Source organism: Thamnophis sirtalis, unplaced genomic scaffold, assembly GCF_051295495.1.
Source record: "Thamnophis sirtalis isolate CommonGarterSnake01/CBP01778 unplaced genomic scaffold, rThaSir2_p1.2 scaffold_5, whole genome shotgun sequence".
NCBI lineage: Eukaryota > Metazoa > Chordata > Lepidosauria > Squamata > Natricidae > Thamnophis > Thamnophis sirtalis.
Window position 1 is genome coordinate 120,700,824 of NW_028261385.1, and position 122,777 is coordinate 120,823,600.

The 122,777-nt window shown below is 38.7% G+C and overlaps 1 protein-coding gene across 1 annotated transcript; it reads left to right on the plus strand.

The window, feature by feature from the left end:
* Window positions 1-1,942: 1,942 nt before the first annotated feature.
* Window positions 1,943-100,794, plus strand: COMMD1 (copper metabolism domain containing 1). Its single transcript, XM_014056292.2, has 3 exons — window positions 1,943-2,181; window positions 40,237-40,518; window positions 100,304-100,794. The coding sequence occupies exons 1-3, from the start codon at window positions 1,990-1,992 to the stop codon at window positions 100,409-100,411; spliced, it is 582 nt and encodes a 193-aa protein (XP_013911767.1). The 5' UTR covers window positions 1,943-1,989; the 3' UTR covers window positions 100,412-100,794.
* The last annotated feature ends 21,983 nt before the right edge of the window (window positions 100,795-122,777 follow it).

The following is a 122,777-nucleotide window of genomic DNA, read 5'->3' on the forward strand; positions in this document are numbered from 1 at the left end:
ATGTTCCATAACTTCAGCAAGCAAATCATTAATTTTGGGAGATTTCTGTATGCCACAAATTCTTAATTGTAAAACATTTGTTTTACTTATCAAATGTATATTTTATTTTATCATGGGCTGAAATAATTGTTTCAGAATCTTTGCAACTTAATGTACCAATTCATTTTAATATCACAAAATTATAATACTAGAAGTATATAGATTCTTTTGACCATTCTTTTCATCCCAGCTTCATATGCCAGATGAGATTTTTTTTTAAAAAAGAGATTATTTTATCTCCAAGAGTAAAGAGAGAGAATTCTGTTCAGGAACATTTTCGAACAATTATAAACTGATGAATGAGGGATTGAAAGTAAATTGCTTTTCACAAAAAACCTCCACGATTTTATGTTAGTAGATATTCTACTGGAGAATACTATACTATACTATACTATACTATACTATACTATACTATACTATACTATACTATACTATACTATACTATACTATACTATACTATACTATACTATACTATGCTCAGGGGGGTTCCTGCCAGTTCTAAATCTATCATGCTGTTTAGAACCGGTTCCAGCTCACTCACCCTGTCTGTCTGCACCATGCTTGCCCCGCCCACCACTCACTGATTGGCTGGCTCACCAATCGCCCTGCCTGCCTCTAAGAGTCCTATCTAAACCTTAAAGTCTTAAAGCTATCAAGTTTGAACATCCCTGGGTTTTTTTTTCTAAAGAGTTAGGGATGCAAGGGTCTTGTAACTTGACAGCTTTAAGACTTGCGTGCTTCAAATGCCAGTTTCTGAGCCAACATTTTGGTTACTAAGCAACAGCATTGTTAAGTGAGTTTCACCACATTTTACAAGTTGGCCATGCCCACCCAGTCACATGACTACCAAGCCACTCCCACCCAGTCACATGGCCAGCAAGCCACACCCACAAAGCAGGCCACACCCACAGAAGAGGTTCAAAAAAATTTGAAACCCACCACTGACTAGACTACACTACACTACACTACACTATTATTTGGCAAAGTGTGATTAGAGACATAAGGAAATAGACTGGACTGGACTAGAATAGAAAATCGAAAAGAATAGAATAGAATACAATAGAACTGAAAAGGACCTTGGAAGTCTTCTAGTCCAGCCCCCTGCTCAAGCAGGAGAAACTACAATCTCAAACAAGTGAGACTGTCCAGTCTCTTCTTAAAAACCTCCAGTGATGGAGCTCCCACAATTTCTGGAGGCAAGCTGTTCCACTGGTTAAATTGTCCTCACTGTCAGGAAGTTTCTCTTCAATTCCAGGTTGCTTTTCTCTTTGATTAGTTTCCAACCATTATTTCTTGTCCTGCCCTCTGGTACTTTGGAGAATAATTTGATCCCCTCTTGTTTGTAGTAGCCCCTCAAATACTGGAATATTATCATTTCAACCCCTAATTCTTTTCTTTAGACTAGCCAGACCCAAAACCTGCAGCCCTTCTTTGTATGATTTAGTCTCCAGACCTTTGATCATCTTAGTTGCTCTTCTCTGAACATTTTTTCCAAAGAATTTGTCTCTGATGCAGAATCGCTGTGTCCATGCAAAGCAACAGAGTAATAATAATAATACCAATAAAAGGGGTGTGGTAAAGAAGGTAAGGATAATAGTTATACAACATATCCCTATGTTCTCATCAGAAAAATGCTAGACAAACTGGACTGTACAATGTACCTGCAAGACATAATAAGTCCCTCTAGGAGATAAGCGCATGCATAAATTTGATTAATAAGTGACGTCACGCAAGCAGCCGTGCAAAAAAAAATCACCTCGCAGTCAGAAAAACATATGCCATACAATTGGTATGCCATACATACAAGGAACTCGGCTTTCTATTCCCTTCACCCAAAGGGGGCGCAACTATCCCCAGGAAAGAGCGGTCGCCTTCCAAGGAAGAGTTTTTGTCCCCGCCCGGCTCCCATCCTCTAGTCTTTTCAGGTCCAGTTGAGCCCCTTCAAACAAGATGGCGGCTTCCGCGGAGCATCCTTTGCCTGAGCCTGCCAAGCCCTTACTCGGGCTCCTAAATGGTATCGCTCAGGCCACCTTTTACGGCAACACGGAGATCACGGAGGAGTTGCTGCGGGAGCAGCTTTACCCGGAAACGGCGTCGCAGGAATTTGGAGTCCTGCTAGCTAAAATGAAAGGAATCGTCAAGGTAACGGAGGCGGGACTGGCAGGTGACCGGAGTGGAGCAGAGCGGTGCAAACGGGGGGGGGGGGGGAGGCGCAGCGAGGCTGGTCTTGTAGCTAGGCACGAAATCGCTGAATAACGTCTTTCCCAAGCCCGCCCTTTTCAAAAGCACGCGAATTTAAGCACCCTTTCCCTGCATTTCAGAGTGGCGGGGGGGGAGAGAGATCGGACCAGTCAGCAATCCGATGCTCACAGCAACTCGGATGCGGGTGAGAGGCAGGATCGGGATAGATTTCTCTTCCCAAATCCAGCACCAGTTAGGCCACTGCTATAAAGCGGTTCTGGTTAGGAATGCTGATAGCTGTAGCAACGCTTCTAGAGAGCTCAAGCTTAGGGGTGCCCACCTTGAAGAAAAGAATGCCTTCTCGGGCTTTATTTCTCTTCTGGAAAGGAGGAAATTTATTTATTCATTTTTATTTTTTTATGTATTTGTCGAGTATGTATAAGATAACAGATATAAGTATAAACATGAAATGGATACAAATAAATGGGAACATTAGAACAGGGACTGTAGGCTCGCTGGTGCACTTATGCACTCCCCTTATAGATCCTCTTAGGCAGTGTTCCTCAACCTTGGTGACTTTAAGTCCTGTGGACTTCAACTCCCAGAATCCCCCAGCCAGCTATCCTGGCTGGGGGATTCTGGGAGTTGAAGTCCACAGGACTTCAAGTCGCCAAGGTTGAGAAACACTGCTCTTAGGAATGGGGTGAGTTCAAATCCCTGGAGGATCCCTGTTATCCTCCAAATGCAGCCAGAGGAGTAAAAGTAGCTTTTCCTGCTCAGAGCAACTGCCTCCTCTTCTTCTCACTTATTTGCACTTCTATCTACAGCTTGCTCACTTGTCAAGGCCAGGCCTCCTCCTGCCATGCTCAAAAAGCTCCTGCAGGGTTTTCCTTACTGGGGCTGGTTCAGATCTGACCAGGACTCTCTAACACTCTTGCTCAAGGCGTGACCTGACCAGAGGAAATGCCATTTACATCATTTCACTCTCTTCTCCCCAAGGGCTCTGTGTGTTGGAGTCATTTCTCCCTGCCACATTGTTCTTAGAAAGAGGGAGAAGTGGCAGTTGCTTCCATGCATTGATCTCCCATGTTGGCACTGACTGATCTCAATTGTCAAGAATTTCCTATGTTTGTTCCTTGGTCGGTGCAATCTTGGATTTTAAAGCTTGTAACATCTTTTTCTAACTCAAAGCTAGAGTTTGAAATGCATGCAGTTTTTCTTGGAATTTGAAATATCTAAGTCAAGTTTCAACATTTTTTGCTTTAAGAATGTGCAGTGATACTTTGAAAATGCACAAAAGGGATTTCTGCCAGGAACGCAGTTTTGAAAGAAGGTTCTTTTAGCCCCGAATAAAATATTTTTCCAATTTTAGTGAGCTGTTTTCAGGTGTTTAAAATAGTCTTGAGAAAACTCTCAAAAAAATTAAAATACACATTTGGAGAGAATTATAGAGGTTTTCCCAAGCATATTGTATGTAAAAAGTCTGTATCTTTTTTCCGCCATCAATAGAAGAACTGCTATAAAAGCACTGGTAGTCCTACACTTACAACCACAATTGAGATTACAACCACAATTGAGAATGGAACTTCTTTCTAAATGGTGTGGTTGTTAAATGAGCCTTAACATGATTTTATTACTTTTTTGCTGCGGTCGTTAAATGAATCTGGTTTCCCCCTCCAATGACTTTGCTTGTTGGAAGCCCCCTGGGAAGGTTTACAAAAGGCAATTATGCTATAAATGTTGTTGATATTTATGATATGACATGATAGTTTAATGTATAAATATTATTTGGTCATTTTGGTTAAACATTGTTGAAGCCCAACAAGCATAACGTTTAAACTAAGACATAGTGTTGAATACATAGTGTGAATTGAGGCCAACTTTTGTAAGAAACCATGAATCTAACCAGTATGTATCTCTAAGCTTGATTTGAAACGAAACACCTTCAAGGGATTTTATTACCCTTTGCATAATTGCAAAGAAAGCATAGATAATTTTACAGAATTATTTTGATATGTTATAGGAAATAACAACAGAAATTCAAATAAAGAACTACCTTTAATGTAGTTATGTTTTTCATTTTTTAATTGCTTTTAATTTAATTTTAATTTTATTTATATGTAATTAGATAGCATGTGCGTGTGTGTATGTGTGTATGAGTGTGTGCAATGTATTTCAGACCATTTCTGTCTGAAGTTTATATACCATAAAACCCTACATACATTTTTTAAAAGGTTTTTATTAGATAAACATTAAAAATGTTGGACATAGTGCGACATTTCTGGCATAGTCATTTCCAAAAAAAACCTCTGCATACATTTTGTCCTGGTTTTATTCTTAGACATATGTCATTTAGTTATAACTTGCAGTACAAATTAACAATAATACAATCCATACAAAACTAAGAAAAAAGTAACAATTTTAGTGAAAGGGATCACAATTTGAGGTAATAAAATGTTTTGATTCATTTTTGTTTAAAGATTTCATGCGAGAACCTTCATTCAGATCTTTTTGCTTGAATAAAAGGAACATGAGAATTAAAAGCAAACTATAATAATTTGCAAGACTTAAATACTTAATTTCTGAATGTTGCAGTTCTTATGTAAATAGAAATATAGATCAGTTTCTAACTATTGTGGTGCCAAAATGATTAAATATACATTGTAATGTCATAATATAAGCTCCACTGTTTCATGTTTGTATTGTAATGTTGTAACATAAATACCATCTATATATACCATATTTGCATGCAAACTGGTTGCCTCTATGCAAATAATAGATAATGCCTGTCACCTTGAATATGGAGCAAACCAGCTGATGGTATTTGTGCCTTCCCATAGTGGGTTAGGCTGTGCCTCTGAACATCGAATTGCCCTTTATTCTCCTTTGGGTAAAGAGAAATAAGGTTATCCATGGAAATAATAATTTTCCTTTTCTACTTGATTGCTGGCTGTTTCATTGAATAAGGCAGTTTATTGAAAAAATCATATTTAGGTAATGAGGACCTTGTTCAAATTTCAGACCAATATTTCATAAATAAAATAACAAATTTATACTGAGTTTGAACACTTGCATGGTGTGATTCAGTTTAAGTACTGTAGATCAGGGCTATGCAACTCACTGCCCACAGGCCAGAATCATCACACGCTTGGTACACCCACGCCTGGTTTAGCAAAGGGAGAGAAGTCCTGATACGTCACTTAACGATGCTGTGATGATGCGAATTTGACACCCCTGCTGTAGATTTTTTTTAAAAACTTAAATAATTAGTATTTGGGATTGTTTCACTTTCATCCTCTAGATGGCAATGTAATATACAATATCAGCTTTGGTGCATGTTTAATGTTGTCTTTCCAGTTCTCTTTTTCAAAACTGGTATTTGAAATTGACTGACACTGCTGGTACAGTGTGATTTAGCATATGACCTCTCCACTAATAGCTGTGACACATTAAATAATAAAACAACCTTCTTTAAAATGCAAGACATATACTGTACAAGGTGTATTACCAGTTTTTTTATCTTCCAGTTTGATCTTTTCAATCACAAGACTGGTTTCAACAAATGAAACACAGTTGTTAAAGGCTTGGTATTTGCACAATACCAAAAGCTTGGGGTTAAGAAAGGTCTTTGTTTCTGCAGCATATCCAAATATAATTAATGAAAGCCAAATAATTGCAGTTAAGCAGTGTTTGTGAAGCAAATAGAGTGTAAAATAAATAATCTATTATGTGGGCAAGACTGAAAATATGAAGTTAGACAATTTTGTAGATATATTTTATGTTGTATATAATGAAAATTTTCTGAAAATGTTTTAAGATGGATCATACAGTACAATATTATGTTTGCAGATAATAGGCAATAATAGTGGCAATTATTATTCCTACGCATTTTCCCCACATCCCTACTATAAATAAAAACCTACTATGAGGATCTTATAAGAAGCAGTCATATGATAGTAGTAGAAAGAAGTCTGTATAAATATCTTTAAGTTTAACAATACACACACACACACACACACACACACACATATATACAGGAAATAAGGCATGACTCAAAAGAATGCATACATCTGTCTGCATGTGCTTTTTAAGGGAGAAGTTTATTTTTAAAAGTTTGGTAAGGTAATAGTTACAGCTGGTTGTACATTGCAATTCACAATATAGACCCGAATTACTTCTCACAATAGTAGAATTACAGTATCTTATTCCTGTGGAAAATATGGTATATGTATGCATGAACTTTCTTAGCAAGTTGAATTACAGTACCACCTAATTCTACAGTTTGTTAGGATATTGTGTAATATTTGCTCATTCTTGATGTTCTCTTCTTTGACCTTTCTTTTTAAGGTGATTTTTCTGCAGAGCCAGTCCCTAAGGCAATTAATTATTCATCTACTATAAGCTTTCTACTATTGTATAAAATTATACTCAATGGATAACCAAATAAATCAATGAAGGTGAAAGAAAAAATTCCAAATAGCATATGGGAGAGAAAATGAAATAGAATAGTCAGAAATTAAGAGAAACATAAAAGCAAGAAAGAAGTCTACTCAGACTGTACCCAAATACATCATTTCCTGATTTAATTTGGAACTTTGTTTTAAAATATCCAAAACTATAAATATTAAGGAGAATCTGCGAAATTACAAATGCTAAACAAAAGCATTTTACCCACCATAATCCTACAGATCTCTCAATTTGAGAACTTTCTTCTCTGCATTAGTTTTTTTTCCTAAATAAACAAACAAATAAAACAAACCCTTTGTGGTTTTCAGCCTTTGATCATTTCTGCAATTCATTTGGCATTTTCTAGTACTTTGGTCGTTGGTCAACTTGTGCTTCTAAACTGTAATATTTGCAATAGAAGTAAAACATGTGACTGCATCCTGAAAGAATAAGTTCTGATTTCTTTCTTTTTCTCATTTTTACTTTGTTCCTTTCCTAATTCACTTATATATATTTGTCTTTTACAGACATCTTTGCAACAGTGCACATATATTAATTTCATCAATATTGCACATAGATTTTGTTCAGACAATTAAAAAAATACAACAATATTAAAATCTATAAAGAGGCTTCTTGCACATTATTCCACCAGTTTATAATTGCAATAGCAATGTCTAATTCTTTCCCCAAAAGTGCATAGTTCATGGATTGTGGAACCTAGCCTTCAAGTCATGCAGTAACGCGACATAACCAAAAGAAATGAAACTGATTTTGGAGAAGTCTTTGGAGAGGACTTTATAAATGGGTCTTACAGAAACAGTCTGTTCCCTGTCCTAGCCATTACATCATCTTAGATTTCGCAACAAAAGCTAAAATTGTGCCACTAAATTTGATGATTTGGGCATTGCAGGCTTAGGATACTGTGGCTTCAAGCATCTCTCTAGTTGTTAATTGAACTTGGAAAGGATTGTTTTCTCATAGATTACGTACAGGTGAAATATGGCCAAAGAGGTATTGCTGCACCTGGTCTCACAGTTAAAGGAGCCCAAAGGAGCCTCTCCACTCTCCATTATTTGAGGTTCATATTGACTCCAAAGTGCAGGCACTCTCTGAGTTCCACCTTTTGTTGTTGGACAATATTCTTTATATATTCTATAGTCTCTTGATGCCGTCATTCTCTTACAAGGAATATCAATTTTTGATGGCATCTCTGAGTTCAAGCAACATATGGTCAAAATGAAAATTTAGAAATTATTTGAAAACAAAAGTGGTTTTGTTTACTAAGCAACATAACAACTGCTTTCACAGTTGCAAAACCAGTGGCATTCAAATGGAACAGATTAAGATTTTTACATCTCTAGAAATTAATTTTCAGTCTGTTCTTTTTTGGAAACAATAAGTGGGACTAACTACAGCTCCTGCTAAGCAGACTTTCAATTCTTAGATTTGCTAATTGTAACAGTAACTTTCCTTCTGCAGGAGGCAAATTATTTAGAGCTATGCTGCTGCGTCTCCTGCTGTATGTAGCACAACTTTACACTTACAGAGATAAAAGGACTTTTAGTAGCAACTCAATAAAAATGTATAAAAATAGTATGGCACAGTGCTTAGAATGCAGTACTGCAGGCTACTTCTGCTGATTGCTGGCTGCCAGCAGTTCGGCAGTTCGAGTCTCACTGGCTCAAGGTTGACTCAGCTTTCCATCCTTCTGAGGTAGGTAAAATGAGACCCCAGATTGTTGGGGAAAATATGCTGACTCTGTAAACCAGGGGTGGGTTTCTCGCCCCGTTCCAACCGGATCGGTTGGAACGAGGCCGGCGGCGTCCTCACGCACGCAGCGCGCGCGTGCACACATGCGGCGTCCTCACGCACGCAGCGTCCTCGCGCACGCATGCGGCGCACGTGTGCATGCATGCGGCGCGCGCATGCGTATTAGCGTCTGCGCGATGCTCCAGCTACTCCTGGAGGATCGTGCAGGCATTCTGCGCATGCGTGGAAAGCGCGAAATTCAAAAAAACCGGGTAAGGAGCGGGCGCGGGTGTGCGGGCGCGCGCGGGGGGGGGCTTCGCCGTTCCCGGAAGTTACTTACTTCCGGGTTCGGCGACCAACCGGATCGCAGGGACCGGTGCGAACCGGTTGAAACCCAGCCCTGCTGTAAACCACTTAAGAGTAAAGTACTGGGAAGCGGTATATAAGTCTAAGTGCTATTGCTATATTTGTATGCCTCAGTTTGTGCCAAACATACATGCTCAGTTGGAATTTGGCTGTATTGCTATGATGTTAACATGAGAATGTGTTCCTTAATATATTGCTTAAACCTAATTTTTTGGGGTGGATCCTTGATTTAGTCAAGGCATTTAGCTCCTAGGGAAAAATGTAGTCTAAAATTACTTACTGCAATCTTTCAATGTTGTCCTTGCTCATGCTTGTACCAGAATCAGCTATGGTAAAGGTCAAACACAGAGTCCTTGAATCAAAAATTCAAGTCATTATTACAAGGGCCTCTGTAGCAAATCTTTGGTGTATCTAATTTATCATTCACTTCTTCCCACACAAAAGGACATTTAATGTTTTGCCCTCATACATATTGGAGAGGAGGGTTAATAACATCCCCTATTCAGCCCCTCTTCCCATGCTAGCATAAAATCATCAAGGAAATTCCATTATTGTAATGTCTTGTATCTCATTCTTTAAATTAAGTGTTATCAGGCTTAAATGAAAACATATATGGAGCTCAATGGATTTTCTTTCCAATTTCAATCCTTTTCTCAGAAGGTACTCAAATATATAAATACAGCAGCTTATTCAGATTTCATTAAAATGTGCATTCTAATTCTCTTATTTGATAGTATACTGAATGAATAAAAGGACAGTGATGATTAAAAAGCAATACAGTGCTGCAGCAATTTAGTGAAGAGAAAAAGTATGAGTTTGAAGTTAAAATTTTGGGGAAAGTGTTACTTTCATAGTATTAGTGTTAAATATACCTTGACATTTTTAGACATGGCTCAGAAATTGATACTAAATTTTGAACATCAAGAACTCAATTAGAGTCACTTTGATTAAACTTGTTTTTCAATTTCCCTTATCTTAAAGATCATGCTTTAACCTCACTTCTCAGTCTAAAATTACTTCATATGTTCATATGAAGATAGCAAAGCAAGCAGAAAAGTTAACTAAATGTACGGACAACTCATTACTAAATTTTGCTTATTGGGGTATTTATGATATTTAATTCTGATTTTCTATTTTACAAAACACTTTACTATGGATCACAAGGATGGAAAGCTTGTGGAATACCAAATGATTGAGATATTACCAAGAATGAATATGTAGACTCCCATCTGATGTAAGTATTTAAATATGGGAGTTAGGAAGTTAAGACTGAGACAGGGTATGATATTGTAATAAATGATCTGACAATATTGCTACTGATCTAAAAATCAGCCATTGTTTGGACAGACAACCATAAAACTGTAAAAACTTGTTAAATTCCATGATGGAATATAAATTCAAAATGTTCACTAAAATGTAAAAAAATCTTGTAATAAAATATTATATTATATGGAATAAATAATTTGCAACTTTGCCAAATAGTCTTTAAAAAATCCAAAGCAAAGCAATAGCAAAAGCATTTATCTGATAACAAACAGCCGAGTACCGGAAACCGGAAGAGTAATTTCCTGACTGTGTTACTTAATTTAATTGAAACTGTTTTGTTTCTGCTGTTATCGTACCTCATTTAATTTGCGGTCTTTACAATACACCTTGTGCCAAAAAACTGTCTCAGTTTATTGATGTGGTCGACCAAAACACAAAATGTTCTTTGCTCTATCCTATCAAGGTAAGAAAGAGTACATAAAAAAGTAACACTTGTCTTGGTGAAACATTTTAATGTCCTGTTTTTGCTGAAATCTCACAACAAAGTACATTGCAGTCAAACATATAAAGCTGAAAGAGACAAATATGTGTAAAATCACATACAATGATGCATCATAACATATGCCTTCTCTCTATTTGTTTTATAATTCCAGAATCTAGATGCCCTTAAATAGAAATGTACTATAGTAGATAATAGCTATATGAGATTGTATTTATGGACACAGGATACATTTGTAGTTATATATTTAGAAGTACCATATCTGTCTCTTTCCTCAGTGGATGGTAATGCTTTACTGACCACCCTTGGGATCAGGAAGAAAGCAGCTCAGACCTAGTTAGAACATGGGTAGAACATCTCCAGGCAGCAGTCTAGGCAATAGGCTTGCTTGAGAGATTAAAAACAAAAAACCCTCAAGTAAGCACATTCTATATTGTTGCCAGGAGGATTATATAGATATGTCCATGATATCATCAACAGTTCAATAGTTCTTGAAATAATCTTTCTCCGGTGCACTGCTTGGAGTGTCCAAGCAAGGGTTAAATTCTATCCCACTGCCCAAGGACTGGATTGAAAATCTTTGGCCACACCCACTGGTTCCTTCCATTTTCAGTTTTTCAATTCAGTCCAAAGCCCATCGGACGTATTTAACAGCCTTAGCTGACAGAATTCGAATACTACTTTTCCTTAGCTTAGATCTTTATTGTTTTATCTTCTTTTTTCAGTTAGTTAGCATTCCTCACTTTAGCTGTATTGTTTGCCTTGCCCTGAGAAGCCGGATTCGCTCCTGATGGAGTGGCGCGCTTCTCAGCCTCCTGGGAGGCCTGTCACATCTGTGGTACCGCCGCCCAGCTGATCTTCACCAGCGGTACTGTCCGAAGCTTCGGTGGACTGTCCGGCATTCGGGAGGCACTTCCAGCAACTCCAGCGGCCGTGCGACGAGGGGATCGAACAGGAGCGGCCATTCATTTGCTGGAGCTGCGCCGCATGTTCTCACTGAGCATAGCCATCTTGGAAAATGGCAGCAGCCATTTTGGAGGTGGGTTTTTTCCCACCTCCAAAATGAATTGCCGCTCATTGCTGTCGGAGCTCCAGGACCCAGCGGATCCACTTCTCCCTGCAACAGTTTTGGGCAAGTGCTTGGGCGTTTGGAAGCCTTGGCAGCTGCCATCCTCCATGGCCCTTTTCCCCTGCCAGTAGCAAATTCTACCTGCAGCCCAACAGAGCCCTTCCCCTTCTCCTGACCACAGTGCCTCAGCCTGAGAGAGTGTGTGGGCAGAATTCACCATCTTCCTCCAGGCCCACAATTTCCTCAGACTCAGCTGTCAGTATCTCGGGCAGCATGGACACAGATTCCATTACTGAAGCTCCTGAACAAGGGTCCTCCATCAGGGTAGATAGGCCCTATAGCAGGAGGGCAGGCAGGGTGGCCAGGGAACCTATAATGGGGATTGGCAGGCGTCCTTACTCCAGGAAGGCATCTGCCGGACAGGATAAGATGGATGCCAGGCACCAAAAGACTCTTCCCAACCGCTCAGCCCTCACCCCATCGTACGGGCCTTCCTTAAGGGCGGATCAAACCTGCAGCCGCAGGTGGTCCATCGATACCCGTCCTGGGACCTCACTGTTGTTCTCAGGGCTCTATCAAAACCACCCTTTGAACCTCTCCGCTCTTCTTCCCTCAAACACCTTTCCTTCAAGACGGCCTTCCTCATCGCCATTACTTCAGCGGGAAGGGTGTCTGAACTGGCAGCCCTGTCAGTCAGGGAGGATTTGTGTCTCATCCATAGGGACAGGGACATTCTCCAGCTGGACCCATCGTTTATCCCGAAGATCAATTCCTACTTTCACAGGGGCCAGGAGCTCGTTCTCCCAAACTTTTGCCCGAAGCTTTCACACCCTAGAGAATGTCATCAGCATACCCTCGACGTGCGGAGAGCATTGAAGCGGTACATCAAGCGTACATCCTCCTTCCAATGCTCAGAGACCTTATTTGTATTGTTTCAACTGGCAGCCATGGGCCAGAAGATTTCATCTTCCACCATCAGTTGTTGGCTCAAGGCTTGTATCTCCCTAGCTAACAAACACCAGGGTAGGTCTACACCTCCCAGACTGACAGCTCACTCAACCCAAAGCGCAGCAACTACCGCGACCTGGGCAACGCTATCCTTATTTGTTAGGCACTACGAGGTGGACATATATGCCTCTGTGGATGCTGCCTTCAGAAGACATGTCTTGCAGAGCGTGGTTTCTGCCGAATCTTGATGTGGATTGTGGACCTCATTGGAGGCACCCACCCTAATGACATTTTGCTTGGGCATGTCCCTTGCTTGGACACTCCAAGCAGTACACCGGAGAATGACCATTGGCTTACCTGAAGGGTCATTCCCGGTGCACTGCAGGAGTGTCCAACCCCACCCTGCTTTTCCGTGTGAGGATACTTTGCCAGTCGGACATCCGTCTCAGATGGACCATGCCTTCATTGAAAAACTGAGGATGGAAGGAGGCAAATGGCATGACCAAGATTTTCAATCCAGTCTTTGGGCAGTGAGACAGAATTTAACCCTTGCTTGGACATTCCTGCAGAGCACCAAGAATGACCCTTCAGGTACGCCAATGGTCATTCTAGAAGGTTTTCAGTGTACTTTCTAGATTTTTTCAGACGGCAGTTCCCAAAATTCTCTAGCGTACAGAGCTAGCAGAACCCTGGTTTAGGAATTACAACCTTGGTGTATGCAGAAGATCTCAGTTTGGAGAAGAATGTTGATAAATATAGATGATGTTATGTTTTCATTTACTAGGATTTATTAATTAGTAGAGTAAATAAAGCCATCACAAATAATTGCCATAGATTTTGATTCTTGAAGAATGCTGTAATACACAGCTTTCAGATTTCTTACCAAGATTTGCCTAAGTATGAATAATTTCCCCAGTTCCTGAAGAAGTGGAAGTTCATGATTGGGTTGTTTTGTTCTTTTTGCTTGTTTCAGTTTTTGCTTTTTGTTTCTTTCATGGAGATTTTGTCTTGATCCAATGACAGTTCAACAGAAGTAGAAGAAAGTTCATATACAACATATATGTTAATTGCTTGTTATAGGGTATTTACATGATACCACAATCAAGAAGCAACTGTTTAATCTCTTCATGCTACAGAGTATTTGAGTTTGGAGAATAAGTCTGAATAAGTGTACCTTTTAAAATATTTTTTATTCTCCCCCCACCCTTTTTTTTTACATAAAACTTAAGACAGCAAGTATCCCAATACTCCTTCTTCCTTCTCTTTTCCCACAACAACCTCAGCCCTGTGAGGTGAGTTGGGTTGAGAATTCTGGGAGTTGAAATCCACACATTTTAAAAGTTGCCAAAGTTGACAACTGGCTCTCAATAGTGCGTTTAGTACTATTCTATTTTTTAAAACAGAAATTAAGGATCAAACATTAATTGCAAGTATTGTATAATTTGGCATAAACTAAATAAATGCTAAACTATGTGCTTTAACAAAACTCTGGAACTGAAAGCAAAGAAAGCAGTGTGAAAGCAATTTGTAATATCTGTTGCCTAGTTATCTTTTTAAAAACACTGAACCAAGTTTATTAAAATACCAGTACCTATCTTCTCTTAAGATTTTACCTTTTTTCAAATTGATCAATCAAATGTTTGTTACAGTGCGACTGAGTGAAGTTGGAGTTCCTATCCACACTTTGGAAAAACAGCTGTAACCAAGCAGAAACACTTCCCCATCTGTCAGGTGCAAAAGAGCATGTCCTCATGTGAAAGTTCAATTTAACTGATTTATTGCTAAAAGCCTATTCACAGGAATCTTCCCAACTAATGTCAGTACTTGGTTAGAGTTAGATAAGGGTCAACAGCACTCAAAGAGGATTAGACTTAGTTCCCTTGTGGCTATGTAGGGATTCTAGACTAATCCCCCTTTTTACTGCGCCCCTAGGTTTTCTTATTCTTTCTGCTACACCATCCCCAGTTCCTTCCTCCGTTAATTCATACAGTAACTTATAACTTTACTAGCATCCAAATTGTCAGTGATAATTGAGCCACACTCTGGCATTTTCTAGGACATGGCAATGATGTCCAGAGGCAGCCTCATCCCATCTGGGCTGTTAGTTTACAAAAGCAATGCTAAGACAGAATGAAGAGGGATATAGATCAAAAAGTGTTAAGCAAACATACAGACAAGGAAGCAGAGGTGACATTTGGAGACTGTCCGCTATTACAAGTAGGCAAAAGGACTATCATTCAGCTGCCAGACCACAAGCTAAGCATTTATGATGGGAGTCCTGCTTTGAGCTTTGCTTGGAGCTTGGCAGCAATTACAAACACACAACTATGCCTTGGCAGTTTCTCATCTGAAGTAACGTGACAGCTTTTGAAAAAGGCAGATTGCCTTCTACTTTAACTAATTTTGAGACTTCTATTTGAACTGAATATTAAAGGACGGAAGATATATTTACATGGCAACAGTCGTTTGCAAATACTAAAAGGGTGGAGCAATAGTTTGTTGTTGGGGAAGATATTTGCTGCAATAAAGCTATGTTGTGGTATGTTCAGTCTTTGGAAAGCAACGAATTCTCACGTAGAATAATTTCTCAACATGAAACATATTTTAAGAATATTTATTTATAAAAATACTACATCTTGAAGGTTTTTAGCATTTTCTTTGAAATTATGTAATCGTTGCAGAGAAAATCATCCGATCAATAGATAATTGTTTCTTAGGCGTTATTAAAATTGATTTTAATTAAATCTTGTTTCCTTTACCTGCTTTTAGTATTATTTCTCTTTTAACCTCTATAGTACAAAGAAAAGTGTACATAAACTTACAACCACAATTGAGCCCAAACTTTCTGTTACTAAGTGAAATTGCCCCATTTCATGCCACAGTTGTTAAGTGAATCACTGCAGTTGTAATGTTAATAACCCAATTGTTAAGCGAATCCAGCTTCCTCATTGACTTTGATTGTCAGAAAGTTACAAAAGGTGATCACATTATCCCAGGATACTATAACTATAAATATGAACCAGTTGCCAATTGTCTGAATTTTGATCACATGGTCACGGGGATGCTGCAATGGTTGTAAGTGTGAAAAAGTCATGTAATCACTTTTTTCAGTGCCGTTGTAAATTCCAACAGTCACTAAATGAATGGTTGTAAGTCAAGGATTACCTCTAACTTTTTTTTAAGGCAAGTACTATTTATGTATTGAAAGGCAAGTAATTTTAAGGCAAGTACTATTTATGTATTGAAAGGTTCATTTGATTTTTTTTCTAATGTACTTTCATTTTAGAAAGTTTGTAGTTTATTTCTTTCAATCCCTTTAACCAATGAAAAGGCTATCCAAGTCTCATTAGTTTAAAAAGTCATAATCTTAAAATTATTTTAAGTAAATGTTGATATAATTCAAGCACGATAAAATATAGAGCCATTTCCCAAGTAAGAAGCTAAATGAGTAAAGTATTAACTTGCTATATATATGAAGCTTTCCCCCTAACAATCACTTGGATTATATGGGTTTTTTTTAGATGAAGTTGAATTATTTTGTATTTACATTGAATATTACCATCTATCTGATCTGGAAATTAGTTTCTTGAAGTTCTGTGGACAGGGCTTTAAACTTTGGTCATTGATTGATATTTTTATAAAACTTCTGTGATGTTTTATTTTATTTAGAAACCAAGGGAGGTCAAAAAGTATAGGTTTGGGGAAAGTAAAGAAAGAAGTAGAAAAAAAATATCATTGGCTTGTTTGTTTTAATCATAGGCATGTCAGTTTTGGAACCCTGACAAGGCACCCCGCATATATACCTGATAGTCAAACTCTGCAACAAATTGATAAAATGTGTAGTTCCCTTAATAGCTATTCCTGGAATTTTTCTTAGAAGATGATCCTTGTAATAGCAAATTGTGCAGATCTACTATATTACTCCAATTTCTATTCCAAAGGATTTGTTAATGCTTAGTATGTTTACTAATTTGGGTGTGCACCAATTACTACTCTGCTTTTCTTCGTAAGCAAGATGAAGAACGCATGGTATTATAAAATTAAAGGACAAATATTTCAAACTTTGTCTTAACAAAAGATTAGGGATACATATTTCCCGCATAGCTGTGAAACCTCTTATAGCTTACATGATTCAGTATCCTGTTGTCTGTATTTTCTGTAAAATGACCTCTGGAATGTATTACTTATCAATTAATAAGTAAAGTGAATTTCTGAATTTTTAATGACATAAGTGAAGAATTCTGAAACCAGATTGATACAGGCCTTGGTGTAGATTCAACAATGAAAACGCAGAACCATGACAATTCCTTGCAATCTAGGGACTAAGTATAATATGTTTTTCAAGATTAAAAAAAACTCTAGACAGCACTGCAAAAGAAGGCTGAGTGAGCCTTCTCCCATGGCATTGCTCCAAAGCTGCTGAAGGCTAACCACATTGTTTTGTCAAAGTAAATCATGTTGCCTTGCAAATCACTTGGTTGAAATAAATGGTACAAAAGCTTCACGGAGGATTAAGGGATATGTTCAGCACTTTGTATTCACTAGTAAAAGTAGAAAGGAAAAAATAGAGGTTAAAAATATTCCCTTTCTGCTTAACTTTAAAAAAAATGTTTTTAATGATTATAGGTTTTTTTAAAAAACCACACATGCAGAGAAGACAGCGGATGATCATTTTTTCAAGTATTTTGTAAACAAAGTTTGTAAAAACAAGCAGATGTCTAGTTAGATGCCAAAGATAAAAGGGTTGGCAGCCTGGAATTGAAAGCATAGCAAAACAGAAGATTTTAATAATTTGTAGAGGCTTCACTAGTGGAATGCTAAAAAAGAATATAATTTCTCCCAAGTAGGGAACACAGAAGAGCTTTTGTTTATTGTCAAGGGATAATAAGTGGAAATATGATAAACATGGAAGTTTCCTACAATGAATCATGTCCCTCACCATCACATCTTTTGTAATATCTTTTTAATATAGCCTGTATATAGCATGAAATTTCACCCTTTTGAGCATCTGGCTGATACAACAAAGTGTATTTCACTATTAATCTAAGAATCTCCACAATAAATTCTTCAAATTTTTCAGATGTATGAAAAGGGAAAGATGGAACATTATTAAGTCCTTAAATTATTTATCTGCTAATGTTCAAGTCAGTTTTCAGAACTTCACTAAAGAAAATTATGTGTACAACTGTGCCCTCTCAGTTACCAAAGAGAAAGTTCTTTGCTGAGCTTTTTAGAACATTGTCTAAGCAATGAGGCAGTGAAGACAGTCAACTAACTCCTAAGTAAGCCCTATGTAAAATATGGAATTAATTTAGCCTTCATCCCAGTTTAGAGATAAACCTATCCTCCTTGGGATTAATTAAACAATTCATTTTGTGAGTTGGAACAACATTGTACGTACAAGAAATCAAGAGCCCGGATAGAGTTCAAAAGTTTATTTCATTCTACCAATACACAAGAATCTGATATACTAATGATCAAAGCAAATTGGCTTTAAGGGTCAACAGACTTCAAGGGGGGCTGGATTTAAGTCTATAACATAGCAACTCCATACTGATGATGTTTTAACCCTGCCCTCAGGCTCAGCCTGGTCATCTCTTACATCCATACTCCCCCAAACCCATTTAATCATGTTATATGTACAAAACTCAATTCACAGCTGATCAATATTATTGCCATGTCCAGGTCTTGGTGACAGCAGCTTTGAAAAACATCTCTCTCTCTTGAATCTTACAATAGAACTACATAACCTGGCAAGTCCTGCAATCCTCTGATCCTATCTAATCTCCAGCCCCTTAGCATGTAGAATTGGTTGGCAAAAAAAGTTTCGTGTGGTTCCTGTGCCCTCCCAGCACTCCAGTATTGTATGATTTAAACTACAGCCAATTTTATAATGTGATTTCTTCATCTTTTCCCCCAAACACAACATTTGAAACCTATTTGAAACCTTACTTTTAACAGTTTTCTTGTGGGTGGGTATGTTTAATAGTGATAGGAGTCTAAAAGACAGGCCATTTCCTCCCTGCCTCATATCCCTTATAACCAAAGGCCCATATTTTCCAGAGTGAGTTTGCAGGATGGTCCAGAGATGGTATTATTACAGCCAATTGGCCTTGAGACTGGGTTGAAGCTGAAGCCACACCTCTGGGCTCCTCTCCTCTGACTCCAGTTTCAATCCAGTCTGGCAAAGAGAGGTTGTAAATTCTTGACTCCTGATCTGATTCAACTTTTCTGGACCATCCTCGACTCAGCTTGCTTCCTTCTCACAAGGAGACCCTTCCTTTCCCTCCTAGTAAGTCCCTGCCAATAGCTGTGGATTTTTCCAGCTACTCAAGGGTTAAATCTCAAGGCTTGGAGGCTCCGGTGGCTGGGTCGGTGTCCCAGTGGCCATTTTGGCCGGCAACCACGTGAAGTCTTGAGAGGGCAGATCTGTGCCGGTGGGGGCTAAGGGGCTCTGGTTTCCAGCCCATGGGCGCGACTACATGCCAGGACGCTCCAATGGAGGCTGCTGCCATATTAGAGGGCCAATTCCAGCAACTCGACGCTCAAGGTACCAGTGACGCCGCAGGTGCTAATGTCTCTCAAGTGGTGGATGTCCCCAGCTTTGCTCAAGGGCTGCGAATTCAGGGAACAAAAGTGCCTCATACTGACAACAGACGCCAGCCTGTTTGATTGGGGTGCGACCCCAGGCTTCCAGCTGGCACAGGGCCAGTAGTCAAAGAACGATCTTCAACACAATATAAATTGGCTGGAGCTTCGGGCAGTCCACCTTGCCCTACTACAGTTCTAAACCTCAGTAGAAGGTCATCATGCCCTCGTCTTAACAGACAATGTTGCAGCAAAGGCGCACATCACTCGACAGAAGGGGCACACGATCCAGAGCGTTGCACACCAAGGCAATGTTGCTGGGATACTGGGTGGAGAAACACCTGCGCTCCATCCGAGTGGAACACATCACTGTGTCAGCTTCTGCCTTGCTGTTGCTTCAGCTGTCATGAAACGGGGAGGGAGGGCTGGTATTTGGGAGGGGTTATTCGATGTGCTGGAGGAATGTTCTAGGATGTACCAGATGGTTGGATTGCGCATGTGTGAGTGCTTCCCGCCTGGACCAACAACCATCAGGCGGACTGGCTAAGCCAGGAGACGGTAGGCAACGGAGAGTGGACTCTGTCCAAGGAGCTCTTCCAGATGATCTGCCAGAGGTTCGGGAGTCCGGTGATGGACCTGTTCACCACTCCGTCCAACGCTCAGCTGCCGCGGTTCTTCTCTCGGTTCCCAGCTCGGGGAATGGAGGGGGTCAACGCCCTTTGGCCGGTCGGGCTGCTGTATGCTTCCCCCCACACCTCTCCTTCCTGGGGTCATCCAGAAGTAGTCAGAGAGCAGGCCGAAGTAATCCTACTGGCCCCCTACTAGCCCAGGAGGGCTTGGTTCACGGACCTGCTGAGCCTGCAGAGACCGTGGAGGATTCCCCGGGCGGAGGTGAGATTGCTACAGGGGAAGTTGGTCCATCCAGATCCACAGTGACTCCAACTGGCCATATGGCGATTGAGCGGGAGCACCTGAGAGGCACTCTCCTGTCCCAAAAGGTGATCAGAACCATCGAGGCCTCCCACAGAAAGTCAACCAACAGGATTTACGATTCCACTTGGGAGACGTTTGTCTCCTGGTGCCAGGCCGCCCACGTGACCCCCTCCAGGGCCACGGTCCCTCAAGTCCTAGATTTCCTCCAGGAGGGTCTGAACAAGGACCTGTCCCTAGCCATGCCTAGGAGACAGTTGGCGGCACTAGCCACGGTGCTACCTGGGGAGGGGCCCACTCCGCTACCTCGTTTGCACTTAGTTAAAAGGTTCCTCAAGGGGGTGGCCCACCTTCATCTACCACCAGTCCACAGGTTTCCTACATGGCACCTTCCCACAGTGCTACGGGCCCTTATGGTCAAGCTTTTGAACCACTCTGGATGGTGAGCGAGAAGCTATTCACTTGTAAGTTTGTGTTCCTGGTGGCTATCACCTCGGCTAGGAGAGTCTCAGAGCTGGGGGCTCTCTCTCCTCCAGGGAGGATCTATGCATGTTTCACAATAACAGGGTAGTGCTATGCCTGGACCCAGCTTTCCTGCCAAAGGTAAACATGGTCTTCCACTGGGCGCAGGAGGTGGTTCTTCCAGACTTCTGCCCAGACCTGACCAGGGAGCGGGAGCACAGTTGGCACCGTGTAGATGTAAGAAGGACCTTACAGATTTATCTAAGGTGGACGGCGGAGTTTCGTAGGTTTGAGGCTCTGTTTGTATCGTTCCAACTCTCGTCGCTAGGGAAGAGGATCTCCCCATCCACCATCAGCCGGTGGATTTGTCTGGCCATTGCCCTCGCCTACAAGGCGCAGAACTTGCCGGTTCCGGCCGGCATCATGGCCCACTGCACTAGGAATGTGGCCACTTCAGCAGCCTTGGCCTTCCAGGCCCCTGTAGAAGACATCTGCAGGGCAACAACGTGGGCATCCCCATCGCCCTTCATCCGGCACTATAGGCTGGATGCCTTAGCATCTTTCGACGCGGTGTTTGGCCGCAGGGTCCTGCAACAGGTCCTGTTGGATCAGTGAGGGCCCACCCTTGGGATGAAACTTGGGTATGTCCCATCTCTGGACCATCCTGCAAACTCACTCTGGAAAATGACAGTTGGTCTTACCCGAACTGTTATTTTAAGAGGTGTTTGCAGGATGGGCCAGTTCCCACCCTAGGTTAGATAGATAGTATTGGTGGGTGGAGGTGTCTCCTTTGTGACTTGTTTTCAGGGTCTCAGGAGTGCATACTGCATTGAAACTGGAGTCAGAGGAGAGGAGCCCAGAGGCGTGGCTTCAGCTTCAACCCAGTCTCGGGGCCAATTGGCTGTGATAATACCATCTCTGGCCCATCCTGCAAACACCTCTTAAAATAACAGTTCAGGTAAGACCAACTGTCATTTCCCACCCTGCTCAAAATAGCAATTTGTGGTAGGCGTTTAAATCTGGGGGATGGTAACAATTTGCCTCTCCATTACTTAATGCTTTCCTTCCCATCCTGAAAGAAATGCTAAAAACTAGGCCAGAAAAATTCAGTCTGGGACTGGGACATGGAAAGTTGAGGTGTAACTGAGATATTCTCCATCCTGATCTAAGAAGAATTCATATCACTGTAACTCAGTGCAGGCAAGTTTACAGTAGCTATAACACTTGAACAAGTGCCATAAAGTCCTGTTAGTGCTACAGTGCTGTTCTTAATCCTGAGCGCCTTGAGCGTGTCTCAAGCCTGTTAACTAATGTTTAACTCATTTTGTAGTCTTGATTGATCTGTGGAAAGGAGCAAGAAATAGAGTCCCAAGTAAATCAGGGCAATCACTTAGAGAAGTAGACAACAAATTGAGGATTTAAACCCAAAGTTTCCCTAATTCTTACATAATACATTACCTAGTAGGTAGTAACAATGATTATTTATGTTCCAGTATCTGTTCGGAGATACTTGCAGTTATAGAAACCAGCCCAGAGATGGACCAAGTTAGAATTTTCCACAAATGTGGCAGTTTTAAAGTTGTATGATGTTTGTTTTTTATGAGATAATCTACAAAATGGAAGAATTTAGAATACATAGCAGTTGCAATTAGTTATTTTACTGATTTTTGTCCAACATTATTTCCAATACTCCATTGTATTGGTAGCCCTTAGATTACAACCACTAGTTCAATGACTGTCAAAGTTATAATGGCGCCAAAAGAGGAGGACTTATTACCAGTTGGTGAAATTGGCTCCTGCAGTCACATGATTGTGATTCAGGCCCTTGGCAACTCCAGTTACAATGATTGCAGCATCCCATGGTCATTTGATCAATGTCTGCAATCTTCCTAGCCAGCTTCCTACGAGCAAAGTCAATGGGGAAAAATTCTGCATGCTATTCCCACTCCTGCCACTTTCTTTTTTTTCGGGAGAGAGCCCTGAGGAGGTATGGAAATCTTACACCCAGTAACAACCATCTGCCCACTCGCTTTAGTACCTACCCATAGCACCTGCCCACCTGAAGCACCAACCTGCTTGCCTGGGACATGATTTCAGTGCTTCTTTCTGCGATCACATGAGGTCCTCACTTAACTTGTGCTTTTCTCGCTTAACAACTGCAACATGGATGCCAGGATTGTTGTCACTAAGCAATGTAATCATGTGACATCATACTTTGGGACCACATTATTTAGCTGTGGAAATTCAATTACCTAAATTTTTCTTCACTTATTAAAATAACTAGATTTATTATTTCTCCTCAAACAGCCGATATTTAGTCAGGCTAAGTACTGCTGATGCTTGGGCAGACTATGGATACCGAGACAAATATGTGAATTAAAATCATTTCTATAGGGAAAAATGCAATTCAGAATATTCTAAAAAACATGTATCTCTAGAGACTAACTTGTTTAGATTGTTTCTGGAGATAAGGAGTCATTTACCTTTATTACTTTTACTTTTGTGTTATAAAACAGATACAGTAGTGCCACACCAACTGACTTGATTTGTTTGATTATCCATTTGTTTATTTCTTGCTTGTACATGGTATTGTCAAGAGTTTTCTCCAACACCAAAGTTATAAAACATCAATATTCTTGCTATCCTGCTTCTTCAGAGTCCAACTTTCGCTTCCATAGAACGTTACAAGGAATAGGATGGCTTGCATGATTCTTATCTTCATAGATATAGATGCTTCATGGCATTTGAGTATCTTTTTCAAGGCTTTCGTGGCTGCCTACCACATTCTAGTTTGTAATATATTTCTTGGCAGCTTGTTCCTTTACTGTTGATGGTTGATCCTAAAAAGCAGAAGCTATCAACCACTGCAATATCTTCACTGTCTGCTCTGTTCTAACTTGGGCTGTTGAACCTATTGTCTTTAAATAGCCCCATTTTTTTTTCACTGTGGTCTTTGACTTTTACTAGAGATTGCACCTCCTTAAAGAATAAAAATATGAGGTTTGTAATATATCCTGTTAGTCTTTATGTTTAGCTATGGTCTGAAAATAATAACAGATTTTTTTGCTCATTATGGTTCCTTTTTGTAAGTGCCAAATAGTATCTCTGAATTTATGTTATATAATGAAAGTTACCTTCTTTTTTTAACTCTTTTGAAAAAATATGATTTTCCCATTGTATTATGAAATAAAATGCATATATATTTGTCTGTTACTATCCAATAAAAAGTACTTTTAAAATATGCAGTAATTACATTTCAACCTCAAATGGCTATATACTAATTTTAGCCAAAACAAGCTGCACGTTTTGTCCCTTGTGTCTTGAAAACATGAGCTATCCTGTTTCTATTTTTAGCATTTTAAGTGAAACAAGACAAAAACATTAAGATACAGTGTCAAATTTTTCCCCCAAAAGCTTCTTCAAAGGCAATTGTTTTTTCAGCAAAAAGTTTTTTTTTATTTTGCTAATTTTTATTCTGATCAAATTTTCAAATTGCTATTTTCATTCAAGTTCAATTTTTAAAGCCTCATCTCCATGTGGTAATACCATTAATTATATATGCATTATATAAGAGTTTGACAAATTATGCAAAATGATATTTCACTTTCCTTGACTAAATTACTGCTGTAAAACAATAGTGTCTTAAATACATTGTAAACCATATAAATCAAAATTAACTTATGGTAATTGTTTTGTATAAAGCATCACAGTGGTGGTTAATGAAACCAGGACAAGACCATTAACCTGGGGAGCCATACAATAAAAAACATTAAAAGGGGACAACTTGATTTATTCCCACCATCCTCCTCTCTCTCTTCCACAGAAATGTATTAACATTGCTATACAGGTAGCACTTGCTTAACAACAGTTTGGATCTGAATCTTGGATGCTGAATGAAGTGGTCATTAAATAAGAAATCATGTGACTGCTTCACTCAACTGCTACAATTCCATCCGTTCTGGTTGTGGTCATTCAATGGTAAGAAGCCTAGAAAGCCTCTTGAGGGTGAGAGAGACCCTTAAAAGCCCCCCTAAAGAACTGAAAATCCTTTCTGCCAAAATCCAAACAGGATCCTCAGCCCTGGGTGGAGAGGAACGTGCGGCCTAATCTGGGCCTCTCAGGGCCTACCTACCTACCCTGTATTTCTTACTTTACCACACTGCCCTCCACTCAGGATCTCAAAATTCAGGATCTGAACTATGTTTCTTCCACCCTACTGAAGGAGACCAGATTCTCTCTATGTACTGAAGGGAATAATCAAGATTAAGCTCAGTTCTGCACCCCATGGGAGGATATTGGCTTTCTACATTTTTGGAAAGAAATGCCTTTGATGGTCTGGAGAAAGCTCAGATCCTGAAAATATGTGCTCCGTTTTTGCACTCTGTTGAAGAAGATCCACTTGGCAAGCAGCTGTTTCAGCCAGCCCTCAGAGATTAGAGAAAGTTCTCCTGGCAGGCAAGCAGCAACCTGCAATCTTCCCTGCCTTCTCCATTGATTTACCGAGGAATCTGCCAGAGGAGATTGCAGACAGCAATCACATGATTGTGAAGTGCTTGGCAATAGATCATAAGTGCAAACAGGTTGCCAAGCACCCAGACTGCAAACAGCTGACCAAGGGAGGAGGGTTGTTACAACAGTCAGAAATGTTTTACAGATCATAAACCATTCTTTCTGAGGGCATCGTATCTTCAAATGATCATTAAATAATTATTATAAATCTAGGACTACTTGAACTTCTATTTACCATATTTTTGGAGTGTAAGATGCACCGAAGTATAAGACACACCAAGGTTTTGAAGAGGCAAATTTTTTTAAAAAAAGTTTTTACACTCTGCAAATCTCTCAAAAATGGCCCGGGGTTTTTGGTGTTTTTTTTCGAAAATGGGCCTGGTCTTTTTTTTTTTTTTTTCAAAAAACGGGCATGGATAGTCTTTAGGAGGCTTATAGAGTGTTCCTGGGGCTGGGGGGGGGCAAAATTGAGCAAAAAATGGCCCTTTTTTCTCATTTCTGCCCTCCCCAGCCCCCAGGAGCTCTCTGAAAGCCTCCTAAAAGCTATGCACGGCGATTTTGGTGAAGGGGGTGGGGTTTTGGAGGCAAAAAATGCTGTATTCAGTGTATAAGACGCACCCAGATTTTCAGCCTCTTTTTTGAGAGAAAAAGGTGCATCTTATACTCTGAAAAATACAATAATTGGAGATCCAGTATCATACCTTAACTGACAAAGCCTCCACCATTCTTTACCCGCAACAAATTATTAATCAATGAGTATATTAAAGGTAAAGGTTTCCCTCACACATATGTGCTAGTTGTTCCCAACTCTAGGGAGCGGTACTCATCTCCAGGGTCATGTGGCTGGCATGACTAAACGCCGAAAACACACTGAATGCTGTTACCTTCCCACCAAAGATGGTCCCTATTTTTCTACTTGCATTTTTCGTGCTTTCGAACTGCTAGGTTGACAGACGTTGGGACAAGTAATGGGAGTTCACTCCATTATGTGGCATAGGGTTCTAACCGCCAAACTGGTGACATTTCTGATCTCAGCATCTTAGCCACAGAGCCACTGCATCCCTATAAATGAGTAAATTAAGATCCTGTATTTCAACAAGTATTTTCACCATGGAAGAGCAGGCTGTTTAACCCACCAGTTGACCCAAAAATCATGCTAAACTAGTGTCCAGTTTCTGAAGCAGACAACAAAACATTAAGGCATTCAGGTTATAGAAAAGAAATCTATTGAAAATATATAATTCTGTGTTGTGACTCAGCAGCAGTCTTCTGTGAGACTTTTCGGAATGCAAGTTTAATTATGCAGCTGGGGCTCGTTAGGGGCATATTCTGGGGATAAAAGGATGGATGGTGCCACGCCCTAGTTGCAGGAGTCAACGTTCCTTGGTTCGTTCAACATTGATTGATCATCAGTCATGGTTTATGTAAGATACACTTGGAGAAGTGCTTTGTTTCTGTAACCCTGATTCAAGGATATACTTGGAGAAGTGCATTGCATTGTAAGAGTTTTTGTTTGGTATTCTGTTATCTGGTCAGAGACTGTATTTATGTTATTTTTGGGCTCGCAGCCAGTTTGAGCCGAGAACTGATAAAGATTGATTTGATTTGATTTGATTTATTTGGCTTGTATGCCGCCCTATTCCCGGAAGACTCAGGGCGGCTAACAATAAAAAGGGGAGGGGGTACAAAAATAAAAATAGAAAACAGCAATTTAAAATTCAACAACAGTCGTAACCTTGAATGGGGCTGGATAATTCCACAGCCCCAGGCCTGCCGGAACAGCCAGGTCTTAGTTGCTTTGCGGAAGGCCGGAAGGGTAGTTAGGGTCCAGATCTCAACGGGGAGATCGTTCCATAGGGCCAGAGCAGCCACAGAGAAGGCACTCCCCCGGGGGGTCGCCAGCCAACATTGGCCGGCAGATGGAATTCGGAGGAGGCCTAGTCTGTGGGATCTAATAGGTCTTTGGGAGGTGACTGGCAGGAGGCGATCTCTCAAGTAACCAGGTCTGATACCATGTAGGGCTTTAAAAGTAACGACTAGCACCTTGAAGGGTGTCCGGAGACCAATGGGCAGTCAGTGCAGCTCGCGGAGGATAGGTGTAACGTGGGTGTACCGAGGTGCACCCACAATCGCTCGCGCGGCTGCGTTCTGGACAAGCTGAAGTCTTCGAACACTCTTCAAAGGCAGCCCCATGTAGAGCGCGTTACAGTAGTCCAGTCTTGAAGTGACGAGGACAAGGTAAAGAGAGTTCCTTTTAAGTTGTTTGCCTGTCGTCTGTTTAACAAGCGGAGAAGGGGGGACAGAACAATTCTGCTACATCAAAATGGTGCACATAGGACTGGTTATTTGAAAAAGTCCTCCATAATAAGACTAATATAGTGAGATTGATAGCGATAATACTACCAGTCAAGATGCAATAGCAGTATGCCACTTAAAATGAAATATTTCTGGAAACTTACAGGGCAGGCAGCTGACTTTTGCAATCAGACATTATTTTTGCAGCCTCATAGTTCAGGAAAGATAATAAAATGGAGGCGGGCCCAACTGTTTTCCCTTCAGTGGCTTTAACTGCATAACCAGATTTCTGTTTTGGGATGGCACTGTGGCATATAGCAATAGCAATAGCAGTAGACTTATATACCGCTTCATAGGGCTTTCAGCCCTCTCTAAGCGGTTTACAGAGAGTCAGCATATTGCCCCCAACAATCTGGGTCCTCATTTTACCCACCTCGGAAGGATGGAAGGCTGAGTCAACCCTGAGCCGGTGAGATTTGAACCGCTGAACTGCTGATCTAGCAGTAGCCTGCAGTGCTGCATTTAACCACTGCGCCATCTCGGCTCTTTCTCATGTCTCTCCTGATTAAAGTGTTTCCAAACTCCCATACTATCAGATTGTATGGATAAAGAGTTTGATCTGGGAAAATAAAACTTTTCATTTGTTTTCAGTGAGCTACTGGAATGGCAATTAAATCTAAATCTTCAACAGTTAGCTTAATTCCAACTGCTTCACCATCTGCCAAGCTAGGAAAGATGGCAGAGGAGGATTCTTCTACTAATTTATTAAAGGAGATCCTGGCTCAGATACAAGTTCTGAAGCTGATCCAGCCAGATCTGGCAGAGCTTAAATGTGATTTTAAAACAAGTGCCAGAAAAAAAATGGCTCCATAAAGATTGGTTGACTGCCCACTATTATGCAAGCCAGTCATAATATTTTGGATAAATGAATTACTTAAAAGTCACAATTGCACATTACGTGAGATTAGCACTGAAAACCTCCAAGTCAATCAAATATGGCTGAATTTATGAAGGATTTTTTAAAGAAAACTTATCCCTTTGGAAATGGATTTTCCATTCAAGACTGATCATGTGATTAAACTTCCTTTAATGAAAAGGAAGACTGGAACTAGTTCCAATATCATTATTGTACAATTTCTTCATGTTAATACAAGAGATGAGATGATACACATATTTCAGCAGGAATCAGTAGTAGTTGAGGGTGGGTTCCAGCCAAAGTAAGATACCAATTTATCTGATTTTACGAAAGAGCAAACCCTTTTACTAAAGATGAAGCTTTTCACAAAACAGAGAACTTTTGCCAGATCAATAATTCAGCATTTCCAACTTCCTTTTTTCTTTACTTGTCCAAATCAGATTCACAGTTTTGATAATTCTTCAAATGCACAGCATTATCTTACATTTGAAATCTGCAGAAGAACAAGCCCGATGGGAGAAGTTTAGGTTTGCCCTAAAACAGCCTTTTTTTTTTTTTTTTTTTAAACCTCTGAGAAATACTAGATAAAGTTCAACAACATTCAAGGGGAGCCAGACTTTGCTCTCTTGGGTCTATGTAATGGTTCCAGACTAATTGCCCACTTGACTCCTCATTTCCACTGCAACAGAGGGGGGAAGATGGTTGAGCCATGGAACACCCATATTAGAGTACCTAAAAGGCAGTGACATGCGGTGAGGTTATGGCTGGTGAGGCACTGATGTCATCACAATCTTTTTATTAAAATGCCTTTATAATACAGGGAGTTTTAATAAAAGGATCTGTGCCGAGCAAGGAGCCGAGGAGTTCCTTGTTGTGTTTTCCACAAGGGACGACAGGCCCTCCGAGGGGGGGAAAGAGAGTGGTGATGGTGATGCTGCTGCTGCTGCTGATGATGATGATGATGATGATGATGACGACAATTAAGTATCAAAAGCCTTTTGAGTTTGACAATATAATATGTTATCCAAAATTATAAATAATCTTATTTTCAGATGCATTTTTTGCCATCTCTGTTATTTTCTTTTTAAAAAATCAGACTTGCTTCCAATTTATGCCTTCTGGCAAACTACAGTTTTCTTGGCAAGAGACCTAGCTTACCATTGCTTTCGTCATAGGTCTGAGAAAGTTTCTTTCTTTCTTTCTTTCTTTCTTTCTTTCTTTCTTTCTTTCTTTCCCCCTGATTTGTTTCCCTCTCTTTTCTCTCTCTCTCTCATTCTCTCCCTTCAGCTCTCTTTCATTTCTCTCTCTCTCTTTCTCCCCTTTTCTTTTCATCTCTTCCTTGCGTGTGCAAGTAAAATACTTTTCTGGGTTGGGATCACGGCGGCGGGGACAGCGACTCCTTTCACTGCCGCCACTGAGAAGTGAATACCTGGCTTCACTGCAGAGAAGAGCCACGCTGTGCAGGAGACTCCTTAGCGCTACACTCAGGTCAGCGCGACCCGCAGTTCCATTCCCCTTCTTCCTGAGCCAACATGAATGGGACAGCGGGTCACACTGACCTGAGTCTAGCACTAAGGAATCTCCTGCACAGCGTGGCTCTTCTCCGCGACGCAGCCAGGTATTCACTTCTCAGTGGTGGCAGCGGAAGGAGTTGCTGTCCCCGTCACCATGATCCTGAGATATTTTGCTTGCATGCGCAAGAAAGAGATGTAAGAGAAAAGGGGAGAAAAGGAGAGATAGAGGGAAATGAAAGAGAGCTGGAAGGAGAGAATGGGAGAGAGGGAAAAGAGAGGGAAACACATTAGAGAGAGAAGGGGGAGAGGGAGAGAGAAATGAAAGAGAGCTGAAGAGAGAATGAGAGAGAGAGAAAAGAGAGGGAAATAAATCAGCGCTAAAAGCCACCCCCATCCTCCCTCCCTTTCTCTCCACAACCTTCCCCCGAAAGCTTTTTCCCAAATAATACCAGCAGCCATTTCAGCTCCACCAAAGTAGATACATATACACACACATGCGCGCCACACACACATACACGCACGCACACCAAACAAGTAAAATAAAATAAAAAATGGCAAAAGTGGAGAAAGAAGTGAGACCTCCAAAAAATGAAAGAAGCAGGAAACCGGCTCATCCCGTAAAAAGGGAAATCAATTAAGAGATGAAGGTATGTCTCTGCGCTCCCCCTTTATTATCACTGTATCGCAAGCGAGAAAGGAAGAAGAGGGGTAGCAGCGGTGCCGTTGAGTCACAGGAAGAATGAGCGCCCTCTACTATGAGGCAGGAGAACTGTGTGCCTCACCTACCTCGGGACTTTTTAGGCTTTTAAGCCCCACTTAACTCTGCTTGAGCGATCATAAAATGTCTAGTAGAGGGTGCTTTTTTAGAGGCTTTTTTAAACAGTTAGGCAGTCATTCACAGTGAGGCAGCAGTTAGCTAGCCTCACCTCAGCACTCGCCTTTTTCCTTTTACATTTTTTTCTTTTCATGATGAGAGCGGTGAGGCTGTGCCACACCTGCCTCACCTGACTGCACGCCACTGCTAAAAGGCTTGATCTCTCTTCCCCCACATGCCTGACTAGAACTATCAATTCAGGAAAATATAATAGGTAGAAGGAATGACCTTGAAGAACAGGAGGAAGAGACATAATTAAAACAATGGTCAGATAAAACATCTGAGTCTAGGCCAGAACTATAAACTAGTAAAGCATTTCAGACAAGATCCTCCCTAGGTTTCAAGAAGGTAAAAGTAGGGGGAGATGCATTCATTTCAATGCAACAAAATTGTATTATTTTAAACTTATAATAAAGGTAGTAGAGTGTTAGCATGCATTACTTTTAGTTTCCTAGTCTGGTCTAAGAAGTGCTGACAGAAGAAGTGCAGCAGCCATGATACAATGGAGCATCCACGGCCTCTAGATCCAAAAAAACCCTAAACAAAGTATAAATTAAATAAAAATTGGGACGTCACCAGCCCAGATGGGATAGAAGCCCAAAATTATAAAAGTTAGAGGAAAAAATTGCAGAGCTACTAGTAAGGACAATGAATTTAGTCAACTGAAGCAATCAAAAACATCTGAAGAAGCAAGTATAACTTTAATACTAAAAAGTAATCCAAAGAAACCATAGTCATACAGACCAATCTCTTTATTAAAATGTTCATTGTAAGATATTTACTACCATTGTGGATGAATTTACGGTATGAGGAAGTGCATTCCCAAATTGATGTACACACATCAGACATGTATTCCAAAGAGAAAGATAATGGATAATAATAATTTATTATGAATGCAGTGGTAAGAAAAATTAGGCAGTAGTAGTATTTTTAGAGTTGAAAAAGGCTTTTGACAGTTTGAACAGTTATTTTTACTAGAAGTTTCAAAGAAAATAAAATGCAAGCAAGAATTTAATACTTGGATGGAGAATATATATGAACAGCAAATAGCAATATTCTCTGCATAATGTCCCAATATACTATTTGTAATCAGTTTGAAAACTCTAGCTAACAAGATTCAACATGAGAAATAAATGACTTGGATTAAAATTCAAAGACAAGGATATGAAGTGAAGTATTATGCAGAAGATATAGTATTCAAAGTTGCAGCTTTGGGGGGCATAATAGACACCTTTATGCACCTTTATGGTGAAGAGGAAGCTGCAACAAAGACCAATGAGCAATGAGCAGACATTAAGCCTGGTTCATAGATATCTCTCCAGATAATGAGTTTGGGAGATTTCCCACTTGCTCCCTGAAAGACTAATCTTCGTGAGGAAGATTTGAAGAAGTTCTGAGGCTTCTTTTGAGTCTAAGCACCAGTGCTGTGGAAGAGTCACAGCTAGAACATAGCCTACAAAAGGACATTGCGTTGACAAAAGAACCCACTTTCCTAAGCACATCTGGAAGAAAAATATTTTGGCAGAGCAATTAAGCTACCAGTAAAGTGATCACTTCATCCCAGATTAAAGATAAGAGCAAAGGAACAAGTTAAAACAATTAAAGACAAAAAGATTGCCAAGATTTTAAATTAAGAATGTTTAAAATGGACTAAGGGGACAGTAGAATTTGGATTTATGTATTTTAATGTATTTTTAAAATAAGTAGACTATCAATACATATCTCTGTGTGAAAGAGTTTTATTTGGACTAATTGGGGACAATGATTGGACAGCTTTGCAAAATAAAATTTAAGGGAAGTTATAACCTTATCCAGATTTCAATTATGCTTAGTCTACCTTTTTACCCATAATGTAATTTCTGGATTAAGGTACTTTTTGGATAGATGGGCCTGGCATTTAGAAGTACCAGCCTGAACCTATAATAGCTCATCCCACATCCCTCTTGTTATATATATCCCTCTTCCTGGTGCTACACTGATCTTTCCCAAATGACTACCCCCCTCTTCAATTTTCTCATCCTCATTCCTCCACCCTGATAATTAAGAGAATTACTGTAAATTCTAGCAGTGGTATCATCAGTTGGAATCTGAACATTCAATTATCATTGATAACAAAGTTCACATTTAATTAACATGCTAACAGTTATGGAGAGAGAGCTCCAGAGAAACATCCAGTGGAAGCTGTTTGTTGGAGAATACCGAATTCAATTGTGTAGGATAATTTTAAAATTACAGGAAAATAATATTTTCAATACATTTTTAGTTTAGTTTTTGTTGATAGCAATGGTTGCAGTCCTTCATTCACAAGTCGTACCACAAATAATTGTTGCAAATTGCTAAATATTAAGTTTACAGTAGATAATGTTGAACTAGCATTATGTAATCTAAATGCATCACTATCCACAGATCCAGATGGATTATGTGCTTTTTTCCTGAAAAAGCTTGCTACTGTCCTAGCTGAACTTTTGGGTACAATTTTTGAACCATCATTTCAAACTAGTTCTCTGCCTGATTTATGGTCATTAGCCATAGTTATACCAATTGGTTTAAAAGGACACCCCTAGTTCAGTTCTTTGTGTTGTGTTACATGCAAAGTTATGGAATCAATCATAAACCAATCCATCATTCATCACTTAGAGACAAACAACTTGCTATCCGACAAACAGTTTGGCTTTAGAAAAAACTCATCCTGTAATTTACAACTTTTGCACTGTAAAAATATCTGGACTACGTGTCTTGGTCAAGATAAAGCTGTAGATTCTATTTATATAGACTTTTGTAAGACTTTTGATACAGTAATATATGATAAACTGCTGTTGAAATTAAATTCTTATGGAATTTATGGACTTTTGCACAAGTGGATTGCTACTTTCTAGCCTAATAACCTGGATAAACTGAACCCCTATACAATATCTGGAACAACATGAATTTAAACATTAGCAAGCAAGCAAATAAATTAGAGCAGTAAACTACTTCGCCCATGTTTTCTCTGTTCAGACTACAGTAAGGATTCAAGCAAGAAAACTTCCCCAGCCCAGAGATCTTAAGAGTTGAACTTAAGAGAGGCTTTGAGACCATTGACCACACAAATGATTTCAGAAGGACAACCATAAAAAAGCCTCTGAAAATTAACAAGAAAATTCTTATAGGAAACTATCAGGCACCCAAGATCACACATGAAATTCCAATTAAACTGATATGTCATGCCTATGTATAGGACTGTTCTCAACTAATGGTTAGCACTATTTTGGTGCTAAATAAGGATCAATGGAATTCAAGAGGAGTTGAACTTAGTCCATTTGTGGCTCTGTAGCAACTTGAGCCTGATTTTTCTTTTGATTCCACCCCCAGTTCTGCACCCCTTCTCCTATAGTGACCCTACAAACACTTTAAAGGAAAAAAAATCAATACTAATAACCAATACAAGTTTCTTAAACTCTTCAGTGATACTAATGAGTTGACCCTTTCATACTATTGACTGCCTCATTTGAAAATTTTAAGCTTTGCTTTTCAAAGATATCCTCATGTGAAACCCATTATAGTATAGCAATCATTCAACCTGGCCCTTATTGTATGTGGCATGACTAACTTAATCATACTAACTTTCTCCAAAAAAGGAGAGCCAGAGCACTAAGTAAAGTTGAACTAAGGGCAGAATTGCCGATCAGTTTAGACAAGTAAATATTAAAACTGCCACCTTCTACGAATACAGTCTCTGTAAAAAGTATAATAATCAGAACAGATTGTTGCTAGGGTGATCTCGCACAATCTGGACCAAAGAGCAACAACAAGAAACAATTATCTCTGCAATTTTTATAATTATGATTTATTAGGAATACTGTTGAAGTGATAATACAAGAAATATCCAGTAAATAACCTATTTTCAAGTGTAAAGGCCATTTACAGACATTTCGGAGCTGTAGATTCTGTCAATCTTCCTCTCATGTTTGGGAATTGTGCAGGAGGATACCAGTCACAATGGTATGGAAATGAATATATTTCCACATTAATAAAACTAAATGCTTTATCTGTAAATGAATTTATAAATGTTTTAAATAAAAACTAATGGTGCACAATGGATGGAAAGCAATCTAGAATTAAAGAGAAATGTCTTAACAGTGAGAACAATTAACCAGTGGAACAGCTTGCCTTCAGAAATTGTGGGGAAATTTTAAAGAAGAGATTGGATAACCATTTGTCTAAAGTAGTATAGGGTCTCCTGCTTGAGCAGGAGGTTGGGCTAGAGATTTCCAAGGCCCTTTCCAAGGCTGTTCAATTTCTTCTGAGAAGGCAGACCAGTCTACCCTTAGGCTTTCCTTCTATAACAATGATAAGCCTTGTTATCAATGTGAGAATCCTCTCTTACCAATTGAATATTATTTTTTGTTTTGACAAAATCTTAGCTAGGATGTTTTTTTTTTCTCTTCAAACTGAACCTTTCACACAAAACACTATTGATCCTAACTATCAGGACTGGTTAATCACAACTCCTGAATCAGTTTAGAAGAAAAACAAAAGTTGAAGGTTTGTTGATCTATATACTAATAGCACCCAACGTATATTTAGGTTCCATTCTTTGTTTTATTAATAAATACAAACTGAACAATATCACACACCTCCATTATACTGATGTAACTAATGTTTATAATTATTTAATTATATTAATGGTTAATGTCCATAAAATCAGCATTCTCCTAGAGGTGTGTATGTTGTGTGTGTATGTATATATACACACATACATACACATCACCCCTGACTCTAGGGGGTGGTGCTCAACTCCGTTTCAAAGCCGAAGAGCCAGCACTGTCCAAAGACGTCTCCATGGTCAAAGACTTGTCTTGCAGGTATTCATCATCAGATATCCATGCTATGTGTATCAGAGACTGGATTGCCTCCAATCATGTAACCTGATGTTATAGAACCTCAGCATGGACCTTATCCATTCAGTTGCTTTCTCAGGCTTTTTCATCCCAAAGCCAGGTGAGAAAAATTGTCAGCATAAATTGTACCCAGTATGACCTTCATATAAACTATTACTGTTCTTATAGTTTCTCTGCATGGCATTACAAAGGAAGTGAATGGTGATTTCCCCTGGCTAACATTCAGATATTGCCATCTGTGGGGAAAGCTGCTGCTCATCGCCATATGTAATGTGTGCTACAGAGGTTTTTGTAAGATCTGGGTGCAACATGCAATCATTGTTTTCTCCAAAGGACTATTATCCTGTCAAAGTATGATCACTAGATGCCAGCAAAGAGTTCATCTTTCAGTGTTTCTACTGTTTGCCTGGATTTGTATAACCCAGATGCAGCTGTTGTGAAAGCGTCCTTGGAGCTCAAGGAAAGGTTTTGATATGCCTGAGAAATACACTCATTATGGAATGGTCCTGGGTGCATCTGTATGGTTTTTCTAATTGATCTTTCTGGTGGCAGAAAGAATTAAGAGTTTTGCCTCTCTTTGCTGCTACCTAATAGTAGTCCAGATAAATGTTGTTGAAGAGAAATGAATTTATTAATTCTTGTGACAAATCATTATATACATACAGATTTGATTATATATGTATGTTAATATAACTGTATGCTAGGCCATATCTATACCAGACTACATTCTATGATACATTTCCTAAAATAACATTCTGTCTAGCAAACAGCCATATCTTCTAAAGAGCAGTAGTCATTGTGAAGGGAATTCCCCATAATGTAGACTACAGAAGCTTAAGAGCCAAGTCCTGTCAATTATATACATTATGCCAAGGAAGGCTGTTCAATTTCAGGGCTCTCTAAGTCAACTGGTTGTCCAACCTGTTTAAACAAATTAAAAAAGGAAATGACTGCAGAAGTTATAGCTCAGGGCTCTCTCGCAGCACTGCCAAACAGCTACTAAACCCAGCGACCAGATTAAAGTGTAACAAAAGAGACTTGCCCTGTTCTGTAGAATTAGGAATCTTTTATACAGCATTAGAGTAGACTCAGTAAACACTACGTCTGTTTTTTACCCTAGCTGCTATTTCTGTGTGTGTTGGGGTGAGGGTTTGGGGAGGGAGGGTATTATGTTTTCTTTTAACATTGTTAGCTGTCCAGAAATATTAATTTGAGAAACTATATAGATTGAAATAATAAGCAAAAAACAGGATACGCCCAGAAACAAAACACTCCATTCATAGTCCACACTGACCAAAACAAACTGACCTAACCTCCCAGCCCTACAATTGAAGGAAACATCCAGATCCTCAGAGCTTTGGGGGCATCACGATCCTTGGCACTACAACAGAGAAGGCACAATTCCTAGGTTACACAAGATGACAATTCCTAATGGAAGGAACCTGGAACATGCTAACTGCCAATTCTGGTGCAGGAAGTAGAACTGATTTAGGACACACAGTCTTACAAGTAAACTGGCACCATATACTAGGTACCGTACCCTGAAGCTCACCAAGAGCCAACACAGCTCACAGAAACAGTGATGTCCTATGGGCATATAATGAAGTACTCAAGACTGCCTGTGCACGAGGCCAGGGTGATTGCATTGGAAAACTTCCAGTTAAATATTTTGACAGAATGAGTCTTTTCTAAATCCTAAACAAATATATTTAATAAATAAATAAAAAGTTTTTTCTTGACTATTACAGAATCGGAAAGTTAGCAATTCCCATAATACATGCAGTTGAATTGCAGTTTCTCTGAGCCTTTGACTTCAATTTATTTTTTATCAGCATAGATCTACAGTTTTGAGGAATCGCTAAGAAAAAAAGCTTAGATGGCTTGTGGTAAAAAAATATTCTTGGAACACCATTATTATTATTAACAAGTACAAATCTATTCTGGAAACAGTGGGAGTTTTCCAATTGAAATTGTCAGTTGTATTTTTTCACTTATATGTTTGTCATGTTTTAAAAACACGCATGTGTCATCTCAATGAATGTACATAAATATTTTCTGTGGTTTTCAGATACTAGGCCCTCTTTCCTTTTGGATGTAATAAAAAAACAGTATTAGGCTATGGGAAGCCATCTTATTAGTCAGGATTTTTTTTTTTTCATAATGGAAATGGTGTTTGGAATTTTCATGTTCTACTGACTTATTTATCAGAAGGCTGTTGTTGGGACAAAATTCTCATAGCAGTAAACAATGCTTTTTTCAGTTTTAATATCATATGATTCTTCTCCTAAAATATAAAATAATTAGGGTTCAGGGTTATCAACTTGCCAGTTTACTGTCACGGGTTTACTCTCTTTTTTGCCAAGAAGAAAAGCTGTTTTGGAAAAGAAACCACATTTGTTTTCCTTATGATATCCTTAAAGAAAATGTGGGAGGGGGGGATTAGCTGCTTCCTTTTTAACATAGTTTTGTACAAAATAAGAAGAAGGTAGATTATTAAGACTATCTCAGATTGGAAAAATCTAGATGACCACTAAATGTCAGAAAAGGGAGATACAGAACACCAACCTTGCTGCTGTATACAGATTGGCTAGATTTTTGCAAACCAGTTCTGATCGCCAAACTACCAGCCTTAACCATACTTCTAGCCCTATATCCTCTACATGGGCTTTTCTGAAATTGCTGCCCAGTAGATTGGCATTTTTATTATATTGCTAGCCCACAGTGGCTAGATAAAGTTAGATGTTTCTGTGATGAATTATTGTTTGTTTATATAATATATTTTTATCATGTTATTGTTGTTGACCTGCTTTGGGAATATCCTTTTGGAGCTTTTTACAGGTATCTGGTAATCAATATCAGAGGCCCTGTGATTTTGGTTTTAACAATTAGATTGATAGATCTTTATAGAAATGGCTTGTTCATATTATTATGAAAAAACAAAAAAATGTGATTTGATGTTAATGCGTTATTCTAGTGCAACAGAGAGAGTCGGAAGTCAATGCTTATTTTTCTTTTTTTCTTATCCTCTCTCACTTTTCTTCCCCCTCTTCCTCCCCACCGTTTTCCTATTACTTTCATATTTTGTATCTCATTTTATTTTATAAACCAATAAAACTGTTAAACACAAATATCGTAGACCCTAAATTGATTTTTAATTTCTTGGTTTTCACTGGAAAAAAAGTTACATGTTGTTTTGAATTTGAATTTAAAGATAAGTAGTATATTTGATTGAAGATCAATAATTTAATATTTTGAGTTCTTCAGGAACTCTTTGTGCATGACATCTATTCTTTCATTTTGTTTTATCTCTATTTCCTTTTTTTTAAATTCTTTCAATGGCAAACTAGTTTTGAATTTGTTTTTGTTCCTAATGATAAGTAACAAGTTGTTCAGCTTCTTTATAGTCTTTCTAGTATGTTTATGTACTTTCACACTTTGGTCTAATTAGCAAAGCTCTTTACATGACTATTTAGTAGCAATATATTTTTACAAAATATTTTGCTGTATCTTTATCTTGTATTCATTTTGCCAGTGTTTGTATTCCTTTTAATTCTTTCATTTTGGGCAAAAGTTCTTTCTCCTTCTGACTGCTTTGACCTTGCATATTAATCATACTAGGATCTTTTTGGATTTGACAACTCTGCATCATATATTCTAGTTGACATTTTATTAATGGCACTTTTACGTAATAAGTATCCATATATAGATACATCCTCTCATTTTTCATTAGATGCATATTTTTTAAAAAGGGGTGTTTTTTTGAGGTGGGGAAGTCAAATCAATTGTATGATTTCACTTATGTTAATCATTCTTGGCAATTTTGCAGTAACCTTTATGCTAAATGTCATAATTATTCACAGTCAGTTTAGTACTACTTCTTATCTCCTTCACACTATAATTACTTCACAGGTAATATGGATAGGGAAGTCATTTAGAGAGAGTATAGCTTCTAGTACTATATGTATACATCAATTACATATGTTACAAATAATTGACATAATCATTTCCTATTATTATGTTTTCACCAGATGCCATATACTACTATATGCTCATTATAGTTTTAATTTATATTTAGTTTATCTGAAATCTTTACATTTCATCCTTAGGAAATGTTTTATTCTAAACAAGATATATCTTACATTTTGTCAGTTTAATCCCAAAGATATTTTAAAAGCTATGGTCATTTTCCTGAGCCAATCTACTGAAAACATTTATGGATTAGTTGAATACTCAAGCTTAGCTCCTAGTGACTATCCAAATAACCATGTAACACAAAACTAATTTACAATTGCTTTCTTTTGGGGTATTTTCAATTTTCTAATATCCTAAAGTGAAAGATCTATGTGTCACCAAGAAAACACTGTTTTCTACTGCTCTAGGTGGGAGACAGTTGAAGAGTCAGAACTCAGTGTTTTTATTATAAAATTTTGTCTTGGCTTCACCTCAGCATAAATACAGAACTAGGAACCTTATATTAACAATTTAATATGCACATCAGTGAAATTTGTGCCTTCTTTGTTTCCTCCCCCATCCCTATTGAACCCAGAACAAATGCTTGCTTTTCATTTGGAGAATTGGGTAATTCAGTCTAGGCTTGTTTTGATAGAAGGATAAGGATTTGTGAATAAGGTGTTACTTGAGAATTGTACTTACTTTATCGAAGAATGTGGAATTGCAGACTGTAAAAATTGTCATTTTGTTTCAGTCAATAGCTTCAGCTGACATGGATTCAAATCAACTAGAAGCTTTTCTGACTGCACAAACAAAGAAACCTGGGGGAATCACAACCGATCATGCTATAGTTATTGCAAAATTTTGGAAGAACCAGCGAGCAAAAATTCATGAGAGTCTGATAAATCAAAGCAAGTGGGAAAACAGCTTGAAAAACATAAGCTGGAGAGTAGATTTAAAAACACAGTCAAGACACATTGACCAGATGAACAGTCCTGTGGCAATAGTTGAAATGGAACTTGAGAAAAATGGACCGGTAAGAACATTTTATCTTATTTTACCAATGTGAATGTTACATGTTAGTAAATGTTTGCTTCCTAAAGATAAGAGGAAAAGAAAAGGAATTCTGCAGATAACAACTTATACTCTTACAAATCACTATAATGCAGGCTTCTTTAAGTTTAAATATCTCAAGCTTGGATCATTGGCCATGCTTCCTTGGAATGATGGTTTCCAAACTTTGGGTGTATAAACTTCAGAAAGCCAGTCAAGATGTAGCTTATCTCCAAAGTACAGTAACTTATATTGTCCAGATGGAAGTTTCTGCATGATCTGAAGAGATGTCTTAAAACTGCCTGAACAAAGAGAAAAATTAATGCCTTTTATTCATTGTTTGGTTTATATGTTACCGTTGATATGGTAAGTATCACCAAAGTGATCATTCTGCTTCCTATAGAATGCTACATAGCACAATATTATTTTGCATAATTTATTAAAAGATGGTTTACTTCTCTTCCTACAGAATGCTGATTCCCTCCCTCCCCCCTCAAAAAAAGGAAATTCTCCTCATTAACTTGCAGAAAATACATAGTTCAGCTTTACTGAACTATCAGCAGAAAGGCATGATCTCAAATCATATGAACTTCTATTTTTAGTTTGCATAAAGCATTTGTAAATACGTATGCACTAATGCAGCAGTAGCTGCAGTTAACTTAGTAGAGAACATTCAGTGCTAAGAGTTAACAAGGCACTGCTTCTCTTTGATTTATAAAATGTTTATTACATTTCATTATAAAATAAAAATACAGAAAAAACAAAAGTTTGAAAAATAAGAGAAAGAAAAAGTGCAAAGAAAGAAAAAAATGTTCACATCCAACTTTTTTTGGTGTAGTAAAGTACAAAACAAAAATACAATCTCAACCTTTTGGTTTACATTTCAAGCCATTTCTATAACAACAAAATCATTCTAATTATAATAACAAAATCATTCTAATTCCAAAGTACGGTTTCTTGTGTGTCTCCTTGTATTGCAGGTTGTTGCAAACATATGTCATATCATATTCTGTACTGTAATAAAGTATTATATTTGTTGGGGTTAACATTTTTAAAAAAATTCCAAGAACAAAAGAAGTTGACACTAACTCAGTTGATACATTCTGATGAAGTATTCCCAGTCATTCATCTAACATTTGAGATTGTATACTTGTAAAATGTATTTATTTAGCCGCCCATTTTAAAATAACTGGGCACCTTCAACCAATAAAACTATATAAAATAGTATAAAACCAACAGCCATAAAACTAAAAAGAGAAAATCTTGACACCACAGCAATGATTCTTTAATATATTCACATATTCATTCCACCCTGATTTCACCCAATCCCAATGCCTAGGAGAACTTCCAGATTCAGAAGGTACAGACCTGTTGGATCTCAATAGGGAGGATGTTCCATACGCTCCAGTGGAAAGGGCATGCTTCTGAAGACCCACAAGATGGCAATATTTAAGGGAAGTGAACTGGAGCATGCACATTTTATCTGCTCTGTGGGATAGGCAGATATCCTCAGGAAGAGATGGTCCTCTAGATAACATGGTGCAAGCTATATTGGGCTTTAAAACTAAGTGCAGCTCAAGCAACAGGGAGGTAAGATGGACTAACCTAGGGACATCTAACATGCCAGTACATTCTGGATCAGAACTTCTGGGTAGTCTTCACGAGCAGCCCCATTTAGACAACATTATAATTACCCAAATAGGAAGCAATCAAGATGTTAATGGGCATCAGTAAGTTCTCCCAGTCCAGAAAAGGGAGCAATTTATGCAAATATCTGTGCCAAAGCCCCTCTAACCATGACTAGTTCCTCCCATCAAGATTTTCACAGCCTCCAGGGACTCAGCACCACCACAATCTTAGCCCCTCCCCCCAGCTCAGTGAATGAGCTGAGCCAGCAGTTTCATGTAGATCAGGAGTGTCAAACTGGAGGCCCACAGGCCAAATGCATCACATGCAGGCCATACCCATCCCAGTTCCGCAAATGGGAAAAACATGAAACGTCACATGTCAGCAACGTGACAAGGTGAGTTTGACACTTGTGATATAGATTCAAGAAGACCCAAACACTGAGGCACCCCATATTGCAAAGCTAGGGTTTAACGTCTCTGTTCCACCAACACTGACTGAAGCCAACCGCAGAGAAAGAAGAATTGCTGCAAACAGTACATCCTGCTCCTAGTCCCCAAAATTGGCTCAGAAACTTTCCAAGGCTAATGTTATTGAAAGTTGCTGAGAGATCCAGGATAGTTGCACCACCCCACCTAAGCTATCCAAAGGTCATTTTTGAAATAATAAATTGCAATCAGGTTTGTTGATCCAAGGGCAGCCCTATTGTTATGTAGCACTGAAATACATCAATGCCTAAGAGGAAAACTTCACACCAAGTGGACCTTGCGGGCACAAACCAAGTTAATAGCATTTCTGCTCAGCACTACTCCCTGGGCAGGTTCTTCTTCCCCGTCAAATTATACCCAGTCTCTTTAACATCCAACTGTACCCACTCTGGTCTCACACGGGTGATGGAGGGAACCTTACACAAGTGAGCTTTGCAGGCAAAGCCCCTTCCTCCATTCTCATCTCTCACATAAGCACTACAGAAAGGCCCAGCCATACTCCGTCTCCTCCTCAACAACCAACCACGGTTTTTGCCAGTCAAGTTCTGTTACCAATTGTATCACAGCAGCTAAGATGTGTACCCAGTCCAGCGATGCTGGAGATTTCACAACCATGCAAGTGCCAGGTATGTTTGCCTTAATGTCATCAGTTTAATATCAATAAAGGAGAATATTTGTAACTCAGGGTTGAAATGAAGAGTCCTTGGGTGTTTTCTTATAGACGTTTCATTAACCAAACTAGGTAACATCATTAGTGCTAGCAACCAAGGTCAGAGAGCATTAAGGACCCCTCTAATCTTAACATTCCAGTGCTTGAACAGTCAGCACTTGTTACTGTTAGTTTATGCTCCATGTTGAGATTAAGCATAATCTCAACACTGAATGAGACAATGGAGAAGGTGCTTTAAACTCACATGTGGCACAGCAGAGATGTTTATTCCATCTTTTCCCTAATTCAGAATCATCTGTGAACCTCTGCCTATATTATGTGGTTTAGAATATCAGTGATCCTTTCCATCAGTTACTATAGTTCAGTTACAACTTTTGAATAAATTGTGAGATGGGCAGTGGAAAAGGGGTACACTATAGTTTCAACCCATTGTTGTCTACGCTCTCATTCTGAGACTTATGTCATACAGTGCTTTTGCAAACAGCTAGCCTACCAAGCCTGTTAAGCATTTATGTATTTCTGTGCTACATAACAATAGGACTGTGCTTTAGATCAACACACTTCATTGCAAATTACTATTATTTTTTTAAAAGAGAAATATTCAAACTAAATTGAATAGTTTTGGAAAATAACATGTGATTGCAATAAATGTGTCCCACCCTGATCTGTTTTTTCAAACACATGTTCACTATGTTCCCAAAGCTCTGTTCTGCAAATTTTCTATAGGCCAATAAAACCATGAATCCTCTGTAGTATCTGACATTTATAAGAATATTCTCCATTCCATTAAATTTTATTACATCACTATAAAATTACATTGTTTCCCTGTTGATGTGGTTGGAAACCTGCAGGTTAAAACTTATGGTAGCTTCATGTGTAAATCCAGCTATTCACAACAAAAAGTAAAGCAGATTATGACTCAAAACGATTGTGTAAATTCAGCTGGAGTGTCATGTCCATTAAGATTTGTGTATTACAAGAAGGGGAGTTATATAATGGGAATTTATATCTTCCTATGTATTAATAACTTATACATCCTAGCATTGATTATTCAGATTGTAGAGGATTATAAGCAAAAGTATTTCCCATCAGTTGCTTCCTAACTAACCATCTCTAACTAGGGAAAAATAAGAGTCATTGTTGCTTTGCAGAAGAACATTTAAATAAACAATGAGAGTCAATTTGACGTAATAGTTTAAGGCACCAGGTTAGAAACTGGGAGACCACGAGTTCTACTCCTGCCTTCAGCACAAAACCAGTTGAATGACGTAGGGTTAGTTACATCTCTCAGCCCTGGGAAATAGGCAGTGGCAAACCATTTCTGAAAATATCCGAATACACCTTGGCCTTCCCCAGGAGTCAAGAATGACTTAAAGGCACAAAAGCAGAGCGATAAAAACAGTTTCCTATTTGAAGCAACACAAATTCAGGATTGTATCCTTCTTTCTACTTTGATCAGTCTTAAAGGAAAAAAATCATTTTGTTACCGATCTCCAAATTCTCATTATTCTTCTAAAAGATTATTGTATATAATAAGATTTTGTGGAGAAAATAGAATGGATTGGATGGGAAAAGAAGATATTTTGGATTTGAACCCCAAAACATTTCTAGAAAAAGCAGAAGCTCTTCTGCTAAGCTGCCTCCCTCAACAAAACAGAATACAGATTCTCTCCATTCAAATTCATTGCAACAAGGAGTGCAGTGTCCCAGAGTCCTAAGAGGCTTTCAGCACGCAACGACCAAAAGGTTAGCTGTCACTGGCCTAGAAGATCTCCAAGGTCCCTTCCAAATCTTATTGTTTGGTTAAGTGTGTAATATGCCAATCAAATAGATTAGTCCATGTTAGAATTTCCCTAATTTATATAAGAGATAAAGATAAGCAGATTTTCTGTTTCCTAATTTCAGTATGTTCTATCCATAGCAATTTGTGATTTTGTCAAAATAGCAACATGTGCATTGCAACCTCATAATGCAACTTCTACCACCTGAATGCAAGAAAAAGAATAGTTTATATATCATAATGAAAATTTTACCTTTTGCCCCCTCCATGCCATCCGTGTTTTTAAATATCTTTTTTCCTATTAAATCTAAAATTGCCTCCCTTTCTCTATGAGCTCACATACAACTTTCATCATGTGTTTTGGGCATGGTATAATATGAAAGAAAGAATGGTTTAGGTTTAAGTTTGTGCAGTAAGTAAAAAATAAATTGCATTATAACATCTTTGGGTAAGTACTATACTGAGTGCTGTGTTAAGAATTCCTGTAGAATTTCATTTGCCCACTTCCCATGCAGTTCAATCAGTAAATTATCTCTATGCTGGTTTTTGACCAAACTAACCTTTGAATTTCAATTTAATACATGTAACTGCATTTTTGTATTGAAAATGCTGCTGGAAAGATTTCATAGAAAATCCATGAGACCTAGAAAAAACTGAATAAACCAATTATCCTGAGTAGGGCTGTTTTTGTTGCTTGGGATGGAGATGAAGGAATGAATATGTACATGCTTGTATGTTAATGAATGAGGCAGAGAAAAATGTGCACATGGACAGCTTCTGATTCTCAACCTGGCAATTTAGGGGGTCAAAAGATTACTTATCCTAATCTAAAAAAATTGACAAAAGTTAATTATGATGATGTAACTGTTGAGAGAATATAAAAGTAATCTGTAATTAATATGAATCCAAAAATAGAATGAGGTTATTTTTAAAAGATATTGTATAGGTAGGCTTAAGCAGTTGTTTAATAAGTTAAAGACTCTACAAAAAAGATTTCATTAATAAAATAGTTAATGCCTCAATTCGAGTAGAAAGTTATAATATAACTTATATTTATAATAATGACATTATTAATAACTTATATAACTATTATAGTTATTAATAATCCATGCTATAATATACAAAGTGATTGTTTATTCTATCTGTAATAGAATGCTAATAGATACAAAGAAAACATTTTTCAAAATTTCCTGAATTCATACTGGTACCCAACTTTTTCACACAAGGAATTGAGAATAACGTTTTTAATCTCCAATAACTATGAAAAAAAATAACCTACATAGTGATTTGAGGAGTGAAATGGCAAATGTTTATTCTCCAGTAATCATAAATACTTCAAAAAAGCAACATACTACAAAATGTATATTTTATATATACTGTATTTTATATAGAGAAATGGGATACATGAGAATGGGATACATGAGAGGACATCATTGTCTTACTTGTGTAAAACCAATGTCATAAGAAAAAGATTTACATAAAAGAAAAAAGCCAGTCACAATTTAGAAACAAATGATAGAAAATGGTACATAGGATTTTTAAAATCATTTTTATTCTATCTCAATCAATCTTTGGCTGTGAAAAATAACACAAAATAAATAATCCTTAATGAATTCATAATAAAACAACAATTCATTTTCTTTACAGAACCTGTGTAAGACTGTATCTACCAATATAAGGACATTCATTTCTTTCATTTTTTTAATTTTCTTTCATCCATACTTTAGGCATTGCTTAATTAAATATAAGTGCAACTGATCAATATATTAATATTAAAGCTTAAAATAGTTTCTTCTTATCCTGTATTTTAATCTATCTTAATCCTTGTTTCTTTTACTTAAGAAAAATGAGATTCCTGTAAAAATAATTTGCAGCTGAGTTAGGTGACTGGCATATCTGCAGCAACTTATTAAAAGTATCAGTCTCCCAAGGAAAAAGAATTATTAGCATTGGTCATTTGGTGACTAGGACAAATGCAGTCACATGGCCATTGTTCACCTTGAAGGCATATGTACTGAACAGAGCAGTTATGTAACTGAAAAAAGTGACCTGTGAACAAAAAAGAATACAAACTAAAAAGGCAAGATTTATATAGCTCAGGGAGAAATGAGGAAAAGAACTGATTTAGAATTCCAAGCGTTTTTAAAATACAGTTCTCTGTCAGGGGTTATTTTTATCAATGCTTCTTTGACACACACACACACACACACACACACACACACACACACACACACATTTATTTATTTATTTATTTCATATATATATTAGATTTTTACAACCCCTGGTAAGCCCCAATTATGGGAGGAAGCTAACTGCTTCCATCATCGGTCATTCGGCTCGTCACAAGAGTCCATCACGACAGAAACCCAATATTTTTACTGTTGCCTTTGTTATATTTGTGTTTTTTTATTTGTGCTGATATATAGATAGATAGATAGATAGATAGATAGATAGATAGATAGATAGATAGATAGATAGATAGATAGATAGATATAGATATAGATATAGATAACATAATATAATATATATTATATATAAGTTTAAAAGTATAAAACTATACATTCACAATAAATATGTGGGAGTAAGAAAATCTTTAATATGTTATATTCCCATTTGTTTCTAAGCAGTTGCTTTCTTATGGAATCCTTGCTGCTCTCTGAGCTTGGTTGTTTGCTTACAGACATTTTGTTATCTGACTAGATAATATCATCAGTGCTAGTGAGTGTGGAGTTGCTCCCTCTTATACAGTAACTTGCTCTGTCAGTGTTGATGGAAGTGTGGTTTTCTGCTTGATTGCTTGCCTGGTAATAAATCCCTGCTTATCTGGGTGTAGGCTTCCAAGGAGGATGTGTTCTAGTCTTTTTGTTTCCTTCTCAGGTTTTTTATTGTCTCTTGAATGGTGTATAATTGAGGCTTATCTCTATGTGTCTTTTGATAGCTGAATTGTCTGAGTGCCAAGCATCCAGGAATTCTCTAGTGTTATTCAATTTAGCTTGATCTAGGACTCTCGCAGTTTCCTGTTGAAACTATGGTTGAGTTTGTCCATCATTGTTAGATTAAGGAGTTTTCATCATGTCTTGATTTGATGATATTCATGGATGCACTCTTCTCGACTTCTGCCTGTCTGTTCTACATAATGATTGTTGCAGTGCTTACAATCTATATTACAGATGACTCTTGTTTTAGATTACAGATGACTCTTGTTTTAGAGCCGAGGTGGCGCAGTGGGTAGAGTGCAGTACTGCAGGCCACGTCAGCTGACTGCTAGATCAGCAGTTCAGCGGTTCAAATCTCACCGGCTCAGGGTTGACTCAGCCTTCCATCCTTCCGAGGTGGGTAAAATGAGGACCCGGATTGTTGTTGGGGGCAATATGCTGACTCTGTAAACCGCTTAGAGAGGGCTGAAAGCCCTATGAAGCGGTATATAAAAATCTGCTATTTTCTTTCTTGGATTAATGGGTCTTTAGGATGTTTTGAAAGGCTTTAGTTAGTTTGTGTGCTATAGTGATACCAAGTAGTTGAAATAATCCGTTGATTGTTTCTGACATGTTTCTGATGCATGGAAGTGTTATATTTTTCATAGCTTATGTTGATTGTGCTGTAGCAGGTTGAATGGCCAAGCACTTTTGGATAAAATTGTGTAGGTATCCATTTTTTGGGGGGGAAGAAAAAGTTGTATAGGTAGTCTGTTTCCCTTTTCTGATGTTTTGAGTTGCTACAGTGCTTTTATGCTAATCTGAATAATGTTCTTACACAGCTCCTCTTATGGGAGGTTGAGTTGTTACTTTGATAATGGAGAACTTGGTTAACATGGCACTTTTTGGATAAATGTGTGCTTCTAATTTGCCATAATTTCTTCTGCTGATGAGGATAACCAGAAAGGTAATGTGTTGTTTTCTTCTTCCCTTGTGAATTCTATTCCTTTGAAGATGATGTTGATTGTTTTAAGTGTCTTCTCTAGTTGTTCTTTTTTTATTAACAAAGATGTCATACATACTTTTGGTTGCATGCGTGGGAGTGCATATAGTTTCTAGACCTTATATTACAGTTCCTGTTTTTAATCATGACAGTGACAATCTCATGGCTGTAAATCTATTTTTTATATTTGTCCATCAAATTGAAAATAGCTAGCTACGCAGAGATTGATTTGGTTCATTATTCTAGGTATTTCAATCTCTGCTTGTAAATAGAGTATAGCATTTGAACAAAACAAGCATATTGAACAAAATAGTATCTCAAAAGATTGATTCAAGGAGAATTCCGGTCTTACATTTCATATCAGGTCAAAGTGACCTGAAACGTCTGAGCCTGGATGAAATAATGAAACAAAACAGATCCACACTGAAATACATTATTTTCATATCCAGTCAACTCTATTTTAAAGTATTTTTGGAAACTTGGAGCAGATTCTTGAATTATATGTATCCTTGAGCTGTTTATCTTGTATAACAACTATGCACTCACATAGAATGTTATATAAATTCCATCTCTTTGTTTAGAAAGTTAGGTCTGGTTAATTCTTTTGTATGTATCCCTATTATAAAAATAATATTGAAAAATTCTGGTTAATACTTTTTTCTCCTATCTTTTTCAATTTTCAGTCAATAAATAGAAGCATAGTGGATGAATCTAGTGTTAGCAAATAACTTTTGCCAAGTGCTTCAAAATATGTGAATCCCCAATCCGTATAATACTGTAATCCAATTGTAAAGACCATTTTAAAAATTTTACTTATTATTTTGAAAGTGTTTTCTGAAATTGCATTGATCAAAAACCTAAAGGAATAGGATGAGAGATCTAAAAAAAAATTGATGTTCAAAGGGTTGATAAACTTTTTTCCAGAATAAACACTCTTCATCCATAAGAGCTTTATAAGGAAAGTTACATGTCATGAAAACATAATGATTTAACTATTAAGCAAGTAAAATCCTTTCTCAGATCCAGGATAACCACTGGCTTTCAGATAGACAATCTCAACTTTCATGACCCAGTGGCCTTATTGTCCTATAAGGCAAGTTCTTATATTTCTAATCTTGGTTTTTTTTCCACAAAATGTCATTTTATCCCTAATTAAACATTTAAATAAAACGAATTTAAATTATAATTCCCAATATCTTTGTTTTCAACATTTTCCTGAATCTTAGATATTTGGTGGCTAGATAGAAATAGGCAATTGTATGTTCTCTTGCCCTTATTATTGGTTGTCCTGGCTAGGGTTGGTTGAAGATGAAATCTTAAATATTTGGCAGAAATCAAGATGTCTATTCTTGGTCTGCTATAATTGATATCAGCAGACCTGAAGTAGATTGTGGTATAGCAACACAATACAATTGATGTTAACTTCATTGCTGTGTTGGTGATATGATGTTGTAGTCCCACCATCCTTGGGGTTGAGTGTCAGGAGGTATTGCTTTTACTGTAGTGATAGAGATTTCTCTGCAAGAGTTCTCCTCTATGTCTTATGGGATCCCCCCAAAACAGTTATGACCAGGTTCTAAAGTTCTGACAGCCAGCTGTCTCCGGTTTCATGGTGATTGGATCACATTTTAGGCACTCACAACTGACCTACAGCATCCCATGACTGATTTATGATCTTTTTGCTGAAAAATAGTCTTTACCAGCATTCCCTCTAAGCTGTGCGCCTGCGTGGCCGCGCAGGTAACAAAAAAAAAACCGCGCACAAGTTTCAAACTGCAGCGCAGTGTTTTTTAATGTCTTTAAATGTGACTAAAAATATCCCCCCTCCCTCCCTTCTCTCTCTGCACCGAACTCTCTCCTCCATCTGGTGATTGGTGAAATCAAGGAAGACTCTGCCCGGAGACCGATGACGCTGCAGAAGGGAGAATTCCCATTGGTCTTCTGGGGCTTCGTCAGTTCCCGGGAAAACAGGATTTGCTGGTTGTAGCTTGCGTTTCTCTGCACATCTGGGGTTTCTCAGGCATTGCCTCATCTGAAGCCCCGTTCTGGGCTTGGCAGTTTTTCTGCGATCCCTTCGCTTTGGGGAGAGAGGGAAGCAGCATGGAGTTGGAATGCCTGAGCCAAAGGGGTCCACGGGATCTTGAGACTTGATTTTTGAGCAGTACCAATCCTTTCCACTCTTTCCTTTTCCTTTCTGTCCTTCTTCTAACTTCCTTTCTTTTTCCTTTCCCTTCTCTTTGCCTTTCCTTCTTTTCCATTTCCTTTCCTTTTTCCTTTCCTTTCTCTTTTCCTTTCCTTTCTTCTTTCCCATTTCCTTTCCTTTTTCCTTTCCTTCTTTTCTATTTCCTTTCTCCTTTCCTTTCCTTTCTCCTTTCCTTTCCTTTCTCCTTTCCTTTTTCCTTTCTTTCTTTTCTATTTCCTTTCCTTTTTCCTTTCCTTTTATTGTTTCCCATTTTATTTCCTTTCCCTCCCCCTCCCTTCTCTCCCTTCCTTCCTGGGGGTCTGAGGGAGAGGGAGGGGACCCTTTTCCTCCTTGCCCCCCTCCCAACATCTGCTCTGATGGCAATTATGGCTAAAAAAAATTCAGGTGCTCAGGCATGAAAATGTGCCGCTTGAACACTATACTTTTCTGCACACACTGAAAAAAAATTAGAGGGAACATTGGTCTTTACTTCTGGATTTCTGCAAAAGCATCCCATAGCATTTAGTTTACTTAATGACTATGGTGTTTGCTTAACAACTCCACAAAAAAGTTCTAAAATGGATGACCTACTTTATGAGCATCACAACCTACAAGTGTAATGGGAAGGCTCCATTACAGTTGTAAGCCAAGTACTTCCTGTAATGTCCCATAATCTTTAGATCTACTGCATATATTTGAATGATGTATAATAACTGCTAAATTGCTTTAGCCTCATCAACCAGGGAAAAAAATAATGGCAGTAGTTTTTCTCACTGTACTGACCAATTAATACATATTTTCCATGTTCATAGAGGAAGTGTTGAGGGGGGGGATAAAACCTTTCTTGTTAAATCAGGTTTTTTGCTGCTGCTGCTGCTGATGATGATGATGATGAAGATGATAATGATAGCAAGGCATCATTAAGAATAGCAGTTAACCAAAACATATGCCATTTTTTAAAAGATTAATTATTAGAATGATGAAGTACAACTGAAGAAAAAATACAATAGATACAATAGATAGTATAAGTTTAAAAAAACTTAGTAAAATATATTAGGGCAAAACTTTGTAGTAACACATACTATTTCTTTTCTATTTTATGCCGTACTGCTAACCAAAACCTAGGTATTTATACTTTACATTAAAAATTAAAGTTTATTGCTAGAATCTTTTAAATCCTTTCATTTATTATTTTATTGATATTATAACTTTTTTCCTATCAGCTATATTCAAAATGTCTAAATATGTAGTGTACAGTGTACGGAGCTTAAATATACTGCACACCACATATTACACTACATATATGGAGCTATTCCTGTTTTAATGTGGTTAGAGTATTAGGAATATACAGTATACTGTCAATTTTGCCATTTTCTCCAGTTTTGCTCTCACAATCTGAAATAATTGACAAAGTTCCTCTTTTCCAGTGTTGTACTAAATTTGTTTTTTCAGTTGTCAGTATGTAGATTGTGATATTTCTTGTGAGATTACTTTTTATATTTCCAGATATTTTATATTTAACCTGTTTCTTGAGTCTGGAACTACCATATTGTCATATGATGAAATCTTTCTTAAGATTGTTCCTGAAATAAAATGCATTTGATGTTGACGCTTATAGTGAACTCACCTGATTTCTTCTTTTTAAAAAAAAAGATTTCATTTTTTAATCAAAATTTGTATAATATGTCCATTCAAATTCTTTCCTTCATTTCCTTATACCACAGTTACCTGTGAAGTCCATTAGCTATAGCAGCTCCTTTTATAATTAATGCCCTACTCTTTAGGGATTTTATACATTCTGTTGAAAGACAACCAGCGTAATAATATCATTTAAGATTAAGAAATGCAAGACCATCTTTTTATTCTAAATCTGACAAAATTGTAAATCTTATTCTTAGTTTTTTCTACTCTGCTTAGTACAGATGCTTTTGAAAAATACTGTACTTTATATATTCGCCATTGAGTTTTAGTGATGGGGGGAGGGAATAGTACAGTGCTTCTTTTAGATAAAAGAAATTTAGGTCAGCCTTTGATGGGTAATTTGATGGAATGGTTGCCTTTTTATATAGTTGTTTTGACCTAGGCTTCCTGAGAAAGGATAAATCACAATCTTAGTCCCAAAAACCCTCTTTTATTTATTCAGCTGTAAATTATGGTCATAAACAGTCCGCAAGGCTTCACAAACAGTCCGTGAAGATTCCGACATATGTCTGCTCTTGTTGCCACAGTCTTTCAGGGCATTATGGAGCTAGGGGGATTTTTCAGAGGATTGAAAGCAGTCAACTAACGCACAGCAGTCTACTTATCTCCTTCGTCACAAAAATGGGAAGACACTCCCCCGAGGTAATGACATCACTTTGGTAGACTCAGTTCTATTGGTTACTGACTGAGTTAACCCATGCATGACCGCTGTCTCCACCTGCCTAGAGAAGGGGCGTATCAGGTAAGAACCAACGCCCCAATCAGTTAAGTTCTTTTGCTTGGAAAAAAGTGCATACATCTTGGATACACTGAAATGGTAGAGATTTATGAATGTTGATCAATAATGCTCATGATATTTTCTATTTCATTGTGTGGGTAAAAAATAATAGTCATTAAGCACATTTGCTTTCCCTGGGTATTTATGTCTCATTCAAATGTGTTTACAGTTGTAATCTAAAGAATTATTATATAAAAATATAAAATCCTTATAATAAGAACACCTTACAGTGGAAATCTGTTAGCCTAGACTTAAAAAGAACAGATGTCTAAAGAAAAAGACGAGAAGATATGTTTACTTTATATTATAAAAATAGCTAGTACATAAAACCAGAGCAAGTTAAGCAAGTCTAGCAAATATCTTTTTGATTGGCAAGGCTAAACAGATCTCTGGCTTTAGAGTAGATCGGAAGGGTATATGTGTGGGGGGTTGGGAGGTGTAATTTTATATAAAGACAAATCCAAAGGAAGGAAGGAAGGAAAGGAAACTAAAGTTATGATATATAATAACTTCTGACCATCTTTTCAGGAGATAATTAAAAACTTACAATCTCCCGTTCCTCTTAGAAGTTATATAAGTCCCTTCAACCCTTCACTTAAATCGATCTCTTTTAAAATTTTCAAATCCATAAATCAGTGTTTGTTTCTTTCATTTTGTTCTGATTCATCATCCATTAGTCCCAGAAAAAAAAGATTTTGGTTTTTTCATAATTTTTATCTTAATGTAAATTTAATACCAGTGACCCACATTCTCTCCCAAGTGCCCATCTATATATTATGTCCAAAATTAATAGCTGATTTTGGCATTGTAGTGTTTAATATGTTGTTCTTCTGTTTTAAGTCCTAACAAAGGTTTATACTTTTTTACTATTACTTGTTCTTTTTTTTGTATAATTCAATTTCAAATTCTAGTTTGTGTTTTTCAGTTGCAATTATCTTTTTATCCATATTAAACCTTTCTTTTGAGCATTGAAAACTATATCCTGGCATGTTAGCCATTTTTTCCTATCAGCTGTTTCTCTCCTATAAAATGCTGAGAATTGTCTTGTCAATCTTTTAATGTAACTAAAAGGACATTTTCTTATTATATAATAAATTTTGTAACTGTAATACAGGTGAAACTTGAAAAATTAGAATATCATGCAAAAGTTCATTTATTTCAGTAATGCAACTTAAAAGGTGGACCTAATATATGAGATAGACTCATTACATGCAAAGCAAGATAGTTCAAGCTGTGATTTGTCATAATTGTGTTGATTATGGCTTACAGCTCATGAAAACCCCAAATCCACAGTCTCAGAAACTTAGAATATTGTGAAAAGGTGCAATATTCTAGGCTCAAAGTGTCCCACTCTAATCAGCTAATTAAGCCATAACACCTGCAAAGGGTTCCTGAGCCTCTCAGTCTGGTTCAGTAGGAATCACAATCATGAGAAAAACTGCTGACCTGACAGTTGTGCAGAAAACCATCATTGACACCCTCCATAAGGAGAGAACGCCTCAAATGGTAATTGCAAAAGAAGTTGGATGTTCTCAAAGTGCTGTATCAAAGCACATTAATAGAAAGTTATGTGGAAGGGAAAAGTGTGAAAGAAAAAGTTGCACAAGCAGCAGGGATGTCCGCAGCCTGGAGAGGATTGTCAGGAAAAGGCCATTCAAAAGTGTTGGGGACTTTCACAAGGAGTGGACTAAGGCTGGAGTCAGTGCATCAAGAGCCACCACACACAGACGGATCCTGGACATGGGCTTCAAATGTTGTGTTCCTCTTGTCAAGCCACTCCTGAACAACGTGGCTGAGGCTTCACTGTGGGGGGGAGGGGGCTCGTTCTGCGGCTGCTGTCAAGCCTGGGGCCAGGTAGGTAGTTAGGAGGACCCCACCTAATTGTCAGAGGACTTATTAAGAGCTCCAGAGGCTGTTAAAAGCCTTGCAGACCTCCAGACAGCCCCCAGTGCCGTTCCGAGTCACGCAGCAGCCATTTTGGATGGTTTAAAGTGGCACAAAAAATTTTCTCAGCCGTTTCATTGCTGTTGCCTGTCTCCATCAGCAGATGACCACTGGGAGGGATTGCCTATGCAAGGACCTTGCTCTGGGGTGCCAGGCAGGTCCCCCCCTCCCCATCAAGGACAGTATTAGAGCGGCTGCAAGGTGTTTGGCTTCCCAGCTGTCCATACCTTGCTTAAAATTGGCGCAGATCTGTGGGTGTTTTGGAATCGTTCAATGGACGCCATTTTGACCTGCTGCAGCTCATTTCAGCACTCCTGGATAGAGACTGGCAGATTGGATTCAGCTCAATTGCTCTTCCAGTGACAACTGTCCTGCAGTGTTGGCCTGACTGTTTCACCTTCGGCATGGATTCCACCAGCACAGCAGAAGACATAGCTTCAGCATGTTCTTCCTCCCCTAAATGTAGCAGGCCAGGGCCTGCAAGCAAGGGGGTGGCTAAGGGGTGCCCACCTAAAGGCAAGCAGCCCATAGCTAAGGGGATGTCTAAGGCTTCTCAAAGACTGGCAGAGAGGAGCCAGAAAGCCATAGAAAAACCGTTTCAAAAGGCTCAGAGGCTTGCAAGGCCTTTCTCTCCTCCTGCAGAGGCCATATCTGGGCCCCCATTGCCTTCTCCCCTTAGGGACATTTCTCCATCCCTGGCAGAGGAAGGGAATTACAATTTGTCCTCAGACCCAGACCCATCCAGGGTGGCCCCGGAGTCATCTTGCCCTTCCCTGGGGGAAAGAGTCAGTACAAGGGGACTGTTCCGTCATGGAGGAGGACAATCCACCTCTGATATCGCCTGGGCCCAGGACCAATCACCCAGCAGAGGACCAGGGACGCAATACGTCCACTGAGATGAAGGAGACCATTGCTAATGCGATATCTCAGGGCATAGCCGAGGGTAAGAGACAGCTAGGCCAGGGCCTCCCACGCCAGACAAGACCCAAACAGGGGACGCAGGCCTGAGGCTCGAAGGACTGGCCTGGGAGATCATCCTCTCCAGCTTCTTCAGCTGTCAGCGAGGAGTCCGATGTGGAGGAGGGAGGTCAGGAGGCTCCAGATTTGTCTGAAGATGAAAATCCTGCTCCTGATCCACCCGCCTTCTCTGGATTGTTCAAGCCCTCGATGTTCAAGGCTATCCTCATCAAAGCAGGGCCTCTTCCATTCAGATGAGTCTCCCAGGGCAGAGCAATAAGGACTCCACAGAGCAGGGGAATTAGGAGCCTACTGGTCCCCAGGACCCTGGGGCTGGGCTTTTCAAAGAAAATGCTCCACCCCAGGGGGTAGTACCAGCCCCTCAGTTGTTCTTGGATGTGATCCAGGATCAGTAGGCGCAGCCGGGATCAATAGCCAATCTGAGCGGGACGGACAAGAAGCTCTACTCCATGGAGAGCAATATGGAGGAACTTTTAAAGCTTCCTTTGGTGGATGACCCCATTGTTGCCTTGACTTCCAACTCTGCCTTCTAGCAGATTTGCTGGAACGCCTTAAGGCAGAGGATAAGAGGGCTGAGAAGGCCTGTCATAAGACCCACCTCACATCCACGTGGGCCATGAGGGCCTCTTCCTCTTATTTTGGCAGGGCAGCCCTTTTCTGGCTCCGTAAGCTGCAATCTAAATTTTCCAGCGAGCGATACTAGACTGCAATAGACTGTCAATAATATTATGGCTGCAATCGAGTACTCTGCTGATGCTTCACTCAACGCCACAAAATTTTCCTCCAAAGCCTTAGCCTCCAATGTAACATCGCGCTGCCTGCTGTGACTTAGACACTGGCAAGCGAACATGAAGGCAAAGTGGAAACTCGCTTCCGCTCCCTTCAAAGTGGGAAAGCTCTTCGTGGAGGCCTTGGATTCAGTCTTAATTGAATCTAAGGACAAAGGCAAGGTACTCCCAGCTGTCACCAAGAACCGCAAGGACCAATCCTTCTTCCGCAGAGGCAGTCCTTTCAGAACGCAGATCCTTCAGCCACCTCTGGAGGATTTAACCGTTCCTATTCCCAGACGCAGGACCATACCCAGGATACTGTTGCAGCTAATCTTGTTACCAATTCAGGACACAAGACCACAAAGGTTTGGAGAACTCAGGTTTATTTGCACAATGGTTCAGAGCATTAACATGACAAATTCTGAACCCCGGGTTACACCCAGGGTGTTACTTTTATATATTTTGCAAACCCGGCTCTGCCCAGGTGTTAGGCTATGCCACCTTCTTTATCAGCACAAAACACAAGAAAGGAGAAGCGTAACCAAAAAGAGGAAGTCCAATAAATGATGAATTTGCTATACTTCTATTGTGGGTGGGTTACATGGGTAAGTCTTATCTTACACCATCTGTTACTTTTGGTCCACATCCCTTTGCACAAGTGTTATGGTCAGTTACTGGATTTTTTTCTTTCTGTAAGCAGAATTTAAGCAAAGTCTCCTTTTATGAATAAGAAGTGAATTTCCACTAGCTCAGCCACTTGACCTCTGTTTTATATGATTCTTAAAATATTGTATCCCTTGCTTTTATACTATCTTTCCCTCCTGCCTTTTCTGGCTCCATAAGCTGCAATCTAAATTGTCAGCGAGCGATACTAGACTGCAACAGGATGCCAATAATATTATGGCTGCAATCGAGTACTCTGCTGATGCTTCACTCAACGCCACAAAATTTTCCTCCAGAGCCTTAGCCTCCAATGTAACATGGGGCCGCCTGCTGTGACTTAGACACTGGCAGGCGGACATGAAGGCTTCCGCTCCCTTCGAAGGGGGAAAGCTCTTCGGGGAGGCTTGGATTCGGTCTTAATTGAATCTAAGGACAAACGCAAGGTACTCCCAGCTGTCACCAAGAAGCCTGACTTCAAGGGCCAATCCTTCTTCCGCAGGCAGAAGGTCCTTTCGGAACACAGATCCTTCAGCCACCTCTGGAGGATTTAACCATTCCTACTCCCAGACATAGGACCATACCCAGGATAGGGCAGCGTTCAGGGACAAAAATAGACAGCAGGGTAGTCATAAGTCCTTCCGGGGCGGGTATTCCAATTGTTCCTTTCGTAGGAATAAGTGACTGTCACCGGTCCCCTCCCATAGGCTTCAACTCTATGCCAATCAGTGGGAGGAGACACCAATGGACACTTGGGTCTTGAACACAATCCGCCACAGACTCACCTTAGACTTCCTCTCAATACCTCAATAACACCAGCTGATGCAGGCAGAGATCAGCCATTTGCTTGAGATAGCAGCCATAGAGCAAGTTCCCACGGGCCAGGAACAGAGGGGTTCTACTCCATCTTCTTCCTAGTTCCCAAGTCTTCGGGAGAGGTGAGAGCCATACTGGACCTCAAGAAACTCAACATCTATTTGGTGTACAAGTGCTTCAAGATGCAATCACTCCAGACCATCTTGGGTTGCATCAGGCAGGGCGACTTCCTGATATCAATCGACCTGAAGGAGGCGTACTTGCATGTTCCCATTCATCCAGCGCATCGCAAGTTTCTGAGGTTCCAATTTGCAGACCAGCACTCCAGTACAAGGCTCTTCCATTTGGCCTTTCATCGGCCCCCAGGACATTTACCAACTTCTGGCCACTGTCGCTGCACGTCTTCGATCTTGTCCAGTGAGACTCGTTTGTTATCTGGATGACATCCTACTGATGTCATCATCCAGGGAGCAGGTGTGTTGGGATCTCAGCATCACCATACGCACACTCGAACAAGACAGCTTTTCTGTAAATCTAGAGAAAAGCTACCTGTCGCCAACCACCAGAATCCAGCATCTGGGCACGGTGATCGACTCCAGACTCTGCAAGGTGTTCCTCACACAAGAGAGAATAGACAGCATCACATACCTCATGCATCAGGTCCGGAGGTTCAGGTTGACGCCTGTTGTCACACTAGCCCAGCTGCTGGGGAAGTTGATCTCGTGCATCCCAGTGGTCCCCTGGGCATGGCTGCATGCACGGGAGCTTCAATGGTTCCTGCTTCCAATTCAATGGTGCAAGGCCAGCAACTCCAAGAGGGTGGTGAGCGTTCCCCCACGAGTGCTCTGGTCACTCAGATGGTGGCACAGAACAGTGCTGAAGAAGGGATCCCTCTTCAAGGAACCAGAATGTCTGGTCATAACAACAGACGCCAGCTTGTATGGCTGGGGCGCCCGCCTACAGACACATGTGATGCAGGGCAGATAGTCTCCGACGGAGCTCGCCCACAACATAAATTGGCTGGAGCTCAGGGCCGCCAGATTAGTCCTGCGCCACTTCCGGCAGCTCATCAAGGGGTCTCACGTCCTCATATTGATGGACAATATTGCCACCAAGGCCTACGTCAATCACCAGGGCGGAACTCGATCGAAAGCCCTGATGTTGGAGGCAGAAGCCCTGGGGTGGTGGGCAGAACACCATCTCCGTTCCATAAGGGTGGACCACATTTCAGGGGAGGAGAACATGACAGTGGACTGGCTCAGTAGAATGACCATCAGCAATTTGGAATGGCGGTTTCATCTGTCACTGTTTCACCAACTGACCCAGAAGTTTGGCCTTCCGGCAATAGATCTGTTCACCAGTCCAGAGAACACACACCTCCCCTGGTTCTTTTCAAGGTTCCAATGCTCTGGCACGGAAGGGACAGACGCTCTTTGATGCCGCTGGCCTCCCAGCCTGTTGTACACCTTTCTGCCTCTCCCACTGATCCCTCAGGTGATCAGGAAGATCTTGCTGGAGGGACCCGAAGTACTGCTAGTTGCCCCGCACTGGCAAGGAGGTCCTGGTCTGCTGACCTTGTCAGCCTGTCAGTGACCAAGCACTGGTGCTTACCTCAGGAGCAGATCTCCCTCAGCCAAGGGGCCATCCAACACCTGGACCCTCAATGGCTCCAATTAGCCATGTGACACTTAAGGAGGACCTCCTGAGGCAGGACAGCTTCTCTGACAAGGTCATCTGCACCATCCAGGCATCCACAAGACCTTCTACGTGCAGATCTATGACACAACATGGACTATCTTCTCTTGGTGTCACTCCCATCACATCAGTGCCACAGCAGCGACAATTCTGCAAATCCTGGACTTCCTCCAGGAGGGGTTGGACAAGGGCCTCGCCCCAACACACTTCGGAGGCAGACGGCAGCCCTAGCTACCTTCTTGTCTAGAGATGATTCTCAACCGCTCAGCAGACACCCAAGGGTTCACAGTTTCCTAAAGGGGGCTACCAACCTACGCCCTCCGATGGTACACTGTTACCCAACTTGGGACTTCTCTATTGTCTTGCATACCCTAACGTCGGCAGCATTCAAACCAATTCACTTGGTAGTCTACAGCACTTGTCATTCAAAACTGCCTTTCTCGTAGCCATCACTTCAGCACGCACAATTTCAAAGCTAGACACGCTCTCCGTTGGAGAGGACCTTTGTGTTATACATTCGGACAGAGTCATTCTGCTATTGGATCCAGCATTTCTACCAAAAATTAGCAGGAGACCATCCTCCCCGATTTCTGCCTGCACGGCAGTCATGCCAAGGAGTGTGTCTGGCACAAATTGGATGTGCACCATTCTGTGCAGGTATACAAAAAGAGGACAGTTTCTTTTCGCAAGTCAGAATCGTTCTTCATATCACTCCAGCCTACCTCAATGGGCATCTTCCACCATAGGTCGTTGGCTGCGTGCGTGCATTAAGCTGGCTTATGAGCAACAATCCAGGCCTGTTCCTCCTCGTATAACAGCACACTCCATGAGGAGTGCCACGACTATGGCCGCTTGGGCCACTCAAGCGCTTATTGAAGAGATCTGTAGGGCAGCTACTGGTCCTCGCCATCACCGTTCATTCGGAATTACAGACTGGACTCCTTTGCATCTGCAGAGGCTTCATTTGGAAGGAGAGTTTTACAGCATATCCTCACGGCTCCTACTAACCAGAACTTTCCTTCTTCCCACCTTGGGACTACATAGCTTGGATATGTCCCATGCTTGGACACTCCAAGCAGCGCCTAGGAGAATGACCATTGGCTTACCTGAATGGTCGTTCTCTGGACGCTGTGGGAGTGTCCAACCCCGCCCTTGGGTCACCTGCAGGTGCGTGAATCATCACCTCCATGGCATAGACCTTACTCCTTACAGCATCCTTCTAGGTCTCATACCTTCATTTTTTAAACTGAGCGTCTAAAGGGAGCAGGAGGCATGGCTACACGAACTTTGAACTCAGTCCTTGGGCATCAAGCTGAACACTCCCGCAATGCCTAGAGAACGACCATTCAGGTAAGCCAAAGGTCATTCTGATGAGAGCAACTTTTGTATCTCATTTGGAAATCAAGGACCCAGATTATGGAGGAAGAATGGAGAGGTACACACTGCAAGATGCTTGAAGTCCAGTGTGAAGTTTCCACAGTCTGTGTTGATTTGGGAAGCCATGTCATCTGCTGGTGTTGGTCCACTGTGCTTCATTAAGTCCAGGGTTAACACAGCCGTTTACGAGGAGATTTTGGAGCACTTCATGCTTCCTTCCGCAGACGAGCTTTATGGGGATGCTGACTTCATTTTCCAGCAGGACTTGGCACCTGCCCACACTGCCAAAAGCACCAAAACATGGTTCAATGAAAGTGGGATTACTGTGCTTGATTGGCCACTAAACTCACCTGACCTGAACCCCATAGAGAATCTATGGAGCATTGCCAAGAGAAAGATGAGAGACATGAGACCGAAGAATGCAGAAGAACTGAAAGCCGCTATTGAAGCATCCTGGTCTTCCATAATACCTCAGCAGTGCTACAGGCTGATAGCTTCCATACCACGCCGCATTGAGGCAGTAATTGCTGCAAAAGGGGCCCACACCAAGTACTGAGCACATATACATGTTTATACTTTTCAGAGGTTCAATATTGTTCTATGTACAATCCTTGTTTTATTGATTGCATGTAATAATCTAATTTTCTGAGACTGTGGATTTTGGGTTTTAATGAACTGTAAGCCATAATCATCACAATTATGACAAATCACAGCTTGAACTATCTTGCTTTGCATGTAATGAGTCTATCTCATATATTAGTTTCACCTTTTAAGTTGCATTACTGAAATAAATGAACTTTTGCACTATATTCTAATTTTTTGAGTTTCACCTGTAGTTTATAACAGATTTTTGTCAACAAGTTCTTTTCACTGGTAACAGAAGATTAGCACAACATTCATACTGACCTACTTTTTACTATATATGTATGCAACTAGTGGCTAAATATTTAGTAGTTGTTAAATAAACAGAAATTACTTTTGAATTTTTCAACCAAATTGGCTCTTTTTCTATTAGGAGAAGATAATTCCATGAAAGTGGAGTTTGTTGGTTTTCTCTTGAAATTTAATCCTATTTTCTTCTGGCAACATTTCAGTGAATGTACCTCATGCAGCTTCAATATCTCAGCAAACTCCCCCCCCCCCAAGGATAGGGAAAATAACTGGAGTGCTGTTGCTTGTCTGTTTTTGCATTTTCTATTTGGTGACACTGAGGTTTTGAATTGGATGTAATTGCTGAATCATTGATTTGCCAGCTTGCTTAGGTAAGCTGTCTCTATACTCTCAATGAGAAGAATGCATGGATGTTTTTCAATATATAAAACTATAAATATATTACTAATCATTAATCCTTCCTGTACCAATTTTTTGCCTATTAGTCATTTCATTAAACTGCAGCCGAAGAAGAAATCAAACCACTCTGACTGCTCTGCTGTCAGATTAATTCTATTTACAGTTGTTCTACCTCTCCATTTGCCTACGTTTCCTTGCACAAGGACCCCATAGGTGGCCATAAACTTTCCCTTGGACCTCCTAGTTACATAATTATCATTTTGTTGTACAAGTTTTAAAAATATTAAAAATATAAAGTTGGAATGTCAGCAATATTTTCACACCCAAGAATACTTCTTGGTTCCAAAATGGTTCAGTAGCCTTAAAAAAATAGTTAATAGTTAATGTTTACAGACCATCTTGAAAGAATTCTAATCCAGGCAGAAACAAGACAAAGATTAATAGAGTGGATAGAAAACATCTATTCAGAAGGTTGAACATTGGCAGGAAACATTCTGCCAGTATAATTGCTTAAGGTTACCTCTTCCACTGCAATCATTAACATATACACACCGTTCTCTCAGGGATAAATATTTTTGAGAAAATCCATGAGTACTGTGTGTTATCAACACCCACCCCCCCACCTCCAAAAAAATATTGCAAACCACTAGACTATTTCCATTCCAGCTGATTGGAATATAGGTCATAGTTACTTACATTTAGAGACAGATTCAAGTATACTTCTTGTCCAGTTTCCTTCATATTATATATTTTATATAATAAACTAGCAGATAAGTTTTATTTTTGCTTATGTCCATCAACTCATCTGAAGAATGGAATGAAACAGATTGGAATGGAATGGAACAGAATGGAATAGAATAAACCTTTGTTTAGCAACTGCCTCATTTAGTGACCATATGCAGTTATGAGAAAGTAACTTTGCTACCAGTCCTTACATTTACAACATTCACAGGTCTGTAAAGCAAAGGAAATCTGAAATAGATCATAATATTTCCCATAGCTACACTGCTTAATGATTAGCTTGCTGATCCCAATTATGGTCATCAAACAAGGACTAGCTCTAGTACTAAATGCCAAATATCTGTGATATTTAACCTGTGATTATGTCTTCCTGACTGAATTGGTGTTAGTATTTTTTTCCCCCTTGGATTCATTGTTGAGTCACTGATACTGGATTAGTGCCCATAATGTGGCTAAATATTTCCTTAGTCTACTCCATGCTTCATTCATTTTTATTATCCTACAGATGCATATCAGTTATAATGTGACTTCTCCAAATTAATGACTTTTTTTCATTATTCTTTGTGCTAATTATAGTTAGTCTGGATTTTATCAGACTGATTTTATCTGTTCTGTATTAATATGAGTATTGGGTAGAGAATTTGTAACAACATCCATTAGACATCAGTCAGCAACAGAGGTGGCTTCCTACCAGTTCGCACTTATTTGGTAGAACCAATTCATCAAATCTACCGAACCGGTTAGAAGAGGTTCACCAGTGGACCCAGAAAGCAGGCCACACTTACAGAAGAGATTCCAAAAATTTTTGAAACCCACCACTGGTCCTTGGATATGATTATTCTACACTATCATGCTCATATTTATAAAACTCAGTGCCTCTGTGAAAGGTAAGCATGACTACTGCATTTGTAGTGCAATCAGAACATTGCGTGTGTTGAAGTTGTTTTAACGCAAACCAAAGATGCCTTTTTTTAAAAAAAATTACATCATATTCTTATGCATGCCAGTGCTGTGTGTGAGGTAATTTAAGGTGGTTCTGACAAGTGTCGTCGGCATCTTCATATCCGGTCACATGGGCGGCAAGCCACTCCCATCCAGTCACATGGGCAGCAAGCCACTCCCACAAAGGAGGCCACACCCACAGAGTAGGTTCGAACAATTTTTGAAACCCATTACTGGTCAGCAGAGATCTGGAGCATGTGGCATGTCCATGTGGGATGCATGGGGCAGGCAGAGGTTGAGGGGAGCAGGTAATGCTCCCCCCTCTCCTGTAATCTACAGAAGTAAAATCCACAGAAACAGGAAAGATAGAGTAAAAATGTGAAACTAAATCATACAATAAGAAAACTAGGAAAGGGAAATCCTAACTTTCATACATTTTTCTTTCAGAACACTTATTAAACACCCTTAGAGAAAATATGGATGTTTTTAAAATTTAAAAAAAACACATGCAAAAGTATATACATTTTACAACTAGAATTAGTTCATCTAATCTTACTAATAACTGAGCAATTTACATTGACTGAAGTTATTTGACAAATACCTATTAGCTTTAGCAAAATGGTATTTCACTGGAATGCAGATGGTTGATGGGAAATTTCAGCAACGTGGAGGAATTTTAAGTACAACTTGATCTACTTGGGGAGATTGAAAGAACAACAACAAAAAAGACTCATGCAAGCTATTTGGGAAAAGGCAGGCTCAATATTAAGTTACTTTTGTGACAAGCTAGCCTGAAGGTCAAACTGTATATTATATTAAAATGCTTTTCAATTTAATACGACTACTTTAAAAACTAAAATAGCATGCTTTGCAAAGGGAGTAGCTTCAGAATCATCCCCACATGGCAGTTTATTTCTCTTTTAAACTGCTGTAGTTTCAGAACAGAACACCTCTTTTGTTACTAACCACATCAGGCAAGGAACTGAAGTCCGCTTAGATTAATGGACTATCTTACAAAAGCAGATTTGGAGTGGTTCCACACATACGTTGCTGATGGTTTCTGGAAATTAAAATTAATGACTTTTCTTGGTTTTTTTACTGTTGAAAATGTGGCACGTATGCACTTTCTGTCCTGTTGCAATTATCCTTCAGTATTGTGAGGATGACTGCTTGCAGCAGGAAGGCTGCTCCCATTTTACAAAAAGAATCTTCCCAACCTGACTTCTCAGATATTTTGTGACTCCAGTTTCATAATTCTATGAATGTCCATGAATTCCAGTTACTCTTGAATGTCATTTTAGTTACAAAATGGAGATGTCTGATGAAATTCTGTCTACTTATATAATACAACATGGAGAAACAGAAAAATAGGGAGCAATCCCCTCACTCTTGAAGAAGATTGTGGTGTGCCCTCCCCTCAAGAAGCAATTGCTATACTCAAGGGTTCTGGAGAATTTCCAGACAGTTAAGTTTATGCTTACAGTTGGCTGTATTGCTCTTCCAGTTAGCTATAATCTTTTTTAGTTTTGATTTTTATTTGTAAGCTGCCGATAATTGCTAAAAAATCAAGTGGCCTCAAAATTGGATGCATGATAGATAAATAAGAATTACAGTCATTTTAGTAATAGTGAAATTATGTTATGAAAATATAATATAGAATATAACATACAATAAATAAAATAATAATAGCAAGCAACAATAATGTGGGTGTGTAAAATATAGGAAAATTTTATATTTAAAACTAAAACATGCATTGTAATATCATTAACATTTTCAGCTCAGCTACATCACCTTCAGACAGGTTCTTATCTGCTTCCAATAAAGAATTACTAGCTACCACCTTTTGGTTGTCTGGATTTTGGCAGCTCAGATGTCAATAAGAGGTAACTTTATTGTAAAAGTAACTTGGTTAAAGAGTTCAAGATACATTTATGGACACATTATTATGGAGCCATAAGTTCTCTGTTAACCTGTATTCAATTGCTTCAACAAGGGATGATACTTGAATGTATGAGACATCGCAGAGAAAAGTTTGTATTATACTGTCATGTATGAAAACCACTCAGGACCTAGGCTAATAGGAAAAATAAATGACAGGAGTTGCCTATTTTGAAATGCTAGCAGTTTACATTTCCTATTTCCTTACAACCAACTTTGGACTCCCTAAAATTGTCTGGGGGATTAAGAAAGATGAATGGAGGGAAATAATGGGTTTAACGTGAACTTAAGTCAGAGAGTTAGAGTCTGTTCTTCAGATCACTGAGAAAGCTCAGAAGAAGTTGTTCAAGACTATAAACAATGGAATTCTAATTTCTATAGAAAATATTTGTGGTTGCCTTCATTTGGGAACTTATTATAGTTGTTCTATCTTAGATTTTTTTTAATTAAATAAAGTTTGAGCATTAAGATTGATATATCTAGAGTGCTAAGCATCAGTGTTGCCTATAGCATTTGAACAAGAAGCTTCTCAAAACATGTTCTCTAATCCTTAAAGCAATCATGGCCATTGGCTGCTTCAGAGGAAGTGTTTGTGCATGCATGGACAACCAGACTTCTGCCAAGTTCTTCCAGAGGATGTGGCTTTGAGGAGGGGCAGTTTGGTTGTAAAAAAAATCTCTTTCAAATATTATGCACCACCTAACCAAATTTTAATGCCACCCCACCTGGTTTTTATCAGATGACTGGTCTAACATACAGTCATTGGCCACATGGCATATGGAAGGGTTGCTCACTGGTGAGCAATTTGGAAACATTAAGGTTTAATTTTGCACACATACACAAACAGACACTGCAGTTAAAAACAAAAATAACAGGTGAGATAGGTGAACACCAAAGGAAGTGCATATAAGTATTAATGGATGATCTCTAAGCATCATGTTGAAGATGTCAAGCACATGATACTATTCCATTACCTTTTGTACTTAATGAGAAAGTTGTTGATGGATCACTATGAATGCTTATTGTAGATATTTGATAAACATAGTGGAAATCTATCACTTTTAACTGTTTACAAAATTAGTGGCAAGGGGATTTTTTCCATCATAAGCAAAAAGACTGAATGATAGAAAATCTGGGAGTTCTCCATACTTAATTCTAATAATTTATAGAATGTATTTTAACAGAAAACAGGATTTCAGAAAACAGAAAACAAGTTACAGAAAATGTCAAATAATGTATATTATATTTGTATATAGCATTTTAATTTATCAAGCTGCTGTCATGGTCCAGTTTCAAATTAACAGTCAAGGCCACAAATAATTGACAATACTGATCTGCTGGTTTAGTAACTGTACTCCGTGCACCTTTAGCATTTAGTCATGCCAACCACATGACCACAGAGACATCTTTGGACAGCACTGGCTCTTCGGCTTTGAAATTGAGATGAGCACCGCCCCCTAGAGTAGGAAACAACTAGCACATATGTGTGAGGGGAACCTTTACCTTCAACTAGAGAGGGAGGGAGGGAGGGAGGGAGGGAGGGAGGGAGAGAGAGAGAGAGAGAGAGAGAGAGAGAGAGAGAGAGAGAGAGAGAGAGAGAGAGTGAGAGTGAGAGTGAGAGAGAGTGAGAGTGAGAGTGAGAGTGAGAGAGTGAGTTTTTTCCAGAAATCTTATTTGCTATAAACCCCACCTATGGAAAGTTGGTGGACAGCCTATCAAAATTATACAGAGTAATAAAAAGATGCACGTGGGAACAAAACTTAGAAATGAGTTAGTTAATGTTTATTTGGCATCAAAAACCAAAATGTCAACCATATTCCAGTATAATAGCCATCTTAAAAACATAATAGAAAACAAGAAAATAATGAATCATTAAAATTATTTTTATTATATTTATGAATAAAGGGCCAAGCATACAAGGCAAAACTAAGATACCACATATGTGAAAAGGCAGAAGAACAAATGAAAAACATTTTAGAAATTAATGTGAAACAACTTAGAAAAAAAGATCAAGGCTGCTAGACAATTAATCATCTTGCAGCAATACAGTAGTGACAGCAAGAAATTTGGCAGTCCTTCTATAAATGTTTCCTGAGCTGTCAGCTAAAAGGAAGCAAGTGATCTCCTCATCTAAACCTTACATGACTTTGAATCAGATGAAGGTTATTAATTCAATGTACCATCATGTAAAAATGGCATTTCAAGAAAATATTAACATTTTTTTTTATTTTCTCTAGGGGACATGTGCAAATTCATGCTGCAACATTTCAAAGTATAATGGGAGAAAGGGATATTATAATACTGGGCCAGGGTAATAGATCCTATTTGGGATAGAAAAAATGGTACTTTCCAAGTATTTTGCGTAAGACAGTTACCTGAAACAAATCTCTGGCATACCAACTGTTATAGAGTAAAAATTAATACATCCAGGATAGCTGTACTCTTTTAGAAATCAATCCTGCATGGTCTAAGTTTTAAAAATCAAGACTTAGATCAAGAACCATGGACTTTCTGTGCAAAGGGAAACAAAATGATCCATTTTCTCATCTTTAGTGATGAGTCTATTGATCCTATTTCCTCTGTTAAACATTGGCAGTCTTTCTAGGTATGGAATCTTATATCTAAGGCACAGATATTGATGCAGCATAAAAAATTATTCAAAAAACTTTGTTAGTTGAAAAACTTTGGAAAATTTAAATACACCTATTACTATTTAAATATAATTTCAGTGATATTTAAAGGGGTCCAAACTTGACTAAAAATAATGACACACCACCAAAGAACTTCAAAAAGCCTGACCATGAAAAATAGATTAATTTTAATATATTCATTATTTACTAACTATATTGATGATGTTTTTCCTAATAGATTATGTTGTTTTTTCCGAATAGGTTATGTAAAGCTATCAATAGATTTCTATTGGAAAATGGAGATTACTCTACATTTTTGGAGAGAAATACAAGATATACATGTTTAAAATGTAAGATCATAATTGCATTTCTCACATACAAATACAAGCGTACCAACTCGCCTGATCCCTATATATGTATGCTTGTGTGTAGAAGTAGCATATACTGTATATAACCTACCAGATTAATACTGATAGTACCAACTACTACTGTCATAATTTGAATGGTTTTCAAAAAACCCACCAGATCTCATTTAGGCATCATTTTAAGTCCTATTTTGAAATTAAAGGACAATTATTTTCTTTTTGTAGTATTGCCCTCAGTACTTTAAAGTAAATATAAACCATAAACAATCAATTATTTAACTATCTTTAAAATAAGCTTTTCTAGAGATTGAAGGCAGCTGGAGGACAATCTTGTGATATCAGGAAAAGACAGAATTGCTTTAAACTTTAAATAGTTGCAGATTACAGTATGCTATATTTGTAACCACATGATTTCTGAAGACAGCTTTGAAAATGGATTTGGAGCGAAGCACAGTCCTACATGACCGTGACATGACAATTAGTCACCAACTAGTATTTCTGAAAATGATCTAACTATAAATTGACAAAATTAGTTTATAGTGTTATGTTATTAGCATGTGCAACTCCCGTGATCTCTTGCTATTCATTCAGGGCTTAATGGCGAGCAGAATTCAATGCTAGAATGTTTTTTGCATCATCCCTTAAAGTAAAAAGTTCATCCACAAATGCAGAAATTTGGATCATTTTTTTTCCATTTGTGCACTAGAAAGATACATGTTCTTATTTACCATCATACTTTATTTTTTCTGGTTATAAAGAACACTGAGAACATTCTCTGTTAGCATGGAATGTCTAAGTAAACTTACCAATCCATTAATAAATTCACATTTGCAAAACTGGGGCACATATTTTTCTACCATGCTAATAGTAAGAACTGTTTTTCAGTCAATTTCAAATTTTATAACACAGGTGGGCAGATTTGATTTGTGAAAGCTGATTGTTTTCCTCACGTTAATATTGGCATCTTGTGAGACCTACATAGAATGCATTCCTTGTCGGTGCTGTTAAATTCTTTCCTCCCCAGGTTCCAACCTTGCTTACCTTTAAAAAAAAACAGTTGAGACCTGTTTTTCCCCCCAGGCTTTTAGTTGAGTGAAGTCACCTTTTGATTGTCCAGTTATCCTGTTTAATAACTTTTATTTTAAGTTGTTCCTTTTCATGTTGTATGGTTATTTTTCTTTTTTAATTGTTTGTTTTTCTTGTACTCTGCCCAGAGTAACCCTATTCATTTGTGGGTGTTTTGTTGTTGTTTCTGGCTATTTTTCCTTTGGGAGGGACACACGGTTTTCTGAAATTCAGGGTTATTTTCTTTTTAGTATTATTTATTTGGTATCTATTTCATTGTTTCTTTTCCATAGCAATAATTAGTACTGTGACTTCGAAGTTTTATGAAGCAGAACGACTTTGTTATTTTCTCTGGAATTCAGTTATTAATTTCTTCAAATTCCAGCTACACAAACCACTTTAACCTTATCACAAGCTCCATCAGCAGCTGTTTGTTTTACTGTCTGAAGTAGTTAAATATTTTAAGATGCCTGAAATAACTGGCATCATATTTCTAACATAGGGTTTTCTGCTTCTTTATTTTTTCTTTTCTTGTTGCTGAGTCCAAAGAATAACACAAACAGAATAAAAAGTACAAAAATTATTCCAAAATGTTTCAAACAAATTTAATAATGCACTATTTAATTCAAAATTGTATGTTAATGTGTCGAAGGAAATGAAAGATAACAGAATAACAGAGTTGGAAGGAATCTAACAGAACTTCTAGCTCATGCCCCGTTCAGGCAGGAAACCCTATACCATTTCAGATAAATTGTTGCCCAATTGCTTCTTTAAAACCTCCAGTGTTGGAGCACCCATAACTTTGGGAGGCAAGTCATTCCAAATAATGCCCTTGTTTAGAAGAGCAAGTATAGAAATTAGACAGTTAGTGGTTCATGGACTTGATTCTTCTTCCAAGTATGTTTTGCTCAGAGATGAATAGGCTTTTAAGGAAGATCTCTATTACTTTTTCATTTGTTTTTGTATGTTTTTTCTATGATTCTACATTTTAAATATGTTGAATGTTGAATGTTGATTTTATTTATATTTATTTAAATGAAATAAATAAGTTAGGCATAGCAGAATTTATGTTTAATGACTGAAATCTAGCCATTTTTCTTGATTGGGGAGCAGTTTTCTGGTACATAAGATGTATCATTGCCGCTTCTACAAACTGAAATATTTGGAATAAACTAAGCAATAGCCAGAAATAACCAGTAAATTTTGGTATAGATTCTTATGTACCTAAAAAAGATCTGAAAGAAACTATTCTGTAGAATCCCGTAGCAACTAAAAATGCATATGGAACTTTGATTTATAGTTGCACGAGTACAGAAAGAGTTGCCAGCATTTATTTATATGTCAGTATGATTAAGAATAAATATGATGGAAACAGGGGGAAGAGAAGGAATAGCTACACTAAAAAAGGAAAAATAAATGGCCGGGGAGTAAGATAGAAAAAAGGATGGACCTGAACAATAAAGGAGGAACCAAAGCAAACATTTTTCACTTAAAAATTTAGAGGACAAACAATCCTTTCAATGCAAAAGCACACACTTTCCAATAGTAGTAGCTGCAGTCATTGGTTACTCCAATTCATTTGTAGTAACCATCTTCTATTCTTCTCAACATATATAAAATGTGCACACCCTCAAATTATTATTTAAATAAGGAGGAAAAAGCTGTCTTCATATAGAGAGCACATACAAAAGAATATTTTCTGGAGACTAAAATTGTGGTGAATGATCAGACAAAGCATTAAAACTCATCAAACTAAGGAGGGGCCTCAGGATGCATTTCAGATGACTCTTGAATGGTTGAGAACTGGCCTCTTGTTATCATTAGAAATATCAGAAAATCATATCCTATTCTGTGGCATATACAAAAGCAGCAGGCTATGTGATTCAGATGGAGCTGATATATTCTTTTGTCCTGCATGTCAGTTGCAATATCATAATATTATGGCTGAAGATTTGCACTGGTATGAATTATTATGATTTAGATACTGAAATATTCTGAGAATTTAATTCATTGTGTCTTGTTTATAGACCCCTCAAACATGCTGTGAGAAATGCTGTGTTTAAAATATTCTAGAATAAGAGTCATAGGGATGGGAAGTAAGGCTTGGATTAGAAGGCTAGCTACACTGGCAACAAGTTTATTAAGGCCTAGTCTAAAATATGTTTATCTAAGCTGAAACATGTTTCTTTCTCAATATTAAATAAGGTATTTGCATAATCAAATTACTCTATGTGCCAACATCAGCTATTCATCCTATTTAATAGAGTGCTGACTATGTCAACAGGATATCTGCCCATATTTCCATCTTATAGAAATAGAAACTCCCTTTCATAATTATAAATTATAATTTATCCAAAATATGATAATTGGAGCCTCATTATTTACGCTTTGGGTGAACAAAGGGTTTATTTGTTCTATGATCCATTGGTATATTTTCTTGGCCACTTATAGTATATTCAGGAGTCTTCTCCAACATCAAAGTTCAAAAGTTTTCAAAGTTCAATTTTCACTTCCTTGTATCACAGGTATCACCAAATCCCTTAGAAATGCTGGTATTTGTAAGCATAGATGGAGTATTTGGCATCTGAACATCTTTTTCAATGTCTTTATTATTTCTAGCAAGGGCCACTATGTGGCATATTTTTTTATGGCTGGCTCCTTTGAAAATCAATCCTAAAAGATTTAAGTACTTGTCAATTCTAAGGCCAATTGTTGTCACTAGTTTGATATTTTTATTTAATTTTAACCCCATTTTTTCACTGCACGCCTTTTCATTACTACAGCTTGAAGTTCATTTGCATTTTCAGCCATCATAATAGTATTGGCATAGCACAGGTCATTGATATTGCTTCCTCCAATTCTAAAACTACATTCATCTTCTTAAAATCCAGCTTCCTTCTACATGAATTCCACATATATATTGAAAAATAAGGGAAAAATATACATCCTTGCCTCACTCCTTTGGCAACTTGGAGCCAATCTATCTTTACTGTGGTTTCTTGTCTTGGGCATGCTTAAAACGAGTTTCTTTAGAAGAGTATTTGCATTGTGAGTTTTGTTACACATTTATTTTTTATTGTTTTTGTAGTTTTTATGTATTTTATGTATTTTGTTATATGATTGTTTTTATATTGTTATTATCATATTATGGATAATTAATGTTTTGGATTATTCTTTAGCTGCCAGGAATTTAATTGCAGCAACAAGCATAACAAAGAAAGAAAACATAAAAATAAGAGAACAAAAGTGTGCATTCAGATTCCTCAAAAGATGCTAGGATTCTGTACTTTTTTGTCACAAAGTCACCAAGATTGACACCAAGTTTAATGTCACTTCATTTAGAGGACAGCATGAGGATGGGAAGCTGCTTATATTTCTTCTATATAGCAATGTAGGCATGTGTTCTGCTTTGCAAGTACACTTTTGTATAAAACTTGATTAGGCAGTTATTGAAAAGTTACCTAATGCCAGAGTGAAAGCTTTAACTGATCAACAGGTTCTACTGTTCAGTAGAATAGTTTGACACTGACAAGTTTTAAATGGAGTCTGCTTTATTTTAAATCAATAGTTCACTGCCCTGCTATAGAGCAGGAGAGATTAGAAAATGATTCAAAGCAAAATGTAAGAAGATTTTTACCAGCTGGTATGAACACATGGCTGCTAATCATTATTAAAAGGTTAATCCACAATTTAATGTTATTTGTTTTTATAAAATGCTTCTTTCATAAAGACCCAATTAATTATGCAAGCATATAGTGGAGTTCTTTTTAACATCTGCTTCATACGTCAAGATGTAGTATGCAAAACTAGGGCACCATAGCTATTAATTTCTCTGAACTTTACATTCCTGCTTTTTTTTTCATTTTACCAAAATATTTATTACAAGAGAAAGTGAGAGCTCTAATTAGGTTGCACAAAAAAAGAAATTAAGACTTTAGAAGGGAGAGGCATCCTTTTCTTGTTGGTACATCCTATTCTATTGCTTTTGCTAGGCTCCATTAGTGTAGTTGAAAGAGCTAACTGAATTGAGAAAGAGTTGAAGGGAGGGCAAAGGAACCAAGAATCAGGTGAAAATAGTATTAATTTCTCTGGTCCCTTCAAATAATATTCTAGAATTTGATTTCTTTTCAATTTTTTGTCCTTTTCACAAAATTGTTCAAAACTTTAATACTTCTATCATTTCCTATCCAATATAGGAATATTATCCAGGTCATTCTTTTGGTTTATTTGTATATCACTTTTAATTAGTAAGACAGCAGCTAGTTTCATTTGTATGACCAGTGTAGCATCTTTGGCCATATCATTTTGTAGCCTGTCATTTTTAAGTGTAACTTTCAAATCACGCTCCTTATTTATTAGATTGTTATTTTTATCCTGCCTTTATTACTTTATAAGTAACTCAAGGCAGCGAACATGCATAATACTGTTCCCTCCTCAGAACAACTTTATGAGGTGAGTTGGACTAGAGAGTGACTGACCCAAGGTGCAGTAGATGTACTTCCAGAACATTTTTAAACACAGTCTATCTATAATAACAAATACTCTTAAAATTAACTTCTGCATCTAGTGTTCAAAAATATCTTTCCATAAAATATTTTGCTCCATTCTGCACTAGTATGTCAAATTTAAATGTTTTTCTTCCTTAATTCTGATCTTTAGTTGCTTATGATTCCCACAATTCCTGATCACCCTCAAATGCTCCATATGGTTGCTCCTTGTGAGAAGAGTAATAAAAGGAAATATTGGACATTAATATTTGAAGTGTCCTTTTATTAGTCTTCTCACAAGGAGCAACCATATGGAGCATTTGAGGGTGATCTCAAGTCCTCTTGAAGAATTACAAAGTCTTACTTTTGGCCCCTTTTCATTCAGCCATCAGGTCCACTTTTAGGGGAGCCATCTTAGTTTATCATTTCTTCCCCCGAGGTCCTCAAAATCAAGATTGTTAAAAGTAAAAGGAAGAAATATAAAGTTGTTTTATTTGATTAAATTTATAATATATATATTATTATCTCTGATAACAATGGACTTTTCCTGATTTGGACTGAATTTAAGTTTTTTAATTCAGTCAATAGTGTAAATGTTTATTTAATGATGTGTTTATAAAAAAAGAGATGTCATATTGGAAGGCCATTTATTATATTTTAAGAGAAAGTGATGTTACTAATATTGTTTATACTTGTGATGAAGGGAGAAGTCATTTCTTTATATTTTTATTTTCTTTACTATATTTTTCTCTTTTCTTGTTTTTTGTTTTTCTTTTCTACACTTTCTATTTTTTTCTTTTCATTCTTTTAGCTTGAATTGGTTTATCTTTTTAATTATAATTTATAATATTGCTATTTAAAAATGCTATTAATTTCCCTCTTGGGAAAATGTAAACAATAGCAGGTGGTGAAAACCAATGCCCTATGGCCAATCTCAAAAAAATGAAGCAAATGAGAAATTATATGAATTATTATAAGTAGATTTTATACTAACTGTTATCTGTAATTTTTGCTCAAAATCCTAGTTTAAGAAAAAGGTGCAAGTACAATCATGAATGTTAATATACTAGACAAGAAACATAGTCACAGACAAACACTGTAGTTCCCATTAGAAAAAAATACTGATTAACAATATAGAAGAACTTATGCAAAGCTCCAAATATAGCTAGAAGTTTCAAAGATACTGGTAGGTGAGTGGAAAAAATGATGACTCTGAAGCATGACCAGATTATGAGCCTTCACTACAAGAACCAATCTCTGATCACAAATACTGTGTATTTTAACCAGTAAGAACATTTTGTCCTGCTAAGGACCCATGTAAGATAAGGGAAGACGGGCCAAGCCTTTTTCTGTTGTGGCCCGTTGATGGAATGTCTATCCCCAATTTCAAAAAGTACTCCCAAAAGAATCAGTTTGGTATATTGGTTAAAGATGCTCGTCTATAAAATCAGGAGATTGCTTCAGGCATGAAAACCAGCCAGCCTGACTTTGAGTCGGTCTCAGTGTCTGAGTCTATCTCAGCCCTACCCATCTCACAGGATGGCTATTGTGGGGAAAATTGGAGATGGAAGGAATATTACATATGTTCATCACCTTGAATTACTTATAAAGCAAGATAAAAATCTTAATTATTTAAGTGACCCATTATAATTCATTTTGCTTCTAATACTGGTTGTTTGCTAGAAGCATTTGCCTTGGGCAAGGCTGAGTTCATATACTATTTTGTATTTTTTAAATAATTTTGTTATAATCCATCCAAAGCCTTTTAATTAGGACAGGCTATTTAAAAAACTGAATAAATAAATAAATTGTGGGACCTGCCAACCAAAAGGTTTTAAATAATATATCATATATCTTTATATCAAAATCCAACAGAATGAAAAACAGATTTAAATCATATGGACAAATGATGCTATTCAGGTGCTTGCTTGATGCCTCAGAACTGGAAGATCTGGATGGGGAAAAACTGGCTGTAACTCAACCCTAGCAAGTTGTAGTGGTTGTTGGTCTTTTATCCTCTATGATCAGGAAAGTTGACATTCATGACTTTGTATTAGGTAACATTCCCATAGGCAGACGACCTTAATTTTGGGTTCCTCCTAGATTATTGCCTCCTCCTGGAAGAACAGTTGGCAATCATGACACTGGGGAAACTTTGTAGACATCCTATGTATCTATTTAGCCCATTTCCAGACCAGGAGGCCTTGCTCACAGTAACCTATACCTTAGTCACTTCTCATTTACCTTATTGCAATATGTTCTACATGGGGCAGCCCTTGAAGACTATCCAGAAGCTGCAACTGGTCCAGAATGCAGTAACAAACATTTTCTGAGGCTTGTGGTTCTCCCCAGTTATACTACTCTGTGTGAGCTGCACTGGCTTCCAGTTGCATTTTTATGAAGTATCACCTTTAAAAATATGGATAATTACCCAGGGCATGCCTTTCTATCCCTAACCTAGAGTTCCTCTTTAAAGGAAATGTAAAATATAAATAATCTCCCAATTAAATTACAAGATAAAGTACCAACCTGACCTTCCAACCAGTCAAGATTATTTGGCATCCTATTGAATATTCAAGAAGATATGCCTTCCTTTGTACTAAAATTATGAGAATGAATTAAATAAATAACAACTGATGTCCATTCATGATATCTAAAACTGGCTGTGTGCATCATTGCTGACAGTTCAGAATTCTCCTGTCCTACAGCTCTATAATCCCAAATGTGCAAGGGTGACTCAGCAAAATATCTTCTGCTCATTTTCAAAATGAGATGATCCCCCCCATTCAAAATGAGATGATCCCCCCCCCTTTTTTTTCAGGTCTTGTTTCCAGATTTGTAGCCAGTAGATTGTCATTATATAGCTCATTCAAGTTGATATATCCAACCATGGCTTGAATTAACCAAATATAAGAATGAGAGTCTGATTGTTTCCGTTACTGTGCTGATGAATTCCTTGATTTTAAGGAATAGCCAAGCATCTTTGCTATTATTACACAAAATAAAATATTGTGAACTAATTAAAAGTTTGTTCTGAGAAGACTGCTTTTCAGAGGGGATGCAAAATAACATCCTGATGTTATCTAAGTTTTTAGAACAGTTGAGAAGAATGGCATTGCAATATAAACTTCATACTTTTTAATGCCAGATTAATCCCTAAGACAAATTATTATGTGGGATCCTTGTTCCTCAGAGCTTGGTTGTTTTCCTGAAGACGTTTTGTTACCCAACTAGCTAACATCATCAGTGCTAACTATTAATTATGTACTTAGTGAAAATAACAAATTTTGTCCATGATGATAGAGTCTTAGGCCTTTTGTCAACTGTGTTAGCAAATTCAACATAGATTCCAATTTTAATATATATATTGAAACTGATAAGGGGGAGAGCAAGGGGCATTGGATAAGCCATTATAGGAGAAGAAACTCTCATATTACTGTAGGTCCGTTCTAAACTAATTGCCTCTAACCTGGTTCAGTTAGCTGTATGTCAGCTTCCTTGATCCCCAAGGAATCTGAATTTGGTAAATTTGAGTTCTGTATACAATAAAATTGTATCCATTCATCATATGCATAAGGAAGCAGATCTGGCACGTACTATTGAAATATGTACTATTCATGCTCAGTGATGTAGCCCTGCTAGAAATCTAATATTGGATTTTGGCTTCTGCAACACTCACAACATCAAACTCAGGAAGTAAGGATTATCATTTGTGAAAACCTTGCAGTGACCCAGAGGTGATTAGTTGCAAGTGCCTGTATGCTGAGCTAAATTGCAAAGAGCTAGAGCTACTAATGGTATTCAGTTGTCGGGAAATGACCTTTCATGGACTTCTATATCTCATATAGAGAATGGTGTAGAGTCCCTGGGACTTTGATCTTGCATGATTTCCAAATCCGTGCCCCAGGAGGGAATTCTAGAATGGCTCATGAATTTATGGCCTCTATGACAATCATGGGCATAAGCCAAAATAATTGCAGCTTTGGTACGGTAGGCAAACGCTTGATATGTTATTTACTTCAGAGCAGAACAGATGGGATCTAGACATGAGAAACAGAACTTATAAAACGCCTTTTACCATAGTCAGATGATTTGCTGATCAAATTGTGGATTGTATCTCTTTTTCTAACCTTCAATTCCAAGTAGCTGCATAGAGTTTTTTATGATATAGGGGATTAAGTGACAGAAAAGATGATGAGACTGACAATGATATAAAAGCAAAAGTGAGCATAGCCAAGCACAAGTACAAGCTCATGTTGGAGCCTACTCAATAGCAATAAGTGTGGTGACATATCAATACTTTTCCACACTTACTGTATCCATGGACTCAGTTTACTGAAAGTATGAGCGTTTTCGGGAAATGCAGACAAGATAAGGCACCTGCAGGCCATCTAGAGAGTTTTGCAGTTTTTCTTACTTATCAAGTCTCTTCTATCTAGATTCCAGTTGGACTGCTCCAAGTGAGGCAAAAGGCAATATCTTGGATTATGACATAGGATTATTCTGAGTTTGTGGAACCTGAGGAAATGCATAAGATTCACTGTAGTATAGGTTCTAGCTCTGGCCCATGATTTGGAGATTCTCCTGGACTAAAGAGTCTTGCTGGAACAGCAGGTGAAAGCCATAGCCATGAATTTGGCTGTTGCATTCATTATAGCACTGTCTGGACCAGGATGCTCTGGTGACTGTGACTCATGCCCTGATTGCCATATAACTGTCCTATTGCAATTCATTCTACTTGGGGCTGCCTTGGAAGATGACTCAGAAGCTGCCACAGATTCAGAATGCAGCAGTAAGGCTGCTAGTTCAGGAAGCCTACTATTAGAGGATTACATCTATTAGGTCATTGTATTCAGTTGAGCCATCAAAAGAAGGCCTATTGAGACTGTTCCCCTCTCCAAAGAAATATATGTGGTGGGGACAAGATGACTTTTTTTCAGTAATGGTCCCCTCTCTCTTACATGCTTCACCTACAGAAGTTGGGCTGGCACTTGCTTATAGATACAGCCATCTTATTTTTACAGCTGCATCATTATGCACACATCTACCACTTGATTGTACTATGCAATATATTTGAAACTAGCTGTACCCTGCCACGCATTGCTATGGCCCAGTCTGGGCGTAGGGGGGCGGCAGATGGGTGCTGCCGTTGGTCAGGACTTGGGGCTGCTGGGCTGGGCGAGCTGGTTGGGGGAGATGGCGCTGGGACTGTCAGCCTTGTGGAAGTTGTTGAGCATCTCGGAGGAGGAGCTGCGCTCGGGCTCCCTCAAGTTGGTGGCCCGGGAGAGTGAGAAGTCCAGGATCTCAGAGGAGGAGAAGTCCTCGGTGTGCCGCTTCATGGGGAACCCAGGGGCCGCCCCAGACCCGCTGCACCTCAGGCTGACACCGCTGCCATCGCCCTGTCAGAGCCCCCTTGGCAACGCTGTAGCTGGCTCACTGTGAGGGGGTGGAGAGCGCATGCAGCTGGCCGGGCTGAGGAGACACTCCGCCTCTGCCTCCTCTGGAGCTCCACTGGGCTGGCTGGGGGGGCGGCTTAGGGGCAGGGGGAGGCGGCTGAGGGATGGCACAGGTAGCGCCCCACCACAGACAGCAAAGGCCCAGCGGGAGGGAAGGAGGAGGCCAAAGGGCTTCAGCTCCCCTTGGCAGAAATGGCTGAAGCTCGTCAGAGGAGGGGCGGAAAGGGAAAAGGGTGTGTCCGCAGCCCAGCCACACATATAAAGGGATTGTCGGGACGAAGCTGGAGAGAGGCCGGACTGTTCCAAATATAGTATACTCACTAAATGAACGCTATGGTAAATGACACAGCTCAATTCCAAAGCAATGTCACACAAAATAATTAAGTCAAAATGAAAATAAATCAAAATCTATGAAAATTCAATATAACAATGTAATTGGAAACATTGAAATGGAATCATGAAATATTTAGTATAGCGTGTGTTGCTTTTTCGTCCACCAGATGGCGCTGGTTTTCAAAAAAGCATGTTTTTATAAAAAATCATATTTTTACCTGTCACAGGTGTGACATCTATATAATATACGTATATAAAAACATTCGCGTATTCGAATGCAACATTGTGTCAAAATTTCAAAGCAATCGGTGAAGAACTTTCAGAGATTAGCGATTTTGACAAACAACCATTACATTTTTATTTATATAGATAATTCATTTCATTCATTCATTAAACTTAGCAAAACCTAGTTAGTTAGACACGTAACCAAAGAATGTATGATATTTGTGCCTTTTTAGTAGAAGTAGTTTCTTAATTTTTGTTAGAAGATCACATAATTCTTTTTTACCTATGTTTCTCATGTTTTTTTCAAAGTCTCTGACAGTTTAGTTGTAAGGCATTAAAGCTTCAATCATGAAGCTTTCAGAATATAAAATGACGTGGTTGGGATGCATAGGAACAGTTCTGGAATAATCCCTTTCTTATTTGGTAGCATAATTATATTACTATTAAGAAACTGCTCACTGGCTATAGTCATAGACTTAATTAAGGCCTTTAGAGAACCTATAATATAATTGCAAACTTGTACAAGTAAAGGCAAGTCCTATTGATTAGGAGAAGTTTAGTCACTGGATTTTTTTTAGCATCCTTGACTTATTAAAAATATGCCTTTGATATACAGTAGCTGCCAGAGAATAAGCAATTTACAACTCCAAAAAGCTGTGCAAGAAGCTAAAAATGACTACACTGAAATAAGCCATCCATTTGTTTATAACTTTTTAAATGTTATATACAAATATAACATTTGTATATATGTCAAAATAGTAAAAAGTACCTGTATACAGTTGAATATGCAAGGTAATTAACAGCCTGATATTTTCAAATGTATTTTCCATGTCTTGTTAGTTGTCAGTGTTGCTGCAAAACTGTAGATATTAGAATGATTTATATTACTGACTTCTAACTTCATCTGTTGCCTAGCTCTTTTCCAACTTCTGATTCCTTGTCTGTGTCCATAGGTCAATTGTGACACAGAAATGATCATTTAATATGTCTTAATTCTTTCGAACTGCAGGTATTTCTCTATACTCTATACAGTTTAATATAAACTGTAGCTTTGCTTAGTATCATTTTGATCAGCGCTACTAAAAATGTATACTTCAGTTATATTTAGCCCAGTGCTAAGAGTACAGGCCAGGTATTATGGTAAAATTTTATTTGGCTTCTTACAATTCTAAGTACTGTGTGAAAAATTGAGTAATTCTATAGCAAAGTGATTTTTAGTTTAGTTTGTGAGATGGAATACAAAAGAACAAGGGACAATATAACTTCCTCACTTTTCTAAAAAATTCTTTTCCTTACATTTACTCATTTAGATCATGCATATTCTCATGTCTATTTTTGAAAGTCTGACCCAAAATTTTTGTTCACAAGTATAGATATAGATTGTTATTAAATATGCATTTGTAGGTTCATGTTCTCAAATATAGACATTAACTGTTGAAAAATACATTGCAAGTTCTTAAAAAGAAATTATGTTCAAAAATCAGTTCTCAAAGTGAAAATTTTATAGGTTTATATTTAAGTAACATAAAATAAAATTATTTTATCTATTTTATAGATATTTATGCTGTTTTAATATTTTAACAATTTTAAAATGTTTGTCCCTTACTTCAAGCCATTGTAAAATATCACATATAACTAATTATAAAATGCAAACTAAAATATTTTGTTGTTCTGTTGATTTTTTTTTCTTTATCCAGTCCCTTAAAAAAACCCAGATCCTGATATGATTTCTTTAACAACAGGAAGATCAGAATGCAGTTCTCTTTTGATTTCTGTGAATATTTAAAATACTTTCCAGCTCTAAAAGTGTTACAATATGCATTTATGAATTTATATCATATAGCAAGATGCGTACAGAATTGGGTACTTCATGGCGAAACATGTTCATGTATTTTTATTTTTAAATTTAGGCTAGAACTATCTTTAAAAATGGTAAATGAAAATAACAAAAAATAGACTGATCCTTTTATCTCCTAGATGAGTAGCTACGCTGTGGTCAGTTTCACAGTTTAGTCTATTGGCATAGAGTGGTGAAATTGCAGTTAGTGAAATGGTACAAATAAGCTCTCTCTTTAGAGTATTGGCATCATTATCAGGTTAGGAGTGCTAGGTCAAGATTTCTGCTGCTATAGTGATGAAGGGAAAGCTGCTTCCATGGCAGAGATTCCACATGTCCAAATCTGTATGCTTCTGACTACCTTAATTCAGGGTTGAAATGATGCTGAAATATAAAATCCAGCATTCTTCATCATTAGTCACTAGCTGGACTGAGGGAAATTGTAATCAATTATAATGAGAGCCAATAATGACTGACATAAAGTCTCTATGTATATGTTTGTATTTTAGTAAAATATAACAAATAAAAAGATAGCCTGGCAATTTTGAGAAATACTGTTGAGAGAAAAAGCAATGAATATTTTGACTATAGTATATGTTTATTTATTTTAAGGGGAGTAGTATGTCCAATACTTTAGATTTGAATATTCTACCTTTATATGCTGCCAACAGGCTTGCTTCCTTTGTAGATGCTTCAATTGATGGCATATTTTGCATTCACATATATTTTTTAATGTAATCATGCTGTTTTGCTGTAAAAAGATTGAAAGTTATGGCCCTTTTCAGACAAGGAAAACTACATTAAATCAGGTGCCTGTTTATGGCATCTTGGTGGAAAACGTGGCAACAGAGGAAAGAAGGGACAGCCATTGGGGAGGCGAAGCAGGTTACATACATACATACATACATACATACATACATACATACATACATACATACATACATGTCTTCAAAAAAGATTTTTTTTCCTGGAAGATATTGGCATGTTCGTTATTATTTTGGCTGTTTCTGTGTAATCAGAAAGGGGGTCTCAATGGTTAAACTATTTTTTCAGAGTATAATTTACAAAACACTTTCAACTTAGATACTAAAAGCAGTAAAATCATAGTAATATGGAAGAAATGTATTTAGTATTTAGGTACAGAATTTAAAAATAACTGATGACAGAGTGAAGAATTTGAGGGACCTTTTCAGGGCAAGAAAAAGGGGAAAAGTTTCAACCTCAGAGAGCAAGTAAAAATAGATTAAAGGGAGGAAGAGCATTCAGGAAACATAGCTTCTCCATAGTGGTGGAGGCAGCATCCAGGCTGGGTTAACCTTCATCCACTCATCACGAGGACTGAGTCTGGTAAAGTTGTTAAGTCTTGCCCCTGTTGTTAGGCAACCCAGTTTTTTTACTCAGTCCCTTGATGAGAACGGCTGTGTCATTGTCTTTCTCCGGTCTTAAAATTGTTGGATTGTTATTTTAATGAGTTTGTGAGTAAGTTGTCAAGAATTGGGCGAGACATTGACCCCGTTATCAGAAGTCCCTCGCAGGGACAGTGATTTGGAAAGGGGTCTGAGTCTCTAAGCCCTGTCAGGGCGCGTAGGTTGTTGCTAGGGCTGGAGCGACTGTAACGGCTGCAAACGGCTTCCGTCACCTCAAAATTGACGCCACTTGCTTTGCCTTCGGCTTCAAGTTTCTAACTGCCCTTTCATCCCATCGGCGGTGTTAATTGCTTCCTCAGCTCCCTGCTGGGAACACGCTCCGCCGCTCCTGTCAGACAGTTGAGCGACGAACCACGGTAGCTCTGTGACTATATTACAATCAAAATACACGCTGCCGCGGAGCAACCCAGAGGGAGAGTTAAAGGGAAGAAATCACAAAAATTCCGATCGGAGCGCCGCTAAAGTGACTGTGCGAACAGCGTTAATATTGATCTTATTGTTTTTAGCGTGGGCTCCACAGCAGTTTAAAAAGTCCGTGAATCGCCATTTTGAGAGGCTCCTGCCAGTTTCTGTCAGTGGCGAGCATGGCAGCCGCCCTTAATGCTGAAACTTCTGTGATGGCGCCAGAGTTGCCTGGGGAGGCACGAGTAATTCAGTCACCTGAAGAGGCCTCGGCGCCTCATTCCTCCTACCAGCCCTCCACAGCTGACAGCAGGGAATCGGGCAAGGCTAGCAAGAAAACTGTGCGAACCACAGTTAAAGCAAAAAAATCAAAATCATCTAAGCCCAGTTCATGCTATGAAAAGCAAAAGGACAAAGCACTAGAACATATTTATAAGAGACCAGCCAGTAAAAAGGCTTCTTCCACCCAGCCATCCGATCAGCTGTTGCAGCAGATTGAGGTTTGTAATCTACTTACGAAAGACCAGGACTCGATACCACGAAGGTGAGAGAAACAGGTTTATTTGATGCATCAAGTTCAGCGTGTTCACACACCAAAATCTGAACTGCCTGGGCTCTGCCCAGGATGCTACTTTTATGCCGTGTTCCACACTGTGCATTCTCAAGGCGTTTCCATACACGAGACAAACATGACATTTCAAAAAGGGGAAGTTCACTTTGGAATGTTACAGAGAAGTACTAGGAAAAATACAAGAAAGAGAAGTTCCTATAATGTCTTAAGCTGTCAGCAGTTTTTACCTCTGTTCTATCTCTCACCCACGCCTGGCTTCCTGTGCCCCTCCTTTACAGGGTCTTGCCACACTGTTCAGCCCTATTTTTAATACTTATGAGGAAGTTGGAGAGAAAGTTCACTCCAGCTAAAAGTCAACTTTGGAACTCCAGGGCACTAGAATGAAAAGCCAAGCTAATATGAATTTATAAGGTCCATTCTATTAAGACCACCTAACCTGGCCAGCCACTGGTGGGTTTACCTGTGCACCCCCTCCTGCATCACAGCCACCTCCAGCTCAAGGCCAATTATCATTGCTGCTTTCCCCAGGAGGTAGGCAGAATAGGGAGGCTCCTCTTAATCCCATCTTCCCTATTGATGTCTCAAATATCTGGGGGCCTGCTCAAGAGCCTCAGGCCCCTCTGCCTGAGGCTCTTGAGCAGGGGGAAGGGATGACATGCTTCCCCCAGCTGTCCAGAGAATGGATGCGCTCCCATCTACCTCCAGCGCAGCAATTCTGGGCCAGGCACATCCTATGTATTTGCCTAACTTCCAAGATATTATTGCCAGTGCCATATCACAGGACATCATAGCAGGGTTGCAACAATGAATTTAATATTATTAAACAAATCTGCCTATCTCAGGTCCTTGAGACGGACTCAATAGATACACAAAAATGTCAAATCCAGTCTAAACATCTGCCTAACTGTGTGACCAAGCATAATAATAAAGACAACTCAAGGCCGCTTTCACTGGTGGCTAACTATTCAAGCCCAGGTAACTCTCTCTTGCTGCTAACACCTTACCTTAAGGACTAGGGACTGGTGTGGAGCTCTCTAGAGACACCAAAAGATTAATTGATACAATTGTGCTTCATCATTTATCAACCACCTATTGACCCCCAGGCATTTATTGTTAGGGATTGATAATGACCACTTTGGGGGATCTCGCTATATATTATAATCACTTCCACATAAAACTGTAAACATCTATAGTAACCTTAAAAGCAGCCGTGTGGTAAATGGTAAATATTTTTAAATCATTTTAAACATTAAATAGTGTTTGAAATTATTTGAAAAGAAGGAAACCTGACATCTCAGTTGTTTTGATGTGAGATTTATATCAGCAAGAATAGTGTCTTCTTCCTGTTATAGTCCCAATTCCTTGCTCAGTGGGAAGGACATTTTAGAAAGGAATTAGGTCACACTTCATTGACACGTTTCCCATCTTTTGTGCCAAATACATTTGGTGGGTCCTTCAAGGAGATGAAAAAGAGGACAATGGAGCCTTTGAACAGCTGCTCAAATTTTGTTCTAAGAATCAGGCCCTCTAGCCAAAGTAAACATGTGATCAGCAAAACATTGTTGTAATTTCTCACAGTTATTTTGAGAAGTTAGCTTTGAAAATGACTGTCCTCACAAAACCTGTTAGGCTTACACGAATATTTTATCAAAATGCCTAGTTGAGTTGCTACCATATGTGTAAATCTACAGTACGGTCTTGGTACTACAAATATAAACAAGGGTAGACTTACAAATATGAGTATTTCATATTTTATCTGAAATAAGCACAAATATAACCTTGGCACTCTGAAACCGAAAGAACATGATCTAGTGCCATGATGGCAAACCTATGGCACTCGTGCCACAGGTGGCATGCAGAGCCATGTCACCTGGCACGCCAAGCCTCGCCCAATTGTCTTCCGGGTTTCTGGTGTTAATGCGCATGCAACAATGAGCTCCCAAACAGCAGCCAGCTGATTGGCGCACACACATGTGCACAGAAACTGAAAGTTAATTGAGTTCCTTTTACCTCGTGCACGAAGCTGAACTCTCTCGATCCTCTTCTCCCGCTTGCTGCTCCGGCTCCTCTTTCTTGAATGTAAGTTGCCCAAATGAAATGGGCTAGCATGGGTGGGGGCCAGCTGCAGCTGAGCTGGAGGAGATGGTGGCTGCAAAGCCTTGGGGCTCCCGGAGCTCATAGTTGTATCTCACCCTAAAGAGCAAGCGGGTCTGTTTTTCCCTCTCAAAGCTGCAACTGCCGGGCTGGGCTGAACAAACAGCCCAGGAGATCACAAGAGGAGCACTGCGCCTGTCTGCCAGCAGCTCCTCTGGGGGAAGGGAAAGAGGAGGGAGAAGCCAGGACAGGGAGGAGATGATTAGGAAAGGGAGAGAGAGCGGGAGAAAGGCTGGGAGGAGGAAGGGAGGGCCGAAAGGTGCCTGTGGGGCCTGTTTTCCACCCGCTTTTCACCCAAACGGGAGCATTTTCCCCTTCTCCCAGCCCTGCTGAAGCCTGCAGAATACTTCGGGAGGGTGAGGGAAGGCAAAAACACCCACGTCTTGCTGAAAAACGGCCTGTTTTGCACCCATTTTTCACAAAAATGGGATGTGGGGGCAGAGCTTCTGGAGGCAAAAATGGCTATATTCAGTGTATAAGATGCACCAACATTTCCACACTCTTTTAGGGGGGAAAGGTGTGTCTTATATTCTCTAAGCATTGTTATTGTGGGTTTTTTTCAGAGAAAAGACGTTAATCACATATGAGGTTTTTTTTTTAAACTAAAACCTCATTATTCAGGTTAAATTACCATATTGGCACTCCGAGATAAATATGTGGGTATTGGGTTGCAGTTTGTGTACTCAGACTCAAAAAGGTTCGCCATTCACTGATCTAGTGTATTAAGGTTTATTAGCAAATGTTCAAGAGGAGCCTGTATTTATATTTTCCCAAATTGCATATTTTGCGGTCAGTCTCTGTTTACCAGAAAAATAAATGACATATTTAGAAGTTGCTTTAAATTTCATGAGTTTTCCATGTCATCATTGGTAAATCTGTGAAATTTTAAACAGAGTACTTCAACAGTTTTGATTTGTTCTGAAACATTTATCTTTAAAACAAACTAAGTCAAATCAATTATGAATGAACAGCATCCTTGGAACTCTAAGAACTATTCACAGTGATTATGACAAAGCACTTTTTAATAATGTAGAGAAACGTAAGATGGAAGGTCAAAAATGTAAAACTATAATTTTAAGTATGTATTTGTTCTTTTTCATATCCAAATTTTTGTAAAGTAATGAATGTGTAAAGTAGAAATAGCATAATATTTAAATGTAGGTAGCAAACTAAATATGTGCAACAATAGTTGTTACAGTATAAGAAAAAATATCCTCTATGAGTTTAATAGTAACTAGAAGCCCCATTGATAGAAAGGTGATGGGAGGTTATGATCTGCTTAGCCTAGCTAATGCTGTTTTCTCTTTAAACAATTCGCACAAGGAAATATCCATCAATCAAAATCTGTTTACTGGTCCAAGGCCAAACATCATAAAGAAATACACAATGTGCTGCTTTATCAAAAGCTGACCTAAAGTGGTGAAGCAGAGATTGACAGGAAAAGGAAGGTGCTTAAGAAACACCAAGGAAAAAATGTAGAGGTGTAACAAGGTGCAGGGGTGAACATGCAAGGGATATGGTAGCTTGGGCCCCAATGGGTTCTACAAGGAGTCGCCAATGCCTTCTCCCACAACTCTGCTGCATCTTAGTGCAACTTTTGAAAAGCTGACAGCTGTGTACTGCTACCAACCGCTTTACTCCAGAGAGAATTCTCTGCCCCATAGTTCAACAGAAAGAATCTTTATTTTAGATATCAAGGTCAAAGACTTAGAAGAAAGTAGAAAAGAAAAGGTAAAGAAGAGATGACCTATTGCTTTCTAAAGAACCTGCTCCCAAGGAGATTCCAGTCCAGTTGCTGCTGGCTGAAACGTTTACTATTCTCTTCCTTTCAGCCAACCTCAAATGGGGGGGGGGGAACCAAACCACAAAGACAAAGTTGAGATTTTCTTCTCTTGCAAAAGCATACAAGGAGAAACCCACCCTCCTGAATGCCTCCTCAGCATTCATTTTCCTGGCCTTCCATTTACCTAAATTGACAGGTCGGCTACTTTCCATTAGCTCATTTAGGGTCTCAAAGTGTTCTTCTTCAAATGGAAATTTTCCTTCATTCATTACAATATAAAGCTTATTTGACAGCTTTTATTGACAAGCTATTCATGTGCAGTTATCTCATATGCTCTGTTTTTTTTCATCGTTAGGACAGAAAAACTGCTGTTAAGTGTGAGAGTTATTCAGGGTCACAGCCAGACTCTTATTCTTTTTGCTGTGAATTTACATTATGTGTGTATCTAATACTTTGCACGTACTATATGGAGCTAAGTTTTTAAAGGGGGGAGTTTAACTTGTTTTGAGAGTTGCTAAATAATTCTTCTTTGATTTATGTGATAAAAATGGATTGGAAAAAATAGAACTTAATATTATAAAAGCAATGAAATTAAATTGAAAGTATTCTTCGGGCTTTGCTCCAATCTACTTAATTTCCAATGACATCTACTTCATCAAAAAAAAATAAAGAAAAAAATACTATTTCCTCACTTTATAATATGGCACAGAAAATGATATTACCTTTCAGATTGTATACCCTAAAGGAAAAATATGTAAACCAAAGATATTTGGCATATTAAGTATATGTGCTTTACATTTTTCCATCAATGAAAATGAATAATTGAAATAAGCATCACTTTAGATATTTCAAATGTCATAATATTTGTGCTAAAAATACAGACAGAAATTATCATAGATAGGTAGACTGACAGAAAGATTTACTGCCAGAAATACAGGCAACTAGGCAAATAGAATTACTGTAGTGCTTTCCCATATTTTCTTTGAGAAAATCTTACTTGGATTTAGTGATTACACATAAACAGCAACTAGTTACCTAAAGCCCTCTTTAAATAGCTGGATAATTTTTTACACCTAAGAGAAGGCAACCTATTTTCCAAAATGTCCTTCTTCATCACCTTCTTTCTCAGATTAGTCATAGGACATAATCAGAAAGACCCCTGCAATTAAAGCTGAAATACATAACACTTTTCGAGAGAGGACAGAGAAAAGTACACTTAACTGCCTTAGGCTTGTATCTCTACAGGATATATTTCATCAGCTATAAACAAAAGCATTTATATCCACAGGGCTTCTTTCTGCAGCCCTATGTATACCAATATCATGTCTGCAGATCCTCTTTCGTGTGCCTCATTGCCTACCGTCCTAAACAATTGTTTGCCTAAGGTTTAAAAATACTCGCATTACAAGATGATACAATGCAGTCCTAAACACTACCACTTAATTGCATCATTAAAAGAATCAAATTAGGAGTGTTCCCTTTCAGGCTTGTAATATAATCTCTACTTTATGCTATTAAATTCTAGAGCTACTAAGTATGTGGATTTCAAATAACAGGACTTGAGTATCAGTTTATTTAGGATTAATATAAACATATCACACCCATCCATACTGAAATTCAGGAACTGACTTCCCCCAGGCTACTAATTCCAGATGCAGTACTTTTCAGGTACCAGCTATACAGATCTCAGAACCCACAGATCACATGATGACTTGCATTTCTCACCATTTGGAGGAAAGCTTCTAACCAGTCTAGCTTTAGGTTTAATCCAGAGTTGCTTAGAAAACCAAAGAAAACAGGTTTGGAACAGAATGCAGGAGATTTTGTTACTGGCATACCAAAGTACTAAAAATTATTTTAGTTACATTGCAGCCTTTTGGATTTCTAGTAACAAAAAACATAAATAATAAGGTCAAGCAAAATAAATATCATCTAGGATCGGTATTACATGTTAAAACATGCCCTACCTTAGTTGCTAAGAACATTTTGGAAATGAGAAACATCCTACAATGAAGTGATGCATTGAAAGTATTTCACACACTTTTTCTGTTAAAGCTGGGCCCCTTACAAAGTGGGGGAGCTACTGTTGTATTAGCATTGGAACATTAAGGGACAGAGAAGTACCAGTCCTTAAAATAGGATTCACCAAAGAATGTTTTTGTTCTTTTTGAGAACTGTTAAATGTCATTAAAAATATGGGAGTGTAAGAAACTTGGCAAGAGGAAGAGAGTTCCATTTTGAAGGTTTTGATAAGAAATGTACTTGACTGTGCTAAAGCAGATAGGGCTTATCAATATAGGAAAGCTGAACTGACAAGCCTGGCTAAAATAGCCATATAGATTTCTTTGTATACTATAAAAACTAGGCTGTGAATGAAGAATTCCATTGACAGAATGCATTTTTTAACTTGGTACACAACTAAAAAGCACTATCTCATTGGTTTCATCTATTCTGCACCTATAGTAGGGGTGTCAAACTCGATTTCTTTGAGGGCTGCATCAGGATTGTGTTTGACCTTGGGAGAGCATGGCCAGAGTGACCGTGGCCAGCTCAATGTCACTCATGTCGGAGGCACCTGTGGTGGCCCGAGCCCTCTGCCAGTAAAAATGGGCTCCTGACTTCTATTTTTGGCCATGATTGCCTCATACAACTCTCTACCAGTGAAAATGGAGCTTGGGAGGGCCGATGGAGAACTCAATTTTCACTGGCAGAGTCCTTCACTTTGCACATGTAGGAATACACAGACACACACACAGATCTGCTTATAGGTAGGCTTGTTAACAACTGATCTATTTAATCACCACTCAAATTTATAACAACACTGAAAAAGTACCTTTACAACAGATTTACAACCATCCCCACAGTCATATGACTGCCATTCAGGTGCTTCACAATTGATGTGCATTTATTACCATTGCAGCATCTTATGGTCACATGATTGCTATTTGTGAACTTCACACCTGGATTCCAACAAGCAGTGTCAATGGAGAAACAGTGAAATCGCAGGTTATGGTTGTGTAATATCTCACTTAACAACCGCATGTGATTCTCTCAACAACTGCAGCAAAAGTGACTTAAGTCCATTACCATCACATTTTGCTTAATGACCAAATTGCTTGAGGTGTGTGTGTGGGTGTGTGCGTGCACGTTACCCGACAATTGCGCAATAGACATATGCGCGCTGACAGAATAGCGCCGATTAAAATGTGACATCAAAATCGTGCCCACAAATTCGTGACGACAAAAGCATGACAAAAAAGCGTGATGACAACCACAATAAAATCAAAAAAATTACTGTTACTGTTTGATTAGCGAATTAGTTCAATGTGACCGCACACCATTTAAAAACTCAGCAGTAAAAATCTATCTTGATTTAACTTGTCGCATCGATATCGATATCCTTCATACAGCAGTTGTTGTTTTCTTTTCTGTGACTTAATATCCATGGCTTCAGTATAACTAAAACGTATTATTCAACTGGTGTATGCTGACTGCATTATAACGTATGTATATGCGTCCCACTATGTTAAAGGCCCAGCACACTCACTGGGCTATCTATAGTTTGTCGATGACGGGCTTTTGTCGGTGCACTATTGTCGAAAATACATTAGTAATTTTGATGGCGCTTATTTGTCCATCGCGGTTTTGTTGGCGCGCATATGTCTAGCGCACATTTGTCAGTGAACCGTGTGTGCATGTGCATGAGGTAACTCCATCCAGCTTCCTCATCTAGTTTACTTCAGGGATTCTCATGCAGGGAGAATCTCACTGTCATGAACCCAATAAACAAGAATTTATGTTTGCTACTGCAGACATTACACTAAACCATTGTTTTGTAATCCAGGGCTTTTGAATAAGCCTTATCCAGATTCACACAATACATTAATCTATAAATTATTGTTTACAAGTTGCAACAATTGAGTTCATGAAGCATGCTCCACTGAAACCAAACAACCACATTATTTAGGCAAGATGCTCATTATGATTGAGCCTACATGTTTGGTTTGTGTCTCATTTATAAAGTTGTTGTTTTTTGGTTCTTTGTTGACTAAAGAAAGCCAGCCCATGGTTTTGTTGTCCTTGTCTCTTTATTAAATTTTGACTATACATTATATATGATGCAACTAAAATCAACTCCATCCAGAGAAATGTATACATTTCTATCATCAGACACAATATTTGAATCATTTAGATCTGATGTGCAAATGATTTGTTCTTGTCTTTCTACAAATTATGTTTTAAGTGTTCCAGGATACTAGGCTTGGGTTTTCTTTGTTTACTTATTTAGGAGATTTATATAGCTGCCCATATTAAGTATATAACTCCGGGAAGTGAACAATACATACCCACAAAAAGAATTTTGGGGAAAAAAATCCCTTACCCATTAAAATAGCACCGTTCAAAGAAAAACAAATAACTACATAATTCTATAAAATACACAAATGTATTTATCTCTCCTAGTAAGAATAAGATATAAATATTGGGCAATATAAAGATCAGTTGCTTCTTCCACATATTATTCAAGGCATAACAAAACACATTCTGAAGTAATTTGCAAGCTATCTGGTTTGACTTTTGATTGTTCTAATAGCATTTCATTGATTGCAATTCTCCCTAGTTGGTGGAGATAGCAGCCCAGATGAGTTGTCTCTGTTCCAGTGACCAATAGGTCACTAAGTCTACAGCTGTGACATCACTGTACCTCTGGTGACTCCTCCCAGCTTTAGACTCAGTCCGATTTGGACTGGACGCATTCCCTTAGCTCTCCTCCAATTTAGATAGATAGATTTTTCTTCACAATCCACTAAAAAATCAATTTAGCTTCAGTTCAACTACATCGGAACTCCAAATTCTTTTAAATTGGCTGAACTCTCATTCCCTGCTTCTCCTGGAACCGCAGGCACCACGAGTACGCTCCGGAGTGCACCTTAGCGTCAATTCATCGGACAAGCCCGCGGGTGGTAACCAAATGGCGTCTGTCGTCTCCCCTGACTGCTGGGCTGATTTTCACTGCTGGCACCTATAAACCTCCCCACAGCCTTCAAATCAGGTGAAAAAGGCTTTGGTGGCCTCTTTAACTTGCCTGAAGTTCCAGTGGCCATTTTGGTTCACGCCAAAAGTCCGGCGGTCATTTTACAGGGCTCTGAATAAATCCCTTTTGGCGCAAAGCACAGCGGAGGCCTGGGCAAATAGTTCAAGTGGGATGAGTCCCAATTACTATGGCATCACCGGCAAGGGGGGATCTGGATCAGGCGACCCCACTCTCACCCCCTCCTGACACAGTCCGATAGCAGGGCCATCTGGCTTGCCACCAGCCAGGAAAATGGCAGCGTCTCAACCCCGTCCAAAGGACCGACCAGCTAAACTCACCAAGGTGGCCCAAAAGGTGGAGGAGCGCCGCCAGCGCAAGGAATTTACCAAAGCACAACGCCTGGCAGCCAAGCAACAGGCACAGACCACTCCAAGGTGTCCAGTCAGCCCTCATCCCTTTCTGCCAGGCCCATTGCCAATAGATGATCCCAGGCATGCTCCACAGACAGTGAAGGGGATCCCGTCACAGGAGTCACCACACCAACCCAGCTCAGGGCCTTTGGAACCATCTCCTGAGCTGCTGGCTACTCATCCATCACCTGATGTTGGGCCTTCTCTCGCATCAGCACAGGGTCCCTTGGCAGCAGTAGGGTTGGATATGGCCTCCATTATCTCTCAGGCCATCAGGCAGGAGATTGTGGCTGGCCTTCAACAACAGCCCGCTGCCCCACCTACCCCAACTGTTCAATCACCAAGGCAATCTCAAACCAGCAAGAGCCCATCCTTGCAATCTGTTCCCACCCACTCAGACCAGGCCTCAGTGGGGTTGGAGGGAGAAGAAGTAGTCAGAGATTCTAACTTATCAGAAGATGAAGACTTAACATCAGATCAATCTACTTTTGTGGGCCTGTTCAAACCAGCAGTTTTTAAGTCTCTCCTGATTAAGGCTAAAAAGATCTCCAAAGTAGGATTAACTCACCCTCCAGTGGATTCCCTCTTTCTGGAGCCCACACTAGTGAAGGAAGTCATTCCTTCTACTAAATCTTTTCTAGATTTGGTCCAAAGGCAATAGGGATCCCCGGGATTGGGGCCCTTCCCCAATTCTTTGGACAAGAGACTTTACAGTGTAGGGCCTGAGCTAGCGAAGCTGTTAGGAACCCCAACCATAGTCCCTCCTCCCTGATGGCTGCCTTGTCCTCTCCCTCAGCAGTGTCTGAGGCCCCGGAGGAGGTCTTGAAACTTGAGGACAAGCTTTTTGAACAGATGCTTGTCAAGGGACATCAGGCTGCAGCCTGGGCTGTCAGAACCTCCAGGAACGGCTCCCCTCTTCTTACTCTAGATCGCACAGGGACCTTAATAAAATTAAGGCTGCAGTGGAATTTGCGGCTGACACATCCCTCAATTCAGTCAGGTTCACTTCCAAAGCCATGGCTTCCTCTGTTTCCACCAGACATTTGCTCTGGCTGAAACAATGGCAAGCAGACACCAGAGCCAAATGGAAACTGGTGTTGGCTCCATTTACGAGGGGAAACCTTTGGGGGCTTTGGTGGAACCTCTACTGGTGGAATCACGCGACAAATGCAAAATTCTGCCTTCCCTTTTTCTCAAATCAGAATCCAGACCCTGTCCTTTCTACCACCAGTCTCCTTTTCTGGGATCGGATGGGGGGGTTCTATGCTTCCCTTCAACGCTAGTCCACCCCTAGACAATCCTATCAGTCACAGAACAGCTTCGGGAAAGGAGGTCATGGTTTCCCCCCTAAGAAGCCCTTCAAGGGTGCAGGGAACCGCCTGTTCAGACATCAGAAGTGACTGTCTGGACAATCTCCTGATCGGAGGTCGTCTCTTGGCCTTTGCCGATCACTGGGAGGGCACAACCATGGGCCTGAGGGCAATAAACACAATCAAATTCAGCCTGTCCTCTCCACCCCCACCCCACCCCCAATTCTCTTTGTCCCTTCCCCCATCTCTCAGGAGCCACCTTGCAGACTCCTGATGGAACAGGAGTCTGTGTTGATGGAACAGGAGTTCCATCAACACCTGCTAGAAATCTGGGCAATTCAACCAATTCCTCCAGATCAGGTAGGTCAAGGGTTTTACTCACGGCTGCTTGTCATTCCAAAGCCATTGGGGGGCTGGAGAGCAATTCTCGACCTAAAAACTTTGAACCAGTATGTAAAATATCGCAGGTTCAAGATGCATCCTCTCCAGACCATATTAGAGAGGATCAGGGAGGGCACCACCTGACATCAGTGGATTTGATGGAGGCATACCTCCACACCCCCATATTACTGGTCCATAGGCAATTCCTTCAGTTCTGCTATGCAACACAGCATTACTAGTATAGGGCCCTCCCATTTGGCCTGTTGTCCTCACCAAGAGTATTTACAAAGGTTCTTGTGGCATTGGCAGCCCATCTTCACGCCTGGCTCATCAGACTGCAGTGCTACCTGGACAACATCTTAACTCAGTCCAGGTCAGCAAATCAGGCATGCAAGGATCATGAGGCCACACTCTCGGCCCTCAGGGACCATGGCTTCTCCATCAACGTGGAGAAAAGCCACCTCATTCCCATGACACGATTATTACACCTGGGCACAGTAATCGACACAGTGCATGGCACAGTCTTTCTCTCTCCAGACCGTCTCTCCAGCCTACAGGAAATGGCCCAACAAGTGAAGCAGAGTCACAGAACATCCCTTATCCGGCTTTCCCAACTTCTGGGCAAAATGGTCTCCTGTTTTGGCATCGTTCCATGGCCCAGTCAAAGCCTGCAGTAGTTCCTCCTTCCCCACCAGAGTGCCAGAGAGCCAAAAGGAGCTGCTCAGCAAGGTTGGTCACCATTCCAAACAAGGTAATCTGGTCCCTGGGGTGGTGGCTCTCCCCAACGGTTGCCAAGGGATGCTCCTTCATGGAACCAGACCATGTCGCGATCACGATGGACGCCAGGCTCGTGGGTTGGGGGGGCCATCTCCACACTCAGATAGTGCAGGGCACTGATCTCATCAGGAGACAGAACACAACATCAACTGGCTTGAACTGCGAGCGGTCCACCTCACACTCCAGCAGTTCTGAGCCCTAGTAGCAGATTCCCATGTGCTGGTCCTCACGGACAACATAACAACAAAGGCACACATCAACCACCAAGGGGGCATGTGGTCCCACTCTGTGATGGACGAGACAAAGCACCTGGGCAGACCGATACCTGTTGTCCCTCTGCATGGAACACATCAGCGGAGTGGACAATGTCCAAGTGGATTGGCTAAGCTGGATCACGCGGAATGGAGTATAATACGGGAGCTGTTCCTCTAACTGACCAACAGGTTCAGTGTTCCAGTGATAGACCTGTTCTCGACTCACCTCAACAACAAGCTGCTCACCTTCTTCACCAGGTTGGTGGGAGTGCTCTCCATTGCAGATGGCTGGAGGGTCTCCTCTATGCATTCCCTCCTCTACCGTTGGTCCAGAGAGTGATCCGCAAAATGATCAAAGAACAGGCGGAGTTCATACTTCTAGCCCCACACTGGCCACCCAGACTGTGGTTCACAGACTTGGTAAATCTCTCCATGACAGATTCCCACATCCAGGGGGATCCTAACTTAGGGCTCTCTCATCCACCCAGACCCACACTGGTTGCAGTTGACCGCCTGGAGATTGAGCAGACGACCCTAGCAGCGGCCAATCTATCTCCAGGGGTCATCCAAACACTCCAAGCCTCCAGGCACGCTTCCTCCAACCATATATACGATGCTACCTGGAGGGCCTTCAACAACTGGTGCGTCAGCCATAAAATCATTCCTGCCACAGTATCGGTCCCTACATTTTTGGACTTTCTCCAACAAAGGCTCGATACGGGTCTTTTCATCAACACCCTCAAAAGGCAAGTAGCAGCACTGGCATCAGTCCTAATATTACCATCATTTGAGACTCTCTCCTGCCACCCTTGAGTGGCTTGCTTTCTCTGGGGGCTGGCCAATATCAGCCCACCCACAGTACACAGATTGCCTACTTGGGACCTGAGGAAGGTCCTGGACACCCTCACCTGGTCCCCCGTTGAACCACTTTGCACTATCTGTATGAGATACCTATCCTTAAAGGTTGCCTTTTGGGTGGCAATCACCTCAGCGCATCACATCCCTGAAATTGTCGCCCTGCCCATTAGGCAAGACCTTTGTATTTTCCACAAAAATAGAGTGGTGCTTTGTCTTGACCCAGCGTTCATCCTGAAGGTCAACAGCAGGTTTCACAGAGCCCAGGAAATTGTCCAGCCCAATTTCTGTCCCTCCCCGAGCCACAGGCTCGAGCATAAATGGCACAAGCTAGACATGCACCACGCATTCCACATTTACATCTCTCGAACTGCATCTTTCAGATGCTCGGAGGCCTTGTTTGTTTCTTTTCATCAAACTAACATCTTCCTCTAGATCCATTTGATACTGAATCAGCTCCTACATTTTAAAGGCCTACGGATCCCACAGCTTACTGTTCCCTCCTTATGTGACAGCGCATTCGATGAGAAGCACAGCCACCTCATCAGGGTGATCTACCCAAACTTCAGTTGAGGAAATATGCAAGGCAGCCATATGGTCTTCACCAACTCTATTTGTGAACCATTATAGACTAGACAGCTATGCCTCAGCCGATGGTGCCTTTGGAAGGAGGGTTACTCCAACAAGGCAGGACAGAATGAAGGGCCTCAGTCCAGTCATCTACCCACCCTTAACCAAATGGACAAGCTTTGGTATGTCTCATCCTGGATGCTATCTCTACCAAATGGGGAGAATGGGGATTGGTTCTTACCTGATATACCCGTTCTCCGGACGGTGGAGATAGCAGCCAGCATCCCCCATAGATGACTAGCCTCAGAGAGGGTTCTTCCGCTTCTTTACATAAGGGATAACACAGGGTACGCTGGAAGAGAGTTTGTTTATAGGGATTTTGAGATTATCACAATGCGTCAGTCTACAGATCTTCCTTCGTTAAAGCTGGGAGGAGTCACCAGAGATACAGTGATGTCACAGCTGTAGACTCAGTACTATTGGTCACTGGACAGAGACAACCCATCCTGGCTGCTATATCCACCGTACAGAGAATGAGCTTATCAGGTAAGAACCAACGCCCAATTTCTCTAGGCTGACTAAAGTAAAATTATAATAATAGAGAACCACATTCCCTAAGAGAAATATTGGAAGTTGTCAAGCTCTACAATGTATATTCAGAGGCAAATGTTGAGATATTTTCTGGACTTTGATAACATTTTCAAAAACAAAAATTATGTGTAGGAGGCATGGCTAAGTATGGTTGGCAGCAAACAAGGAGTTTATGGCAAATATGCAAGCATTTTTATCAGTAGATAAGTTCTTGTGAGAAGCATTCCTGAATGTGGAATGTATAAAAATCAGCACCTTCTGTTCTCAGATTGCAAGATACTCAGGATTGTTCTTGGCAGAACACGTGATGCACCAACTATATCATTTAGTTGGGAAACCAGGTACTGCAACTTCAGGAAATCTATAAAAGTGTAATTTTGTGTGCATGTGTATTCTTGTAGTAAGTCCATAAAAGTGAGATGGACAGAAAACAAATTTAATAATAAAATAAAAGCATTCAGAAGAAGGTCATTAATTCCACCTTTTGAATAGAGTCTTGATTGCATTTTCACATTACAAAGTTATCTAAACCTATTCTCTTTCTTCCTTTTTATTGTAGGAATCTGAGCTTTTGACCATGGAATTTGATGAGACCGAATTGAATGAAATGTTGAAAAAACTTTCAGAGATTGAAGACAGCATTATTTCTCTGACCCAAGCATCCTGAATTTTCACTTAAAACAGTTTGAGTCATACTAAGGTTGACCTTAGTTACACATGTAGTTTATCCTGGACATCGTGCTGTTCTTTGTTTGAAAACTTATACATAAACATGGGATCAAAGAGGAGGAAAAAAGATAATGGAGGCATTCAAACTGATGTACATATTAAAACAAAAGAACATAACTGAATGCATTGAAAGAAAATATTCCTCCAGAAAAATGTTGAATTTGTATAATAAAAGAGCAAATATATTCATTCACCTTTTCTATTATTGACATCACTGTATGATTTATTCATCCAGCCACTGAAAAGCAATTTGTAACAATGACTGCTCTACATTTGTAGATCCAGGAGAGAGAATTCCATTAAAAAATATATTTTTCTTTCTTTATTTTGCTTCATATTTTCACGTTCAAAAAGGTTGCTACTTGAGGAAAATGAAACAGTAGTGTATTTTAGTTTCATCTTCTCTTTCTGGGATATTCTTTTGTGGGAAATTGCAGATTCCATGCTAGAAATAATTATTTAGTTGTTAATTGACCCATTAGGATGTGACAGATCTTCCATTTCTTTAGCACAAAACCTAGCTATAGACTCTGTAAAAAAAGGTGGTCATTTAAAAAAAAAACTATATAAAGTTCATTAGCAATAGAGAGTATGTATTCACAAGCATTTTCAGCATTAACTGTTTCATTATCTCAGCAGTATGGTATTGAATACTACAGAACTTATTGAAAATGCAGAGTATATGGACAAAACATTAAAGAGAAATGGATATCCACTCTAGAATGTCTTAATGCTTACAATCTATATTTTTATGCCAAACCACCTTCTGCTATTCGACTTGGCCCTCTGTAAAACAGATCATATGTTTAAGTGTTGCCTTAGAAACTAGCCTTGAAGTGTTTCTTACAGAATATGTGCTTTCCACTTGACAATACAGCTATTGAGTTTGCCTGGTCTTGTCTACCAGGCTATTTGTACAGTATCTTATTTTGTACCAAGCAGTCATATTCCTATGTGGTTGTTTCAAACCATAGTATATCTACCCTGATATTATGCATTATAAACTAATGCCTTCTCATCATGTGAGCTTCTCGGTTATCTTTCAGCATAGCTGAATAAAAGCTGCAATATTTCTTTTTAGAAAGTCAATAACTCTGGCAGTACAAAAAAATAACAAATGTCTATCAAACTCAACTAATTTGCAGTATTTATCTATTATTGTCTTTTGGTGTTTTCAAATCCGATAAACACTGTAATCAAGCTCATTAAAGTTACAATTAACGTTAGAGAAATATACAGTTCTTAAAGAACCATGTATTGCATGTATTTACCACACACATAGATTCTCATGACATTATTAAATGGCTTGTTGACTATTTGTAGAAATCCGAACATAAAAGAACTTTACACTTTGAACTGCCCATCTTCAGCTTGGTGTCCTCCAAAGACTTTCAGATTAGAAGCCTCAGAATTTCCAACCAGTAACAAATTAGAACCCCAAGGACAGGTGGTTAGAGAAAGTTCTTTTAAAGCGTAATATTTAGCCTCTGTTCAAAATAGTGTTACATTGTTTAATTGATGTTGTTTTAATTTGGTTTTATACAGAGTTGTATTAATTAAGATGATTTATTTCTGATTTGTGTGGTTACTGGTGAACATGGAAGTTTTTTGTATATTGTTTATGAGATAAGAGATTAACTTTTTTATTTATCTGAATCTTGGGAATTAAAACCTCATGATATCTCTGTGTGACTTATTCATCCAGTCACTAAACCTTGTTTTCCTACATTACTTACAATTCATTGTCACCTTAGTGCAGTGATGGGGAACCTTTTTTGGCTCATGTGCCCAAAGTCGGGAGAGCACAGGGAGGTCGTGCGCGGGTGTGCCACACCCATAATGCAATGAACGACATCCCCCAGCGTGCATGTGTGCATGACAGGCACAATCCCCTATTTTTTTAATGCTTTTTTTGCCCACCCCAGGCTCCAGAGGCTTTATAGGAGCCTGGGGAGGGCGAAAACAGCTTCCCCCGCCCTCCGGAGGCTTTAGGAGTTTCCTGAAGCCTCTGGAGGGCGGGGGAAGCTGTTTTCACCCTCCCCAGGCTCGAAAAAGGATACGCCACAGTTATTCCTTCCCATACTGAGTTTGGATGATATCTCTTCCCCATCACTCGTTGAATTTCGTGCAGTTTAGTCTTTTAAAAAAATTAGATCCTTATTTTTGCAAATTGGTGATGCCACTTGGCTATTACTCCTGGTTTTTCCTCAGATTCTTCCCAGTGTTCTAGAAATATATAATTTGTCAGGGCATAGTTCCTGCTTAAGGTTTTTGGGGACCTAGAATGATCATCACCTTCGCCTAGGACTCTATTAATTTGCCCATACACAGGTGAGTTGAGATCTAGGGCAGGCTTCTGCCAATGGGCATGAACTGCTGTCCTTTATTGCAGGCATTGTTGTTGACCATGGCAAATTGCTAGGCATCTTCTGCCTAGCTGTTTTTCTGGCAGTACTGTTCAGTCAAGCTGCTCCAGCTATCGCCCACAAGTTTCTCTTGCAATTGCCAATGCTCTCCACATCCATTCTTCAAGTATCAGTTTCCATCTCCTCCAACCATACCCATCTTATATCCTACTCAGCTTTTATGGGCTCCCTGTCCAGGTGGAGAGAGAATCCTGGAGCAGACTGAAGGAGGATCCTGTCTGCATGTATAAATGGGCGAAGTTGCACCAGTCCCAATTCTTTGGCTTTGGTAGGTCCAAATCTCCATTGGCCCCAGAGAGTGACTGAAAAGAGGTCTGTAAATAATTTGGGGAGGAGGCCTTCCGAAGTGCATACCCATGAACAGGCTGACTAATAGATCCTCAACTATTGCCAAGCACTTGCCCTGCCAGCAAGAGTATGGATTGAGGCTGTGCTACAGCTATGGCGCCACATAAATTTATCCCAGCACCTTTGTTCATCACCTCCTTTCAAAGGATGCTTTCATTGCTCCACTCTTTGGAAGGTAACTAAAAATAGAAGACCAGAATAACACTGAATCAAGGGGAGACCTTGTCTCAGAAGAAATGCTGGCTGATCTGCATGTTGCAGTTCGCTTTTCCTGTAGCTTTTATTCTGAAGTATATTTTTATATTATCCTTGGATGCACAAATTCAACCTCTTGTCCGTTTCCCCAAAAACCCTCAAGACATCCCAAATTCACAGCATCTGAAGCTTTTAAAATTAAAGAATACAAATAAAATAAAGACTTTATGGTTTAGGCCCTTCTGGCTCTATATTCATTTTCAAGCAAAAATACGGCAAAGGGTACATCAAATATTTATCCTTGGAAATTAAAATAACATGCAATGCAATAAGATTCCATTTACAATTTAATTGCTTCCAGCATTGGTCAGAGATTCAGATGCACAAGAAAACAAAGAAGAGAAAGGGGAATAGACATCATCTGAGCAAAAGTCAAAAGTCACAGGTTTAAAAACAAACAGTTTTTTTGTTTTGTTTTAGGGAATAATAAGGAATGATTAAGTAATAAAGATAACAAAGAGCAAGAACAGACATAGAGAATAGAAGGAAATGATTGCAGAAGCTGAAAGACGAGAATAAAATGGCCCAGATGGGTACTGGAGCTCTTTCTGGCCCAGTTTTCAATCCAACACATCATTTCTACTGAGTTTTAAAAGAAGCTGCAATTAGTTTGAGAAGTGTTGGCTGTCAACTGTATCAGCCTTAAACTGCATCAGATTGAAAGGTGTTGAAACACTGATTCACAAAATATAAGACAATACTCCATGCTTGGTCTTGGTTTGGTTTCTTTAAACTAATTTTTAAATTGTATTTGATACTTTTACTTGGAAAAAAGGTGTTTTCTGACTTTCCATTGATAGGATCTTTTAAAGGTAGGAAACTGTTACTGCTATTTGAGGGACATTTATACAGTATACCTGTTCTATATTATTTCTATAACCATCTGTAGAACTGTTGTCTTACTAGTTGGAAGAGATATTGTTTCCAGCTTCAATGTTTGCACTCATTTTACTAGAACGTATGGCTTTTGTTGAGTCATATTTTTTCATGTCACCTTAAAGACAAGACCTTGGAAATACATATTTCCTTTTCATCAGTTCTGCCAATGTAGTAGTGGTGGGTTGCAGACGGTACCTTCCGGTACAGTGCTCCAGAGGGCCCACCCGCCCGCCCACCCGAGCTCCTTACCTGTATTTGAGCTCTTTGGCGCTTCCATGCACAGAGCTTACGGCGCCTGTGCAACACTCCGCCAAGCAGCTGGAGTGTCGCAAGAGGTAAATACGCATGTGCACATTGCACGCATTCATGTAGTGGATGCCAGGCCAGAACCCACCACTGCAATGTAGTGTATTTTCCTTCCCTATGAGAAGTGGGGAAATCTTGTGGAAGATGCTTAGTTAAAACATTACTAGAAGATGTAAGTATGTAAAATGTAGGAAGGTAATAGATACACCATTTAGGCAACATGTTTAGCTGTGTGACATTGCAGAATGCATCCCCTTGATATGTATGCACAGAAAGTCAGCTTGCTGTGATAGAATAGTGGGTAGTATCTGGATACAGACTGGCAAGCCAGATAGGGAAATCAGCACATAACTAAAATAACCCATATTTTTGTATTATCTCTGCATAATCTGATGATTATCCATGTTAAAAATGGAAAGTATTTTTCCAGCCTATGCGCCAGTAAGTGACATGCAACTTAATCATTAATCCATCTTTCAGTTTAATATCTTTCTTTGAAATGTTCAATAAAATAAGAAATGTTAGCAACAAGATATGCCTCAATTTAGGATCTTCTATGTGAGCTTTCCATCAAGTTCCATCATTTTCACCAACAATTCCTCCATTGTGGGCAGTGCCAAATCTTTCCTTCTTTGTGCATACAATCTAATTTCATTGCAATCCACATATACAAAAATACAATTATTTTATTCCTCTTATTAGTGTAATAAATTTATCTTGGGACTGGTGCTGGAATTCCTGTAGCCTGAGTCTTGGGAGGCTTCATTTTTCATGCACTGGGTAGGTAGGTAGTCTGTTGGCTCAAAAATAATGGTCCTGTTTCAAGTATTAACAACTACATATTAACGTGCATAAGCACACCATCATGCCTACCGTCCCTGTCCTACTGTTCCCATTTATTCGTATCCATTTCATTCACACTCATGTTTACTCTTATACCTATTATCTTGTAAATGATTAACAAATCAAATATAAATAAATAAATAATATGTAGATGGAAGGATACTGAATCTTGTTTTTATTTCAGAGTGAATGAGATGTTCTTTGAATATGGAAGACATTGACACCTTCCTTGCCATATTTATTTATGACTCTGGGTAGTTACAAACATTAAAACTAGCACACATTAAAATAATAAAATAAATAACAATAATAAATATCATTAAAATGGGGAGGGAAACAAAGCACACAGGGAGAGGGGAGGTTTTTCTTAATCTAATTGCCACCTACAAAATGGTGCACCCGCTTTGGGGTCCTAGGCCAACTGGCAGGGGTCTTCAGGCCCTTGCGAAAGGTCAGAAAGGTGGGTGCAGATCTAACCTTGAGGGGGGGGTGAGGTATTTGCACAATGATCCAATGTTTACACTTTTCAGCCAAAACTCCTTGACTGACACCGCCCGCAACAAGTCTCTGCCAGCACAGGGGAGGTGAACAAATCTCATTGGGGTGAGACATTTCTTCAGATAACTAGAAGTTACAAGTGATGAAGTTGCTTTCTGATTAAACTGTAGACTGAAAGGCCAAAAATCCATTAGACAATCCACCTAGGATTGAATCCTTAAATTTCCACAGGGTTCTTGGGATTCTCCTGTTCATTTGGCAGACGGGTCTGTGCCTGGAATACAGGGATGACTAATACGTTGGATGAAATGTCTCCTGCAAGGTTTTTCATATTTGCTGATCCTGGGAAGCCACATGGTGCTTGGATGATTTTTGAGAGATTAAATGATTGAAAATACTATTGCAACAACTTTGTCCCCTATGTGGTTCTTTCTGCCCTGTGACTTGGTGATCCTCGTTGCTCATAGTTTCTACTTGAGCAGCAGGCGGAAGCTATTATCAAGGGAGCCTTTCCTCAACTTTGATTGGTTTGGCAATTCTAGCCTTATCAATGCCTGCAAGCCCTGGGTTGTTTACATCCTGATTACTGCAACCACTCTATGTGGAACTATGTTAGAAGAAAATTTAAAAGCTGCAACTGGTACAAAAAATGGCAGCCTAGTTAGCTGAGAATATCTACAGCAGAGATACAGCCATCTTGAGGTTACTGTCTTTCTTCATATGTAAGCCACTTTTGGAGACAATAATTGTTTAAAATACAGGATGAAAAGGAATAAAGAAATAGAAACTTGATTACAAACATTAACTGAATTTTCCGTCTTTTTTCACCACTCTTCGCAGGGTGAAGAAATTAAGTGCTATTTTCAGCAACCAAAACTGCAATGATTTGAAACTACAAGGGTAAAAATAAATGAAACAGAAAGTAATATATTTCTAATTTGTCTTTATAGTAATAATTTGTCTCCTAAGACAAAACTACCCCCGTTGGACAAAATATTGTGTGCTGTGTGGCTTAAGAATGTATAATATATTTTTATCATCATTAATAATAACTTCGAGATTCTTTTTTATTCCATCTGTAAAATCACCTTCTTATGTGCACTTTGTTTTTCCTGCTGGCCCTAACAACCCTTCCAGTTATATATAAACAGGATTGAATATTCAGTAACTCATTTTCTTGTAAATGTTGCTTTTCCTTTAGAAAAAGTTTCCATTTCAAGAATTTTCCATCTATATGTTTTTATTTTTCTGCAGGAGATGTGATCATGTGATTTGGAGAATAAGATTGCATGAAAATAATTATTTTTCATATGCCCATTTTTGACACGTTATATCTGCCTCTCTTCATATGTGTCTTCCCATGTTGTAATCCTACAAAACACTCTTCCTTCAGAGAAAGGAGATGGTTCTTGGAATCAGAAACTTTATATAGCTCAAGCCACAATCTGGATAAGTGTTTTGTCAGGAGTACCAAAATCCAGCCCTAGTCATTCATTAGTCATATTCAAGGATATTTCTTTCAGCCTTGCTCCTCAAAGTACGTATTTTTAAGCCATATGTGGAATTGAGGATATTTGTTTGCAAAGGTTGTGAGGAAGGGATATATCAATCATTTAGAACCCTGAATGCTGCAATTCCTTTACAAATGGCCTTGCTTAATGAGCAGCTGCTGAAAGACATTCTGCCCTCAGCCAATAGGACAGCCTTTTTCCTGCTTGAACATGGAAAATTTGAAACTGGGTAGAGCATGTGTTTGGGTCACTTGCATGTCCCCTGCTGTCCTCTTACTCCTGCCATTGAACAACAACCCCCCCCCCCCCAAAAAAAAGACTGGAAAATAATGTATTTGCATTTTCTGAGCAGGAGGGACAAAACAATAACACGAGACCTCCACTGCATGGGTTTTTGAAGTTTGTTGTTGTATTAATTTTTCAGCAGGAAAATTCCCCAAACTTTAAATTAACGCTGATCTAAAGAAATATACTTTAGACTTCCAATAACAAAACCTGTCAACTAGTAACAAAAATTAAATCAATTGCTTATGTTGTATCCACCTAAAGTTTAATGAATAAGGCTAAAAAACCAACAGTAGGATTCATTACCAAAAAAGCTATTGGGCTATTTTCTTTATTTCTTCAAAAACATCAAGCTAACAGCTATTGGGATAATAGCAATAGCACTTAAACTTATATACCACTTCACTGTGCTTTGCAACCGTCTCTAAGCGGTTTACAGAGTCAATATATTACCCCTAACAATCTGGGTCCTCATTTTACCCAACTCAGAAGGATAGAAGAAGGCTGAGTCAAACTTGAGCCTGGTGAAATTCAAACTGCTGAACTGCAGGCCGTTGGCAGTCAGCGGAAATAGCCTGCAGCTCATAATGCCATAATACCATTACACCGAATGGCATAATATTTACTTATCTATTTTAAATATTTATATGGCTGCCCCTCCTATATAATGTAATACTGGGTAGCTAACAACAGCAACTTCATAACATAATCCACATTTTTAGTTTTTAAAAATGCATCCATATCTTTTGCTGAAATGTAGTGACATCACCTGTCTCCAGTCCTGGAGATACAATAGCAAAACTGTAGGGATGATGATGATGTTGAAAGTAATATTGAAATGATGTTATTGAAACTAGTTGAAAGAAAAGAAGAACAGACATGAAAATCAGAAAAAGATAGGAGAATATCCCAAGTAGCAGTGTTTTTAAAATGCCTCCATTTTGGAAAATTAGAGCTGTTTTGATTAGAGGAATTTCCCAAAGAATACTGCTGTTAGCTTAGCATTGCAGCAATACAGGCTTTTATACATTTCACATAATATATATATAGAAGTTACCAAATAGGCCACACAAGCCTCTAAATCCACAATATATTCTGGCTGTTTTGTTGAGACAAAAATAATGGTTTCTGGTAGCAGATTCCTTTGAGAATAACGTTTCAGATAGCTTTTGTGATTGCTGTGAAACACTTGAACCTGCCTGCCAAAAGTTGCATATGACTTTCAGTAGTACTATCAGTCAGTGGGAATTACCTGTGAATGTCACGTAGGTCTCATAGAGAAGAACAAAACCTTTCAGTGAGTGCGAATAATGTGTGAATGCCACAGGTAAACCGTAGCACAGAGCAAAAGCTGGGGTCTGAAGAATGTAGCCACATATCCCATGGAAGCAGCTTTCTATTATATTAGTGCACTGGGTCTCAACCTTCCTAATGCCGCGACCCTTTAATACAGTTCCTCATGTTGTGGTGACCCACAACCATAAAATTATTTTATGTTTTCCATATTTTTTTGAAAATATGTGTTTTCCTATGGTCTTGGGTGATCCCTGTGAAAGGGTCGTTCGACCCGACCCACAGGTTGAGAACCACTGTATTAGTGCTAAGGACTGCATAATATCATTATTCAAAGTCAATTTTAATAAAATGTCTTGAGCCTTTCAAAGTCAGACAAACAGCAAGGAATGTTAATCTTCTTTGCATTGAAACCAATTGCCAGGCTCAGAACACTTGGAACTAGTTGGCTAGAATCTAAAGTTCACATATACACACACATTCACACTGAAACGTGTGGTTTTTAGAAATTTACATCGTTTTTAAAAGGCTCATTACACTACCCTGCTGTAGCAATGTTTATGTCTATCTGGAATGCTTGATAAAAAATAGACTGCAGCAGTGTTACCTTCCTACCATCACTATTGGCCTTGTTATTTTTAGTTTACTTATTTCAGTCCCACAGAAGGCATTTTTCCTTCCCTCCAACTGAAAGCATATATAGATACTTCGACTATGTTATATTAAATATATATAATATATACAGGTATTAAGTATATTAAGTATAATATAATCTAAGTAGCTATACGATTTCAGTTTGAGGAGGAAAGAAAGACGGCTTTCTGTGAGATTGAAAGAAGTAGACTAAAAATAGCAACGCCAGTAGTGATGGCAGGAAAGTAACACTCCTGCAGCCTGAATCTGCTTGCACATTTATTAAAAACAGAGACAAACTTCATTTTATCCACTGTCATCTTTTTAATGAATCTACTGGATTGTCTTAAAATTTGAATTTGCGCAAGTCATCTACAAAGGCTAAAACATAGTTCAGACACTGGGTGTTTTTTTCCCCTGAATAAACAGATTGTGTCTTTAATTCCACATTCAACTTCTCTGGTCCCAAAGTGATTTTTCACCTTCTAAAATACTGCCAAAATAATGACTATTTCAGCCTTGTTATTCAATGAGTTTTACCTGGCTTCTGTCTCTTAAGAATTTCCCCCAGGATGAGATGGGCATTGCCTGGAGGACCAATATTCCAAGATGGAAACATAAGAATAAACAGAGTCACTGCATAGGTCACTCCAATCAGAACAAACTCTGAATGACATACAATTCCTCCTCCATAAGTTGGAAATAGAAACAGGACTAAATGCCACAAAGCAGAACTAAATGCCACTAAATGTACATCTAACGGAGTGACTATCTATAATATATCACTGTGTATCATTTATGTCTCAGCTTTAATTTCTGTTGCTGCACCTGTGAACAGTAACCGTAACAGTAAAATTTTCAGTTTCAAGCCTGAACCGAAACTGGAATAAAAAATGCAAAACTAAGTAATGAACTGAATCAAGACTTCCTGCAGTTGAAACATCTGCTTTGCTCTAGAACACTGGGACCTTGACAGTTCATCAGTGAGTTGATGATACTCAGTGATACATTTCTGTCCAGGCTGTCCAAGCGATGCCACCGAAGTTCTTCCCAGATGCTGGAAACTATGAAAATGTGGATCGGAGAGAACAAGTTTGTCTCGACTCTAATATAAAGAGGGGATATGGACTTTATGGTCCCCCATATATGAAGATCTTCCATTATTAACTCTGGTCAGGCTTGTATACTCCCAGATGGAGTTGGTGCACAATTTCATCTTCAAAGCACAGGTGGCAGCCATGAGGCAGGAGCTTTCCTTAAATCGACGCAGCTCATGAAGCAGGGGTGTAACATGCACAGGCTAAGAGCACCCATAATTATCAATTGCATACTAATTGCAGTTTCCAGGTGCGCTTCAAGAGCAGCCCCATGTAAAGCACATTGCAACAGCCCATACCAGGTTGGCTTTCCCCTTATATTTGTCTTTTAATATATATATTATTGTTACTCATAATATTCTAGTAATAACTGAATTAGTAAACTACCTCAGAATGTAGTCTTTTAATCAATTAATAATAAATGAAGAAAATGCAAAACCTTGCATCACTGAAGGCTTTTTTGTTTTCTTTTTTACATTTATTTATTTATTTATTTATTTATTTATTTTTTGAATAGACACAAACAAGACACAACACCATAAAAACATATAAAAAGTGTGTCAATTGGTTACAAAGAACTTTCGTGCATCCCTTCCACCAGTCATCACCTATAATCCATATCAAATTATATATTTTACATCAAATATATTTATATATATTACTATCATCATACCTCATCCTTCATATGACTATAGTTGTTTTAACATCCCTTTATAACAAAATTCAAAGCAAAACCACATAATGGCATTCCACTGTCTATTTTCAATATCATAGAACAACATTCTGTCTTTGTGAAATGTTCTAAATAAAAATTAATTATGTTTGATAACAAAGTTTCTAAACCTCCTTTCTTAATCACTGTTTACAATTTATATCCAATTTCAATATTATAGGCTTTCATACATAACTAAGTTTCAAAACTCCCTTTCATGGTCACCATTTAAAATTTATACCAAATTTCTTCTTGTCGAACCAATATATATGTATACATTATATCATTATCAATTATTTATCTAACTATATCCATGATCAATCCAATTTCAATATTATAGGCTTTCATACATAACAAAATTTCTAAACTTCCTTTCATGGTCATCATTTAAAAATTTATACCAAATTTTCTCTTGTCAAAGCAATACATATGTATACATTATATCATTATCAATTATCTATCTAGCTATATTCATTATCACTTCATTTTTAACATAATGCTCTAACTATTTAGCTATTTTGTTAATAGTTTTCATATCTCAACCTGTGTCCTTCCAGTAGTAGTACAGTCTTATTTCTTTTGCCTTATGTGGGATTAATCTTCTGGTTATTCCCTTAATCAACTTTGTGTGGACTTCTCTTCGCACTTTGTTGCTTGTTGCATGTCTTATAAATTCTCGAAACCCTCCATCAGCTTCTTTAATCAGCTTATCTTTGGTTATCAGTAGCGCTTTTGTCAAAGTTCCTCTCCTTAAATCCATCAATTCTTCTCTTTTTTCTCCTTCTATACCTTGAAATCTGGGGTAGAGCTCCTTTCCATCTCTCTTCCCTTTCCATGTTCCATTCTTTCAATTTCCAACCACGCTCAGATCACTGTCAATATCCACAGTTATCTTGCCTCTTTGTTCATTTTTCCCTTGGATTTTTGAGACTCTAACCTCCACTTTTTCCATTAGCTGGCTATCTTCAATTTCATCAAATTTTGCTATATTACCATCTATATTTTCCAATTTCTTCTCAATTCTCTCTATCTGTTTCTAATAATTTTTGAATTTCAAACATAATCTGTTATAATATTATGGTTTCTTCTTGGTATTGTGTCATTGTCCAATTTATAAACACTGCCATTCTAGTTGGAAAACAAAGCTTTGTTTTTCACTTCTCTCTCGCTGCCAAAAAGACATCCAAAGGGCACCTACATAAACAACCCATCTTATCTCTTTGCAAGCTAAAACCTTTGAAATGCAAGACCAAAATTATCAAAGAAAAGAGAGAGAAATATATTTCCAGAACTCAGCCTCCAAGTGGCAGTGTAACTTCTTTTCCCTCTGATGTTACTGCTCTCTTTATATTCCTTTTATATCCTCTTTATATTCCAAGCTTAAAAGAAACAAGGCTCTTAAATGGAACAAAAGAAAAAGGGGGAAAAAACCATCCGAGCCAGTATTGTGAAAATAAAAAAAAGATTTAATCCATAGGTTAAAAAAATAGAAGAAGAAAAGCCAATACTTTCACTTTAAAAAGTCGGAAGTGTTTGCAAAACTTCCATCCATAGAAGACAATTTTTAAAAAAAGGATAACACACTGTCCAAAATAGCTTAAATTCACCACTTATTTTCTTTTCTTTTCTTTACAAGTTTAATTTGGGGTTTTTTTGGGCAGTCTCTTTTGTAAAAATAAATTTTCCTCACCACTTTCTCTTTCTGCTTTCCTCTGGTTGCGGAACTGTCCCAACTTCAGCAGCTTGGGGCTGCGCTTCTATCACCGGCTAGAAGAGATTCTCTTGGATCAATCAGGGACTTTGTGATGTCCCTGAGATCAGCAAGACAAACTCTTCCCTGTCACCGTCTTCGGGACGGTTTAGGTCCAGATGGACTACCCAGCGGTAAAAGTATCAGCTGCAATCTCTGAGCTCCAAGATCGCACGTCTGTATCGTCACGACGTCAGCTCCTTTCTCAAGGCTTTTTTGTTTTCCTACTGGCTAAAGCCCCTTTTACCTTTTATATTTTCTCCCTGGACCCCAGTCTTTTGGGGCAGATATTTAAAGGGCACAAAGATAAGAATGGGAAATTCCTTTTCCCATTCACACCAGAGGTAATCCTTGACTCATGATTATTTCTTTTTTATTTTTATTTTTATTATTATTATACAATTGTATCACAGCGGCCAGTTGTTTCGCCGGATTTGGCATTGGTTACTAGTCAGGCCCCACCCAGAGGCCTAGGACATCATAACGTATTTTCGTAATATGCGTGCAGATCCAAGCAGTGCGGCTTTTTACATTAGACTGATGGTGATTTTGTCAATTTTTAACTGTTTCAAATGTAGTTCCAGTGCTTTTGGAATAGCACCCAGTGTGCCAATTACCACTGGAATTACCACTGCTAGTTTGTGCCATAGTCGTTGAATTTCAATTTTTAAGTCCTGGTATTTTGCGATTTTTTCATGTTCCTTCTCAGCGACCCTGCTATCACCTGGTATTGCGATGTCTATGATTGTGACCTTATTTTTTTCAACCAGTGTGATGTCTGGTGTATTATGCACCAGTATTTTGTCTATTTGTATGCAAAAATCCCACAAGATCTTGACCATCTGATTTTCGGTGACTTTTTCAGGCTGATGTTCCCACCAGTTTGTTGCTGTTTTAATATTATAATTTTTGCACAAATTCCAATGGATCATTTGTGCTACTGAATTGTGCCACAATTTATAATCAGTCTGCGCGATTTTTTACAGCAGCTGAGTATGTGATCAACAGTTTCATCAGCTTCTTTGCAAAGTCTGCATTTGGCATCATCAGAGGATTTTTCGATTGGCATTTGCCTTAATGGCATTTGTGCGGATAGCTTGTTCTTGCACAGCCAGGATTAGTGACTCTGTTTCTTTCTTTAATGTACCTTTTGTTAACCATAACCAAGTTTGTTCACTGTCCACTTTATCTTTTATTTTTTCCAGAAATTGGCCATGCAGTGCTTTGTTCTGCCAACTCTCTATTCTTGATTTTATCACATGTTTTCTGTCTTCCTGTTTCGTCTGTTGGGCCTTCAGTAGTTTTTTGTTCTTTACTTCGATTAATAGATGTTCTTGACTTTCTTTTAAATAATCAGCCAGTGCATGTTTTTCTTCTTCAACTGTTTGCTTCACTTGTAATAATCCTCTGCCACCTGATTTTCGGGGCAGATATAGTCTATCAGTATCACCACGTGGATGTAAACTGTAGTGCATTGTCATTAGTTTCCTGGTTTTTCGGTCCAAAATGTCCAAATCAGCTTGTGTCCAGTTAACTATACCAGTTGTGTATCTTATAACTGGTATTGCCCAGGTATTTATGGCTTTGATTGTATTTCCACCATTATTATTATTATTGTTGTTGTTGTACAATTGTATCACAGCGGCCAGTTGTTTCGCCGGATTTGGCATTGGTTACTAGTCGGGCCCCACCCAGGGGCCTAGGACGTCGTAACGTATTTTCGTAATATGCGTGCAGATCCAAGCAGTGCGGCTTTTTGCATTTGACTGATGGTGATTTTGTCAATTTTTAACTGTTTTAAATGTAATTCCAGTGCTTTTGGAATAGCACCCAGTGTGCCAATTACGACTGGAATTACCACTGCTGGTTTGTGCCATAGTCGTTGAATTTCGATTTTTAAGTCCTGGTATCTTGCGATTTTTTCATGTTCCTTCTCGGCGACCCTGCTATCACCTGGTATTGCGATGTCTATGATTGTGACCTTATTTTTCTCAACCAGTGTGATGTCTGGTGTATTATGCGCCAGTATTTTGTCGGTTTGTATACGGAAATCCCACAAGATCTTGACCATCTGATTTTCGGTGACTTTTTCAGGCTGATGTTCCCACCAGTTTGTTGCTGTTTTAATATTATAATTTTTGCACAAATTCCAATGGATCATTTGTGCGACTGAATTGTGCCGCAATTTATAATCAGTCTGCGCGATTTTTTTACAGCAGCTGAGTATGTGATCAACAGTTTCATCAGCTTCTTTGCAAAGTCTGCATTTGGCATCATCAGAGGATTTTTCGATTTTGGCCTTAATGGCATTTGTGCGGATAGCTTGTTCTTGCGCAGCCAGGATTAGTGACTCTGTTTCTTTCTTTAATGTACCTGTTTTTAACCATAACCAAGTTTGTTCACTGTCCACTTTATCTTTTATTTTTTCCAGAAATTGACCATGCAGTGCTTTGTTCTGCCAACTCTCCATTCTTGATTTTATCACATCTTTTCTGTATTCTTGTTTTGTCTGTTGGGCCTTCAGTAGATTTTTGTTCTTTACTTCGATTAATAGATGTTCTTGACTTTCTTTTAAATAATCAGCCAGTGCATGTTTTTCCTCTTCAACTGTTTGCTTCACTTGTAATAATCCTCTGCCACCTGATTTTCGGGGCAGATATAATCTATCAGTATCACCACGTGGATGTAAACTGTAGTGCATTGTCATTAGTTTCCTGGTTTTTCGGTCCAAAAGGTCCAAATCAGCTTGTGTCCAGTTAACTATGCCAGCTGTGTATCTTGTAACTGGTATTGCCCAGGTATTTATGGCCTTGATTGTATTTCCACCATTCAATTTAGATTTCAAAATTTTCCTAACTCTGTTGGTGTACTCTCGCCTGACAATAGTTTTTACTTCTCCATGCTTGATGTTATCCAACTGCAGAATGCCTAAGTATTTGTAGGCTTCATTTTCTTTGCATTTAATTAGTTGGCCATTAGGCATTTCAATTCCCTCAGATGCAGTGATTTTGCCCCTTTTTTATGGATACAGTGGCGCATTTTTCCATGCCAAACTGCATTGATATATCGGTGCTGAATACTCGGACTGTATTTGTCAATGATTGGATTTCTATTTCTGACTTTCCATAGAGTTTCAAATCATCCATATATAGTAAATGCGAAATTTTTTCAGCTTTTTTGGCTGTTTGGTAGCCTAATTTCATTTTTTTTAAGATTACTGATAGTGGGATCATTGCGATGATGAAGAGAAGAGGTGAAAGTGAATCACCCTGGAAAATTCCTCGCTTGATATTAACCATTCCGTAGCTCTCATTCCCTACTGCCAACTCAGTTCTCCATTGTTTCATTGCCTTTTCAGTAAAGGATGTAATATTTTTGCTAATGCCAGTTGTTTCTAAGCATTTTATGATCCAACTATGTGGCAGTGAGTCAAATGCCTTTTTGTAATCAATCCAGACCATATTCAAGTTCGTTTTTCTGTTCTTACAATTTTCTAATATCATTTTATCAATTAGAAGCTGATCTTTTGTGCCCCTGCTCCTTCTTTTGTTGCCTTTTTGCTCTACTGGCAAGATGTTGTTTGTTTCCAAATAATCCATCATGTTATCTGCAATAATTCCTGTGAGTAATTTGAAGGTTGTTGGCAAGCATGTTATTGGTCTATAGTTTTCAGGTGTTGTTCCTTTAGTTGGATCTTTCTGAATCAAGTATGTTTTTCCAGTTGTCAACCATTCATCAATTTGGCCCTTTTGTAAAATTTCATTCAGTTGCCTGGCCAATATTGCATGTAAACTGGTCAGATATTTGAGCCAGAAACCATGTAATTGGTCCTTTTCAGGTGATGTCCAATTCTTTACCTTTTTAACTCGATTTTTGATCATCTCAGTTGTTATTTCTAATACTTGCATTTGTTTGTTGCCAATGCTTTTCTCAAAGTCATGTATCCACTTTGCTTCCTTGTTGTAGTCCTTTGCATTTTCCCACAATTCTTTCCAGAATTCAACTGTGGCCTGCTTTTCTGGTTTTTCACTTTTGGTGTCACCATTCACATTAAGACTTTGATAAAAACACCGTTGGTCTGATCGAAATTGTTGATTTTGTTTATATTGGATGATTCGTGCCTCATATCTTTCAATTTTTCTAGCTGTTGCTGTTATCTGCTGTTTTACAATCTCTACAGCTTCATTGATGTTTCTTGTATCCAATCTATATCTTCTGATTAGCCGATCTATGATTTTGTTGTTTTTAAGCCGTTGCTCATGCATGTTCTTTAAGTTACTAGCATCTGCCCTTAATTTTTTTATTTTTTGTTCTAAACGGATTTTCCACTTTGGCTTTGATGCTTTTTCTGTTGTGTGACTAGGTACTTTAATTTTAATGCCTAGTTCATTAGTGACTATTACAGCTGCGCTGTACATTAACTGGTTTGTTTCCAAGATGGATCCCGGTTCAATTGTTGAAAACACTGCATTAACCATTTTCATGATAGGGGCCAAAATTTTCTTAGGCACAGTTTTTAGTGATGGTAAACGTTGCCTTTCCTCATTAAGCAGAAAATGCTCCATGATCTTATCCTTCAATTCTTTTTGTTTTTGAGTTAGTTCATCAGTTGGTTCAATGATAACTGGTTCTAGTGGTGGTGATGTTATTTCCTCCCCAAGAGCTTCTTCTGGGAGTTCTACTATAGTGTCTTTAATTGTGTCTTGAATATCAGTTATTTCCGCTTGTGATATTGTTTTTTGGGTTTTGCAATTTGCCTGAATCTCCTCATGTTCAACTTCACTAAACACTTTATTCCGTATAATAAATCGCCTTTGATCTGCTAGTCGTTGTTCACTAACATTTGAATCTGGATATTGTTGTTTCCATAATTCATACATTCGCTTTAAATATCCTCTTTTTTCTGGCTCTGAGTTGTAGTAACAGGCCATTATGGCACGGTTTTCATCTGCACTATATTTTTGTCGTTTTGTTGGCTGGTCCACTTGTAGCCCACTTGTCGACGGATGTCCAGGGACCCCAACATCCGCCGCGGCCCTTGTTAACCTGCGCGACGACCGATGCGGTATGGAATTCTTATTCGTTTTTTTCACCATATTGTATGGGTTGGCGGGGGTTTTTTTACGGGACCAGATGCCAACCTGATCCCAACCTTCCTCCTTTCTCATCCGGGCTTGGGACCGGCAACGGCGGAGTTGTTGTTGTTATTATTATTATTATTATTATTATTATTATTATTATTATTATTATGTTTTTTATTTTTATTTTTCAAAACAGACACAACACAAAAAATCCTCTTTCTTTACATACTGTAGAAAGTGTATCAGTTGGTTACAAAAAACTTTCGCGTGTTTCTTTCACAGTCACCCATGATTCATATCAATTCTAATATTTTAAATCAAATATATTTGTACATATTACCATCATTCTACCCCCATTCTCGTTTGACTATAATTGTTTAAACGTCCTTCATCATAAAACATACCAAAACTCAAGACATAACCACATACTGGCATCTCATTTGCTATCTAGTATCCCAATAGCACTATTCCTTATGGCCTATTCTAGCTAAACATCAATAACATTGAGTAACAAAGGTTTCTAATCTTCCTTTCCAAATCACTGTTTACAATTTACATCCAATTTCCCCATGTTGTATCCATACCTATAATATACATTGTTATAATTATCTCTCCTTTATTTGACTATATCCATTATCATAATTTAGTTCTTTTTTATTAATCTTTATATGTAACCAAACCATTTCTCATCTTCCTTTCATAGGTACCATTCAATATTCATATCCAATTACTACTTGTTATACCAATACATATGTATACATTATTATCATTTTCAATTTTTTACTTAACCATATCTATCATCACTAAATTTCACTAAGTCCAACTAGTTTTAAATCAAACACTTTCATCTATCAGCCTGTATCTTTCCAGTAGCGAAACAGTCTCATGTCTTCTGCCATTTGTGGCATCAGTCCTCTAATCATCTTCTTAATCAAGTTTGTATGGACTCTTCTTTGCAACTCGTTGTTTATTGATTCTCTCATGTAATTTCAATGCCCTTCTTCTTTTTCCTTAATCAGCTTGTCTTTAATTGTCAGTGTTGTTATCGATGGTGTTACTAATAAAATTTCTCCCTTTAAGTCCATAAGTTCTTTTTTTTTTCTTCTTGTTGTGTCTTGCCATTTAGGGTAGGGTTCCCATCCATCTAGTTCCCCTTTCCATTTTCCACTTTTTCCATTTCCAGACAGAAACCATTCACCATAGATGTCAGCAGATTTGATTTCTTTGTAGTCATTTTTCTCTTTATTGCTTGGGACTCTACCCTCTATTTTTCCCATTTGATAAGCATCTCCATCCTTTCCATCATATTTTTCTGTTAGGTGCTCTAATTTTTCAAACATTTTCTCAAATGTATTTGATAATTTCTGTATTGCAAACATTATCTCTTGCAAGCTGACAGTTTCTCTCTGTTGTTGGAAATAAGCCATTGTTTCCAGCTGTTAAAACACTGCTGCTCTGACTTGGAAGATTTTTACAAGGTTACATCTAAGTTCACCATGAGATATCTGGTTAAGGATATATTTGAAAGGAACATTTGTATAAACAAATGGTGCTTTACTTCTTATCACTTTCTACAAACAAACTGTAAGACTTTAAAGTTCCAGACCAGGATAATCAGTAGTGAAAGTAAAAGTATTTTGTTTTCAATACTCAAGTTTCCAGTCTTCGAGTAGCAGTGTTATCTCTCCCTTTGTTGTTACAATTGTTGCAATTCTCTTTGTTCTTTTTGTATCTTTTAATATTCCAAGTTAAAAAAGTCAAATTCTTACATGAAATAGAGAAGAAAGAGTAAAAGACACATGTAGTGTTGAATAAGGAAAAGTTTAGTCCGTAGGTTGTGAAAATAATAGTAAAAATTATAGAAGAAAACTTGATCCATTCATTTCAAATGGTTTGCATAAATTCCATCCATGAAAATAACATTTAAAAATTAAGATACCACACTGACCAAAACCATCCAAAGATTAATTCTGCCGCTTATTTATTTTATTCATAGGTTTAAATTAGCTTTAAGTTTTTTATAGGCAGGCTCTTTTAAAAAGGATAAAAATTCCTCACCAGCTGTAAACACTTTCTCTTCCGTTTCCTTCCGTTTTGGAGCTGTCCCTACTTCGTCAGTCTTGGGGGCTGAGCTTTTAACACCAGCTGAGAGACTTTCTCCTGCATCAATCATGGACTTTGCGATGTCCCTGTGATCAGCAGAACGTCATCTTCCTGTTGACCATCTCTATGGGACGGTTTAGGTCCGATTGGACCACCCAGTGATGGAAGTATTGGCAGCAATCTCAGAGCATCAAGATCAGGTGACCATTTCGTAGCGACTTAGGCTCCTCCTCTCCACTTATGATTATTCCTTTAGTGACTTTCAAAGTTAATAACAGCTGAAAAAAGTCCAGTCCATGCACTTATGACTGGTCCTTACACTTATGACCATCCTCACAACCGTTGCATCCCCATAGTCATGTGATCACCGTTTGTGACCTTCCCAGCTGTTTTGCAAGAGCCAATGGTGAAAACTGAGTCTGCTTAAGGGCAGCATGATTCACTTAATGACCCATGTGATTTGCTCAATGACTATGGCAACAAAGGTCATAAAGTAGGATGTGAATCACTTAACAACCACCTCACTTAGCAACAGAAGTTCCAGGCCAAATTGTGTTCATAAGTCAAGGACTACCTAAAGATTTTCCTTTCCAGGGTGGAAAACCTCTTTAGCAGGCTTCTACTGAAAGGATATAGGATCTCAGCAAAGATTAGCAGCCTTACATAATAAAAAGCTATCAGTTCCAAGAAAGAGGGGGAGATCTATAAAACAATCGCTTCTTCAAATTCAGTGAATGAATTCTTTGTTTAAAAACAGGAAATGGTTTTTCAGAAACCACAAGCTTCTGCTTAAATGAATTTTGCTTGAAACCCAAAATGATGGGGACAGTTCATAACTGAAACATTTTATTGTAGTCACAAGATCTTGAATAAAAATATAGGAGCTAATTGTCTATAATTTGTGTCCTTTCAATCATATGATAAAGCACCGAGATAAGCATCCTTTTTCTATTGATGAAGCCCTAAAATATTTAAAAATAAGATGTTTTTGGCATCCTGTCCTAACCTGAACACATATACATAGCTAATATGGTATCATTGTCATGCGCTTTGAGGGAAGAGGGAAAAGGTAAATATTCTGTCTTTATTTGTAAAGGGAAGAAATATCAATGCTGTAAATAATGAGCCATATTTACTTCCCAAGAAGGAATGAAGGAAAATAAACATCACTCATGATAAAACATGATGTTTACACTCATGTGCACAACTTGTCATTTTTCTTTGCTTTATATCTACTTAAGCTTTAATGGAAAATTCATTTCTACAAGCAGAGATATCGACCTAAAAAGTATGATCAGGCCTTTTGAAAAACAGATTAACCATTTACAACTCCAGAATTCATTAACCTTCAAGCTGAAGAGCACAGTCTAAGAGATACAGCTTTCTGAATTAGAATTGAAAACATATTTGTAGGGTTCACTTTTTAAATATACCTCAATTTCTACTTCTTGAACCTGTAGAATGTGAACTGAATTCAGCTTATACTGCACTTTTCTAAATATACCTTATGATTAAAGGTAACTAAAGGGAATTAAACATGAAGAACAAACCAGTTATATATAATAAACATAAAATTATATTTTCTGAACTCATTGGAATATTTTAACTCTAGACAAATAAGCAAATGGTTGATCCATTAGTACATTACAAAACTACAGAATGTAATATCGAAAGTAAGAATAGAAGGATTTCTGGAAGAAAAATGGAGAACTGAAGACAGCTCTGCTAAAAGACAACAACGGTGAATGAATGAATAGCCAGAGAGTAGACTGGCTCATCATAATTCCTCTCTGGATAAAGAATTAGGATTTCCTCTTTGGACAAGGAACAAGTGTTCCAAACAATTGCTCCTCATGAGGAGACTGCAAGACTAAGGTGACCAGATTTTCAGATTGGTAAAGAGGGACACCTTTGACCCGGGGGGGAGGAGGGCTTGATTAAAAATTTTATACGGAGCAACAAAAATTTTCATACAACGCAAAAATAGTATTGTAATTTTTTTTTATTTCGACATAACTACAATTTACAGATATAAATTGTAACTGTTGCCAAACATCAAAATTCTGATCATGTGACCATGAGGATGCTGCAACGGTCGCTAAGTGTGAAAATGGTCGCTAAGTGTGAAAAATGGTCATCAGTCACTTTCTTCAATGCCATTGTAACTTTGGTCACTAAGCCCATTATACCACCTTTCTTGCCACAGTTCTTAAGTGAATAACTGCAGCTGATAAGTTAGTAGCATAAGTGAATCTGGTTTCCCCATTTGACTTTGTCAAAAGGT

Bases quoted from the DNA above. Each gene is read 5' to 3' on its own strand.
- COMMD1 (XM_014056292.2), top strand. From the start codon at position 1,990: ATGGCGGCTTCCGCGGAGCATCCTTTGCCTGAGCCTGCCAAGCCCTTA. The intron at 2,182-40,236 runs GTAACGGAGGCG...ATTTTGTTTCAG, and splicing joins AAATGAAAGGAATCGTCAAG to TCAATAGCTTCAGCTGACAT. The intron at 40,519-100,303 runs GTAAGAACATTT...TTTTTATTGTAG, and splicing joins AACTTGAGAAAAATGGACCG to GAATCTGAGCTTTTGACCAT.